Genomic DNA, 144179 nt, shown 5'->3' with positions numbered 1-144179 from the left:
TCAGCTCTCCCTAAATACTGAATTTAAGGGGTAAAGAGATCGGAGCAAAGAAACAGGGGCAAAAAGTCAAGGAGCAAAGATTCAGGGGAAAGAATCAAGGGACAAAGAGACAAGGGGCAAAAACAAATAACACACGTATGCAGTAAAGCAACAGGGAAAGATGACACACGGGGCAAAGATCTAGGAGCAAAGAAACAGGACAAAATGTCAAGGGACAAAGAGATAGGGGTAAAGAGTCAAGGGACAAAGAGTCAAGGAGCAGAGACAAATAACAAACATACAGCAAAGCAACATGGAACAAAGAGACAGGAGCAAAGAGAAAGGATAAAAAACACAGAAGCAAAGGTACAGCATCAAACAGATGGAGAAGAAAGTATTACAAAGCATTTACCAGCACAAAACAGGCCATTAGACTCAACAGATTCATTCTGGTGTTTGTGCTCCACGAGAGTCTCCTCCCACCCTTTTTCATCCGACTCCATCAGCATATCGGGTTCCACATTCTAATCACATTCTCACCACTCCGTGAGTGATGAATTTCTCCTGAATTCCCTATTGGATTTATTAGTGACTACCTTTTATTTATGGACTCTCGTTCTGGTCTCATCATGATTGGAAATATCTGCATCCACCCTATCAAACCCTTTTGTAATCATAAAGACTTCCATCAGGTCTTGCTTCAGTCTTCACCTTTCTAGAGAAATGAGCCCCAGCCTGTTCAATCTTTCCTGATGGGTATAACCTCTCACTTCTGGCATCATTTTAGTCATTCTTTTTTTTGCACCTTCAACTATGTCCTTTATATGGAGATCATTGAAAATAAGGCGTTGACTACTGAATTATTTCCCTGATCTAGTCATTTTTCTACCTTTCCACCATGGTTTGCGTGTCTTTTAATTTTTCCCCATCTATTTGCCTTTGTGTTTTTTTCTTCTGTCATAACAGAACTAATAGAACATTACAAACAGAAATAAAAGATAGGATGGGGTCAATCATGCTAATAGGGATATATTTAATAGTGGAAAGGATGTGGAGGAAGGAATATGTAGGCAAATATTTGAAATAAGTAATGTCGCTTTGCCCCCTTTGTTCCCTGTTGCTTTGCTGTATGTGTCTGTTAGTTGTCTCTGCTCCGTGTCTCTTAGCTCATGTCTCTTTGACCCTATTTGTCCTGCCTCTTTGTCTTTTAATTCTTTCTCCATCTCACAGGCCCTTGACCCTTCGCACCCAACTCTTTGCCCCTATTTGTCCTTGTCTCTTTGTCTTTTGATTCTTAGCCCCTGTCTATTTACTAGCTGATTGCTTGCTTACAGTCTCTTTGTTCCCTCTCCTATTCACCTCCCTTCTATTTATTAGCCTTAAATAATATGCACAGTTTGAGTATCAATGCTAAAAAAACTTCAAGGCAAGGAAAGTTCAGGCCATTCATTGTTTACTGTGCACCTTTTTTTTTCATCAAACCCAACCTAGAAACTGTGAACATTTAAAACAGCTACAATCTGTCGGCTTTTAAACTCAAGACTAATTTCATCTAATTGTTTCTACTTGAAATATCTTTTTCCTAATTTCAGGCTTGATGATGTCTTGTGGTGTGGGCTTTGGCTCTTTACTTAAGCTTTTCTTATGGGAAAAAGATGTTATAGAGGGAATTTTCCAGCTTTGTACTACCAGTATGAGTCTTCCCCCCCTTTGAAGCACATATTGGAAACTTGGGCACCTGTTACACAGGATTTTCTAGTAGAACCATAGTAGAACCATTGACATTTACATCAAAGAATAAGGCTATTTGGCCCATCATATCTTTGCCAGATTTTTGATAGAACAATGCAAAACTAATCCCACTACCAGTTCTCTCCCTATCACCCTGTATCTTCCCCTCCTTCAGATGTTTATCCAATTTTCCCTTTAAAAATGCAATAGTCTCTGCATCAACAGTTTCCAGAATAAACCATTCCATGCTTCAACAACCCATTGTGTAAAGATAACTCTTCTCATCTATTTCCTCACTCTCTTAGTCACTATTTTAAATTGATGATCCCTCATCACTAATACAGTCTTTCCCTATTCAACAAACCCAAACCATTCATATATTGAAAGCGTAAATTTAATCTCCTCTTAGCTTTCTTTGTTTCTGTAGTCTCATGTGAATTATTTCCTCATAACTATAGTTTTTCAACCTTGGCATCATCCTAGTCAATTGACCTTGCATACTCTGCATAGCAGTACTCCTAACTGGGGTTTGACCATTGCCTTGAACAAATTTATCACTGACCCTTTTAAGCTAAGAAATCAAGACAAACAAGGTTTCCTCAGTAACGTCATCACAAAGCCTAGTGTAGCATCTACAAATGATGCTAAGAGTGAATAGAAGGCACTGCACAATCCAACATACCAAGTTGTTACTGACATGATCAGCTTTGTCAAGGACTAACACTAGGACTTAGATTGATGAGTTTGAACACTCGACTATTTCTTGAAGAAGAGCAGATGGATGCAAGAACCCGACTCTCTGAACCGAAGTGGGTTGCAAAGAAAACACAGTGCAGAAGATCAGTTCCACGCTACAGGGTAGCAAATGAACAAACATGGATGGGGAAAAGCTGTGCAGACCAAAATGGCATAAAGTGCTTCGGCAACATGTTAAAGGAAGCCTCTGATAAATTTGCACTTCTGAAGAATTTGTATAGTGCCATTGGAAAAACTGAGATTTTGCACAGCTGGCACAAGAACTTTGAGGAACCATTACTAGGCAAAGATCTGACAAATGGAGTATAATGTGGGAATATGTGAAATTGTCCATTTTGGCAGGAAGATTTAAAAAGAAGCATATTATCTCAATGGTGAGAGATTGCAGAGATCTGAGATGCAGAGATATCTGTATGTCCTAGTGCATGAATCGCAAAAGGTTAGTATGCAGGTTCAGTAGGTAATTGGGAAAGCGAACAGAATGTTATTGTTTATTGCAAGGGGAATTGAATACAAAAGTAGGGAGGTTATGCCTCTGTTACACAGGGCATTGGTGATACCACATCTGGAGTACTGTGTACAGTATTGGTCTCCTTATTTAAGGAAGGATTTAAATGCACTGAAAGCAGTTCAGAGAAGGTTTACTAGACTAATACCTAGAATGGGCGGGTTGTCTTATGAGGAAAGGCTAGGCTTTTATCTGTTGGAGTTCAGAAGAGTAAGAGGCTACTTGATTGAAACATATAATTCTGAGGGGTCTTGACAGGGTGGATGTGGAAAGGATGTTTCTCCTAATTGGAGAATCTAGGACTAGAGGTCACTATTTAAAAATAAGGGGTCACCCATTTATGACAGAGAAGAGGAGAAACATCTTCTGTCAAAGTGTCATGAGTCTTTGGAATTCTCTTCCTCAAAAGGCAGTGGAAACAGAGTCTTTAAATATTTTTAAGGCAGAGGTAGATAGATTCTTGATAAGCAAGGCGGTGAGAGAGGTTATCGGGGCTAGATGGTCATGTGGAGTCGAGGTTACAATCAGATCAGCCATGATCTTGTGGAATAGTGGATCAGGTTTGAGGGGCCGAGTGGCCTACTCCTGCTCCTAATTCATATGTTGGTATGTTCGGATGCTCATCATTCCAGAAATAGCCTCCAGAGAGTCATACAGCAGACATAATATAACAATATGAAACAATCTCTATGATTGCTGCATTCAGTGAGATGAACCTGGAGAGCCAACAGGATCCCTGCAGCTTTAGGCAATTCGCTCCAGAGGTTCTTCCAAAACCAGCGTCAGTGCTGACTACAATCCATATAATTAGTTTGCTTCCAATAGGTAAGATTTTGAAAATTGCTGAGCTGAATGTGGAGCTGGGCTGCGACTCTCACTGCCTTCAATCAAAGCTGATCCTTATGATCCGGCCCCTTATTTCCTCCTAAGCATACTATCTGTGAACACTATCACCCCAGTCCCCAAGAGCCTCCAATCTCCCTATCCCCATGCCACGCTACTCCATTGAAATTGCCTGAGGCCCACTATTTGGGGTGCCTCTGGTCTGATTATTCAGACATAAGGAATGAATAAATAGCAGGCCTAAATTTCTACACCATTAAGTCAAGGATCTAACTGGCTGCTGAGAGGTCAATGTTCCTTTCTCATCAAAAGCAAGTTAATGGGTCAATCTCCTGTTCATTCCTAGGCCAACCAAAACCTCTGGCTCCAAGATCCAATACTGTGTTTTATTTTATTCCAGATGTTCCTATTTTATTTGCAATTGACTGTAATTTGGTTTGTTTATGTTGCCTTAAGCAACAGTAAACCAAGTAAATAAAAACAAAAAATGCTGGAAAAACTCAATAGGTCTGACAGCATCTGTGGAGAGAGAAGCAGAGTTAACGTTTCAGGTCAGTGACCTTTCATCAGAACTGGCAAAGGTTAGAAATGTAATAGGTTTTAAGCAAATAAAGTGGGGGTAGGGCAAAAGATAACAAAAGGGAAGGTGTTGATATGACAGAGGGTCACAGAGAATAACTGACCAGAAAGTCATGGAACAAAGGCAAAGAGTGTGTTAATGGTTTGGTGAAAGACAAAGCATTAGCGCAGAGAGGGTGTTAAATGATCGAATAATGAATAGCCCTGGCCAAAAGCACAAACATGAAAAAAAACATTGGGCAGGCACATGGTAAAAAAAAATGAATGATGAAACAAACGAAAACAAAATAAAAAATTAAAAATTAAAAAAATAAAAATAAAAAGGGGGGCCAGTCATGCTCTGAAATTATTGAACTCAATGTTCAGTCCGGCAGGCTATAGTGTGCCTAATCGGTAAATGAGATGCTGTTCCTCGAGCTTGCTGTGATGTTCCGTGGAACACTGCAGCAAGCTCAGGACAGAGATGTGGGCATGAGAGCAGGGGGGATGTGTTGAAATGGCAAGCGACAGGAAGTCGGGGTCATGTTTTCGGACTGAGCGGAGGTGTTCGCAAAATGGTCACCCAATCTGCGTTTGGTCTCCCCAATGTAGAGGAGACTGCATTGTGAGCAGCAAATACAGTATATTAGATTGAAAGAAGTACAAGTAAATCACTTCATCTGAAAGGAGTGTTTGAGGCCTTGGATAGTGAGGAGAGAGGAGGTAAAAGGACAGGTATTACACCTCCTGCGATTGCATGGGAAGGTGTTGTGGAAAGGGGACTAGGTGTCGGGGGTAATGGAGGAGTGGACCAGGGTGTCGCGGAGAGAACAATCCCTTCAAAATGCTGACAGAGGAGGGGAGGGGAAGATGCGTTTTGTATTGGCATCACGCTGGAGGTGGCGGAAATAGCGGAGGATGATCCTTTGGATGTGGAGGCTGGTGGGGTGGAAAGTGAGAATAAGGGGAACCTGTCGTGGTTCTGGGAGGGAGGGGAAGGGGTGAGGGTAGAGGTGCGGGAAATGGGCCGGACATGGTTGAGGGCCCTGTCAACCACAGTGGGGGGAATCTTTGGTTGACGAAAAAGGAAGACCGAACAGAAGCGCTGTTGTGGAAGGTAGGATCATCAGATCAGATGCGTCAGAGGCGAAGAAACTAGGAGAATGGAATGGAGTCCTTATAGGAGGCAAGATGTGAAGAAGTGTAGTCTAGTAAACCAAGTAATCCTTAGTTCTGATAATATCCTGTCAAAGCTGTTTAAAATTGGATTAAGGGATCATCAACCTGAAACATTAACTGTCTCTCTCTCTCTATAGATGCTGGCAGATCTGCTGAGTATTTCCAGCATTTTCAGTTTTTTCAGTTTTCCTGCATCTGCAGTATTTTGCTCTTGTACAAAAACAATCAATGATCACTGAGAGATGGAGAAACTAGAGGGCTGATTCCATAAACTGGTACTAGAATCACTTGGCGTAACGTGATAGAACAAGTCTGAAAACATTAGCCACTGACTATTCCTACCCATAATTAGATTGAATTGTTGGATAAATTGCAAATACAGTGCATGCTAAAACTTGGTATTTAAAAAGTTTACAACATCTGCAAAACCAAAAGTGGTTCGATCCAACCAGACATGGAAGGAGCCAAGATTTTTTTTTAAGTGTGTTTATGGTGGATGGGGTATCTATATTGACTTACTGTATAATGAATTCTGGTATAATAGTTTAATATATAATTAGTCAATGCTGGTTTCCTTATAATTCATAATGTGCAGCTGCACTGTCGGCTAATTTGATGTATATATTGTATCTTAAATCACTATTTATTGCTTATGTTCATAGTTACTGTATTCTGAGCTCTATCTATATTGGGTGGAAATTTCCTGCATTGTCAGTCCATTTGCCTGTGAAAAGTTCCAGGAAATTGCCATGACGCCATTATTTTATGAGACACCTGCACTGCTCCATCAAGGCCTTCATTGAAACCATGAGAGGCTGATTATCATAGCTCTCCCTCCATTAAAGACAATGGCGATCACACTCTGATTCTCTCACAATAACCACTTCGACCAAAATAATAATGGTAGGTGAGTGCCCTTGGTCACATGGTACTGACAGGATCTATGATTCTCAGTTTCAGAAAACCATTAAAGTTTTGAACATTCACCTTTACAGTCTGGAATTGAACTTAAAGACTTTTTCTTCTTCTATGTTATGCAGATCTTCTGTTGTGCCCCTTCAGCCATCCAGAGTCCTGTGAGTCTCTGAAGACAATAAATATTTTCAGGAACCTCCTCATTCCCACATCTGGACAGCTGGGGGAGTGGGGGGCAGAAGTGGTTGGGGCAGTGGGGTGAGCCCCTCGAGTACTTTTGCGATAATGTGACAAAGATTGCAGCGGTGTGGGGCACTCTGCAGAATAGGCTCCTCCTGGATTTGACAGACAGGGAGCCCACAGAGCCAGAGGATCCAGACCTGCATGTGCTTAACTCAAGGGGTGAGGGCCCCTTGGAGGAAGCATGCTCACAGCCACAAGGGTAGCCAGAGAGCAACTGGTTGCACAGGTATTGAGGCAGCGATAACCCCCAATCGTTAACCCACTGATGGCAAACACACCGAATCCAGATAAATAAGTAAGTCTCATACAATCATGTCATGGAAGGATCCACGAGGGGTTGCAAAAACCAGGAACAATAGGAAAAATACAGAAAAACTGTCAGGGACTAAAAATTCATTTGCCTTGTTTTACGGGCATGGGGATCATGATACGGACCTGCATGGGCTGGCTCCACTGGGGGTGGGCACCACCACAAACTTGGTGCTCCCACCTTATTTGTCTGATTGTAGCATAGGGCCAAGTGGGTTCCTCACTGCTGGCACTCTGTTCATGCTGTCAGCTGCCTCTGCGCTGAACAGGGGGCCAAATGGTGTTGTGCTGAGAACGCATGGTGCAGGCAGCCTGCTCTTCTTTAAAGGCGGGCTGTCTCTTTTAAAGGGAAGCTGCACTGAATAACATTGCTGGATTTTAAAAGATGGAAAATGGTGCACCAGGACAGAGAGAGGACTCCAAGATGACAGATCTGATGCTTGAGGCATTAGCAGTGGAGGTGGGTAGGAGGAGAGATACTGTGGTTCTGTAGGGGGCCAGGAGGCCCTCATAAACAATGTTGAAAAGGGAATGGAACCTGGCAGCAGTGTCACAAGAAGTCTAATGACCTCACAAAGGTGCTCAAGGTCTGTGAATGCATCATCTTGCTCATCACATCACCAACATCTCAAGCTTCTCACGGCACCACACTCCCACCATTCACCCAGCAGCACTACTAGCACTCAGGACTAACGCCTAACATCCAGATACTCCACCTCATCCTCACACCAGTGCTGTCAGCTTCACACCCATCTCTCACTGCCTCCACATACCTCCAACTATTCAGCTATGGCATGCACATTACCCAAAAACAGTGCTACACAATCATTGACATTCTTCCCTCTCTATTTCAGATGGTACACAATAGAAGGGAGCAGGGCAGAACCAGAAAGGGAAAAGTCCACCTGCATCTCCTGAACCCATGGAGGAGATAGCTCTTAGTATCATGGAACAGGCTGCGACCGACTGTGAACATTGAAGATGATGGTGTGATTCTGCCTTATGCCCCTTCTCAGCTCCCAGCACAGCCTCATCCTGCTATCTGGCACGATGAACAAGCTGTAGATGGTGATACCATGGACATCTTGCTTTCCACCCCTACTCCCCTTCCCTCACACCAACCTTCCCCTTCTGATTTCCTGCTTTTGGACATCCAAGAAGTGTTGCCTGTGCAGCCATAGAAGCCCAAGGAGGAACAGAGAGAGGCCACAACTAAAAGCAGCACTACTTAAGAGGACCCCATCACTTGATTTGACACTCAGAGCCACCAGCTCAGATACTGGCACTGCACACACCTTGGAGGCAAGTACATAATTGGGATCAGCACATGGTGAATCATCTGGGTATGAGTGGCTGCACCCTGGCCAATAGAAAAGGATTGTTCTATTTCCAGCTCACTGGAAGGCAATCTTGCAGATGAGTTCTCCTGCAGAAGACTCAGATGAGAACCTCGATGGGGCAGCATACAGAAGAGCTCTGATGGGCATTGACTGGCGTCCTAGTCTCCTGTCACTGTCAAGGAGCATGGAGGAGTCTGGCTCCAAGTTGCAAAGGGTATGATGCAGAGCTTACCCTCTCCTCAGCCTTTCCTCCTCCCCCTGGACTGCTGCAGACCCTAAAGCACTGCTACTGCTGCCCTCATATCTGTTGGAGTCAGTGTGTAGACAAGTCACCAAATCCTCTGCCCTCCCTGTGTGGTTGCAGCAACATTCTCTGCAAAACCAAGAACTCCCAATAACTTCAAATACACTCCAGAGTATTTCCAAACACTTTGCAATAGCAAAAGCTCTTAAAAATTGCCTTACCTGCAATTTAGGGTGAATCTGGCGGGCCGCAGCCAGAAGTAACTGGCAGCACATCCCAGCAGACCAGCGCTAGGAGATGAATTTCTTGCCTTAGAACTTTTATCCAGTAAAAAATTTAAATTGAGATGCGATCAGGAATATTTTCTATATACTGATTTACTGCATACTAATTTGTTTTATATTAATTTAGTGTATATTGATTTACAGCATACCAAATTAATGTATCTTATATATTGATTACTCACATATCAAATTCCAATAAATACATTTACTATATACTGATATATTGTATATCGATTCCCTGTACACCAGCTTACTGTATACAGACTTAATATATACAGATTTAATGTACACTAATTTACAATATAATGATTTGCTGTGCTCCGATCCTGCAAAAATGACTAACATCATTGAAAACATTATCTGGTCATTTACACCTGCTGTTTGTAGAATCTTTCTGTGCACATGTTAGCATCTCTATTTGCCTGCAAAACAACAGCACACTTCAACATTAATTTATTGGCTGCAAAGCACTTTACAGTGTGCCAAGGATTTGAAAGGTGCTATTTAAATGCAATTTCTCTCTTTTCCCTCATGCTGAATACCAATTTTGAAATGTCAGCTAGACTTAGTTAGTAGCAGTTTTGCCTGTGAGTCAGACAGTTATGGATTGACATCCCACTATGGACATGTGGAGGCAATCCAGTTTGACACTTCAGTGAAGAACTAAGTAAGTGTTACATTGTTGGAGGTGTCATCGTTTGAGTGAGATGTTAAACATGCTCAGGTGAATCTAAAAAATTCTACAGTCCCTGTATGAAGATCAGGGACTCTTCCATGAATATAAGTTCTTCTGTCATTTCCTGAAAATTAATTTAAACTAAATATCGACTTTTTGCGTGCTGATCTCCTGAATGCCTTATAGAATAGTGATTTATTCTGTGAACATTCAATTTGTACTAACTTATATGCTGAGTTATGAAAGTATCTTTGACACCAGATAAATGGTGGTTAGGTTACATTTCTTCTTTCAAAAGGAAATGCTTGAAAATGATTCTTCCAAGTCATTAGGTCATAAATATTTTCTCTTACTTTTGCTCTTATCTCTGTTTGTAAAATATAGGGGATGATTTTCACTGTGTTTTAAATGCTAACCAAGTACTGTTTACTTTCTGGTAGAATCTAAAAAATTGGTTTACTTTCTGGTAGAATGCAGATCTTACAAGAAGCTGGGACCCTCTGGGGTTTGGGATGATGACCCTGTGGAGGGCTCTTCATGCTTGAGAAGTGTAATAGCTTATGAGAAAAAGGTAAATTTTATGATTTGAACATTTTCGAAATGATAGAGAATTCAGTCTCTGGGAATTGGCAGAACTCCCCTAAGGAGACTGTTGATGGATTCAATGGTTCACTAAGCAGCAATTGGGGAAGGTTATTGTTCTGAACACCGATGAGCCTGAGAGGGCTAATGGGCAATTTCCCTCCAACCTTATCCCTCCCACTCCTGTAATCAGTTTGGTGATAAACTTTGCTTCAATTTGTAGCCATGGGACAAGCAATTCTGGTGGAGCTTTATTGATGACCTATAGTCTTAAGAAGGAATCCAAGTATAACGGAGGTATTAATTTCAAACTCAGGCCCCTTCTTTATGCATCAGCCAGGAAAACCATAAATGCTGTGCTTATTCAGCTATCAGGAATGCTTGCTTTGGGATTCAGGTACCTGGACTTGAACTATTGGAAAACCTGGTTCTTAGGCAGCTTTGCACTCACAATGGTAATTTGATTCATACTGCAATGTTTAATTTTGTGCAAAGTGAAACCTTTTTAAACAGGCCTGATTCATGTAGTGTTGACATTACTTCCAGCATAATATATCATACTGATCTGCCGTATGGCATCTAGCCTTGGCTACACTGAGTGATAAATTCATTATCAGGTGTCTCACTAAATCACTAAATTTTAGCAAGCTGTGACCAAAAATTCAATTACATTTAGTTATGTAAAGGAATTCCAGCCTACCTGGAGTTACAGGTCACATGGGCCATAGCACACCAAGATATTTCTTTCTATCCTGTGCCATGACGCATATACTAAATCTATATTTTCCCAGAAGTTAAGCTCCTTACATTCACAAAAGCCATCAAGGAAGTTCGACTAAAATTTATAAAACACTGGTTAGGCTTCAGCTGGAATATTGTGTCCAATTCTGCACACCACCCTTTGGGAAGGATTACAAGGCCTTGGAACGGATTCAGCAGAGATCTACTCGAAAAGCACCAGGGCTAAAAGACTTTAGTTGCACAGAGAGACTCGAGAAACTGGGATTGTTCTCCACAGATATAAAAAAAGTTCAAAATTATGAGTGGTGTGAATAGAGTAGCTAGGGAGAAATTGTTGCCCCTGACAGGAAGGTCAGTAACCAAAGGTAACAGATTTAAGAAACTTGACAGAAAAACCAGAAGGAAAATAAGGAGAATATTTTTTTCCAGCAATTTGTTATGATCTGGAATCTGCTGCCTAAAAGGTTGATGAAAGCTGATTCAATAGTAACTTTCAAATGGGGATTGGTTATATAATTGAAAAAGAAACATTTGCAGGGCTATGGGGAAATAGTGGGACTAATTAGACAGCTCTTTCATAGAGCTGGAACAGGCGTGATGGGCCAAATGGGTTCTTTTTGTGCTCTATGATTCTATGTGGAAGTCATTGCATACAATTTACAGAATCCCATCATTCCACCAATCCCTTCATTGCTTACAACCTGGATCTGAGCTCCTTGTTGATGGGAGAGATTACTTTTAAAAGGGAATCCTTTGCTTTAGATAAAGATTACTTAAACACGAGAGATGAAATGACACAGGATTCAGGCAGCTACAGAGTAAGAAGAATTTGTGTTTTGCAGGTGTTTGGTGCTTGCAGGAGTTCAGGCTAACAGTAACTATGGGGTGATTTTAATCCTGCCAAGTAGATCTGACCCAGCTAAGCTGCCTGCCCAAAGATGACAGGAGCCTTCTTTGAATATGCAGATTGTGACCTGATGATGTCATTGTGCCCTTACTGCAATTTTAGCTCCAGCCTGAGTGGGGAAGTCACTGCTGCTTTCTCACATGGTGAAAGCCAGTCAAGGGGAGAAGAAGAAGAGACTTCCGAGACCTAGAGGAAAGGTTAAGCCTCCTCTGACTGGCCACCTCCCCGCCCTCCCCCCAGCATGAGATGCCCCCTTCCACACACCTACCTGAGTTTTGGTGGGCAGCCAAGAACAGGCTGATTTTAACGAGGACAGAATCTGTTTCCCACTCACTTTCTGCCTGTCCTAGGTAGGAAGTGGACTGTTAGCATATTATTCCCCAGGCCTGTTTTCAGCTGCCATGGGTGAGCTTCTAATACACTCCACCATTGACTCAAAAGCTGCCTGGAATTGAAATCAGGGCCCATATTTTAATTTAGTCAAGTAGACATCAAGGGATGTCAGTGAGGAGAACCCTCATTATGTGTATGGAATCTGATATATAGGTTGTCACGGATCATCAGTGTACCCAGGGGCAACACATTTCACTAAATGTTGGAAGATTGAGTCTCTTTCATTTTGAACATCGCAATTAGATCTCCTCTCAACCATCTAAACGCAAGGGAATATAGACAAATATTATGCAACCTGTCCTCATAATTGAACCCCTGAAGCCCCAGTACCATACTGGTGAATCTGCACTATTCCCTTCCAAGGCCGATATATCTTTCCTGAGGTTCTGTGCTTGGTCCAGATGGGGTCTAATCATTGCTCTGTACAACTGAATCATAACTGCCTCCCCTTTGTAGTCCAGCTTTCTTGAGATCAAGTCCAACATTCCATCTGCCTTTTTAATTGCTTTTTTTTGTACCCGTACACTAGATTTAGTGATTTGTGTACATGTACACCTAAATCTATTTGCTCCTTTACAGCTGCTAGTATCTATTAAGAAAATATTCCAATTTGTCTTCCTCACATCCTCACACTGCAAAGCACTAAAACTATGAACCTTAGTAACATTTGATATTTCAGCTGCGTGGGTCACTGACACTAAATACTACAAGAATATTCTTGCATTTTACCATTGCTGAAGTATGGCTTCAGTGAGGTGGATAGTTCTTCTCAGTTCTTCTTCAACTTGCTGATCTTACAATATTTGCCAAGTTCTGGAATTTTCAGTGTCAGTGAATCACAGAGCTGGAGATTTAAACCAGCTCCCTGATAAATAATATTTTCCATAGGTTTGGCTTGGGTAATTCTGGGATTGAATGCAGTCTAGAACCATAACTGCAGCCCCCTACAGCTGAATAAATTATATACGTGAAAGAGTTTTGAATAATAGAGGAAGATAATAAAATTTTAAAAAATAGTGGAATTATTTTAATGGTGTTTAATAAAGCAGCAAATAAAATAAGGATGTAAGGATAAAAGTGACTTTTGGCATGATTAGTGGATGAATGAATGATGTGTTCACATTACGTTCCTCCAGTTTTTATTTTAAAGTGCAAATTGATCTACTTCTTGAATTAGGTTTAAAAACAAACAAACGTTAAACGTGTCACACGTTTATTCAATAGGCACAAACAAAATGTGTTAGATTCTAATCTTAATTTAATATATCAAAAAGTCTTATGTATGCATGCAATTCCTGTCTCAATCCTTTAACTTCCTGTTATCATGTTTTAGCCCCCTTTTTTCTATAAACTTTTATCATTATGTCCACGTCTATAAAGGAGAGCTCCCATGTTTTTTTTATTCATTCATGGGATGTGGGTGTCGCTAGCTAGGCCAGCATTTATTGCCCATCCCTAATTGCCCTTGAGAAGGTGGTGGTGAGCTGCCTTCTTGAACCGCTGCAGTCCATGTGGGGTAGGTACACCCACAGTGCGTTAAGAAGGGAGTTCCAGGATTTTGACCCAGCAACAGTGAAGGAACGGCGATATAGTTCCAAGTCAGGATGGTGTGTGACTTGGACGGGAACTTGCAGGTGGTGATGTTCCCATGCATCTGCTGCTCTTGTCCTTCGAGGTGGTAGAGGTCGCGTGTTTGGAAGGTGCTGTCTAAGGAGCCTTGATGCATTGCTGCAGTGCATCGTGTAGATGGTACACACTGCTGCCACTGTGCGTCAGAGGTGGAGGGAGTGAATGTTTGTGGATGGGATGCCAATCAAGCGGGCTGCTTTGTCCTGGATGGTGTCGAGCTTCTTGAATAGTGTTGGAGCTGCACCCATCTAGGCAAGTGGACAGTATTCCATCACACCGTCACTCTGATTGTGCAATGTGGCCATCAGGTTCCCACAATTCTTCTTTTTCAAATTGTATATTCATCCATCATTTTTTCTTTGGTAACCAGAATTTCTAATGTCTTAGATAAAGGAATTTAGCCAAAAAAAAATTAAAAATTAACAATCTTCCCACCTCTCTCCGAGGCTTATTCAGCTTTTAGGTTCTCCTCACTCCAGCTACCAATCCCAGGTTTAATTCTACCATCCAGCCTGAAGGCCCAGCTCTGCTCCCAATAGGGCGTCCGTCTCCCACTGGTCTGTTAGCACCTTCTGCTTCCTTTCTGGAGCATGACAGTACGAATGTTCCCAACTAATAAATGAATTGGCACAAAATTCTAAACTTTAGGAGAATTGCTCTCCGTAAGCAAAATAAAACTGTAAGTGACAAATAGCTCTGTGTAGCTTCCTCTGCTCCATCCCCTCTGTTCTCCAACCTGGCTTTTCCTGCCTCCCCCCCAACCCCTATCTAGGATTCCAACCTTTTAAAGATTACTCCCTACTTCTTGCTTGATTTAATGATCCAGAGGCCCAAAACCGCTCCCAGACCTATCTCTGCTCCCTGACCTATCGGCTTTAGATCCACTCTATCTTGTTAGGTCTCCCCCTATCCATTTCAGCTTCTTGCTCTACCCATCTGTACCCATCTCCTGTTTCTACAGAATCTGCCCTGTGCTTCTGTCTGTTTCAACTCGTCTCTCTGCTGCTTCATATCCATTCTTCCATTCAGCTCAACTCCATCTACATTTATATTTATTTCAAAGCATAATCCTAAACTTTGACCCATCTTACACTCCACCTTCACCAACTCCCACACTTCCCCACTACCCTACATCCACTACCTCACTGAGGCTCATTACCATCCCAGTCACTGACTGCTGATTTCCCATGACCTAACTGTTGTATATTGTTGATAACATTTAAGTTGCTAGGTCGAGCTTTGTCTACAGAACTCTTGGAGTCTGTGTCGGTCTAAATAACTCGTTTATTGTATTTACATAACTATATACACTCTCCTTAAGCATATCTTGTTAGCACCTATCATGATGCTTCTTGCATCATTATCACTGTTGCAGTGGGAGGGGTTATTCTCATTGTCTCAAACATTAACCCTTTCAGGCCCTTATACTACACTAACTACCCACTAACCTCCACCTCAAATGCCAGTTTTTCAGGAAATGCCTGCTAGCCTCCATCCAAACATTTACTCCTCCCTCAGCCTCTTCCCTCCTACTCATTATCCACTTCCTTCAACTACTCATTGCACTCTTACCCCTACACTTTCCTAATATTAACTGGGATACAATTAATGTGAAAGGAACAGAGGGAGCAGAATTCTTCAAATGCATTTTGGAGAATGTTTTTAGCCAGTCAGTAGCAAGCCCAAGACAAGGGGTGGTTCTGGATTTAGTTTTTGAGAATGAAGCTGGGCAGTTTGGTGGAAGTGATCATAATTCAGTTATATTTAGAATAGTTATGGAAAAGGACAAAGATATACCAAGAATAAAAGTTCCCAATTGAGAAAAGGCTGATTTTACTAAGTCGAGATGTAATTTAGCTGATGTGGACTTGAAACAGCTACTTGAAGGTAAATAAGTACCAGATCAGTGGGTGACATTCCAGGAAGAGATAGTGAGAGTCCAGAGCAAGTATGTACCCATGAAGAAAAAGGGTGTAACAACAAATCCGGAACCCTGTGGATGCTAAGCGGCTTAAAGGAGAGGATAAAGAAAAAAAAAGCTTATGACAGATACTGAGAGCTCAATGCTGCAGCAAACCAAGAGGAATATAAAAACTGTAGGTGGGCAGAAAAGTGGCAAATGGAATTTAACCCAGAGAGGTGTGAGGCGATGCATTTAGTGAGATCAAACAAGGCAAAGGAATACGCAATAAATGGGAGGATACTGAGAGGTGTAGAGGAAGTGAGGGACCTTGGAGTTTATGTTCACAGATCCCTGAAGGTAGCAGGACAGGTCAATAAGGTGGTTAAGAAGGCTTATGGAATCCTTGCCTTTATTAGCTGTGGCATAGAATATGAGAGTAGGGAGGTTATGCCGGACCTAAATAAAACATTAGTTAGGCCACAACTTGATTACTGTGTGCTGTTCTGGTTACCTCATTACACAACAGATGCAACTACACTAGAGGGTAAAGAGGAGATTTACGAGGAAGTTGGCAGGACTGGAAAATTGCAGCTATGAGGAAAGATTGGATAGGCTGGTATTGCTTTCCTTGTAACAGAGAAGGCTGAGAGGAGATTTGATTGAGATGTACAAAATTGTGAGGGGCCTGGATAGAGTGGATGGGAAGGGCCTATTAACCTTCGCAGAGAGGTCAGTGACTAGGGGGCATTGTTTTAAAGTGATTGGCAGAAAGATTAGAGGGGAGATGAAGAAGTGTGGGAGTCTGGGACTCACTGTCTGAAAGGATGGTAGAGGCAGAAAACCTCATTTCATTTAAAAGGTGCCTGGATGTGCACCTGACATGCTGTAACCTGCAGGGCTACGAATCAAATGCTGGAAAGTGGGATTAGGCTGGGTGGCTCTTTTTTTTGGTCGGTGCAGATACAATGGGCCAAATGGCCTCATTCTGTGCCATAAACTTGCTATGATTCTACGAAATTGAAAAGGAAATTGGGAAGGCAAAAAGTGGGCATGAAAAAATATTGGCAAGTAACATCGAGTAAAACCCAAAGACTTTTTATAATTACATAAATAGCAAACGGATAACGAAAGAAAGCATGGGGCCTATTAGGGACCAAAAAGGTAACCTGTGTGTGGAGATGGAGGACATTAGTCTGGTTCTTAATGAATACTTTACGTATTTTTCACAAAAGGGAGGAACGATATAGACATTGCAAATCAGGGAGAAGGTGTGTGAAACATTAAATTAAATTAATATAGTGAGAGAGAAAATATTAAGTGGTTTAACATCGTTAAAAGTGGATAAAACCCCAGGCCCGGATGAATTGTATTCCAGGCTGTTAAGGGAAGCAAGAGAAGAAATAGCAGAGGCGCTGACCGTCATTTTCTGATCCTCACTGGCAACAGGTGTGATGCCAGAGGACTGGAGGACCGCTAACGTTGTACCATTGTTTAAAAAGGAGAAAGGGATAGACTGAGTAATTACAGGCCAGTCAGCCTAACCTCAGCACTGGGAAAATTATTTTAAGAAATTCTGAGGGACAGGATAAATCTTCATTTAGAAAGACACAGATTAATCAAAAACAGCAAAGATTTGTTCAGGGAAAGTCGTGAATGACTAACATGATTGATTTTTTTGAGGAGGTAACAAGGAGGGTCGATGAGGATAGTGCTTTTGATGTAGTTAGTCTATATCGATTTTAACAAGGCTTTTTGATAAGGTTCCATATGGAAGACTGGTCACTAAAGTAAAAGCCCAAGGCAAAGTGGCAGGTTGGATCTAAAATTGGCTCAGAGGCTGGAAACAAAGGTTGATGGGTGTTTTTGTGACTGGAAGGCTGTTTCCAGGGGGGTTGTGCAAGGCTCAGTACTGGGTCCCTTGCTTTTTGCGGTATATATCAATAATTTGGACTTGAATGTAGGGGGTATGATGAAGACATTTACAGACAATATAAAAATTGGTCGTGTGGTTGATGACGAAGAAGAAAGCTGGAGACCGCAGGAAGATATCAATCGAACACTAAGGTGAGTGGAACAATGGAAAATGGAGTTCAGTCCAGAGATGTATGAGGTAATGTATTTGGGGAAGGCTAACAAGGCAAGGAAATGCATAATAAATAGTAGGATACTGAGAAGTGTGGAGGAACAGAGGGATCTTGGAGCACATGCTCACAGATCCCTGAAGGTGGATGGACAAGTAAATAAGGTGGTCAAGCAGGCAAACAGGATACTTTCCTTTATTAGCTGAGGCATAGAATATAACAGCTGAGAGGTTATGCTGGAACTGTATAAATCACTGGTCAGGCCACAGCTGAAGTACTCTGAGCAGTTCTGGTCACTGCACAATAGAAAAGATGTGATTGCACAAGAGAGGGGATTTATGAGGATTTTGCCTGGGCTGGAGAATTTTAGTTATGAGGAAAGATTGGATAAGCTCGGGTTGTTTTCTGTGGAACAGAGGAGACTGAGGAGAGACCTAATTGAAGTGTATAAAATGAAGAGGGGTCAGAGTAGATAGGAAGGCCCGAGTAAAGTCAGCTGTGAAGAGGACATAAGGAGGCTACAAAGGGATATAGATAGGTTAAGTGAGTGGGCAAAGATCTGGAAAATGGAGTATAATGTGGGAAAATGTGAAATTGTCCATTTTGGCAGGAAGAATAAAAAAGAAGCATATTATCTAAATGGTGAGAGATTGCAGAGCTTTGAGATGCAGAGGGATCTGTGTCCTAATGTCCTAGTGCATAAATCTCAAAAGGTTAGTGTGTAGGTACAGCAAGTAATTAGGAAAGCTAATAGAATATAATTGTTTATTGCGAGGGGAATTGAATACAAAAGTAGGATGGTTATTCCTCAGTTACACAGGGCATTGGTGAGATCCCATCTGTGTACAGTATTGGTCTGCTTATTTAGGGAAGGATTTAAATGTGTTGGAAGCAGTTCAGAGAAGGTTTACTAGACTAATACTTGGAATGGGCTGGTTGTCTTATGAGGAAAGGTAGGACAGGTTAGGCTTGTATCGCTGGACTTTGGAAGAGTAAGAGGCGACTTGATTGAAACATATAAGATCCTGAGGGATCTTGATAGGGTGGTTGTGGAAAGGATGTTTCCCCTTGTGGGAGAATCTCGAACTAGAGGTCACTATTTAAAAATAAAGGATCGCCCATTTAAGACAGAGATGAAGATAATTTTTTTCTCTCAGAGGATCGTGAGTCTTTGGAACTCTCTTTCTCAAAAGGCAGTGGAAGCAGAGTCTTTAAATATTTTTAAGGCAGAGGGTGATAGATTCTTGATAAGCAAGGCAGTGAAAGGTTATCAGGAGTAGGCGGGAATGTGTATTTGAGGTTACAATCAGATCAGCCATGATCTTATTGAATGGCGGAGCAAGCTTGAGGGGCCAAGTGGCCTACCCTTGCTCCTAATTCATATGCTCGTATGTTTGCATGCCCTATTCCCCTTGTTTGAGGGGTCCATAACCAGGGTGCACAGATTTAGAGTAAGTGGTAGTAGGTTTAGAGGGGATTTGAGGGGAAATGTTTTCACCCAGAGGGTGGTGGGGATCTGGAACTCACTGCCTGGGAGGGTGGTAGAGGCAGAAATCTTCATAACATTTAAAAAATACTTGGATATGCACCTGAAGTGCCGTAACTACAAGGCTATGGACCAAGAGGTGGAAGTGGGATTAGGCTGGATAGCTACTGTCAACCGGCACAGACACAATGGACCAAACGGCCTCCTTCTGTGGTGTAAATTTCTATAATTCTATGAATTGTGATCACCAACACACTGCCATGTCATCTGATTTTCCATCAGCAATGCAACCGGAGAGTCGCTAGTGTTGTCGAAACAAGGATTGGAATTTAATTAGAAACAAGTCTTGATGAATTTGAACAGAGACACCAAGTCCTGGTGGTTCCCAAAATATAAAATGGGCCTGATCTGTAGCCAATTAAGATTAAATGGGTGGGCTCAGTCAGAAAGAGTGCAAGATGGCTGGTATGGGAAATGGAAATGGTCACATTGGTGCAGTAAACAGTACTTTTCTGAGATTGTGACTGAGCCATATTGCTACAGGAGAGTAGAGAAAGAACTTTGGCTTAACTGTTCAGTGCCTCACCTGGGAATGCTTGATAGAATAGCATAGAAAGAGCTTAACTCTGTATCTAATCCATCCTGCACCTGCCTTGGGAGTGTTTGATAGAACAGAGTAGAGGAAACTTTACTCTGTATCTAAGCTGCAAAGTACTTCTCTGAAAGTGATTAATGGGACAGTGTAGAGAGAGCTTTACTCTGTACCCATCCTACACTGTACGTGCCCTGGGAGTGTTTGATGGGGCAGTGTAGAGGGAGCTTTACTCTGTATCTAATCTTTCCTGTACCTGCCCTGGGAATGTTTGATAGGACAGTGTAGAAGGAGTTTTACTCTGTATTTAACTTGCCCTTGACGTGCTCTGCGAGTGATTGATGGGACAGTGTAGTGGGAGATTTACTCTGTGTCCAGTCTGTACTGTATATGCTCTGTGAGGGTATGATGATGACATTGGGTGCCTGAAATGGAAAGTTACCATTGACATCTCTCATCTTGATGAGCATAAAAAGACACAAAGCAGATGTCATATACTCTAATACCCTGAACCACCTTGTTTCTTCCGAGAAAAAAAATTCTAATGTTTGAATATGTATGGCATTCACTGGCTTCAATAGTTATTAACAACAACAGCAGGATAATTAATCATTTTAACTGGTCTCCTCACATGAGCATAGGTACTGATTAACGGACTGCATCCACTGTCAGATTATCAAAGGTTTCAATCAAGACATGCCTGAGGTCCTACAATATTCCCTGCTGCTTTAAGACCTCTCATTCATCACACCATATTAATTTAAATCTCCTTAAACATTGCTGTGAAAACTTCATTCTCACGTTTGATTGATATTTGGTTAAAGCCTCAGATTGATTCCTTGAAATGCCAAATTGAGAATAATTTAATAATTAATGGCTGTGCTACCTGAATTCATTGCAGCCCCTCTGCGTAACAATTTGCATTGGCTTAGATTGTTTATTCTGACTCTCCTCTCCATCTTGATTGATGCCCCAAGACACAGAACCCAACACATAAACCCAGGAAAGAACAGCACAGACGGATCTCATGTCAATTATCGGTCAGATTCACTAAAATCCATCAGTGAAACTCATCACAGAAATTTTTACACACCCTTTGTTAATGTCAGTGCCTTTGTGAGCTGTTGTAGTGAAATAAACACTATTCTCTTCATTTCTATGGGTTCGCCTTCTCTTCCTTGCGATTTTTTTACAGGCTGGCACTGACCTGACTATTAAAGGCATCATTGTCAGTTCCTGACACCACAAAGAAAAATACTTTTCCTTCAGGCTACACTTGTCCCCTCACAGCAAGCATTATGATTGGATGGACTTGTAGCATTTTTCTTATGTATGCAACAGACAGACATTGCTAAAAGCAACACAAACAATTCAACTGTTAAGAAATGACTGAAGGTGAATACATTAACATAATTTCAGAATAATTTCCATGAAAATACAAGGAAGCATTTATGGGTATTGTTACTTTTCTCTCTCATCTTTGATTTTCCATCTTTTTCATCATTCCTTCTCAGTCTCTTTTTCTGAAGCATTTCTTTTGTCTCTTTGTTTTGTCTATTTATTCTCTTGCATTGAACATTCTCCGTTATTGCTTCACTCATTGATTCTTGTCTCCCTCAACATTGGCTATTGCAACAAATATAGGGCATTTTTGTTTGCTGTGGATTGCTGAATTTCTATTCCTTGCGAATATGCTTTCCAGTCTGGTATGCTGAAGGGAATGCTGTACAGTATTTTACCTGTTATCAGAGGGCTACCTCTGAATGACAAGGGCTACCTGCTAACCCCCTGACTTGTGACTCCAGTTCACAATCCACATATACAACGGCAGCATTCAGGTAACGTGAGCTGTGCTGACACAGGCACTGTCATCGAGCAGACTATTGGGGTGCTTAAGCAACACATCAGCTGCCTGGATTGCTTTGAAGAGCCCCACAGCATTCTCCTGAATGCATGTCATGATTCATCATGGTCTACTGCACAATCTCTCTCTCCATGGTGAAGACACAGCCCTTGCCGCCAGGTTTATGGCGCGTAGTTAAGGAGGAGGAGGAGGAAGAGGCAACCAACACATTCCCTTTCTGGCTGGGCTGTCCGTGATCAGCTCATCTAACTGTGGCACCAGTAAATACATCACTAATTCCCCATTCAACAACAGTCCCACATATTACCATCCCTCTGTTACGGATCATCACAGCATTCTTTTGGTTACAACGCTGAAATAAAAGCCACCACAAAATAAATATTACAAACCAACTGTATCAAACTATCGAATATTTCATACAAAAGTTAACTAATTAGCCTTGTGCATTCCTTTAGTGCCTGTCATCTGTGTGTTTTTGCCTGGCCTAGTGCTCCAACATCGTGCTACCCCAGTGGCTGCAGCATAGCTGGCAAAAAGCAACTGAATTTCAGTGGGGACGACACATATGGCCTTGCAGGTTGGCCTCTTGCAGCATTGGCCCTGGAAGGATTGGCTTTGGACTGCACCGCTTCTGCATGGGCAGCAGCAGTTTGGGCTGACAGGCTGACAGGCAACAGCAAGGGCAATGGTGGATTGGCAGTAGTGGGAGGATAAATGCGAAGAGAGACTAGCAGGTTCGCGCTCACCTGGGGTGACACTTCAGCAATTCTAGTAATTTGCTGGAGCACAGATTGCGAGACCCTGCAATCCTTTGAGCACTGGTATTTGCAGCCATTATGGCAGCAGTCTAAGTGTGAGTGGCAGCAAATTGCACTTGCATGACTTCAGTCTGAGCTTCCACTTCAGCACTCAGATGTTGCATGGTCTTTGTGCTGCAATGGAAGCTGAGACATTGGCTATCATGGTTGGGCCCAAATGCGTTTTCATGGAGTTGGCCACCACTTCCGAAAAGGAAAAGGAGGACGCCAAGTTCTGCACAAAGCCCTGTGAATGGTTGGTGTCAGACTCCTTCATGCTCCATGACAGTGGCCACATACCCATCAGCTTTTTTCTAGCTGCCTCCTCATCAAAGTGCTCATCCGAGTCCTCTGCAGCACAACTTGTGTCTGACTTTGCTGTCTGGCACCTTGACACCTGCACTACCCTTTCGCCCTATCCTGTCTGCAGGCTACTCATGCCCGGTCTCACCACATGCAGATCCCAACTCTACGCTACCCTCTAAAGTATGTGCAGACCCAATATTGGAACTGGTGGCTACAGTTGTCAGAGTGAGTGATGGTATCTCTTCATCATTAGTCTTTTCCTTTTGTTTTTATTTATTCATGGGATGTGGGCAGTGCTGGCCAGGACAGCATTTATTGCCCATCCCTAATTGCCCATCCCTAATTGCCCTTGAGAAGGCAGTGGTGAGCTGTCTTCTTGACCCAGTGACAGTGAAGGAATGGCAATATAGTTCCAAGTCAGGATGGTGAGTGTTTTCGAGGGGAACATGCAGGTGGTGGTGTCCCCATGCATCTGCTGCACTTGTCCTTTTAGGTGGTAGAGTTTGCGGGTTTGGAAGGTGCCGTCAAAGGAGACTTGGTGAGTTGCTCTACCACTTCGTGCTCCCACACCACTGCCTGGCCAGGTTGCAGTTCTTGGATATCTGAAAGGAAAAACGAACAGAAGTAGGGTTGTGGTGTGGGGAGAGGGGGAGAGCAAGGGGTACATCTGCAGCTTGTAAATCAGAAGACATTATGGGGTGAGACAGAATTGGGATGTGAGTAGGAGGATTAAATATCAGCATTTTGTCATCTTCAATAATTTTGCCCTGCCGCTAGCCTGGCTTCAGGCATGGCCATTATAATGAAAATGAGCACCATCTCCTCCATGGGCGTAAGGACATGCATCCATGCCTTTCCTGCCAGTTAGATGCTGACACCTCTGGCTATGCATTACCTTGTCTTGCAAGAGACAGGGAAGGGTGTCAATGATTGTGGTGCAATATGTTTGGGTGATGTGCCTATCATAGTTCAATAGCTGGCAGTGTAAGCAAGCTGTGAGATGTGGGTGTAAGGCTTTCAGCAGTGCTTAGTGTGAGAAGGTGAGGTGAAGCTCTGAAGGTGAGGTATGTGTCATGATTGATAGTGGGTTGATAGTTGATTAGTGGGTGAAGGGGGTGTAATGAATTGAGCAGTGTCTGAGGCTAATGGGTTGGGTGTAAGGATATGGCATTTGAAGATGAATTCACTGACCTTGATCACTCATGTGAGATCAAGGAACTTCTTGCATCACTGCAGTGAGGTCCTCAGGGCTACATTTCTTGCTTCGATTGGGTTCGATATCTGCTCCCACTGCTTTCTGAGAGTTTGTCCGGAGGCCATCCTGGCCCCCTCTGGATAGAGGACATTTCTCCTCCAGTCCATCATGGACTCCAGTGCTGGGTTTGAGACCTTGGAGCACACTCTCTCCCCTGTTGCATCCTTATCACTCTTCTTCCAGCTTAGTCTTTCTTTCTTAATCACTCCCAGAAACTGTTCCAGCCAGAATACACCTCCCCTTTAAGAGGTGCAGGCTTCATGAATTTTGGCCCCCTTCTGAGGCAGGTAGTCACTCAACGTTTAGCACTGGGCTGCATGCAGCACACATGTAAATGAGCAGGCAGTTATCCATTTTGAGGGACTAGTCCAATTTGCCCTCAACAAGTCATTCCATGTGCTTGCATAATATCAATAATTTAAGCCATTCAATTCAAATACAAACATCCTGTGGATCTATTCTTAGCACACATTTCTGTGGGCAGAAGTATTGCATGGGCAATTACAATTTTGCAGGATCCTATTGAAGGCATACATTAGGTACAAGGAATAGAATTTATTATTCCATTGTTCTGGGATATCTTCAAAGGACCTTTGAGCTATATCATTCATGAAAACAACAGTCAGTGTGAATCACTGTCAACAATATAAAGCTGATCAAAGTCTCTGTGCTACTGGAGTCAAGTGAATTAAGTGACTGTATTTAGAGGCCAGTTTTAATGTTGAGGGTTAACACAGAGGAAGCAGTTTTATTGGGCATGATTTGCATTTTGGGTCAGAACATTGACATCAGGGTCAAATGTGGGTCCCAATCCCATACTGTGTTGGGAACAGTCACCTGACAGTGATTTTGCCTTGATTGGCCAATTAGTAGCCAGAAGGTGTGCTCGCCGACCAATTAAGGATGGCAGGTGAGCTCTCAAAGCTGGAGGACCAATTGGAGGCCTTCCAGCACTGAAGGAGCTGCTGCCTGCTGTTACCAGTAAGGGACAGAGAGGGTGCCTCCATCGCGAATGCAAAATAAAAAATGGTCACAGCTGCCAGGCCACCATTGTGGAGGGGAAACCACCGCATCGCTGCATCTATGCCAGGTAGGTGGGGGTGGGGGTGCCACAAAGTCTGCCTGGGGTGCTGGCTGACAGGTCTGCCACTGGTTTTCAGCCTCCAGGCAGCTGCCTCTGAACCATGACCCTGATTGCCTTTTAATTAACTGTTCCAGCTCCGATTAGGTCTCCAGTGAAGTGGCTAGGGGCGGGATGGTGCCGGCAAACCAGCATGACGGCCACTGGCATGAAATTTTGTGCCTGCGGGCCTCCATTCAGCTGCCCGTACCATCTTGCCCATTATTTCTGACGTCCTGCAGAGAATAATTAAGATTCTGATGACTATAAATAGACTGCTGCTAATTAACCTGATAATATTCAACAAATGTGTCTTGTGGTTTACAGGTTGAGGCTCAGTACAAAAGAGGATATATTCATCCATTTACTGAAGATGAAGAGCTCATGTCATAGCACGTAATATTTTCCAGTAATCCAATAACAAAGATTCTTTGTTGAACCGCTGGATTTCATTACATTTACTGAGATATTAGGCAGGAAAAGACACACACTGGTTTATATAAGAATGTAGGCTCTGTCTACTTGTGATGCTGACTTCAAGGAAATAATATAAAATCTAAAAATGGAACCACAGCATTTTGTGTAAGATGTTACAGTCAGAACCTCAAGATCCATTAGTTAAAGTTTATAGAGTCAAAACAACTCAAAAGGAGGCCTCTGGCATAACCCCAGTATCTAGGGAAGATTAAAAGATTATGGCAAGTCTTTCTGCTAACTCCATTCCCACTTGCTTTAGCAACCTGGGATACAAGCCATCTGGATCAGATGACTTATCCATTCTAAGCATAGCCAGCCTTTCCAGTACATTCTTCCTATTTATTTTCACCTCATCCATTACCTCTAACATCTCTGCTTCTACTGATATTTTGTCACCAACCTCTTCCTTAGTAAACACCGATACAAAGTACTTATTATGTATTCTAGCCTTTCTCTGCGCCTCTAAGCATATATCACCCTATTTCTCCCTAATGGGCCTCACCCTGCTGTAATATTACTTATACCTTTTGTGTGTGATCTGTTGTAAGACTCACAGGAATACAAGTAATGTCCAAAATAAACGTGGGTTTTATTATAATTGAACTGGAACATATATAGACAAAGAGTAACTGCACAAGCTAGATTTGAACACCTTTCACTCTGCCAGGCTTCACCTAAAATTCCTTAGTCATGTATGACCCAACATCACTTCCTCTGATGATCTTCACTTACAATTCTTAAGGTGATCCACTCTTAAGGTTGTCCCTTCTTAAGGTCGTCCCAAAGCATCCCTCTTTTTTCCAAAGATAAAAACATATGTGGTGGCATAGTGATAATGCCACTGGATGAGCAATCCAGAGGCCCAGGCTAAAGCTCTGGAGACATGGGTTCGAATCCCACCATGGCAGATAGTGAAATTTTAATTAAATTAATAAAAATCTGCAATTACGAAGCTAGTCTAATGATGACCATGAAACCATTATCGATCGTTGTAAAAACCCATCTGGTTCACGAATGTCCTTTAGGGAAGGAAATTTGCTGTCCTTACCTGGTCTGGCCTACATGTGACTCTAGACCACAGCAATGTGGTTGACTCTTAAATGCCCTCTGAAATTGCCTAGCAAGCCACTCAGTTCAAGGGCAATTAGGGATGGGCAATAAATGCTGGCCTAGCCAGTGACGCCCTCATCCCACGAACGAATAAAAAAAAAACAATGTTATTGTGACTCAGACAAACTATACATGATTAAACAAAATGTTATTTACAGGTAAACAAATTCAACACTCTATAAACCTGGAGGAGGTTTGCTTATTCATCCTGATCTGGTTGTCGTGATTCTCTTCCCTCATTTATAAAGCTCAGAACAATGATGACTGGCAACTTAGCCAATCTCTGGCAATCTCTCTGGCCTCCGGGTACTTGCTGCAATGAACTGAAGTCTGAGGAGAGACTCCTGGTCTTACCGCCTCTTATGCCAAGACTGCCATCCTTTGTGTCATCCTTTACATGGACTGACTCCATACACTTGACCTGGATATTTTCTGCCATTTTCGGAGCGTTACTGACTTCATGTATTGTGACAATTTGGAGACCTCGGCATGCTGGAAGTCCTGCGACAGCTGGTCCAGTTGTGTCTGCAATGTAGAGCATTTGAGGTAGCCATTAAGAAACTCCCATAGCTGCACTGTTAAATTATCATTCCAATGCACTTGATTGAAGAACCATTGTAGGCCATCAGCTGAGCTGTGTTGAGTTGCACCATAGATTCCCGTTTGTTTGAGTACATATCCTTCAGTATATAGATGGGTAGAATATTTGCACTTACTCCGGTGTTGATTTTTACTCTGAGCTTATGCTTGCCACTTTTCTGTAAACATATAATCCCAGTCGTGGTGAATGACTCAGGTTGCTTAATAGCATTGACATGCTGAACCAAATTGACTATGTGAAATGCTTGCTCGCTGTTCGCATGAGTGCATTCTTCATCAGTGTCTTCCTGCCAAGCTGTCTCTCTGCTGACCTAATGTACCTGCTTGGACTTTTGTTGCATGTTGGCATACCTCTTGTTGTGTTCGCCATCCTTTCTTGCAGATGTTCTCTCAGCCTGTGATCTGCCACCATTCCTATGTGTAGTATCTGAGCTTGGCCTTCTACACTGCCTTGTCCAATGTCCTCGCATGCCACAAGCTTTGCACGGATCCTGGTATGCTGGACAACTGTGAATTGGGTGAGTCAGGCCGCATTTACCACAAGGCTTAGCAGACTTCTGACCCTTGGTTATCATGCCGATTGTTGTAGCTGCCCCCACCGCCCCCACCCCAATACTTGTAACTGCTGGCACCCAGCCTTGACAGCTTCAAATTTACTTCCATCATTTGGTAGTGCATCTATGGTGTGTCCTTTCTTCTTTTCTAGCAGGTCTTTTTGAAAGGCCTCTATTGGAGTAGATGCGATTACTAGCTCTATAACCTGTTCTGGCAATTTGATATCTGTGTAGCCACAATATTGAGCTTTGTCTTGGCACCTTGCAACAAACTGGTCGATGGACTCATTTTGCCTTTGCCAGTGGTCATAAGCTCAAGCCTATGTACTTAGAAGTTTAGCTTATTCTTCAGTTTCTGCTCCAGGAATGTTCAGGTCTTGCTGGGGTCATTCAGATCCTCATCTGACAAACCTGAGGTATTGACCCATTTCCGACCTTTGTTGCCCAGTGTGAGTTTAATTTTGGTAGTTTGCTTCTCTGGTTTACTCAGCTCTTGGTCCAGGAAATACAACTCCATTTGAAATAAATGTGGGTTTTAACTGGAACAGATTTGAACACCTCTCACTCTGCCAGGCTCCACCCACAACTCCCTAATTCTGTGTTACCCGACATTTCTTCGTCTGATGTTCTTCACTTACAGTTCTTAAGGTGGTCCGCTCTTAAGATCATTCCCTTTTAAGGTCGTCTCACACCACCCGCCTCTTACTAACCACTTACTATTTACATGCTGGTAGAAGATTTTTGTATTCCCTTTTATGTTAACTGCCATTCTATTCTCATATTCACTCCTTGCCTGTTGTATTTTTCTCCTCACTTCCCCTCTCAACTTATTGTATTGGGTCTGGTTCTCGCTTGAAGAATGCACCTGTCATTCATCATACACCCTTTTTTTTTGTTTCATTATATTCCCTACCTCCCTCTTCATCCAAGGAGCCCTGGCTTTGGTCCTCTTATCTTCCACCTTTGCTGGAATGTTCCTAGTTTGTATCTAAAATATCTCCTCCTTGAAGATTACTCATTGCTCCATTCCATGGTGTGAGGGGGAGGGTTTTAGATTCCTGGGACATTGGGACCGGTTCTGGGGGAGGTGGGACCAGTACAAACTGGACAGGTTACACCTGGACAGGACTGGGACTGATGTCCTAGGGGGAGTATTTGCTAGAGTGGTTGGGGAGGGTTTAAACTAAAATGGCAGGGGGATGGGAACCTTTGCAAGGAGTCAGAGGAGGGGGGATTAAAGACAAGAATAAAAGGCAGTAAGGGGAATAAGAAAAGTGATAGGCAGAGAAATCAAGGGCCAGAATCAAATAGGGCCACAGTGAAAAATAGTGGGAACGGGACAAGTAATGTTAAAAAGACAAGCCTTAAGGCTTTGTGCCTTAACGCACGGAGAATTCACAATAAATTGAATGAATTAATTGCGCAAATAGATGTCAACAGGTATGATATAGTCGGGATTATGGAGACATGGCTGCAAGGTGATCAGGGATGGGAAAAGAACATTCAGGAATATTCAATATTTAGGAAGGACTGAAAAAAAGCAAAAGACGGTGGAGTTGCATTGCTGGTTAAAGTGGAAATTAACGCGAGGAAAGATATTAGCGCTGATGATGTGGAATCTGTATGGGTAGAGCTGAGAAACACTAAGGGGCAAAAAACCTTAGTTGGGGTTGTATATAGACCCCCAAACTGTAGTGGTGGTGTTGGGAATGGCATTACAGAGGAAATTAGAGATGCATGTGATAAAGGAACATCTGTAATTATGGGTGACTTTCATCTGCATTTTGATTGGGCAAATAAAATTAGTCACAATACCGTAGAGGAGGAATTCTTGGAGTGTATACGGGATGGTTTTCTGGACCAATACATTGAGCAACCAACTAGAGAACTGGCCATCCTAAACTGGGTATTGTGTAATGAGAGAGGAATAATTGACAATCTAGTTGTGCGAGACCCCTTGGGGATGAGCGACCATAATATGGTGGAATTCTTCATCAAGATGGACAGTGATGTAGTTGATTCTGAGACTCGGGTCCTGAATCTTAGTAAAGGAAACTACGAAGATATGAGGTGCGAGTTGGCTACGCCGAATTGGAAAATGTTACTTAAAGGGATGACGGTGGATAGGCAATGGCAAACATTCAAAGAGCGCATGGATGAACTGTAACAATTGTTTATTCCCATCTGGTGCAAAAGTAAAACGGGAAAGGTGGCCAAACCATGGCTTACAAGGGAAATTAGAGATAGCATTAGATCCAAGGAAGCGGCATATAAATTTGTCAGGAAAAACAACAGGCCTGAGGATTGGGAGCAGTTTAGAATTCAGCAAAGGAGGATCAAGGGATTGATTAAGAAGGGGAAAATAGAGTACGAGAGCAAGCTTGCGGGGAACATAAAAACTGACTGTAAAAGTTTCTATAGGTATGTGAAGAGAAAAAGATGAGTAAAGACAAATGTAGGTCCCTTACAGTCAGAAACAGGGGAATTTATTATGGAGAACAAAGAAATGGCTGACCAACTAAATGCATACTTTGGTTCTGTCTTCACAAAGGAGGACACAAATATCATCCCAGAAATGTTGGAGAACACAGGGTTTAGTGAGAGGGAGGAACTGAAGGAAATCAGTATGAGTAGAGAAATGGTATTGGGGAAATTGATGGGATTGAAGGCCGATAAATCCCCGGGCCTGATGGTGTGCATCCCAGAGTACTTAAGGAAGTGGCCCTAGAAATAGTGGATGCATTGGTGGTCATCTTCCAAGATTCTATAGACTCTGGAACAGTTCCTACAGATTGGTGGTTAGCTAATGTAACCCCACTATTTAAAAAGGGCGGTAGAGAGAAAGCAGGGAATTATAGACCAGTCAGTCTGACGTCAGTAGTGGGGAAAATTCTAGAGTCCATGATCAAAGGTTTTTTGGCAGAGCACTTGGAGAACAGTGGTAGAATCAGACAGAGTCAGCATGGATTTACGAAAGGGAAATCATGCTTGACAAATCTACTAGAATTCTTCGAGGATGTAACTAGTAGAGTTGATGAGGGACAGCCAGTGGATGTGGTTTAATTGGACTTTCAGAAGGCTTTCGACAAAGTCCCACATAAGAGATTAGCGTGTAAAATTAAAGCGCATGGAATTGGGGGTAGAGTATTGCGATGGGTAGAAAATTAGTTGGCAGACAGGAAACAAAGAGTATGGATAAATGGGTCTTTTTCCGAATGACAGGCAGTGACTAGTGGGGTACCGCAGGGATCGGTGCTAGGACCACAGCTATTCACAATATATATTAATGATTTAGATGAGGGAACTAAATGTAATATCTCAAAAATTGCAAATGACACAAAACTAGGTGGGAGGGTGAGTTGTGAGGAGGATGCAAAGAGGCTTCAGGGTGATTTGGATAAGTTGAGTAAGTGGGTAAATGCATGGCAGATGCAGTATAATGTGGATAAATGTGAGGTTATCCACTTTGGTAGCAAAAACAGGAAGGCAGATTATTATCTGAACGGCTATAAACTGAGAGAGGGAATATGCAACGAGACCTGGGTGTTCTCATACACCAGTCGCTGAAGGTAAACATGCAGGTCCAACAGGCGGTAAAAAAGGCAAATGGTATGTTGGCCTTCATAGCAAGAGAATTCGAGTACAGGAGCAGGAATGTCTTGCTGCAATTATACAGGGCCTTGGTGAGGTCACACCTGGAATATTGTGTACAGTTTTGGTCTCCTTATCTGAGGAAGGATGTTCTTGCTATAGAGGGAGTGCAGCAAAGTTTCCCAGACTGATTCCTGGGATAGCAGGACTGATGTATGATGAGAGGTTGAGTCGGTTAGGATTATATTCGCTGGAGTTTAGAAGAGTGAGGGGGGTTCTCATAGAAACCTATAAAATTCTAACAGGACTTGACAGGGTAGATGCAGGAAGGATGTTCCCGGTGGTGGGGGAGTCCAGAACCAGGGGTCATTGTCTAAGGATACAGGGTAAACCATTCAGGACTGAGATGAGGAGAAATTTCTTCATCCAGAGAGTGGTGAACTTGTGGAGTTGAGGCCAAAACATTGTATGTTTTCAAGAAGGAGTTAGATATAGCTCTTGGGTTTAAAGGGATCAAAGGATATAGGGCGAAAATGGGAGCAGGTTACTGAGTTGGATGATCAGCCATGATCATAATGAATGCGGAGCAGGCTCGAAGGGCCGAATGGCCTACTCCTGCTCCTATGTTTCTATGTTACATATTTTTATGTCAATCTTTGGCTCCATTTTACACTGGCTAGATCCACTTTCATCCCAGTGAAGTTAGCCCTCTTCCAATTTAGAAGTTCTACTTTAGATTGTTCCTTGCTCTTCTCCATCGCTGATTTAAACTTTATAATACAATGATTACTCTTACACAAGTGTTCCCCCACAGACACTTGACCACTTGGCCTACCTCATTCTCCAGTGCCTTATCCAGCAATGCCACCTTCCTAGTTGGACAGAGAACATTCTGGTTCAGGAAGTTCTCTGGAGTACATTTCAGAAATTCCTCCCCCTCCTTTCCCTTTACTATAACATTATCCTAATTGATGTTTAAAGTCCCCCAACATCACCACTTTATTGTTCTTGCACATCTCTGTGATTTCCCTCCAGATTTGCTCCTCTATCTCTTGCTCACTATTGGGAGGCATATAGAATAGCCTCAGTTGCATAATCATTCCCTTTGTCCTTGTTGACTCTAACCAAATGGATTCTGTTTTTGCTCCCTCAAGGAATTCTCTCTTTCTAACACTACAATGTCTTCCCTAATCACTACCACTTCCCCACCTCTCTTTTTCCCCTCCCTATCTTTTCTGAGCACTTTGTATCCTTGAATATTAAGCACCCAGTCCTCACCATTTTAAATGCATGTTTCCACTATTGTCACTGCATTATATTCCCACACTATTATTTGTGCTTATAGCTCACTGCTCTTATTCACCACACTTGGTGCATTCCAAACCTGTCTTTTTATCCCTTGTAGTCTTTCTTAATCTGCTCCTATTTAGTATGGTACAACTTCCTTCTCTAGTACTAGCAAACACTCTCGCTCCTTTAAACACCTATTTCTCTTTTCTGTTTCTATACGCTGGTGCCCACCCCCTTACCAATTTAGTTTAAACCCCCCACCCCCAACTATGCTGGTGAAATACCCCGCAAGAACATTGGTCCCAGTCCTGTTGAGGTGCAACCAGTGATGAGAAAGCAGGTAAAATACAATCCCATTTCACATTTTCTTCTAATGTGTTGGCAACATTGCAAACATAACAGAAGGATTTCTTAAGATTTTTTTTTTATTTCTCGTGAAATCGTAAGTATTCGCTAAGAATGGATTTACAATGTTACTGAAAGTACAGGTAGCAGGAAGTCTGTCCCACTATAGTTTGAAATTTTGCAATGGACAAAATTTCACCGAGGACAAATATCACTAAACTCTGGAAGAAACTGAAACATTTTTTTATTAAGGCATTGTCAACAACTTGTCAGAAGCTAATACACCTCTTCCACCGGAGAGAATGAAAATGACTAGGAATGAATTTGTTCCTGCAACTAATGTAAGAATTGGAGAGAAACAGCAGCAAGTATCAATGGAGCATTCGCACAGCATGAAACAGACTTTCAGAAAATGGGTCAAATGTCCTTTTTTGACTGTTCTGACATCTGTTACTGGTGACAGCAGATAGTGCCTTCATGGAATAATAATACAAACTACCTTAGGAAGCAGGTCTACTTTAACAAAAACAGCATCTGACCTCTGTTCATTGCTTGGAACAACTAATGTGCGCAGTTCTAGACTTCTTATTACAAAAAGGATATAGATGCACTGGAGCAAGTGCAGAAAAGATTAACAAGGATGACATCCAGACTGAGAGAGTACAACTATTAGGAAAGACTCACAGGCTGGAGCTCTAGGAAAGAGAAGACTGAGAGTTGAGCTGATAGAGGTCTTTAAAATTATGAAGGGTTTTTCGGATAGATGTAGATAAGATGTTTCAATTTGTGGGGGAGTCAAAAAATAGGAGCCCATAAATATGAAATCACCAATAAATCCAATAAGGAATTCAGGAAACTAAATAACTTCTCTACTCAGAGAGTGGTGAGAATGTAGAATTCACTGCCACATTTGAAATGGTTGAAGAAAATTGTATAGATGTATGTAAGGGGAAACCAGAATGAGAAAGGAATAGAATAGAATGAGTGAGCAAGGAATAGAAGGATATGTTGATAGGGTGAGATTAAGTCAGGTGAGAGGAGGCTTGTATAGAGCATAGACCGGATGGCCTATTTCTGTACTGTAAATTCTGTTTAATGCTGGAACTGATCTTCCTGAGGTACAACCACAGATAAAGGGGAACAAAGTGAGGCAGGAGCCTCAAGGAGCTCCCAGTTGTATAATAGGATGCTAAAGCATCTCTCTGTATCAGGGACATGCTTGGATGGGTCAGTTTTAATGTTGGGAATTTGTCATGCTGCTTCCACTGCTGGCTCTATAGCTCCTGAGGCCTATTTTACAGCCTCTTGTGCAGGATTTTGTCGTATCTCAAAAGTCTTGCATATATGATTGTTAACTGACATATCCCACACTGCTGACCATGTGTCACTGACATACCCTTACATTGTGAAGTCCGAATTGTGAATTTCCACCTGATTCTTGTCTTCCGTCTTTCTGCAAGAGTGTTCAATGCAGCCATCGCAGAAAATAGAGTTTGTTCCCAAATGCATTGGAGCAGTAACATGCATTGTGCACCAAAGGCAGGGGTGAGAGATGGAGGGCAACAGAGGCAGAGACTAGAGAAGGAGAGCAACAGAGGCAGGGACTAGAGAGGGAGGGGGAATCAAAGGCAGTGACTGGATATAAATGGAGCATCAGAAACAATCTCTGTAAATCAGTTGATAAGAATGGCTGCACCTGAAACTGTAAACGCACTGGTAGGGGAGAGAATGAAAGTGGGGTTCAACAGCAGAAAAGATTCAAATGGCAGGATGACAAAAAGCAGGAGAATGGAAATGAATGAGAGTGCATCAAATGCCTGAGAACAAGGCTCAGACTGAGGTAGCAGGTGCTCTGAGAAACACACAGAAAAGATAAAAGCCAGAACAGTAATAAAATATAATCAAAGATTTACCACAGATTTGTAAGGATGGCATTAAGTACTGCTTCCTTCTGTGCGTTAAAGGAACCAAAAAGTTAGAAAAGTCAGAACGAAAAGAAAGCAACCAATGGTTCAGAAAATGGAAGAGAGATGAAAGAGCAAAAGGAGAATTATTCAACAGATGTACAAGAGGAGTATATAACACCACAGAGGATGAAAGGACTGGAAGTGAAGAGGGATTCAGAGTTAACAGAACCTAGAGAAAGATCTTGTAGAAAACCTGAAGGATGAAAATTGAGAAAATATGGATGAGATTGCAAGAAATCTCAATGGCAATAGCTGGCCTTAACCTAAATTTGAGATTTGTTGTGCAAGGAGAATTGCAGTGAAATTTTTTCTGACAGGAGATCAGAGTTTAGAAGGACTAAACTGAAATCCGAAAAGAATTTGCAAAAAGAAATTGCTGACAACCTTTTGTTTAAAAAACAATCACAGTTAAAAAGCTGCTTCAGGCACCATTTGCAGGAGTCATGGTGAAAATTGTTTGATTTAGCACTCCCAGAGCATTGTGTTACAAAAGTGCCCTTTGGCAGAGGTTCCTGTGGCCAATTTTCAACATTAATTTTAAGGCATAGGAAACTAAACAGACCACAAACAGTCCTACTAAGCTCTATGCCTGGAAGCTACATGAAGCACTAAATCAGAGCATAAAGAAACCCACCAACACTTGTCTGAGAGGAACTGCTGGGGTGGATGACCTTACAGAGAGGCGAAAAAAATTAAAATAAACTAAGTCTTACTGAGGTCCAGTTTAAGGCTGAGGTTAAGCATAAAATGGAGGCCTCCAACATCCCAATACACATGTCCTCAATTCAGTTGTCACAGCACATCTCAAAACACCAATGCCAATTTCATGGAACAAAGGAACACAAGAATTAGGAGCAAGAGTAGGCCATTCAGCCCCTCGAGCCTGCTCCACCATTCGATAAGATCATGGTTGATCTGATTGTGGCCTGATCTGGTTCCTGTCTGCCGCCCCCCAATAACTCTTGACTCCCTTGTGATCAAAAATCTATCTAACTCATCCTTGAATAAATTCAATGACCCAGCCTCCACTGCTCTCTTGGGAAGAGAATTCCACAGATTAACGACCCTCTGAGAGAAAACAATCTCTCCTCATCTCAGTCATAAATGGAAGACCCCTAATTTTTAAACTGTGCTCCCTAGTTCGAGACTCCCCTGCAAGGGGAAACATCCTCTTAACATCCATCCTGTCACGTCCCTTCAGGACCTTATGGGTGGAATTTTATGCTCTCCTCTATGGCAGGTTTGGAGGCAGGAAGAGCATACAATCAGGTGGGATGGTGGTGGGGGATCCCCGCTACCATCCCACTTCCGCTGACATTTAGTCAGGGGCAGGAAGGCCTGTGAATGACCTTCCTGCTCCGCCGCCAATTGAGGCCCTTAACTGGGTAATTAACCTCCAATTAAAGGCCTCTTGCTGCTGCAGCCACAGTTACCCATGTGGCAGGCGGCCTTGTTGCCGCATGGGAAGCACAGCCATGTGGGCAGCTTCCCAGCTCCGAGGGGGGGGGGGTTCCCTTGTTCAGGCACTAAGACCCGACATAGGAAAGAGGGGGCCTGCTGAAGGCCACCCCCCGCCCTTGCTGCCTTCCCCCACCCCCCCCCCCCACCACCGCAAACCCACCCTGCAAGACTCTTCGCTGCCTGACCTACCTTCAGCCTGGTTCCAGCGCCGCTCCTCAGTATCTGATCGCTGCAGCTACAGCAGCAGCCACCGCCTGCACAGCGGCGCTGCAGCTGCCGGCCTCTGATTGATCAGCAGCTCTGCAAGGCCAGGACTTCAGGAGACGTGGTCCTAAATCGTATGGAAGGCCCTCCGCTGTCCAGTTAAGTGCCTGATTAGTACTAAATTTGGCAGGCCTTCCGTAAAAGAGGGGACGTAGGGATCTTGTCATCAGTTTCCCTGACGTCAAGACCCCCGCCACTGGCATAAAATATCCCCCATATGTTTCTCATTCTCTAAACTCCAGTGGGTATAGGCCCAACCTGCTCAACCTTTGCTCATAACCACAGCACAGGAAGAAAAAGTTAAGTTTTAACATTCAATCTGTTTAGTTCCTAGTTTAAAATGAAATAGGCAAACAATAATCAAAACAAGTTTGAAAGATGCATCACAAGCTCCCCTCACTTGCTTTTAATTTTCCATCTAAACATTGCCAAGAGCCATCAACTTTATAAAAAAAATTAAATGCAGTCACCTATTTGAACAAGTCATAAAGTTTATGGCTGGCCTATTTTTGTTTAAAAAACACAGCCAACAATTTTCTTTCATGTAAAGTCTCTGGAGTGGGACTTGAACCCACAACCTTCAGAGTTAATGATGAGAGTGCTACCAACTGAGCACTGTTGATATTATCAGCTCATTATGTCTAAAAGTTATCAACACAATAATTGTCAATTTTCATGTTTTACAATAAAAGAAATAAAATTATTGGCAGACGTAAAGTATTTTCATTTGACATTTTTCATGAGGCCTGGTTATTTCCTCGGAGCTTTAGATGCAATTAACCCATGGATGGGAGATTGTTTCCTACATTTCTAAGCATTTTTCCCCTGTATCCTTTCTCACAGTGTATGCACATGCTCCTTTCATTCTGTGCACGTGCCCATCACACTGAGCTTTGATTTTAAAACATTTTTCCCTTGCTTCTAACCTTATCTGACCTCCGCAACAATTTCCTACCATTTGTGGATCCCCACCCACGAACAGTCCCTGATACTCCAAATCCCTGCCCTTCCAGTTATCCCAGAACCTGCACTCCAAAATCCCTCTCGGCCCCTATTGTCCTCTTCCTAGTCATTCTAGGCCCATATGGCATTTCCTCCTGTGCACTCCTGCACCCAGATTGTCTTCTTGCTCCTAAATTCTAGTACCACTGTCCAAAGCCTTTCTGGAACTGGAATTCCTTGCTAGTGCTCACTAACTACCCACATTGTTTCTATTCTCCATGGCATCCCCATTCTCGATCTTTTAACATGTAAATCGGGGTCAAATGGTGCAAATAGGACCTGATTGCAATTTTGGATTGGAACAGGTTGGACTGTGCACCATACTGGCTCTGATCAGTTCCACGTGCGATGGAGCCAAGGAGGCCCACAAAACTAAGTTTTAAATGATTTTTGCAGGGCCTGGAGGAGCAGAGATATTTGTCGCCTTGTAGATTGTTGGCCCAATGTAAAAATTGCTGCTTCGAATGCAATTAACAGGCCTAGCATTCAGTTGGTTGGTTACCCAAAAGTTAATATCAACCTGAAGAGAGAAAGGGATGACATTGATGTAGAAGGAAGGCAATGGGTAAGGGTGATTTCAGAAAATAAAACCTCACCTTGATTCAACAGCATTTTCCTATGTCCTTAAAAAGCTGTTTTTCTTTCTTCTTCCATTGTTTTTCTTGATTCTCTTCCTGCTCTCCTGAAGGCATAGATTCCTCACAGACTACAATTCTTAAATGTTACAAGTCCAAACTCAATACAGGGTATAGCAATAGCCCAGTAAAGTGAAGATAAGGGCATATTTTTTTTATAGAGCTACAGCACTGTAACAGGCCCTTCGGCCCACCGAGTCTGTGCCGATCATCAACTACCCATTTATATTAATCCTACACTAATCCCATATCCATACCACATCCCCACCTGTCCCTATATTCCCCTACCACCTACCTATACTAGGGGCAATTTATAATGGCCAATGTACCTATCAACCTGCAAGTCTTTGGCTGTGGGAGGATACCGGAGCACCAGGCGAAAACCCACGCGGTCACAGGGAGAACTTGCAAACTCCGCACAGGCAGTACCCAAAATCGAACCCAGGTTGCTGGAGCTGTCAGACGGCGGTGCTAACCACTGCGCCACTGTACCACCTAGCAGGCATCTGCACCCTTGGTACAACTAAAGCTTACCTCGGTGGGAGAAACTACACCCTGCAGCATTCATTGCTGCTGATCAGACTTACACAGAATGTAATAGTGGGTTGCTCATCTGAGACCTTGGGTTGGTTAGTTTCAGTTTGAAAGAATTAATTTATGTTGTTTAATTAGATTTTTATTGAAGAAACCTATTCATAGAATAAACACTCAGCCATCTGTAGCATGGCCAGGAATTACAAACATCCTGTAAGAGCAGCAATAATTAGGATCGCAAGGCTGCAGGGCATCTGATTACTTACTAATTACTTTCGACCATTTATGTGACAGACATGTTGATTGCCCTTTGGAGAGGTTTTAAAAGAGTTCAGCCTCAAGCAGAACATCGGCCTGGTTGGTCCTATTCATCTCGTCCCATTCAGCTCTAAGGCTTTCATTCCCTCCCTGTCTTTTGGGATGAAATGTTAAACCAAGGCCCCTTCTGCCCTCTCAGATGGATGCAAAAGATCTCATGACACTATATCAAAGGTGATCAGAGGAGTTATACCTGGTGTCCCGGCCAATATCTATCCCTTAACCAACACTTAAAAACAAATTATCTGGTCATTAGCTGTTTGTGGGAGCTTGTTGTGTGCAAAATTGACTGCCAGCTTCCTACATTACAAACAGGGACTACACTTCAAAAGTACTTCATTGGTTACAAAGTGTTTTGGGACATCCTAATGTCTTGAAAGGCGCTATATAAATGCAAGTCTTTCTTGTTCTTTTCTTTCCCCAATAACGAGACCTCCCCTTATTGGAAATAATTTGAGAACAAAGTTCTCTCAGGCCATGCTACAACCTATTGCACTTTTATCCAGGCCTCAGGAAGGAACAACTAAAGTGAGAATTCTAGACAGTAAAATTATTATTTTGCCAATTTAAAGAAAAATGCTGACAGACAAGGCGTCGATGGGCATTCAGAAACTATATGGGTAGCAATTAGACTGAAGGGCACTACATATTAGCATGTGCTGTGCTCCCAACACAGTTCATTTAGACCTTCCCCCAATCTTTGTGATTTCATGGGCCAAATGCATGACTCAGTTAATGTAGTCTCAAAGAACACTTTAAAAAAGAGCGAGTTGGGAAATGAGACTGACATCTACAAGGCAAAGTATGGCAAACCTTGTTTGAATATTGTGTGGAAAGTGTTGGTTCCAGACCTGCAGGAACCATTGAAATATCACGTCCAGGAAGTAAACTAGTCACGATGTATACTGGTTAAAGGGGGATTCATTATGAGTGGACTGTCACCCCCTCCTAGCCTTCTGTAACCTTTGATCCTGGCTTTTATTGGTAGTTTGTTACTCATGCAAGCAGAACACTGAATGTGCATTCAGTGATCCAGCAACATTGAAGAGGAAGACTCGATCAAGAGAAAAAAAAACTCAGCGGGACACTGCTTTTTATATAATCCTTTTTTAAAAATTGCCAAATTACTTCCAGGAAATGTCACTTGCTCAGTTAGTTAATCCAGTCAGTGTCCGAACCACAAAGACCAGTAAAATCCCAAGTCTGTGTGGAGTTAGCTAATCTCTGAAGATGTCAGGAATATTATGAACATTCCTTTTTACATTTTTTACAATCTTTTTTTGCATTTATTTCATTTCATCTTAGTTTGTTCAGTTTGCTTACCCACTGTTTTTTTCAGGTTGTTTTTCTTCAGGTTTGCACTTGCTGCTGTTCAATATTCAGTGTATTCACACCTAATCTGTACTAATGCTTTGTCTTTCAACACACCATTAACATATTGTTTGCCTTTTCTCCATGACCTTTTGGTCAGCTATGTGGCCCGGTCCAATCTGCACCTTCTCCTTTGTTATCTCTTGCCCCACCCCCACCTCACTTGTTTATAATCTGTGACTTTTCTAATATTTGTCAGTTCCGAAGAAGGGTCACTGACCCGAAACGTTAACTCTGCTTCTCTTTCCACAGATGCTGCCAGACCTGCTGAGTGATTCCAGTATTTCTTGTTTTTGTTTATGAACGATGATGGATTCGAAAATACTCTCTTGTCCATGCAGCTGGTCCCACAAGCTATGATGCCTTGCGGATGGTCTCCTGGAAGAGACAAAAAAAAAGATAAAAATCCAGACCAATTTTGGGAATTTCCTCTCCAGCTTCCTTAGATATTGAAAACTAATCGAGGAGACCACTTTGGCCATGATTAATGTTATACAGTTTGAACTCAGTAGCTGTAATGTTAACCCCTAAAACCATGTAGGTTTGAGTTGAACGGAAAGTAGAAATATTAAAAATTTCAAACACAACCCCAACTCACCATGAGCCTGCCTACTTCTGGTTTTAGGACAAGGGATGGTTAACCAATCTACTCTCAGGAGGCAGGCCGGCTGTGTGCCTCCATTTTAGCAAGGTTTCTATTTTTAACTACTGTCAGCTGGGTTTCCCAGGCCTCAGGAAACCCAGCAGATAAAAGTAGGCCTGAAGGACTGAATCCGTGGTAAGTGCCTTTACAGCACTGCTTGTGGACCAGGAGGAGCAGGAGTGTTTTCTCCAGACCCAACAAGCTAACCCTGTAAAACCTCCTGACACCATGAATTTCCCCACCCCACCATCTCGCTGTTGTGATCTATCATCTTCCCTCTTCAATTCTCGCTGCAATCATCAACGCCCCCCAACCATGCTCTACACCTTACCCCATCATGATCTTTCCTTCCCTACCATCAGTAAACCTACATATTTCTGGGCTGAGGTCTTATACACAGTCTTCCCTACCCAATAGGCAGTTAAGCCTTTCATTCAGGCTGGCTGTTGGGTGAGGAACTTGGGAAAACAAAGTCACACATGCTCCGGGGTTAAAACCCCATGGCATTCAGGGAAACAAGCAATTTTGGATTTCCCGGCCATAACGCCTCCTCATGCTCCGAAACCATGTCCCCAAAAATATCAGGGCCACTATCTCTTGGGTTAGGCAGGGGAAAATTAACTAAAGTTACTGCTGCTGAATGGCAACCAATGGTCTGCATTATTTTTTTTTTATTCATTCATGGGGGGATGTGGGCGTCGCTGGCCAGGCCAGCATTTATTGCCCATCCCTAGTTGCCCTAACTGAATGGCTTACTAGGCCATTTCAGAGGGCATGTAAGAGTCAACCACACTGTTGTGGCTCTGGACTCACATGTAGGCCAGACCAGGTAAGGACAGCAGATTTCCTTCCCTAAAGGACATTAGTGAACCAGATGGGTTTTTACAACAATCGACAAGGGTTTCATGGCCAGCATTAGACTAGCTTTTTAATTCCAGATTTATTAATTGAATTCAAATTCCACCTTCTGCTGTGGTGGGATTTGAACCCATGTCCCCAGAGCAATACCCTGGGTCTCTGGGTTACTAGTCCAGTGACAATGCCACTGTGCCACTGCCTCCCCACAAAAGTATGCCATGTGACCATCGAGTGAGGATTAATTGCACTGTATGCACCTGTCATCAAGCAGCCTGCTGAAACTCAATGTGTAGACTCATACATAAACAAGAGACATCTGGGTAACATCAATATGTTCCAGGTACCTTTCAAACAGTATCTTTGCAAGGAATCAATGCCTTCAGGAAAAGAGAGCAAAAGATTGGAGAAAATGGAGATCAATGTGGGGAAGTGTAAGGTCATCCACTTTCAACTTAAGAAAGATAGATCCAAGTATTTTTTACATGTTAAAAAGCTGAGAACTGCGGAGGTGCAGAGAGATTTGTGATGTTCTCGGGTCTGGAGTGAGGTTTAGCTGAATTAAGTAAGAAATATAAGGCAAAGACTGAGACAGAGGCAGCATGCTGTCTAACATAATGGAGTCTTCTATTTTGCTTTCACTTTCTCTTTAAATCCCTCTGCAGTTTACAATATGTGCAATGTAATTCTCAAAACACGACAACATTTGGGGTCTATCTAAAGAAATCATGTAAATACAAAAATAATTAAACAAGGCTAATGGAGTGTGACCCTTTGTCTCAAGGGGGCTGGAATATAAAGGGATTCAAGTCATGCTACAGTTATATAAAGCTCTGGTCGGACCCCAACTAGAATAATGTGTAAGGTTCTAGGCACCACATTTTAGGAAGGTTATATTGACCTCGGAGTGGGTGTAGCACAGATTGACCAGAATGATAGTAGGATTGAAATAATTAACTTAAAAAGACAGGTTGCATAGACTAGGCTTATATTCACTTGACTACAGAAGATTAAGGGTGATCTGGTTGAGGTGCTCAAGAGGATTAAAGGAGCTGATACAATAGAGAAAATCTATTTCCACTGGTATTTCAGTTCAGAACAAAGGGGCAAAACCTATAAATTAGAGCTAAACATTGAGGGGTGATGTCAGGAAGCATTCCTTTACACAGAATGTGGAAATCAGTGGCAGCAGAGGATAAAAGAGAGAGAGAGAAAGAGAGAGAGCAGGGGAACAGCATGGACCTGATTGTTATATTTCCAAAAAAGCAAGGAATGATGTCAGAGGACAGAAGATTGTTTGGTGAGTATTAGGTTATTTTAAAAAAAATTAGGGCAGTGGTTTAAACTAGGACCAGGAAACTATAAAGTACATATTAAATTTATAGCTTAACTAGTTTAACTAATCAATACAATTTCAATCAGCATCATAAGTATAACAGTAAGGGAATTAGTATTAAGAGTATTAGCACAAAGCAAGTTTAGAGGCATTAATTAAAATTAATAGTTTATACAAGGTACCATTAGATTCAAAGAGTGAACAGAGATTTTTTTTCTTCGATCATGGATGGGTAGCAGAGACCTGTTGTTTGCAGTTCCTGTGCCATGTGGGAACTTCAGGACACTTCATGTGTCTTGAGGGAAGACATGTGTAGGAGGTGTCTCCAGATGCTTATGATTGAGCTTGAGCTCAGGAGTTCTGAGCTTGAGGGACAGCTGGAGTCACTAGAGAGCATGAGGGAGGATGAGAGTTTCCTGGAACATACGAGCAATGAGAGTTCAGGATAGTAGAGTAGGAAGAGGCAGGAAATGTAGGAGTCTTCAGAGTGTGCGCCACTCTCAAACCTGTACTCAACTTTGGAGACTGCTGGGAGTGATGACACCTTGAAAGAGTGTAGTCCAGACCATGGAGCCAATGGGCAAAGGACTGCACAGGACGGAACAGCAAAAAGTAGAAATGCAAACGTTAACCGAGATTCGATAGTTAGGGGGACAAACAGGCATTTCTGTAACTGTCATTGTAAGTCCCTGCATGGTGTGTTGCCTCCCTGGTGTCAGGGTAAAGGATATCACAAAGAAGGTACAGAAAATTCTACTGGAGGAGTGAGCTAGAAATTGTGGTACACATTGATACCAACAGCATAGAGAGAGCAGGTTTTGGGGTCCTACAGTCAGATTTTCTGGACCTAGTGAAGTAGTTAAAAAGTAGGACCTCAAAGGTAGTAATCTTTGGATTGCTCCAAATGCCATGCACTAGTGAGAGCAGAAGGAGGAAGTTAGGGAGGATCAATATGTATCTTGAGGCATGATGCAGGAGGGATAGTTTCAGGTTCTTGGGACATTGGGACAAGTTCTGAGGCAGCAGTCATCTATTCAAAAGGCATGGGTTGGACCGCAACAGGACTGGGACCAATGACCTCACGAGAGGTTCGCTAGTGTTTTTGTGGAGGGTTTAAACTAAATTGGCAGGAGGATGGGCACCAGACTATAGAAGCAAATAGGAATAAGTTGCATAAAAGAGTGTTGAGTAGTACCATATTAGATAGGAGGAGACTAAGATGGACTATGAGGAATGCAAAGACAATGCATGTATACAAACGCACAAAATGGCCATGCATAAATATGATGTCGAGATAATAATGGAAATGTGGCTTTAGAATGATGAGGACTAGGTGCTTAATATTCAAGGATACAATGTGTTCAGAAAAGATAGGGTAGGAAAAAATGGAGATGGGTTGGCAGTAGTGATTAGGAAAGACATTAAAGTGTTGGAAAGGGAGGATGTCCTTGAGGGGGCAAAGACAGAATCCATTTGGTTAGAGTTGAGAAACAAAAAGAGTATGATCACACTACTGGGGGTATTCTATAGGCCTCCAAATAGTGAGAGATAGATAGAGGAACAAATCTACAGGGAAATCACAGTAACATGCAAGAATTACAGAGTAGTGATGTTGGGGTCTTTAAGTAACCAGATATCGATTGAGATAATGTTAGAGTAAAGGGGAAGGAGGGGGAGAAATTTCTGAACAGTTTGCAGGCGAATTTCCTTGACCAGTATGTTTATTTATTATTTATTTAGAGATACAGCATTGAAATAGGCCCTTCGGCCCACCGAGTCTGTGCCGACCAACAACCACCCATTTATACTAACCCTACAGTAATCCCATATTCCCTACCACCTACCTACACTAGGGGCAATTTACAATGGCCAATTTACCTATCACGTGCAAGTCTTTGACGGTGGGAGGAAACCGGAGCACCCGACGAAAACCCACACGGTCACAAGAAGAACTTGCAAACTCCGCACAGGCAGTACCCAGAATTGAACCTGGGTCCCTGGAGCTGTGAGGCTACAGTGCTAACCACTGCGCCACTGTGCTCTCAAGCTACGAAGGTGGCATTGCTGGATAAGGTGCTTGGAAATGAGGTGGGCCTAGTGGACCAATTGTCAGCAGTGGAACACTAGGTAAGAGTGATTATCGTATCATAGGGTTTAGATTAGTAATGAAGAAGAGCAAGGAACAATCTAATGTAGAACTTCTAAATTGGAAGAAGGCTAACTTCAATGGGATGAAAGGGGATCTGGCCAGGGTAAAATGGAACCAAAGGAAAAACTGTAACAGAACAATGGGTGATCTTTAGAAAGGAAATGTTTTAGGTGCATTCCAACAAGGGTGAAAGGTAAGGGAACTAAAGGCAGGGTGCCTTGGATGCTGAGGGAGACAGTGAATATGATGAAACAAGAAAAAAGGGTGTATGATGCATGTCAGGTGAATTCTTCAAGTGACAACCGGGCCAAATATAATAAGTTGAGGGGGAAGTGAAGAAAATATGACTAGCAAAGAGAGTATATGAGAATAGAATGGCAATTAACATAAAAGGGACAGCAAAAACCTTGTAAATAGTAAGCAGGTAGTAAGAGGCGGGGTGGGGGCCTAATAGAGACAAAGAGGGTGATATATGATTGGAGATGCAGGTCAAGGCTAGAATATTTAATGAGTACTTTGTATCAGTATTTACCAAGGAAGAGGATGCTGGCAACATGTCGGTAGAAGCAGACATGGTAGAGGTAATGGATGGGGTGAAAATTGATAGGACAGATGTACTGGAAAGGCTGGCTAAGCTTAGAGTGGATAAGTGGCCTGGTCCAGATGGCTTGCTTCCCAGGTTGCTAAAGAAAGTGGGAATGGAGATAGTGGAAGGACTTGCCATAATCTTCCAATCCTCCCTAGACATGAGAGTTGTGCCAGAGGATTGGAGAAGGGCAAATATGACATCCTTATTCAAGAAAGAGTGTAATGGACAATCCTAATAACTACAGGCCAGTCAGTTTAACATCAGTGGTGGGTGAGGTTTGAGAGACAATAATCAGTGAAAAAATTCCCAGGCACTTGGAAAGGTTTGGGTTAATTAAGGAGAGCCAGCATAGATTTGTAAAAGGCAGATCATGCTTGATTAATCTAATTGATTTTTTTGATTAAATAGCAGAGAAGGTTGATGAAGGGAAAGCAGTGGATAGTGTCTATATGGATTTTAAGAAAGTGTTTGACAAAGTATCACATAAGAGGCTGGTTAACAAAATTGAGGCTCGTGGAATAGAAGGGTCAGAGTCAGCTTGAATAAAAGATTGACTTAAGGACAGAAACAGCAAATTGTGGTAATGGTTCTTTTTCAGAATGGAGGATACTAGATAGTGGTGTTCCCCAAGGTTCCGTGCGAAGACCACTGCTTTTTTGATATTTATAAATGACTTGGATCTTGGAATACAGAGTAAAATTTCAAAGTTTGCTAATGATACCAAAATTGGAGGTGTGGCAGTGAGGATCATACCAATTGACTGTGACAAGACATAGATAGGCTAGCAGAACGGGCCAGACAAGTGGCAGAAGGAATTTAATACAGAGAAGTGTGACATTATGCATTTTGGCAGAAGGGAGAGGCAATACAGATTAAATGGTACAGTTCTAAAGAGGTACCTAGGGTTTCATGTGTAAAGATCTTTGAACCTGGCAAGACATATTGAGACAGTGGTTAACAAAGCATATTGCATCTTGGGCTTCATAAATAGAGGTATTGAGTACAAAAGCAGGGACGTTATGCTGAACGTTTATAAAACTCTGGTTAGGCCACAACTAGAATATTACATCCAGTTGTGGTCACCACACTTTAGGAAGGATGTGAGGGTGCTTAAGAGGGTGCAGAGGGGTACAAGATTATGACATGTTTTGATAAGATAGACAAAGAAAAGCTGTTCCCATTAGTTGATAGTACAAGGACTAAGGGAACACAGATTCAACATCTTGGGCAAGTGATACAGGTGGGATGTGATGAAAAACTTTTTTACGTAGTAAGTGGTGATGAATTGAAACTTGGAGATGATGAATCATTTCTAAAAGAAATTGAATGGGTAATTACAGCAAATAAACTTGCAGGGCTATGGGGATAGAGCATGGGATTTGGACTGATTGGATTGCTCTACAGAGAGGCGGGATGAACTCGATGGGCCAAATGGCCTCCTTCTGTGCCATAATGATGCCATGGCTCTCATCCCCAATGAACTGATGAGGCTGGAGATTCAACTGAAAATTTCAAAACTCAGATAGATTTTTGTTGGGCAAGGGTGTTAGGATTATGGACCAAGATGGGTGGATGGAGTTAGAGTACAGATCAGCCAGGATCTAATTGAATGATGGACAGTCTCAAGGTATCAAATGGCCTACTCCTGATCCTATGTTCTGAAAATAAGGTTCTATAATAACATAGGATTATCTAATTATGCAGGTGCAGTTGCAATCAATGCAAACTGGCCAAATTCAGAGATGATACTAAATGATGAGGGGAGGCAAATGTGAAGAAGAACCAAGGGGCCGACAAAATAAGTTGAGACAAAATATGTAAATGGGTAGAACAGTGCCAGATCAAATTTAACATGGAGTGGAGTAAAATCATGCAAATTATGAGTAGAAAACCTTTGATTAGAAATATTCCACAAATGGTCTTGAAATAGCTGAGATTATAATATTGGAACAGATTTACAGATTTTAGAAGATGATGCAGAATCAAAAAATAAAATAAAATGCTCCATTACATAACTAAATCAACAGAATACAAGCCAGAAGGCATTTTACATAAAGTGCACACTACTGACTGTAATAAGAGTACTATCAATAGGTCTGAGAGTATGGAATCATAGATATTATCGCACAAAAGTAGACGATTTGGTGCACTCTACCTGAACGAGCTCTAGTCCTGCAATTGGAGAAAGTTCAATTTATTTTATTTAGAGATACAGCACTGAAACAGGCCCTTCGGCCCACCGAGTCTGTGCCGACCAACAACCACCCATTTATACGAACCCGACAGTAATCCCATATTCCCTATCACCTCCCTACACTAGGGGCAATTTACAACGGCCAATTTACCTATCACCTGCAAGTATTTGGATGTGGGAGGAAACCGGAGCACCCGGCGAAAACCCACGTAGACACAGGGAGAACTTGCAAACTCCGCACAGGCAGTACCCAGAATTGAACCTGGGTCCCTGGAGCTGTGAGGCTGCGGTGCTAACCACTGTGCCGCCCTTGCCTGTGGTTTCTCTGAAAAATATCCTTTTCAAATATTTATCCAATTCCCTTTACAAAGTCTTATGTCATTTGCCTTTTGTCATAATCCATGCCATGTTTTAACAGCTTCCCTCACTCTTTATTCAAATGATGATCCTCAGTCTATGCTTCTTTGATACTGAGTCACCAACCAGTGGAAACAACGGAGCCAAAGGCTGCAGTTGTGATCCTGGTGATTGTATTCACATTGTGCCCGCTGCCGCACTCCAGCACTGACTCGATTGCATCTCCGGCACTCACCTTCCAATGGCAAGTGAAATCTCTCCATCCTTAAGGGGAGGGGGTTGGTTGATTTGGCATCCCCAAACCCCTGCCTGTTCCCCTCAGCCCCCTGAATAATGGGGATAATCTGTATTTTATGTTGAAGAGGATACTTCTCAGCAGTCTAAGCCTCTTTCATTCTGGTAAGATCTACATACACATGGGTGGAAGCGAGTATACCTCATCTCACTGAGTATACCAGCCTTCTCTGATGTGATAATCTGGGTCCCTACTCATCCTAACAAACTGGAACACATTTTTGCCTTATAAGGTGGTTATACCCTTTACAAGGCAAAGAAGAAGCACTCAGAAATAGCGAGATCCTATGCAAACAGGTCTCTGCTATTTACTGCTGGTACCTCACTGCTGTTACTATGGCAAATTATCAAAACCTTTGAATTCAACCTCAATATTTTACTATTTACCCTCCCCAAACTTTTCACAGTTTTGAAAAACTCGATTGGATTTGTCCTTATCCTTTGCTTTTCCAATGTTAATGCTCCAATTTTTCAATCCTTTCTTCATAACTACTCTCTTTCATTCCTGGCATCATGTTATTGGATTTTCATTGTGCTTTTCCCATGGCTCTGATAACCTTCCTATAATGGAGTGCCCAGAACTGTAAATAATACTCCAACTGTGACTTAAGCAAGTGTCTTGCACAAAATTGAATGTCAGTTTCTTGCTTTTATATTTTATGCTTCGAAGTATGAAATCCGGAAACCCATTTGCTTTTATTTTAATGGCCTTTTCTACTTGTAAAAGATCTGCACCATAGGATCTCCCTATTGCTCTGCTCGGTGGAACTCTCACCGTTTAGAGTATACGTTATTTTTCTATGCCTTTTCCCCAAAATGTTATACTTCACATTTTTCTGAATTGAACTGCATCTCCCAATTCTCGTCTCCTATCTGCCCCATATCTGCCCCTTATCTCCCTACTGTTTGTCTCCTATCTTATCTCCTTACTCTCTGTCTCCTATCTACCCCCCATGTTCCCCATATCGGCCTACTCTGATGACCTGTTTATCTTCCTGAATTCTCCTGCTTTGCTCCCCATGGTTTGCATACTCCTTATTTGATATCAGCAATCTTTGATATCATTCATCTTGTGCCTGTTTCCAAATTATTAATATGAATGGAAAATAAACGAGGTTCCAGCACGGATCCCGCATCCTCCTAATACAAAGATCCATTTACCTCCTCATTATCCTTTGCTTTTTGTCTGTCCATGCTGTAAATTCCTTTTAATGCCATTTGCCTTAATTTTCATAACAAATTTTTAATGTGGCACCTTATCAAATGCCTTCTGCTGATTTGTACATGTAACATCCACAGCATTCCCTTTATCTATCCACTGTGTGATTTACAGAAAGAAATTCGAAAAATTGGTCATTCACACGCAGCCTTTTACAAATTAATGCCGATTCTTTCAGATTAGCCTGTGCTTTTCTAATTATTCTTTAATTTCATCCCATATTTGGATTCTATAGGCTTACCTGTAACTGGGTGAGATCACGATGGTCCACCATTTGCAGAATTGTTCCTTTCTTCTTTATTAAGGATGGATTTAACATCAGCCATCTTTGGCCCAATTCCTAAATTGAAAGACTTTTAGAAAATTACTGCTAATACCTCACTACCTTCCTTTGATATTCTGGGATGGATACCATCTGGGCCTGGTGATTTTTCAACTTTTAGTCCATTTTTTTTTAGTAAAATTTATTTAAGAATATCTGTTTCCAGTAATGGCCTTTCCACATTCTCCTTGAATGCTCCCCCAATCACACTGTAACCCTCCCCTGTAAAAGTTGCACTGAAATATGAATCTACCAGAGCTTCCCTTTCAAGAACAAGATGATCTGCTTCCTCTCTAAGTGGTCCTTCCCCCTTTTTGCTGTCCTTTTCTTCTAAATCACTTTTAAAATTCCATATTTTGTTGACCACTAGTCTTCTTTTGTCTCCTTCTCAGGCTCTCAGAACAAAGAACAGTACAGCACAGGAACAGGCCATTCGCCCCTCCAAGCCTGCGCTGATCTTGATGCCTGTCGAAACTAAAACCTTCTGCACTTCCGGGGTCTGTATTCCTCTATTCCCATCCTATTCATGTATTTGTCAAGATACCTCTTAAATGTTGTTATTGTACCTGCTTCCACCACCTCCCCCGGCAGCAAGTTCCAAGCACTCACCACCCTCTGTGTAAAGAACTTGCCTCGCACATCCCCTCTAAACTTTGTCCCTCACACCTTAAACCTATGTCCCCTAGTAACTGACTCTTCCACCCTGGGAAAAAGCTTCTGACTATCCATTCTGTCCATGCCACTCATAACTTTGTAAACCTCTATCATGTCGCCCCTCCACCTCCATCGTTCCAGTGAAAACAATCCGAGTTTATCCAGCCTCTCCTCACAGCTAATACCCTCCAGACCAGGCAACATCCTGGTACTCTTCTATACCCTCTCCAAAGCCTCCACATCCTTCTGGTAGTGTGGCGACCAGAATTGCATGCAATATTCTAAGTGTGGCCTAACTAAGGTTCTGTACAGCTGCAGCATGACTTGCCAATTTTTATACTCTATGCCCCGACCGATGAAGGCAAGCATGCCATATGCCTTCTTGACTACCTTATCCACATGCGTTGCCACTTTGAGAGACCTGTGGACCTGTACGCCCAGATCTCTCTGCCTGTCAATGCTCCTAAGGGTTCTGCCATTTACTGTATACTTCCCACCTGTATTAGATCTTCCAAAATGCATTACCTCACATTTGTCCAGATTAAACTCCATCTGTCATTTTTCCGCCCAAATCTCCAACAGATCTATATCCTGCTGTATCCTCTGACAATCCTCATCACTATCCGCAACTCCACCAACCTCTGTGTCGTCTGCAAACTTACTAATCAGACCAGCTACATTTTCCTCCAAATCATTTATATATACTACAAACAGCAAAGGCCCCAGCACTGATCCCTGCAGAACACCACTAGTCACAGCCCTCCATTCAGAAAAGCACCCTTCCACTGCTACCCTCTGTCTTCTATGACCGAGCCAGTTCTGTATCCATCTCGCCAGCTCACCTCTGAACCCTTTTGTACCAGTCTGCCATGAGGGACCTTGTCAAAGGCTTTACTGAAGTCCATGCAGACAACATCCACTGCCCTTCCTTCATCAATCATCTTCGTCACTTCCTCAAAAATTCGATCAAGTTAGTGAGACACGACCTCCCCTTCACAAAACCATGCTGCCTCTCGCGAATAAGTTCATTTGTTTCCAAATGGGAGTAAATCCTGTCCCGAAGAATCCTCTCCTATAATTTCCCTATCACTGACGTAAGGCTCACCGGCCTATAATTTCCTGGATTATCCTTGCTACCCTTCTTAAACAAAGGAACAACATTGGCTATTCTCCAGTCCTCTGGGACCTCACCTGTAGCCAATGAGGATACAAAGATTTCTGTCAAGGCCGCAGCAATTTCCTCCCTTGCCTCCCTCAGTATTCTGGGGTAGATCCCATCAGGCCCTGGGGACTTATCTACCTTAATGCTTTGCAAGACGCCCAACACCTCCTCCTTTTTGATAACGACATGACCGAAACTATCTCCACTCCCTTCCCGAGACTCATCATCCACCAAGTCCTTCTCTTTGGTGAATACTGATGCAAAGTACTCCCGCAGTACCTCGCCCATTTCCTCTGGCTCCACGCGTAGATTCCCTCCTCTGTCCTTGAGTGGGCCAACCCTTTCCCTGGCTACCCTCTTCCTCTTTATATACGTATAAAAAGCCTTGGGATTCTCCTTAATCCTGTTTGCCAATGACTTTTCATGACCCCTTTTAGCCCTCCTGACTCCTTGCTTAAGCTCCTTCCTACTTTCTTTATATTCCTCAAGGGCTTCGTCTGTTCCCAACCTTCTAGCCCTTATGAATGCTTCCTTTTTCTTTTTGACTGGGCTCACAATATCCCAGTTCCTGAAAGTTGCCAAACTTATCCTTCTTCCTCACAGGAACTTGCCGGTCCTGGATTCTAATCAACTGACGTTTGAAAGACTCCCACATCTCAGATGTAAATTTACCCTCAAACAGCCGCCCCCAATCTAAATTCTTCAGTTCCTGCTTAATATTGCTATAATTAGCCTTCCCCCAATTTAGCACGTTCACCCGAGGACTACTCTTATCCTTATCCACAAGTACCTTAAAACATATGGAATTATGGTCACTGTTCCCGAAATGCTCCCCTCTGGAGACTTCGACCACCTGGCCGGGCTCATTCCCCAATACCAGGTCCAGTACGGCCCCGTCCTTAGTTGGACTATCTACATATTGTTTCAAGAAGCCCTCTTGGATGCTCCTTACAAATTCTTCCCCATCCAAGCCCCTAGCGCTAAGTGAGTCCCAGTCAATATAGGGGAAGTTAAAATCACCCACCACTACAACCCTGTTGCTTTTACATCTTTCCAAAATCTGTCTACATATCTGCTCCTCTACCTCCCGCTGGCTGTTGGGAGGCCTGTAGTAAACCCCCAACATTGTGACTGCACCCTTCCTATTCCTGAGCTCTACCCATATTGCCTCGGTGCATGACCCCTCCAAGGTGTCCTCCCACAGTACAGCTGTGATATTCTCCTTAACCAGTAATGCAACTCCCCCACCCCTTTTACATCCCCCTCTATCCCGCCTGAAGCTTCTAAATCCCGGAATATTTAGCTGCCAATCCTGTCCTTCCCTCAACCAAGTCTCTGTAATAGCAACAATATCATATTTCCAAGTACTAATCCAAGCTCTAAGTTCATCTGCCTTACCTGCTATACTTCTCGGATTAAAACAAATGCACTTCAGACCACCAGTCCCGCTGTGCTCAGCAACATCTCCCTGCCTGCTCTTCCTCTTAGTCTTACTGGCCTTATTTACTTGTTCCCCCTCAGTTATTTCACCTGCTGACCTACTGCTATGGTTCCCGCACCCTCCCCGCCACACTGGTTTAAACCCTCCCGAGTGACGCTAGCAAACCTCGCAGCCAGGATATTTGTGCCCCTCCAGTTTAGATGCAACCCCTCCTTCTTGTACAGGTCCCACCCTTTAAATCGGTGTCCTTTGGTTCTCGACCTTTCTGCCAATGGGAACAGTTTCTCCAGGCTGGACATCTCATGATTTTGAACACCCCTATTAAATCTCCTATTAACTTTCTCTTCTCTAAGATCAGCTCCATCTTCTCTAATCTAGCCACATCATTGAAGACCCTCATCCATGGAACTATTCTTGGTCAATCTTTTCTGTACCCACCCACATACTTTCGAAACTGTACTGCCCAAAATTGGACACAATAGTCCAGTTGAGGCCGAAGCAATTTTATAAAGGTTCACCAGAACCTTGTTTCTTTTGTACTCTATGCCTTTATTTATAAAGCCCAGGATCCTATAAGCCTTATTAACCGCTTTCTCAACCTGCCCTGCCACCTTCAATGATATGTGCACAGATACCCCCAGGTCTGCCATTTTTTTCTGCACTGTCACCTTTCATCACACTGAAATTAGTTCATTTTTACACCAACATCTTTAGCTTTGACTCCTGTTTTTCAATGTGACCTGAGTTTTGGTCAGTATTTCCCAAAATGCTTTCCTACCTTCAGGTTACTTATTTGTTCTGTTTCGTTACTTATAACTAATACCCTCCCTTTACATCCTTCTTTGTTGGCCATGCAGCATACTAATTAAGAAAGCAGTTCCAGCGACTATCTGAGAACCCCTCTTCATTTCGACAACAAACATTTTTCATATCTCAGTCTGCCTTAGCGCAGCCAAAGTCCTTCGCAATTAAAATTCTGCCAGGTTTCTGTCTGCAGATCTACCAAGGGGTCGCAAATGCATTATTCACCCAAAAAACTTCATCATTTTCACCACTAACAAATATTAGCAACATGAGAGGGCAACACAATTCTTCAGAACTACGGGCTTCTAAGGGTATGTGGGCCCTGCAAAACAGTTCTGTGCCCAATATGATCCAATGCAAACGTGGCATGCAACTAGCAGGACAGAATCACGCAGGCCAAGGCTGCTTCCCCAGGAGCATTTATTGTGTTTTCAGTTCATTGCAATCATCTGTCTCCCTCGTATCTGAAAGGGAATGAGGAATGAACTAATGGCATCACAGAGATAAAAGCTACCCAATGCAGCCAAGGTATATGACACCAATCACAGACGGAAGCAGGAGACAGATATCATGAATTACGTTGCAATCAGAACTAGTACCAACATACTTATTTCTAGCTTGAAGCAGCTCTTTATACCACTGGACTATTGGGACTGCTGCTGCTTCTGCTGCTTGCAGCTACTCCTATCAGGAGATCTGCTATCATGGTATGTCACGCTCGTCTATCTTGCGCCATCCTCACACATCCACAGTTACTTGTCTGCAGCTGCTCTGTGATGTCAATCATCCAGCTACACCTCGGTCAACCCTTCTTTCTACTGGCCTCCACTTTACTCTCTGGAAGAAATCACTGTAGCTTTTCAGCTCTGATCAAATTCCAAATTACTGACATTTTCTTTTCTGGTTGTCACTTTTTAAGAGCTCTTTTTGCTCTTGCAGTTTCAAGCACCTCTTCATTTGTCTTATGGTCTGCATAAGGAATTTTAAGCATATGTCTCAGCATCCACATTTCATAGGCCTCTATTTTCTTCCACAGGACTTTATTATTGTCCAGGTTTCGCAGGCATATAGGAAAGTGGACAGAATGTAGCATCTTATGAGTTTTTCCTTGTTAAAAGCTTGAGCTTTCTTGTTGTTAACACATCCTTCATCTTCACAAAATTACTTCTGGCTAGCTCTATTCTTTTTCTGACTTCAGCATCGCATCCACCATCCTCTGTTATCATTTGTCCTAAATAGACAAACTTATCTACTTGTACCAGTGTGACACCATGCACTTCAATCGTCACTCTGGTTTCTTCTCATGTATTTCTTCTAACTACCACTGTTTTTATCTTTTTGGTGTTCATGCTCAATCCATATTCTAAACTTCTAGATTTTACTTTATCTACAATATTTTGAAGGGCCTCCTCTGATTCTGCAAGTAACACTGTGTTGTCAGCGTACCGCACATTTGTTACGTTCTTACCTCCAATCTTTACAACTGGAAGTATATCTAATTCTCTGAATATTTATTCTGTGTACGGACTTAATAATTTTGGTGACAGTATACAGCGTTGTCAAATTCCTCTCTTAACTTGAAACATGTCTGATTGTCCATGTTCTAGCCTGATGCTCGCTATTTGGTTTCAAATTAGGCTCTGGATAAATCTCACATCTTTACTGTCAATGTCACATTTCAGCACCACGCCTATTAGCTTTTGCTGATAAAAATGATTGAATGCTTTTAGATAATATATAAAGCATATGTAAATGTGTTTGTTTACTTCTAGATATTTATCAAAGATTGTTCTTAGGTTAAATATTCCCTCTCTTGTTGCTACTGCAAGTCTAAATCCAGACTGTGTTTCACGAATATCTGCTTCAAATGTGTTACTATTTCTTTCTATTATGATTTTTGTTGTATGATTGCCTTTAAGAGCAATATCCCTTTAAGATCTTAGTATGCTAATGAGCTAAGTACCGGGATGTAGACATATGACTACATGCCAGAGTTTCTCTGCAACTGTAACACCCAGAGTAGGGTTCTGTAAATAGTTAAACCTGTTTGAGATCTTCAAATGACTGGACTTATACAACATAAAAGAACACATTATATGGTAGCAGCTGTGGTGAGAAGCCAAAAAGCCTGAGGATGAAGACCACAGTTAAAACAGCTCTGAAAATAACCTTTCCTACAACCAGCAGAAAGTTCAAGTAAAATGCTGGCTTAAGCAGTGAAAAAAGAAGAACTTACCTCCTGCAGCAGAACGACAGACTGCAAGTAAATTGGGTGAGTCATTGTTCCGACAGTTGAGGGATACTGCTTTAAAAAAAAGCTTTGAAGTCCTTCAAAAGATGGATTTTTTCAAATGTTCTGAGTAAAAAAACCAGAGAAGACCAAACTCCTTTCCTGAGCTGATCGAGGTTGGCACCATTACAGGAGCTGTCCATGAGAAAAAATGTGGGAAATCCCAGAGCAATCCAGAGCCTTCATCCACATGGCCAAAGATTTTTTAAAAAATAAACCACTCAAGCATAAATAAGAAACCATTCACGAAACCAAAGTAAAAAAAAACATTAAAACCACTTGAGTGTGAAGAACATAAACTGCTAATGAGCAGCTATGTAAACCGAACAGGCTTAAGTGCTGGAAGCAAGATAAACACCAGCACTAGAAACACCTGCTCCTATTAATCAAAGCAGCTAATATAAATAACAAAGTTTCTTAAAGGCAAAACAGTGCAGAGTCATAGAACAAGTCTTAAAACAAGTTTTAAAGAAAAGAACAGCAGAAAAATGGATGTCAAATTTCCCAGCATGAACTGGAAGGCCTCGGATATCCTATTCGACTTCCAAATGTTCAAACAAAGAATGCAGTTATTCTTCACAGACCAAATAATTGTAGAACCAGAAAAAACAGGCTGTAAAAATACTAACAGCAGTTGGAAATGAGGGTTTGCACAGAATCAACACCTCTGGATTATTTGACAATGACTAGAAAGATCCCGCAAAGATATGGAAAGTGCAAGAAGATCAGCCCCAATTACGAGAATTTTAGAATTCACCGCCTGAAATTGATGTCCTACAGGCAACAGCCACAGGAATCAATAGATCAATTCATCAGTAGATGCTGTAGTAAGGGCAACGAATGTGACTTCTCAGAAACTGAGCTGCTGGACTGAATAATGGAGCTAGTGATTGTATCGACACCCATTGAAGCATTTCAGAGACACCTCTTGTGGTAAAAGAAAGGCCATAGCATTGATGTGCTTTTGGAACATGGCAGGAAATGCAAAACCATAGTAGCTGGATAATAGCACCTGCAAGCATAAGGTGCAGCCGAGAGAATCAGCACCATAACCAGGTCGAAAAGAGCAAGCAAGCTGTGTGGTAAGTTTGGTGTGTCCCACTCATGGTGAAATTACCCTGCATTTCGTGACCTGTGCAAGGCATGCAGTGCAAAAGGACGCTGGACCTGCCTATTCAAGAAATCTGGCTCCAAAGATGAGGCCAGAAGCCACTGTAGGACACAGACAAACAGAAAACAGGGTCAGCAACAGGGCAACAGCAGTCAGGAGAGTGCCAGAGACCTGCATAAACGCAAGTCGATACATGAAGTCCATCGTGAAAAAGACCTGAGACAAGGCTCAGAGAGAAGCAATTCTCAGCCAGAAGACGAACAGGCATCTAACCTGACACATCACATTGATGAAGTCAAACAATTGGAAGCTTTCGCCGCTATTAACATCATGTGCTCAAAGAAAGCTGGCAAGCATACACTCAGGGTTAAGATTGATACCGGCGCTAAGGCAAATATTCTACCAGTCCGAATCCTGAAAGATATGTTACTGGAGTTGTTGGAAATCAATGATACAACTGACAACTGCCAAGTTATCTGCATATAACGGGTCATCCATTCCTTGCAATGGCATACTAACAATGCAATGCAGTTATGGCAAGTTGGCATGGAAACCACAAATGTTTTATCGAGTATACACGAGTAGACCGGCAGTGGCAGGACTACCAGCATGTAAGAATCTCAACATCATAATGATCCATGAGGTCACCAAGGTCCCCATCACAGCAGAAGAGACCAAAGCGGTATCTCCAAGGACTGGAACTCGCTCCAGACTCTGGCCAGAAAAAAACAGTACATTCTGCAAATCCAGAAATAGCACACCTATGCCACGCCTTCACTTCTGCTCTCTAAAGAACTGCCAGCACAACAAGCCAGAATGGACAGGTACCTCCATGAGACCAAGTACTCCTCCCCCAGCAAGTCCTCAACCTTGAGCCCAGGACCTTCAGACGTGGAGGATGAGGAGAGGCGAAGGACATGCAATGTCCTGAAGAGGCAAAGGAGGAATGAGTAGAAGTATTGTACTTCGAAAGAGGCCGGAACTCTCCAAGAATGACAAGGCCTCATAATTGGTCATCTTGAGAAAAGCAACAGAGTATGTTAGTAGGCTGAAGGCAAGGGAAACAGAAACTGAATGCAGAGAGGGGGAAACTTCAGAAAGAACAGCAACAGATGAGACGCAAATTCTCCGAGCAAGAGTTGTCAAACCACCAAAATGATATATGGACATTTGAGCCTCTATATTTGTAAATTTCACAATATCTATACCTGTGTAAATAATTTTCATGTTATCTAATTTTATGTGTTTTTACTTTTAGCATACAAGACTTATCTTTGGAAAGAAGGGGGATGTTGTAAGACCTTTAAGAGTGATGTCCTTTTCAGATCTTAGAGTGCTAATGAGATAAGTTCCATGATTTAGTCATATGATTACATGCCAGAGTCTCTCTTCAACTGTAACACCCAGAGATAGGTTCTGTAAATAGTTAGCTTGGTATTGTATACAATAGTCTAGCTGTAAATAAACCTGTTTGAGATCTTCAACCAATTGGTCTCCACGCGTCTCATTTATGTTGCTTCAGACGACATAAAAGAACTAATTACAATTTTCACAATCACTTTAATGAGATGATTCAATAAGCTTCTAGGTCAAAACTGATTGCACTCCATTGCTTTAGGTTTCTTGGGCATCTTGACATATAATGAATGTCTCAAGTCACTTGGAATGTATCCCTTGGTATGTATTTGATCACAAGTTTCTGTTATCACTTCTAATTCTGTTTCTCCAAGGGCATTTCGATGTTCTGTTATTTCATCCATGCCTGGAACTTTTCTTGTACTGTTCAATTTCAAATCATTCTTTACCTCTGATATCATAATGCTTGGTCCTTCCTTTGCCTCTATATCTTGAGGACTCCCTCAGTTTGGATCCTCATACAATTCAGTTCTCGTCATCTTTCCATCTTTTTGCTGCTGTATTCCTTTCAAACTATATTTTACCATCTTTTGTCTTTTATGCACCCATTATGTGTTGTTATCCCTTTCTTTCTACCTGTCAAAGATTTCACCTTCTGGTGCGTAACTCTCATTTTGTGATTTCTTTCCAGCTCCAATACTTCATCGCACATCTCATATATTTCTCTGCAGCCTGCCTTAATGCATTCTTTATTTTCTTTTCAATTTCATCTTACTCAGGTGTGTTTATTTTCTTTCCCCTTTCTATCATCATTGCTAATATCTTATCTGTCATCCACTCCATCTCTATTTCTATTTCTTTTCCGCTTTGGTAATATTTCCTTTGCAGCATGCTATATACTCTCTTTCATGTTTTTCCATTTGTTTTCTATTTCATGTTCTGAGATCTCTGTTCTGTTTCCTCCATCCTTAGACATTGATACTTTTTTTTCCTTCAGGTGAGAATGCCTCTCTGATCTCATCCTTCAACATGTCAAGGTCTAAGTGGTCACTCATCATTTTCTTTTTTGGTATTTTCAGTTTCATCTTAATTTTTGCCACAAGGACACAATAATCAGAATTCCTATCCGCGCTGGCCTACTTATGAATGTTCTTTATACTGTTTCTAAAACATTGTTTCACCATCACATAATTTATTTGATTTCTGTGCACCTCACCTCGAACTTTCCAAGTGTACAGTCTTTATTTTGTTGCTTAAAAAGGCGTTTGCCACCATCAGATCATTTTCTTGGCAAAATTTCATCAGTCTCTCTCCTCTTTCATTTCTCGATCCAAGGCCATATTGACTGACACCTGTTCCTGATGTTTCTTCACCGACTTTAGCATTTAAGTCGTCCATTACAATTACCACAACAGTTGATTTAACTTGATCATAACACTTTCGGATGTCACCATAAAAATGCCTCCATTTCCTGTTCACCGTGATCTTGTGTCGGAGTATCAACTTGCATGACAACCAAACCAAAAGGCTTTCCTTCGATCTTAATCATGATCACTCGTTCTGAAATTGGCCAGTGACCTTGAACAGATCTCTTATTTTTTTATTTACTCAGATTCCCCCTCCCGAGGTGTAAAGCACATAATTCTTTTTGTTTCTCTGACCAGATTCTAAATATCTGTAACTCCTAGTCAGACAATACAGCATCTATCCATTACCTATATGCAATTATCAAGCATGATATAAAGTTCTTATATTCCACATTTCAATTCTCAAGAAGCTACATCCTCCATTGAATGTAACAGCCTCAGAAGTTGACCTCTCGTATCGTATAAGCCCCTGCCTGCCCACCACACCCAGCTCAAAGGGTTTCGAGAATAACGTCTTTTGCATGGCATGACCTAAAAATAAGCTTCTGCATTTTTTCCCAAAAATATGCATTATTCATTAAATTTGTAAAAGTACATAAACAGTTTTTTTTAATTCATTCATGGGATGTGGGCGTTCCTGGCTAGGCCAGCATTTATTGCCCATCCCTAATTACCCTTGAGAAGGTGGTGGTGAGCTGCGTTCTTGAACTGCTGCAGTCCTTGGGGTGTAGGTACACCCACAGTGCTGTTAGGAAGGAAATTCCAGGATTTTGACCCAGTGACAGTGAAGGAACAGCGATATAGTTCCAAGTCATGATGGTGTGTGGCTTGGAGGGGAACTTGCAAGTGGTGGTGGTCTCATGTATCTGCTGCCCTTGTCCTTCTAGGCGGTAGAGGTTGCGGGTTTGGAAGATGCTGGGTCTTGGGTGTTGTGCAGTGGGTGGGGGAGGGATTGGTTTGGGTGGCAGTATCAGCTGTCCGTACTGCTGGGTGACAGTGTTGGCTATCAGCTAATGTGGGCACTGAAGGCCATTACGCAGTCTGCTGGGCAAAGTAGCAAAGGGAAAGCTGCCAAGGTAAGTTTGTTTCTGCAAAGACAATGCTCTGGAGGCCCACTGGACACCTGGCATGTGTCTCATACACCATCTTTTTGGACCTCTGTGGCCTGATGTGGTGCCTCTGATGGACGCAGGGTCAGGAGGCAGTTACGCCTGCCCATGAAACTCCACAACAAGAGCCACAGCAGCCAGCCAAGAAGGGCCAACCTGCACCAGAGAGTGTACCAGACTCGGATCGGCTACCTTCAAATGTCCGAGTGGCATTGTCAATGAAGACTATGACTCTCCTGGGAGGCCATCACCGACTTATGTGACATACTGTAGGTCAAGTTATGACCTTTGGGATGTGGTAGTCACCCTATACCCGTGGTGTAGAAAATCACCGTGGTACTTTACTTTTACGCATCCAGATTATTCCAAGGTTCCACCGGGGACATATCTGGCATCTCCCAGGTATCAGCCCACCACTGGAAGTGACCAGTGCCCTGTTCAAGAGGCCTAATGACTATGTGTGCTACCGGACCGACCCTGACAGTCAGGTGGAGAGTGTCATTGGGTTCGGGGCCATTGCTGGATTTCCTCAGGTGCAAGGTGTGATATGTTGTTACGTTGCATGTTGTTACGACCGAGGTTAGAGAAATGCACTGTCTTTCTCTAGTTCCACTTCCCCACGGGTCACAACATATATTTAAATGATCAACTTTGTAAGAGCAAAAATACTTTGGCAAAATATATGTTAATTATTGAAGTAAAAGGATAAGATACGCAATGTTCCAGGTGACATTTGGTCTGGTGTCCGGGTACACGTAGACAGGTGTCACCAGACACATGCGGTTGTCATTGGGATCTTTTCAAAAGCAGTTTGTTCAGGAGATGTCGAGAGGAAGTCTTAAAGAAGCTTCTCAGGAGAAATGCTGCATCAGTTTCGCCAGCTCTCACACTGGATTCTCAGGGCTTCTCAAAGAGGTGGAACAGGATGAGTTGGTTGCTTCTCTTTCTCAGCAGACTGCAATCCCAACTGAACTCCAAGCACTATCCTAAAACAAAACTAAAACTCTTGAGCCATAAACCCAGACATGTGACTTCTCTAAGTCCGAACAGTTTCATAGTCCATAAGGCTCCGGCTCTTTACTTAGCTTAAGACATGTAACTTCCAGTAAATGTTTGTTTTCAAGCAAAGTCCCAAGCGTCATTCCAGTGACCCTTAAAAAAAAAACAAGTCCAGAATCTCCTCAGGTATTTTCCACAGTCTTTTAAACACAAGTCCTCAAAAAATATTAATAATGGAAGCAACTTCAAGACACCTCCATCCTTGGAGGAATGAAACACCATTTTTAAATGCATTTCATTATAAAGTGTGGACAAAAAAACAGAATATGAAAACAAATATTAAAACCCATTTACACATTCATTCTCATTCACTTTTTACCTGTAACTAATACAGTTCTGCCCTGTACTGTTGTTGTACTCAGATAACTCAAAGCAAAGTTAAATTCTAGATAAATCATCAGCAATTGCATAGTTTTTCCCCACAATATGGATAATCATTAAGTGATAGGGCTGCAATAGTAAACTCCATCGAAATAGTCTGGCATTCTGTTTTTTGAATTTTTCCACTAAAGCTAGGGGGCTATGATCAGTACATGCCAGTATCTCCCTGTACCCATGGTGGACAAAAAGCTCAAAATGTTTAAGGGCTGTTAGTAAGCCCAGGGTTTCTTTTTCCACTGTCGAGTATCTGGGCTGGACTTTACAGTCCCCCCCCCCCCCCCCCACTGACGTTGCGGGCCATGGTGGGTGTGGGGGGGGGGTGGCGGCGGAAAATGCCTGTGGCAGAGGAGCGCCATGGCAGAGGGAAGGCCCGGCCCCATATTGCAGACGGTGGCAAAGCCTAGTGGTGGCACCCCCTGCCACTCGGCGACGGGAACCCATTTAAATATTTAAATGCAGTTAAATAAATGAAATGATGACCTACCCACTCCCACAGTCCATTTGGGAGTGATATTGTTGCCAGTGGCCGGCACTCCTGCTCCTTCGGAACCTCGTCTGGGGATCTGAGGCGTAATACTGGTGGAGGGGGGGAGCAGGTACGTGTTTCAGTGTGGAAGGGGGGAGTGGGGTCAATTTGATTGATGTAGCGGATGGTGGGAAGGGGTAAAGTTCACAGTTTATGAACTGTGGAGAAGGGAAGGTCAGGTGCACGAGGTTAGTATTTTGTGGGGGGAAGGGCAAGGAATGAATTGTATGATTATTGGGGAGATGGGAGAGGGGCTGGAAACATTTATTTAATTTTATTGAATCCATTTTAATTAACCATATCTTTAAATATTTAAATGAAATGGAAAGCTCAAAGCCCTTTAAAAATGTTATCCGGGCCTGCGCAATGATGCCTGGCGCCACTGCCGGGGATAGACCGCCCACCCCCTCCATGTCATCGGGGGCAAGGGGGGGGTGGGGGGTGCAGTCCACCCCAGACATGTAAATGAGCTGCCGCACTGAATATCACGCAGGCTCCGCGATGTGCGTTCTGCGCGGGCGGACCACCAATTTTGAAGCTCGCTGCCGTGATTGGCGGGGAGGTTATAAAATCCAGCCTTCTCTTTTGTTGTCGATTTAGCTTTTTGGTAAAGTATCGCACTGGGTTTTTTATGCCCGATTCATCTTTTTGTAACAGTACTGCACCTACCCCCAGGTGACTAACATCAATTGCTACCTCGAAGGGCTTAGTGAAATTTGGGGCAGCCAACACTCATTCATTGATCAAAATTGCTTTCAACCTATCAAAAGATGCTTGGCACTCCCATGACTACACTACCTTGCTTTCTTTTGTAGCAAATCCATCTGTGGAGCAGCTATAGTGCTGAAATTTGGTACAAACTTGTTGTAGAAACCACCCATCCCCAAAACCTCATGATCTCTCTTTTAACTTAGCGACATGGATCTCCAACAATTCTTGTACTTTTGCTGTTCTTGGCATCACTTACTGTTGCCCTACTATATGCCCTAGGTAGGTTACCTGCGCTTTTGCAAATTCACTTTTGGAAGGTTTATCACCAAATCAGCTGGCTGTAATTTTCTAAACAGAGATTCTAGTTGTTCCAAGTGGTCCTTCCAAGTGTTACTGTATGCAAGCACATCATTAAGGTAAACCATACGGTTAGGAACACAGGCTACCACTTGGTTCATTAGTGTCTGGAAAGTTGCTGGGGCACTTTTTAGCCCGATGGCATCACTCGGCATTGGTGTGACAAAGGCTGAAATTTCTTTAGTGTTAAAGGAACCTGCTGGTATCCCTTTAACAAATCTATTTTGGTAAGAAATATGACACTGCCAACTCTGTCAATACAGTCTTCCAAGCAAGAGATTGGGTAGGAGTCTGCCTTTGATATTGCATTAACCTTTCTGTAGTCTATGCAATATCTAGATGAACCATCAGGCTTAAGCATTAACATGACTGGGGAACTCAGCTGCTTTGAATGAGTTCAATTGGGTGGTTTTCCAACATGTATTGGATTTCTGCTTTCACCTGGGCCTGTTTCTCTAGACCTAAGCAATAAGGATGCCGTTTTATAGGAAAGGATTCTCCGACATCCACATTATGTATGGCTAAGATTGAACATCCTGGTTTGTCCATACAGACTCCTCTAACTGCTGTGAGTAGCCTTGTTAGTTCTCCTCATTGTCCTGCATCTAAATATGAAAGCATAGTATCTAATATCCCGAACAATTCAGTATTAGCTAACAGGATAGTAGGAGGTTCAATTTGAGAATTGGCTTGGCCTCCTTCTGCCTCATTCTCACTATCTCTTTCATCCTTCACTGTCCTTACAAGCTGACACACCTGTGCTTGCTTGTCCTCCTCTCGGCAGTGATATTGTTTCAACATGTTGATGCGACATCGCTGATTCTTTTTTTGGTGATCTGTAGTGTCAATAAAATAATTTACTTTACCAATCCTTTTGACTATTCTATATGGTCCAGCGAACCTTGCTTTCAGCGGTTCACCCTATAAAGACAGTAATACTAGCACATCATCACCTGGTTGAAATGTTCAGTTCTTGGCATGCTTGTCTGCCCATTTCTTCATCATTGTTTGGGAAGCTTTAAAGTGTTCCTGAGCCACTTTGCAGGATATGTGATCCAGTCCTGGAACACTGATACATAATCTAATGTGGAAGGTTCACCCCTCTGTTCCAAAAAGCTATTTTTTTTGAGTAGTTTCAAAGGACCTCTTACCTCATGTTCATAAACTAATTCAAAAGGACTAAAACTGGTAGACTCATGAGGTGAATCCCTGGTGACAAAAAAAAGAAATTCCAGCCCTTTGTCCCAATCATGGAGATATTCACGACTGTATACCCTGAGCATTGTTTTGAGGGTCTGATGTTACCATTCTAAAGTCTCTTGTGTCTGCGGGTGGTATGCTGAGAACTCTAACTGTATTCTACCCAGATTATTCATAACTTCCTGGGAAATTTTCAACATAAAATTGGAACCTTGATCCAACTGAATTTCAATCAGTAATTCATATCAAGTGAAGAACTGGGTTAACTTTTCTACCACTAGCTTCGTAGAAATTGTTTTCAGGGGAAAGGCCTCTGGGAACCAAGTAGACATATCCATGACAGTGAGTGTATATTTGTGTCCCGCTTTTGTTTTTGGTAAAGGTCCCACACAGTCTACCAACACCCTACTAAATGGTTCCTCAAAAGCTGGTGTGGGAATTAGAGGTGCCGGTTTAATTGTCGGTTGCTGCTTTCCCACAATCTGGCGCATGTGGCACGTTTTACAAAACTTATCTCATTAGCATACTAAGATCTTCAAGGGACATCACTCTGAAAGGCAATCGTACAACATCTGCTTTCTTTCTAAAGGTAAGTCTTGTATGCTAAATGTAAAAATACATAAAATTAGATAAAAATCAAAATTATTTGCACATGGATAGAGGTTGTGAAATTTACAAATACAGAGGCTCAAAAGTCCATATATCGTCTCGGTAGTTTGACAGTTCTTGCTCGGGGACTTTGCGTCTCATCTGTTGCTATTCTTTCTGAAGTTTCTCCCTCTCTGCATTCAATTTTTCTGTTCTGCCTTCATCCTGCTAACATACTCTGTTGCTTTTCCCAAGATGACCGCATTTGAGGCCTTGTTATTCTTGGAAAGTTCCAGCACCTCATCTCGAAGAGCCAACAGAATAATACCTCATCTGCCTCTCCTCATCCTCCCCATCTGAAGGTTTGGGACTCAAGGTCGAGGACTTGTTGGGGGAGGAATACTTGGCCTCATGGATGTACTTGTCCATTCTGGTTCAATGTGGTGCTGGTGGTTCACCAGAGAGCAGAAGGGAAGGCGTGGCATAGCTGTGCTGTTGCTGAGTTTCCAGACAGCACCGTTTGATGCTGATCAGAGTCGGCGAGCGGGTTCCGGTGCTCAGAGATTTCCCCTTGGCAATGCTGTCATAGATAGTTATGATATTGAGGTCCTTATAGGCTGATAGTCCTGCCACTGCTGGTCTGCTCGTGTCTACAAAGTAGAATGGTTGTGGTTTCCATGCCGACTTGCCATAGCTTCTTTGCATTGTAAGTGTGCCAATGCAAGGGATGGGTGACCCGTTGTATGCAGATAGCTTGGCAGTTGCTGGTTGTATCATTGATTTCCAATGACTCTGGTACATATCTTTCAGGATTCAGACTGGTAGGATATTTGCACCAACACCCCTGACCCAGAGTTTATGATTGCCAGCTTTTTTGGGGCACATGATGTTAATGGTAGCAAAAGATTCCAGTTATTGGACTTCAGCAACATGATGTGCCAGATGCACAATGTGGAAAGCTTGCTGAGAATTGCTTCTCTCTGGGTCTTGTCTCAGGTTTTCGTGTGGACCACGTGTATCAGCTTGCGTTTATGCCGGTCTCTGGAGTCCTCGTTGCTGCTGTTGCCCTGTTTCTGCACCTTTTGTCTGTTTGTCTGCGCCCTACTCTGACTTCTGGTTGTGTCTTCAGAGCCAGATTTCTTGCATAGGCGGGCCCAGTGTCCTTTTGCACCGCATACCTTGCACAGGTCTCAAAATGAAGGACTACTTCGCTGTGAGTGGAGCCAACCACACTCCCACACAGCCGGCTTGCTCTTTTCGACCTGGTTATGGTGCCAATACTGTTGGCTGCAGGTGCTGTTGTCCAGCTACAATGGCCTTGTATTTCCTGCCATCTTCCAACAGAGCATCAATGCTGTGACCTCTCTTTTTCCCCAAGAGGTCTTTCTGAAATGCTTCAATGGGTGTTTATACAATCACCAACTCCATTATTCAGTCTGACACTCAGGTTCAGAAAAATTGCATTTGTTACCCTTACTATGGCATCTGCTGACAAACTGGTTTATTGATTCCTGTGGCTGTTGCTTATAGGACATCAATTCCAGGTGGCAAATTTGAAAATTCACTCTTAATCTTTTAGCACTTTCCGTACCTTTGCAGGATCTTTCTGGTCCTCTTCAGATATGCCCGAGGTATTGATTCTGTGTAATCCCTCATCTCCAATTGCTAGCATTAGTTTTACAGCCTGTTTCACTGGTTCTACAATTACTTGGCCTGTAAAGCATAGCTCCATTCTTTGTTTGAAAAGTTGTAACTTAGATAGGATATCCATGGCCTTCCAGTTCATGCTAGGAAATGTGGTATCCAGCTTTCTGCTGTTCCCTTGCTTTAAAACTTGCGTTCAGACTTATTCTATGAGTCTGTACTGTTTCCCCTTAAAAAAAACTCTCTTGGCTGCTTTGATTAGTTTTTTAGAGATACAGCACTGAAACAGGCCCTTCAGCCCACCGAGTCTGTGCCGACCATCAACCACCCATTTATACTAATCCTACACTAATTCCATATTCCTACCACATCCCCACCTGTCCCTATATTTCCCTACCACCTACCTATACTAGGGGCAATTGCTAATGGCCAATTTACCTATCAACCTGCAAGTCTTTGGCATGTGGGAGGAAACCGGAGCACCCGGAGGAAACCCACGCAGACACAGGGAGAACTTGCAAACTCCACACAGGCAGGACCCAGAATTGAACCCGGGTCACTGGAGCTGTGAGGCTGCGGTGCTAACCACTGCGCCACTGTGCCGCCCTTGACAGGAGCAGGTGTTTAGCAGTGCTTGTCTGTTTATCTAGCTTCCAGCACTTTAGTCTGTCTGACTACACCGCTGTGCAATAGGCATTTTAAGTGTTTTTTTTCTCTATGTGTGTTTGTTTATACAGCTGTTCAATAGGCAATTCTTCACACTGTAGTGATTTTATGGGTTTTTAAACTCTGGCTAAATGAATGAAAGGTCCCATACTAGAGTGGTTTGATAGTTGTTTTAAGCTTTAGCTGCGAGCTGCAAGAATAGCCTTTTTTGCCATCTCAGAATCTGCAGAAGCCTCCTCAGAAAGCATAATATAAACTTTAGGAGCTCTGCCAATCAACCTGCTTTGCATGAGCAGTGTCCAGTTTTCTTTTGGCCACTTCATCTATTTAACTATCTTTTCAAAAGAAATGAATAATGCCTCTATGCCCCTTTCCTCAAACATTGGGAGGGTTTGCACAAATTTAAATAGCTTCCTGCTCGGTCCTGGGTTGGAGTCAGATTCTTCCTCTTCAGAATTTTCCCTCCAGTCAAGGCCACCCTTGTTTTTAGTTCCAGCCTATTAAGCTGGAGTATTATCTCTTTCTCTTTCCTTTTCTTCTCTTTCGTTTTCTCTTTCTCTTGCCCTTTCTCTCTCCTGCCACTTTGCTTGATGTCTTCAAAATGCCCTTTTTTTTTCTTTTCCTCTCTTTGAAATTCTAGCTCTAATTTAACACTGTGCCAGTGTTAAAATTGTCTTTTTCTAATTCTACCCATCCCTCTGGCTCTTTCACTTCAATCTTCAGCTGTCTGCCTTTTAAGCCAGTATTCCCTTTCTCTCTTCTTTCCTTCTCTTTCTTCCTTTTTTCTTTCTCTTTGAAATTCCCTTTCTCGCTCCCTTTCTCTGTCATTTTCCTCTCTTTTCCTCTTTCTCTTGCCCTTTCTCTCTCTTGCTGCTCTGCTTGCCCCCTTTGAAATTCTCTTTCTTTTTCCTTTCACTCCCTTTGAAATGTTTTCTCTTTTTCCTTTTCCTCGCTTTCTCTTGCCTTTTCCCTCACCTGAAATTTTAGCTCTAACTTCTTCCTGTCCAACTGAATCTGTGCCAATGTTATCTTGTCTTCATCCGATTCTACTCATCCTTTTCGCTCTTTCACTTCAATCTTCAGCTTTCCAGCTGCTAGTTTCTGAATTTCAGATCTCCTTGCTTTTGGTCAGATATCTAACTTCTAGTGCTCCACCACAGTTAACAGCTCATCAGTGGATAATGCCTTTAAAGAATCATAATTTATCCTCGACTGCAGTACAAACATACGTACATCTAAAGTAGCCATTCCCCTTTACTCTAATGCACAAGAAACCTGGTGCTTTCCTTTTCCCCTTTTCAATTATTATTACCCCATTTACAATTGCACTTCGTCGACTTTGGGTTATCCCGGACAAGCCCTCAATTATATGTTACAACCGTGGTTGGCGGAATGCACTATCTTTCTCCAGTTCCACTACTCCACTGGTCACAACGTATGTTTAAATGTTTTACCCAGTTACGGATACGGCTAACTATATTCTTTATCTATATTAGTTTCAGAATAAAAAAATCTGCCAACCAGGTTTATTAATAAATAGCAAAATTATTGATTTATTATAAAACAAGACTTATTCAATAAATATGCAAAGCTTACTAACACACAGTTTGAAATAAGAAAGTATAAATATATACCCTTCCAAAATAACCTCACACACTTGCGTGCACACACACACACGCACACACACACACACAGAGGTTAAAGGCAAAAAAAAGAAAAATTAAAATAAACTGGCTCTGCAAAGATCAGCTTTTAAAATAAAAACAGGAAATGCTGGAAATACTCAGCAGGTCAGGCAGCATCTGTGGAGAGAGAAGCAGAGTTAATATTTCAGGTCAGTGGCCCTTCATCAGAACTGGCAAAGGTTAGAAATGATATAGGTTTTAAGCAAATAAAGTGGGGGTGGGGCAAGAGATAACAAAAGAGAAGGTGTTGATAGGACAAGGTCACAGAGAATAACTGACCAGAAGGTCATGGAACAAAGGCAAACAATACGTTAATGGTGTGGTGAAAGACAAAGCGGTAGTACAGAGAGGGTGTGAATAGACTGTAAAGCCCAAAGCGCTCCAAGCACAAACATTAAAAACATTTTTAAAAAACAGAAACAGTGGGTAGGCACAGCAGCGTTCCAACAAACATCAACACAAGCTCGCGGAACAGCATCTCATTTAATGATTAGGCATGCTACAGCCTGCCGGACTGAACATTGAATTCAATAATTTCAGCGTATGATGCCCTCCCTCCCACTTTTTTATGTTTAGTTATTTTTTATTTTTTATCTTTTTTATTTGGTTATTTTTTAGTTTTTTAGTATGTTTAGTTTGTTTCGGCTGTGCCTACCCACTGTTTCTGATTTTATAAAAAATGTTTTTAATGTTGTGCTTGGAGTGCTTTGTGCTTTACAGTCTATTCACACCCTCTGAGCACTAATGCTTTGTCTTTCACCACTCCATTAACATACTGTTTGCCTTTGTTCCATGACCTTCTGGTCAGTTATTCTCTGCGACCTTGTCCGATCAACACCTTCTCCTTTGTTATCTCTTGCCCCACCCCCTACTTTACTTGCTTAAAATCTTTTACATTTCTAATATTTGTCAGTTCTGAAGAAGGGTCACTGACCTGAAACGTTAACTCTGCTTCTCTCTCCACAGATGCTGCCAGACCTGCTGAGTATTTCCAGCATTTCTTGTTTTTATTTCAGATTTCCAGCATCTACAGTATTTTGCTTTTCTCAACTTTAAAAAAAATACTTTGGCCAAGTTATTGTCAATTCTTGTAGAAAAAGGATAAGATATGGGATGTTCCAGATGGCCTTTGGTCTGGTGACCAGGTACACATAGATAGCTGTCACTGGGATCTTCCTGGAGTAGTTCTGTTCATGAGACATTAAGGTCTTACAGCCTTTTTGGGAGAATTACTGCATCAGTGGTTTCAGCTATCACACTGGATTCTCACAAGATTGTCCAAAACATGTGGAAAAGGATGAGTGGGGTGGCTTCTCTCTAAGCAGGTTACACACCAACTGAGCATTCAACAGTCCAAGCCAAATCAAAAAGCCAAAACTCCTGACAACCATAAAGCTAGACATGTGACTTCTTTGTAAACAACTCCAATAGCCAGCAAGGCTCCTTATGTTTATTTTAGCACTTCATTGTCTTTTCCAGTGTGTTTTTTTTAAAAATCCAAAGTGTCCTTCCAGTAACCCTTTAAAAAAAAGCAAATTCAAGCATCTCCTCCATCTTTCAAATAAACCAATTTTTACAATATTTAAACACGAGTCCGCAAAAAATATTAATAATGGAAGCACCTTCATGACATAGTCCACATTAAGCAGTGAAATGGGCTGCCAATTTCTGATTTCCTTTCTCTTTCCCTTCTGCTTGCAGATGATGACATTCCTCATGGATCCTGACGTGCTGCTGGCCAGAAGCATACTCTCATCCACCTCCAGCAGATCTGGGCTGTTCCATTCCAACAACATTGAATACAACTCAGCCAGTAAACCGTTCAGAGTAAGTGGTTTGTCCAGACTCTCTCGCGTGCTGTCAACTAAGACCTCCACGATAGAGGATAGGAAGGACAAGGAGGCCATGCTGTCTGTGGGCTAAACGTTATACAGCCCGGCAGAAAAAGATTTGCTGATCTTTGGTATTTCAGGCTGCAATGACATTATCAAGCCATCCTCTTCCTTCAGGCTGCTGTTCACAGAGCTGTCTCTGTGTACCTTTTGGAAGAAGAAACGCGGGCCCATCCCATCCTGCTCCATGGAGCGGACTCTGGACCGGAAGATGATCTTAGAGGCCTCTGCAGCAAAGAGCAAGGCCTGCTGGCTCTTCACCTCTTGGAGACCATCCTCGACATTCACCCCTATTGACTGCAGCAGGAGCAGATTCTACATGATTTTCTGGAATCGAGACATGTCCCTCTGTCTCTTTCTCCTGCCCCCTGAACACCTTTGAGGATGAAGAACCTCTTGATGTTTGCTTTGATCACTTCCCACCAGCGCCTCAGGGACTCAAAGAGGGGTTTCACGGTTATCCAGACTTTGTAATTCCTTTTGAGATCTTCAATGTTTTCTGGGGTCAGCAGTTTTGCGTTTGGTTTCCATGGTCCCCTGCCAACCCTCTGGTCTTCCTGTAGGTGACAGTCAACCAGTAGCAGGCAGTGGTCAGCAAAGAACACCAGCTTGACATCAGTAGATCTGACCATGAGTACCTGGGAATGGATGGACTCATCTGGCCTCGACCAGGTGTATCTAGGTGATGCTACAACTGCAGAGTTGCTGAAGGTGTCGTACACCCTTGCACCTTTTACTGCTTCCATCAGGAGTCTGTACGTAGCATCCAATTTGCTGTCAGTTGAAGTCACTGCCAGGAATGACTGGCCTGAATGTCATTGGCAGCAATGAGAGCTGCTGGAAGACATTCAACTGTTCGCCCTTTAGAGCCGGGGCATACACATTAATTAAGCATAGCTGAGCATTTTTGTACAATATGTCTGCTATGTGGAGGCGGCTGCCCAGCACCTCCTTAACTTTGGTGATGGTGAAGTTGCCTTCCTGCTTCAAAATACCCAAGCCGGAGGAATAGCAATCATTCTGTCCTGACCAGATTGATGGCCGTGGAACCACCATTGTGACCATTGCCTGCAGGTGCTGAGATGTAGTTTCCGCACTTCTGCAGAAACAACAGGTCAGCTTTGACCTTGGCGAAGTACCCCAAGGTTGAAACACTGCGTAGTGGCCTTAACACCATGCATGTTATTAGAAGCAATAGTAACATCCCTTTAAACGATGTATAGTTCACCAGTTCCATTGTCTATGCTAGTCCCAGCCCTCGGGTATGTTCCTACGTACAATAGCGCTCACGAACTGCTGCAGTGTCACTGGGCTGAGATAACTGTCCTGTTCACCCAGGGTGACATCAAAGCGGTTCGAGTAAGCAGGAAAGTTTGGGCCATCCTCTATTGGTGCTGTCTTTCCTCTCTGCTCCAGGTTGAGGAAGTTGCTGCTTTCGGCTTCCCAGGGTTGCACTGGGCCGTCACTGAACTCAGTGCTTTGTAGTTGGGGTGCTCTGGGCCATTCACTGCTTCCAGTGTTTCGGAGCTGGGGGCAGGGGTGGGGGGGGGGGGGTGGTGTTCTTCACATTTACCTCCTCTACATTTCAATGTTTTTTTTCTTGGTGGCAGCTTTCTTGGCCTTCCTCATCCAATGAGGTGGAGATGCAATATTACATTTGGGACATGAGTCGCCTCTTGCCTCTCGTTTGGTTGACGATTTATTTCCCTTTTTAGGTCTTCTTCTTTGTGGTTTTCCTCTTAACCACTTGCCACTCTCCCAGTTGTCCCTCAGCTGGCTCCTCCTCCATGAAATCTGGCTGCTGAGGAGGAGGTTCAAGGCACAGTGTTGGCTTTTGGCAGATTACTGCAGCACCCTTTTCCTTCTTTTTTTTAATTCTTTCATGGGATGCAGGCATCTCTGGCTAGGCCAGCATTTATTGCCCATCCCTAATTGCCCTTGAGAAGACCGTGGTGAGCTACGTTCTGGAACTACTGCAGTCCTTGAGGTGTAGGTACACCAACAGCGCTGTTAGGAAGGGAGTTCCAGGATTTTACCCAGTGACAATGAAGGAATAGTGATATAGTTTCAAGTCAGGATGGTGTGTGGCTTGGAGGGGAACTTGCAGGTGATGGTGTTCCTATGCATCTGCTACTCTTGACCTTCTAGTTGGTAGAGCTTGCGGGTTTGGAAGGTGCTGTCGAAGGAGCTTTGGTGAGTTGCTGCCGTGCATCTTATAGATGGTACACACCGCTATCACTATACATCGGTGGTGAAAGGAGTTAACGTTGAAGGTTATGGATGGGGTGACAATCAGGTCTGCTGCGTTGTCTTAGATTGAGTCGAGCTTCTCGAGTATTGTTGGAGCTACACCCATCCAGGCAAGTGGAAAGTATTCCATTACACTCCTGACTTGTGCCTTGTAGATGTTGGACAGACTTCGGAGAGACAGGAGGTGAGTTACTTGCTGCAGAATTCCTAGCCTGCTTGTCACTCTCCGTGTCCTTCTCTCTCATGTTTTTTTATCACTGGGGGTCTTGATGGGGTGGTATTTGCTGGTCTCCTTTGCAGCAGCCAGGCCTGTTGTTTCTTCCTCATGCCCCTCGTTGATTCTTGCCGCCTGTGTAACTGAGGCTGTGTTTTGGGCAGGTCTTATAGAGGTGACCTGTCCCACCACACAGGTTGCAGCACTTACTGTGTATCCAGCCCTTTGTCTGGTGAACTTCCTGCCTCCAGTTCTTGCAGGCCAACTGTTTTGCAGTTGGCTACCATATGTCCAGATTTGCTGAAGGTGCGACAAACTCTGGGCTTACCCATGTCGATCAAGTAGTCTTGACTTCCTCTGATGGCAAAGCTGGAGGGAGGATGGACAAAGGCTCCCTTGGCACCAACCTTGACCTGCTGCTTGCTGGTCCAAAATCCAAAAGGGTCATTGATCTCACTGCTTTTTCCCACCACCTCAACGTACCAGACAAGGAATATGAGCACATCCATGACAGGGATATGGGGAGTGTACTTGTGGATCGTCACCATGCCGTTCCATTCAGATGGCAGCATAAACAGTGGCTCCACAGTGAGGATCGATGGTGACACCTGGTTTTCTCTTCCCTTGAAGACCTTCAGAAGTTTCAGTCACGCGCAACTTTTTAAAGGTGACATCAAAATATCCGTTGCTGGGGAAATCTTGAGGGCAGTAGTTGTTTGCGGCTTGGAATCCACAGCAAATAGGATCCTCTTCACAAAGATGGTGTGGTCACCGGTGTGCCTTTTTCTGTCTTCTTGACTGTCACCCTGACAGTTTTATCAAGTGGCATAGAAATTTCAGGAACTTAACGTAAGGAACTTAAGGTAATTAATATTAGCAGAGAAAAAGTATTGGAGAAACTTAATGTAATTTCCCGAGATTCTAGAACGGTCCAAGTGGATTGAAAGTTAGCAAATGTAACAAATGAAAGAGAGAAAATAGGCCAGTTAGCCTGGCATCTAAGAAAGTCTTAGCAATGCACTTAGAAAATCGTAGTATGATCAGGCAGAGTCAACTTGGCTTAATGAAGGGGAAATCAGGTTTGAAAAATTTATTAGAGTTTTTTGAGGATGTAACAAACTAGGGTAGATAAAGGGGAGCCAGTAGATGTAGTATTTTTTGGATTTTCAAAAGCAATTTTACAAGGTGTCACACAAAAGTTTAATATGCAAGATAATAGCGCATGGATTTGGGGGTAATATATTGGCATGCATGGAGGATTGGTCAATGGACAGGAAGCAGAGAATAGGTGTAAACAGGGCATTTTCAAGTTGGCAGGCATTTTCAAGTGGAGTGCTGCAAGGATCAATGCTAGGGCTTTAGCTATGTTAATAACTTAGATGAAGAGATTGAACGTAATGTATCTAAGTTTACCTGATACAAGATTAGGTGGGAATGTAACCTGTGAGACAGTCACAAAGAGCCTGCAGAGATATAGACAGGTTAAGTGATTGAGAAAGAAGATGGTAGATGGAGTATAATGTGGAGAAGTGTGAGGTTATTCACTTCAACAGTAAGAATAGAAAAACAGAATATTTCTTAAAAGGCATGAAATTTCTAAATGTTGATGTTAAGAGAGACTTGGTTGTACTCATACAAGGAACATAGAAAATTAGTATGCAGGTACAGCAAGCAATTAGGAAGGCAAATGGCATGTTGGCCTTTATTGCAAAGGGATTGGAGTACAAGAATAAAGAAGTCTTGCTACAATTGTATATATAGGATTTTGGTGAGACCACACCTGGAATACTGTGTGCAGTTTTATCTAAGGAAGGATATACTTACATTGGATGTGGTGCAGCGAAGGTTCACTAGATTGGTTCCTGGGATGAGAGGTTGGCCTATGATGAGAGGCTGAGTAAATTGGGCCCATACTCCTTGGAGTTTAGAAGAATAAGAGGTGACCTCATTGAAACACACAAAATTTTGAAGGGCCTTGACAGGATAGACTGAGAGGTTGTTTCCCCTGACTTGGGAATCTAGAACATGGGGGACATTGTCTCAAGATAAGGGGTCAATCATTTAGGACTGAGATGAGGAGAAATTTCCTCACTCAGAGTGTTGTGAATCTTTGGAATTGTCTATGCCAGAGGATTGTGAATGTTCCATCATTGAGTATACTTAAGGCTGAGGTAGACAGGTTTTTGGTCGCTCAGGGAATTAAGGGATATTGGCGGCCATCGGGTAAGTGGAGTTGAGGCACAAGATCAGCCGTGAACATATTGAATGGCGGAGCTGGCTCAAGGGACCATATATTCTTCTCCAGCTCCTATTTCTCATGTTCCTATGTAATGTAGTGGCTACCTTCACAGCCAAGGATAGAGAGGTCCCTGTGGTCAAACCTGTCTGCAGGTTGTTTCAAGGAGACTGCATAACCCAGTGACAGTTCCCTTGTAAAGTGTAGACAGATTTCTTCAGATATAGCAAGGTCAACAAGCTTAGGTCAAAACAGCGATCTCCAGCATTGGCGGCAAGTCGGCCAAAACACTTTACAGCTAATGAAATGCTTTTGAAGTGTCATCACTGTTGTAAGGTAAGATATGTGCTCTGGCATTCTGACCTGTATCAAACACCAGCAGGAAGTAATGCAACATGTACAATGCAGATACAGATGTTCAACAAGCAACAAAATTCCAGACACAATAATTAAACCATCAAAATCACTGTTAAGAGGAAAACTCTTGAAATCCAAATCAAAAAGCCCGAGTGACATTTTTTTTCTAAAACTGTGAACAGGTGAAAAAAAAAATTGGTGACTACAGCATCGGCCCAAATGACAAAAGACAGAATGAAATTAATGATAGAAAGAGAAAGACATTTATATAGGGCCTTTCATGACCTCAGCACATCCCAAAGTGTTTTACAGCGAATGAAATACTTTTGAAGTGTAGTCACTGTTTTAAGGTAAGGGATATGCTCTGGCATTTTGCTTGAGAGTTATCCGAATGAGGAGAGAGATTTTTCCACCAATCCAAATTGCATTTCACAAATTCAACACTTGGGCTTACTGGCTGCATTGAGCATGACATGATTTCCAACTGTGTGGATCACAGTTAGAGAACAATTCCTTTGAATCAGCCCTTTTATCCTTCTGTCTCCAAAAATGCATGCTGTTTGCATTCTTGGCTTGACTTGTCTTCCCTGGTACCATCTTCTGCAATTCTATTTTCCTTTGGGTGAAACAATTCTGCCTGACTTCCCCGCTTACTCCTAACTACCTAATTTTAATGAATTTGAACTCTTTGCCAAAGTGAACAGTTTGCCTGGATTGTTCAGTCAGTTCCTTCATAATCACCAGGTTCTAACAAATTCAGAATCACAGGAGAGTTGCGAAAGGCTTTTTTCAGCACAGCCCTCTGGCAGGTCCTTCACAGAAAGTGTTCAAATACCTGAATGTATGCTCAATTAACATTGTTCTTAAGGGCGTTGAGAAACCAGATTTGCTCCTTCCCATGAACATGTCATGAGGCTGCTTAATCCCAGCAACTTCTCAATCTGTTCAGTGCACTGTCAGGCTCAACTATTAACTGTTCCAAATCTAGAAGTATTTTTTTGGAGGAACTAGGCTAATTTATCATTTTCATGATATGGGCATCATTAGCAAGGCCAGCATTAATTGCCCAGTCCTATCTACCCTTGAGCAGGTGGTGGGGAGTCTTCTTCTTGAATTACTGCAGTCCAACTGGTGAAGGTACTTCCACAGTGCTGTTAGGTAGTGTAGTTCCAGGACTTTGACCCAGCATCGATTGAAGGAATGACGATATATGTCCAAGTCAGAATGGTGTTTGGAGAAGAACTTGAAGGTGTTGGTGTTCCCATACGCTTGCTGTACTTGTCCATCAAGGTGATGAAAGCAATTACTGCAATGCATCCTGTTCCTACTACAGCCACAGTGTGCCTATAGTGGAGGGAATGGTTGATTAAGGCGGTGGTTTAAATATTAGACCTCAAGAAATTTTGAAGAAGCCATCATGAATATTGAGTCATACCTAAACCTGGACGGAGGGTTGGCACACAACATGGAGGAGAGAAAAAAATGTGGTTTGCCTTCTAAAGTTCCATTAGTAACCAATTCTATATTGTGTAAAGTGGTGATTGAGGGAGGGGAAGAGGTGAAAGGAACAGAATTTTCCATTGTTACGACCTCAGTGAGACCGTTAATGATAAAACATGAAATATGAACTTCTCAGACAAATTTAAAGAAGTACACAACACGATTTCATATTTTCAGACTTTTACTATAATACCAAAACTAAATATCAACATTAACTAAACAGTACTTTGTAAATCGCTTACACACTAAATTCCAGAGAAAGGTATTTCCTGTTAACTTATTAAAACAGTTGAAAATCCAACACCACATTTATACTTTACACAGTATCCTCATTGAAGTGATAACTTTGCAGTTAAAAGATCCAGACTCCTCCCAGTTGCAATGAGTGGGATTGCCCAGTCCTTCTCAAAGTCAATGTCCTCTTCATTCACTTCTTCTGAGCACTTTTGGCCTGGTCTTCCATGAATAAGGCAATCTCTGGTGACCCTGTTGGTCTTTTAGCCTCTGCAAACCTCAGCTTTTGAATTGGGTTCAAGTCTTAGCAGCCTTTTGCTGTATCAGTGTACTGAAAGCAAATGTTTCCTCTCTCTCCCTCTTCTGAGGCTTCCACTGTTGGTCTTTGTGTCTTCCAGTCTTCCTTACAGCCTCCAGACTTCTGAAAGTTGAATTTATTCAGAATTAAAAGTCAATAGTCATTTGCCTTTTTTCAATATTCAGAGTCCATAAGTCTGGCCATAGCAGAACCATGTTCGCCTATCTCTGTTTCCAGTGTTTAAAATTACAACTCGAGTTTGCACCTTCAGAGCCCTTGGTTCCCAGTTTATGATCTGAGGGTCTGGGAGAGTGAAACGCATTGTTCTTCAAGTGTTAGAACCCTGCCTTCTGCTTTCAAAAGGGTATTTGATCTGGGTTTCTTGTTAGCATGGTATCCAGGATCCCTGTCTTGCCACTAGGTAGAGCTGGTGTGAGGTCACATGTGTCCTCTGAATCCTTCTTACACAATATTAAAAATCACAGTTTAAAAAAAAAATCATCATATTACAAAATTCAATGTTCCTACCACCTCCCCCACCAAAATAGGAAATTCATTACCGTAATAATGATTTTTTGCAACATTATCAACATATAAAATTGTAAGCATTTCCATCAATAACATTTTACATTTTACACAGGTAACAACATTACTTTTATATCTCTGAGTTGTTTTCCTTCATTATACCCTTTCTTTAAAGTCTGGACTGAGCATCGGCAATTACATTGCTCTTTCCTGTAACGTGTACAATCTTTAGGATAATTGGCTGTCACATTAAACTCCATTAGAATAATCTGGCGTTGTTGGTGTTGAATTTCTCTAAAAAACCTTAATGCATTATGATTGGTGTAAACAGTTATTTTCCTTTGACCATTATTAATGTATACTTCAAAATATTGAAGAGCCAATACGAGACCTAAAGCCTTCTTTTCAATAGTGGAGTACCTCTTTTGGTACTTAATTAGTTTTTTTAGAGAAATAACTGACTGAATTTGGTGCTGCTAGGATGGGTTCATTTATTAAAATGGCCTTTAATTTCTCAAATGCCATTTGACAGGATTCTATCCACTGGACCTTCACGCTCTGCTTAACAAATTTGTCAGTGGGGAACTCCTGTGCTGAAGTTAGGAACAAACTTTTGATGGAACCCACACATCCCCAGAAATTGTAGTATCTCCTTTTTTGTCTTAGGGACTGGAAAGTCTATAATCACCTGAACCTTAGCTTCTCTAGGCAATACTTAACCTTGACCCACGACATGTAACCTTCGCCTCGGCAAACTCACTCTTCGCTAAGTTCTTTACCAAAGTGGCTTTCTCTAACTTGTCGAACAGAGCCTGTAAGTGGTCAACATGATTTTCCCAAATGTTACTGTATGCCAATAGATCATCAATGTACACAACATAATGCCTTAGTCCAGCAACAATTGGTTAGTCAATCTTTGAAATGTAGCCGGTGCATTTTTCAAACCAAACAGCATGACCTTAGACTGCAATAGGCATCTGGGGTCATGTAGGTGGAAATTCCTTCAGCTTGGTTAGTCAAAGGGACTTGCCAAAATTCTATCAGCAAATCAATTTTGCTAATAAAGATTGAATTCCCCACTCTGTCAATACAATCCTCAAATCATGGGATTGGATAAGAGTCTGTTTTAGTTACTGTATTGACTTTACAATAATTAATACAGAATATTCTGGAACCATCTAGCTTTGGTATCAGCACAACTGGAGAACTCCAGCGACTTTTACTGGGTTCAATTATATAATTCTTGTGCATATATTGAACCTCTTCTCTGACCTGAGTCAATTTATCAGGACTGAGTAGACACACACTTTGCCTTTTTCATCTGTCTGGGGTACTAACCAAATAGTTCAACTCACTGAGTTTCCTCTTAATGAAGTAAGGTCCACTGAACCTAGCTTTCAATGGTTCCCAGCAAAGGCAACAAAACTAGTACCTTGTCTAGAGATTGAAAACTCATGCCTTAGCTGTTCTAGCCACTTGGGTTTTCATCACTATTGAGGAACCTTGAGACATTCTCTGGCCATCTCTCAAGCTCTTGAGAGTCTCCCTTGAAAGTCTGCGACATAATCTAAGAGGGTAGTTTCCTCTTCCTATGCAAAAAAAACTCTCCTTAATAGGTTTGAGGGGATCCCTAACCTCATGCCCATAGACGAAATGGACGGACACCACTGGACTCATTTGGTGTGTCCCTAGTGGCAAATAATAAAAATGATATCCCCTTATCCCAATCATAAGGATACTCAAAACAATCGGCCTTAATCATACTCTTCAGGGTTTGGTGATACTTTCCAAAGCACCTTGTGACTGCAGGTGATAAGAGGACAATTTGAGCTGCTTTACTCCAAAATTACTTGAAATACCCCTTGTTGTAGGACGACCTTGAGAGCAGACCACCTTAAGAAGCTGGAGGTGAAGGTCACCAGTGGAAATGATGTCATGTCACACATGATCAGGGAGTTGTGGGTGTACCCCGACAGAGTGAGATGTGTGTTTAAGTGTGGCTCGTACATATATATTCTTCCCAATGGACAGTGACTGTCAAGGTGCCACATCTGCCCTCACCTCCCCCCTCCCAGGTCTTTGCCTCTCCCCAAGGTTGTGTTTTGTCTTCTCCTGTAAGGAGAGGAAGCAAAGCGTCATGTGTGTTGGAAATGGCTTGTGTGAGTAGGAGGGAAGGACAACATCTGTGGAGGGTGATGGTTAGGCATGGGTGCGAGAGGGCAATAGGATAAGGGTGAGTGTGAGTGTTGGCTGTTCAAATGGGGATGTGAGGTGCCTGGAGAAAGAGAAATGAGTACACCTGCAAGTTGTATTGTTCTGAGGGATGCTGTGCTAGGAAAAAGTCAGAGTGTGGCGCTTGGCACCTGAAAGTGTTTTGCCACTCACCTTAACTGCATTCCTGGTTCGTCTCAGCGCACTGTCTCCATGTTGGAGGGATTACAACTTTTGCTGCTGACTTCCTCAGTCAATTCCATGTATGCTGTTATGTTTTGTACCCCGAGGATGAAGAAACTAGACTTACAATTTCTGTGTATGTGGCCTTAATTCAGATGGCTGCTTAGATCCGACTTAGTTTCACTTTTGGAACTGCACTGCCTCAGGGTTGACTGGCAACATAGTGAGTATTTTACAAACACAGCACAGAGCAATCAATCACTAAGCAATCAACCAAAACATATTTTCCCCATTGTAGACTAAGGAGCTTATGTTGAATTAAACCTTCATGAGCATCAAACAGGTATACATTGAGACATTTCTCAGAGTCTGTTTGCGCCTGAAAGTACAGAAATAATCTTTGAGATATGGAGGTCTCCTATAATGGCACTGAGATTGGCAGAAATGTGGTTGTGGATCAGCACGATCATCTTGATGAGGTGGATGATCAATATCACGGTCGCTAATCGGAAAAAGAAATATATCCACCTAGTCACTACTGTCGAAATCTCCAGTTCTGCTCAAAATGAAACATCTCACGTTCCATTTGATGTTGTCATCTGTTATGAGAGTGCTTCTTTTCTTTTTGTAAAATATGTTTTAAGGACTTATAGTTGAATTATGGGCATTGATTCATCTGGAATCTTGAAGAAATTATGAACTTTGTGTTTTTAAAAGAGTCACCAGAAGGTTCCTGGATTTAACTTGCAGACAAATCTTATTGGAAGGCACCTGTCTGTAGATAATCACCCAGCAGGGCTTGTTTTTGACTAGGGGAGATGTTTACGGAGAAGTGATAGGTGAAGATTTATAACGGTCAGGAGGCTTGACTTCTGGAATGTTTTTCGTTTCATCCTGGATCGTCTCAGTGCACTGTCTCCACGTTGGAGGGATGACAACTTCAGCTGATCACCTGTCTCCTCCAAATCCTTCTTGCACTGCATTAAAAATCAGTTTTTAAAAACATAGTTGGTTTTTGCCTGCCAAAGAAGACCCAGTATATCTCTTTCTTGGAAAGAAACTCTGTATATCCAGTGTGACTGATGCCTATTTCTGCCTGTTTGGAAGAAACTCTGCATATCAAATATGTGGGAACTGAAACTTTTGGTGGCGCATTTCTGCTGTAAGACCTATCGGAAGCCTCTGTAGCTGCATTTCTTGGAAATCCTACCCAAACTGATCTTCAACATCACCTGGAAAGAAATGTTCTAGAAAGATCCCAGTGATAGCCGTCTGTACGCATTTGGGACGCTAAACCAAAACAAAGGACATATTTCCACATCTGCCTATGTGGCACAAAGCACACATACGCATGAGCACAAACACACATATATTACCCCACAAGCATACATATTCCACACAGACAAGGGATATCTAAGCATATACGTGGCTCCCTCCATTGGACATACAACATATCCATTCTTACTGCGCCACAACCCCCGTACTGATTGGAAAGCAAATAGGTTCTTTGTTACCAGATTGGATTATTCTGGACAGTCAGTCAAACAGCCTTTCCTTTCCCATCGCCCACATTTTGTAAGTAATATCCAAGAGTGTTGAAAGATTTTTTTTTAATACTGCCATAATTTTTCTCCTGCATTGTCGTGGAGATTATCCTTCAATTCCTGGAGCCTCTAGGACAATTCTGGAGGGTTGTCAATCCCAGGAAAAGTGTTTGGATGTTGTAATTTATATCGAGGATTGTCACATTCTCAGGAGCTAGGTGGCTCAGGGATATGTCTACAGAAAAATATTTTGAGTTACAAACCATGCAGCAGATGGAACAGGCAGGCCCTAAAGGGGACAAGGCAGTGGTTAATCAAACAGGAATGGAGAACAAAAGTGGATCTAGCAGGGGGAAGTAGCAGACTTTAAGCTGCTGCTTCCTTTCTAACAGAACGATACTCAGACAAAGTAATAATATCTTTGCACAAGTCCCACCTACCCCCTCCATACTGAGTATGCCAGCCTGTCACCATATCCCCGGCTGAGAGATATTATCAGCCGAGCCCCCTACTTATATAGTTTTTATCTCTAGCATACCTGCTTAGCTTCCACCTAAATAGTTTGCCAGTCCATTGCACGCTCCCTCATTACGTTTCACTTCTCGACTCATATGCCTTCCATTTTGCTATTCCTCCTTATCCCTATATTCCCCCCTCCCCTTCACCTTTATTTCGCCATCTCCCTTTTCTCCCCACTTCTTTTCTCACTTCTCCCTCCCCTTTCTCCTTTCCTCCTCTATGCTCTCCTCCATTCCTCCTTTATTCGCCCCTTCCTTTTCCAATTTTCACCTATCCTTTTTTCCCCCAACTGCCCACTCCTGCATTTGGCTTGGCTGAGGGTGGCAGTTTCCTCTCTGTTAGAAGGTGGTGGGTTCAAGTTCCATTCCAGAAATTTGAGCAAGTAATCTAGGCTGGCATTCCCGCTAGAGTACCAAGGGAGTGCTGCACCACTGTATGATTATTTTTCTCTCTTGTTCAGAATACTAAAGGGCTAAGAATCAAGTGTGACACTGCAGTTATTTTCTAAATTTAAAAGAATTTAAGATGACGTAGAAGCAAGACAGCTTATTAGCAGAAAGAAAGCAATGACTCTGGGGAAAAAGGGAACTGTTCCATTGGGACAGGCTTCACTTCAATTGTGCTGGCACCAGTGTCCTCGCGAGCTAAATAACTAGGGTTGCATACAGGGCTTTAAACTAAATAGTTCAGGGAGGGTTCAAGCGAGGGGAAATTTAGAAAGTTAAAGAGAATGGACAAGGCAATAGTGTAGGATAATGATATGGGTAATGGTAACCAGAGTGTGATAGCAAGGAACAGAGTGTACAAATATAAGACCGCACCAGCATAACAGGGTCAGAGTAGGGATAATGGTAAAAAGTCAAAATTAAAGGTTCTTTACCTGATTGCACGATTCATAACAAGGCAGGTGAACAGATGGGATGAAAAGGAGGGAGGAATTTAAAACAATCTTTACCACAAAAGAAAAATACTTATGGGACTAAAGGCTGACAAGTCCCCTGGATGAGATGGCCTGCATACTAGGGTCAGACAGTAAGAGCTTCTACAAGTAATTTAAAAAGGAAGAGAGTAGCTAAGCTTTAGTCCAATACAGGGCGTGCCTGTGGAATTAATAATGGGAAACAAGGAAATGACTTTGAACAAATATTTTGCAGTAGAAGACACGAAAATCATCCCACTAATAGTAGAAAATCATGGGGGGGAAAAGAGGGAGAAATTTAAAACAATCTTTACCACAAAAGAAAAAGTACTGGGCAAACTTATGGGACTAATGGCTGACAAGTCCTCTGGATGAGATGGCCTGCACCCTAGGGTCTAAAAAGAAGTGGCTTCAGAGATATTGAATGCACTGGTTGTAATCTTCCAAAATTCCCTAGGTTCTGGAAAGGTCCCAGCAGATTGGAAAACCACAAATGTAATGCCCTTTATTCAAGAAAGAAGGGAGGCAGAAAGCAGAAATCTATAGGCTATGCTGGAATCCATTATTAAGGAAGCAATAGCATGACATTTAGAAAATCATAATACAATCAAGCAGAATCAACATGGTTTCATGAAAGGGAAATCATGTGACAAATTTATTCCAGTTCTTTGAGCATGTAATAAGTAGTGTGGATAAAGGGGAACCAGTAGATGTAGTGTATTTGGATTTCCAAAAGGCATTTGATAAGATGCCACATAAAAAGTTACTGCACAAGATAAGAGCTCCTGGTGCTGGGAGTACTGCTGCTCCTATTTCTTATGTTCTTACATTCTTCATACAACCTTTTTTTTTCTAGCAAGTATAACCTAAGCCAAACAATTGATCAGGTTATTTGTTTTGGGAAGAAAACAAAGGTTCTCTTGGCACAGCACCTGGTTCTGATGCCGTCCATGGTTCTCCTCCAAACCCCTTCAGAATTAATTGTTTTGTGTGGTTTCCTTTCCAAAATGTGCTGTTTAATTATCAAACATCAAATAATCTCCTTTCAGTTTGCAGTCCTTGCTTCTTTATCTCTCGAACTGTCCACGTTATCAGTTACTTAATCTTGCAAAGGCTCCATTTTGCTCTGGCTAACACATATGTTTTTCTCTCTCAGTACCTTAGACAATGTGTATCCTGAATTCAGTCAAGCTTATTTTTTTTTAACCAAGGAAGTAAGGGTTCCATTCATCGAATCATAGAATGGTTACAACACAAAAGAAGGCCATTCAGCCCATTGTGTCTGTGCCAGCTCTCTGCAAGAGCAACTCACTTACTTCCATTGCCCTGGGTTTTCCTCATAGCTCTGCAAATAATTTCTCCTCAGATAGTTATCCTATTCTCTTTTTGAAGGCCTTGATTGAATCTGCCTCCTCCACATTCTCAGGCAGCGCAATCCAGATCCTAATCATTCACTGGGAGCAAAAGTTTCTCCTCTTTTCACGTTGCTTCTCATGTTAATCACCTTAAATCAGTGTCCTCTGGTTCTCAAGACCATTATTTTTGTCTTCTTTAAAACAAGTATCAAAAATCCAAAATCCTTCCCACCTCTTGGATGAGACCTTAAACAAAGGCCCTCAGAACTATTCAAAGAAGAACAGAGGAGTTCCCCATGCAAATATTTATCCCTCAAGTAACATCACTAAAAAGCACATTAACCTGCTGCTTGTGGGACCTTGCTGAACGCAAATAGGTTGGCATATTTCCCTACAATTTGACAGTGACCACATTTCAAAATTATTTCATCAGCTGTGAATCATTTTGGGAGATTTGGGAGGTGTTTTTAAACACAAGTTCTCACTTTCTTCTTTCTTTTCTTCACCCTGTCCTGTTCTCAGTTAGCCCCCCAGCCATTTCCAGCTTTCTGCTCTCTCCCCCATTTCCATGATTCTCTCTTTTCCTTCCCTCAATGCCCATCACCAAGAGTGGCTCCGTAGCACCACTACTGGCTGAGTCCTAATGGATATAGCTGCTAGACTGGGTAAGTGGCAGGTGGTGAGGGAAAAACATACTTCTCCTCACCAATCTGCCTGCTGCAGATGCATCTGTCTATGACAGTATGGGTAGGGGTGACCACCGCACAGTCTTTGTGGAGATGAAGTCCTGCCTTCACATTGAGGATACCCTCCATCGTGCTAAATGTGATAAATTTTGAACAGATCTAGCAAAACTGGGCATCCATGAGGTGCTATGGGCCATCAGCAACAGCAGAATTGTACTCAACGACAATCTGTAACCTCAAAGCCTGGGATATTCCCCACTTTACCATTACCATCAAGCCAGGAGACCAACCCTGGTTGAGAGAAGAGTGCAGGAGGGCATGCCAGAAGCAGCACCAGGCGTACCTCAAAATGAGGGTTCAACCTGGTGAAGCTACAACACAGGACTACTTGCGTGCCAAACTGCGTAAGCAGCATGCAAAAGACAGAGCTAAGCAATCCCATGACCAACGGATCAGATCTAAGCTCTGCAGTCCTGCCACATCCAGCTGTGAATGGTGGTGGACAATTAAACAACTAACTGGAGGAGGTGGCTCCACAAATATCCCCATCCACAATGGTGGGGGAGCCCAGCATATCAGTGTGAAAGATAAGGCTGAAGCATTTGCAACAATCTTCAGCCAGAAGTGCAGAGTTGATGATCCATCTCAGCCTCCTCCTGAAGTCCCCAGCATCACAGATGCCAGACTTCAGCCAATTCGATTCACTCCGCGTGATATTAAGAAACGACTGAAGGAACTGGATACTGCAAAAGCTATGGGCCCTGACAATATTCCGGCATTAGTGCGGAAGACCTGTGCTCCAGAACTTGCCGCGCCCGTAGCCAAGCTCTTCGAGTGCATCTACAATACTGGCATCTACCGGGCAATGTGTAAAATTGCTCAGGTATGTCCTGTACACAAAAAGCAGGACAAGTCCAACCCAGCCAATTACTGTCCCATCAGTCTACTCTCAATCATCAGTAAAGTGATGGAAGGTGTCATCAACAGTGCTATCATGTGGCACTTGCTTAGCAAAAACCTGCACAATGATGCTCAGTTTGGGTTCCGCCAGGGCCACTCAGCTCCTGACCTCATTACAGCCTTGGTTCAAACATGGACAAAAGAGATGAGCTCAAAAGGTGAGGTGAGAGTGACTGCCCTTGACATCAAGGCAGCATCTGACCGAGTATGGCATCAAGCAGCCCCAGCAAAACTGAAGTCATTGGGAATCTGGGGGAAAACTGTCCACTGGTTGGAGTCATACCTAGCACAAAGGAAAATCATTGTGGTTGTTGGAGGTCAATCATGTGAGCGCCAAGACATCACTGCAGGAGTTCCTCAGGGTAGTGTCCTAGGCCCAACCATCTTCAGCTGCTTCATCAATGACCTTCCTTCAATCATAAGGTCAGAAGTGGGGGTGTTCGCTGATGATTGCACAATGTTCAGCACCATTCGCGACTCCTGGGGCGGCACAGTGGCACAGTGGTTGGCACCGCAGCCTCACAGCTCCAGCGACCTGGGTTCGGTTCTGGGTACTGCCTGTGTGGAATTTGCAAGTTCTCCCTGTGACCGTGTGGGTTTCTGCCAGGTGCTCCGGTTTCCTCCCACAGCCAAAGACTTGCAGGTTGATAGGTAAATTGGCCAGTGTAGGTAGGTGGTAGGAGAATGGTGGTGATGTGGTAGGGAATATGGGATTAATGTAGGATTAGTACAAATGGGTGGTTGTTTGCCGGCACAGACTCTGTGGGCTGAAGGGCCTGTTTCAGTGCTGTATCTGTCTATGACTCCTCAGATACTGAAGCAGTCCGTGTTGAAATGCAACAAGACCTGGACGATATCCAGGCTTGGGCTGATAAGTGGCAAGTAACATTCATGTCATACAAGTGCCAGGCAATGATCAACTCCAACAAGAGAGAAACTAATCAACTCCCCTTGACATTCAATGGCATTACAATTGCTGAATCCCCCACTATCAACATCCTGGAGGTTACCATTGACCAGAAACTGAACTGGAGTAGCCATATAATTATTGTGGCTACAAGAGAAGGTCAGAGGCCAGGAACCCTGTGGTGAGTAACTCACCTCCTGACTCCCCAAAGCCTGTCCACCATCTCTCAGGCACAAGTCAGGAATGTGATGGAATATTCTCCACTAGCCTGGATGGGTGCAGCTCCAACAGCACTCAAGAAGCTCGACACCATCCAGGACAAAGCAGCCCGCTTGATTGGTACCCCATCCACAAACATTCACTCCCTCCACCACCGACGCACAGTGGCAGCAGTGTGTACCATCTACAAGATGCACTGCAGCAACACAGCAAGGCTCCTTAGACAGCACCTTCCAAACCCGTGACCTCTACCAACTGCAAGGACAAGGGCAGAAGATGCATGGGAACACCACCACCTGCAAGTTCCCCTCCAAGCCACACACCATCCTGACTTGGAACTATATCGCTGTTCCTTCACTGTCGCTGGGTCAAAATCCTGGAACTCCCTTCCTAACAGCACTGTGGGTGCATCTGCCTCACATGGATTTCAATGGTTTAAGAAGGGAGTTCACCACCACCTTCTCAAGTGCAATTAGGGATGAACAATAAATGCTGGCCAAGCCAACGATGCCCATATCCCATGAATGAATAAAAAAAATCCCTTCTATACATACAATTATCCTCTGTTTAACCTCCACCACCATGCATGCCCATCCATTCATCTCCTGCTGCAGAAATTTACTCATGTGCAAACAAATGTCAAAATCTAATTCCATGAATGTATTACTGTAATTGTGCTTGGTGCGCTGACAGTATTATTTCAGAGGTGGCTTCCCTTAATATCTGGGCACAGTGAGTGGATTTGACTTCTGAATCTAAATTTTTCTTCTCTGTGTTATTCTAGAGGGGAACAGGTGGGGTGACTGACCAATGGACATCAATGAGGTGGCTCTTTATCTCCTTCTGCTAGGACGTAAGATGGAGCTGCAACTACCAGCAACAGGTATGGTTGCTACCCAGGCCTGACTCTGTCTGGATCTACATGGGTCAATTGAATGAGCTGCTTAGATGGCATGGATTTTGAGTCATCTGGAGAGACAGAGACCCTCATTTGTGTCCACTTCTGCCAGGCTACAAATGCTGTTCTGTGACTTGCATAGAAATGGACCAATGAGGTCTGTAAACCCGGCACTTGTATTAGCTTGGCTCAGACAATAGGAATCCTGCCTCTTACACAAAAGGCTGAGGGTTTCTGCCTTGAACACATTATCTGGGCTGGTGCTTCACACCAGTAATGAAGTGGTCCAGTATTTTAAATGAGAGTTTAAAACAATGCCCTGCCCGATTAGATGCAAATGAAACATCCCACAACACCATCTGAAGACTAGAAGGAAAGGAAAGTAAACATTCAGCTCACAATTTGGGGTAGCACAGTGAGGTTTTAGTTATTTTATATATTACAGGAACAGCTTTAGAATTCAGAACATTGTGAAAATAGCTGCCTGTTTCGTCATATGTTTTTTGCAAAATAAACTAGCTTATTCGTTTTCTGTTCAGGCAATATGTTAAACCAAGGCCCTTCCTGCCCTCTCAGGTGGATATAATGAATTGCATGGTACTATTCAAGTAAGAGCAGGGGAGATCTTCCAGTATCCTGGCTGATGTTGATCAGTCAGTCACCACCATCAAAAACTGATAATCTGGTCATTTACCTCATTGCTGTTTGTGAGTTTTTGTTGAGTGGAAATTGTCGGCTGGATTCCCTGCATTGTAGCTGTAACTACACTTTGGTTGTGAAAGGCAACATATAAATTATCTCTTGATTTCACATTGATCTTGTCTCACCAGAGTGTTTATAGTTTCTTCATAAAAGAAGATTGGAGAAGTACACCTGTGGCCACATGTGAAAAGACATGTTTAGAGAGTCAAGGGGTATGCATTGTTACATCTCCCAGTTTTCAATATTTTGTAGGAAGATATTGGGCAGTGCAAGTTAATTCTGGAACACTAGTGATGTGAGACCCGCATCCAGCAGTGACCTGCATCCAGCAGTGACCTGCATCAGTGAACCCAAGAGACCATCTGCAGCAGATGCAAAATATTTAAAGCAGGAAAGGCCCAGTTTCCATCTCTGTTTACCAAGGTCTGCTGGGATGTTATGAAATGGAGTAAATGCCCTTCAGTTGGCTTTTTCGCTCCACTGACTGTTATCTTCACCCTCCCCATTTCCACTCCCTCCCCACCCTTACCTGCAACTTTTGAGGTCAATTTACATCTGTATTCATCTGGAGTTTTTGTTACTTCATTGAGAGGGCAGTTAATGCATGGAATGGATTGCTGAAGGTTATAGGGCAAGTAACTTCGACCTCTTCCAGATCAAATTGGACAAATCTTGAAGAGAGACACATAATTAGTTCCAACAATCCTCTGCTATTTATATCCTTCTACTACAAACCCCCTGACTCGCACAGCTACCTTGATTACATTTCCTCCTACTTCCATTTTCCAAGTTTCTCCACCACCGTTGCATCTGTCTTGACAATGCCACCTTCCATATCAGTGCTTCTTACATGTCTTACTTTTACCATAACCATGGATTCCCCTTCACTGTGGACAACAGGGCCCTTGACCGTAGTCCTCCCACTTCCGCATTTCTGCTTACACATCTTTTCCACCCTCCCAGAACTATGGTATGATTCCCCTTGTCCCCACCTTTCACTCCACCAGCCTACACATTCAATCGATCACCTCCAGTGTGATGCCGCCACCAAATGTCTTCCCCTCCCCTTCGCTTTCAGCATTCTGAAGCGACTGATCCCTCCTCAACATGCTAGTCCACTCTCCAATCACTCCCCTTCTCACGGCACATTCCCATGCAAGCATAGGAGATGCAAGCAGTGTTACGGACACGTCGTGTGACATGGGTGGTTCCTGCTGTTCAATTCACCACTTGACCACAGCAAGTGTATTCGTATTCATAGTTGAGCCCCTTGGTGTTTGATTTTTCAAATAACCAGACAGTAACAGGTTTTCTTGTAGGTTTTAAAAAGCAGAAAGCCAATTGTATCAAAATGCCTTATCCCAAAATTGTCACAACTGCATACACTTGCTCGCGCATGCGTGCGCACGCACACACACACACAAAGAATCAGATAGAGAAGGGAAAGAGGAAGGTGTTTTTTACTGGGAGAGAAAGGTTACAATAAACTTGTTGAATTCTCTTGAGAGTCAAGTTCTAGATGGTTGCAGGCCTGAAGTGATTGTAGATTTCTCCCTTGATTAAAGGGTCTGCTGAAGATGGTGGATCACTTCCAACACTTTCTGCTGTATAATGTAGATGTTGGATTTTTTCAGCAGGGCATGCTCTTGCTTGCTGGAATGACAGCTGTTACACTTCTGGGTCAGTCTCTCTCTCTCAGTGGCTGTCTTTGTTTTAAGGTAAAACTGTGTCACCTCCCACTTCTGTTAGGAGACACTCTGGTTTCTATCCCATGATGATCACACAGTGGCCCAGGGCATGTCTAGAGTCATAGAGTATATAGAGTCATACAGCATAGAAACAGGCCCTTCGGCCCACCGCGTCCATGCTGTCCATAATGCCTATCTATACTATTCCCACCTGCCTGCATTAATTCCATATCCCTCTATGCCTTGCTCATTCAAGTAACTGTCCAGATGCCTCTTAAATGTTGCTACTGTTCCTGCCTCCACCACCTCCTCTGGCAGCTCATTCCAGATACCCACTATTCTTTGTGTGAAAAATGGACCCCTTTGATCCCCTTTAAACCTCCTCCCTCTCACCTTAAATCTATGCCCTCTAGTTTTAGTCACCCCTACCATGGGAAACAGATTCTAGCTATCTACCCTATCTATGCTTCTCATAATTTTATGTACCTCTATCATGTCCCCTCTCAGCCTCCTTCGCTCCAGGGAAAACAGACCCAGCCTATCCAATCTCTCTTTATAACTCAAGCCCTCCAAACCAGGCAACATCCTTGTGAATCTTTTCTGCACCCTCTCCAGCTTAATCACATCTTTCCTGTAGTGCGGCGACCAGAACTGTACACAATACCCCAAGTGCGGCCTAACCAACGTTATGTACAACTGTAACATGACGTCCCAATATAACAATATTAGGCAGGAACTGAAGAATTTAGATTTGGGGCGGCTGTTTGAGGGTAAATCAACATCTGACATGTGCGAGTCTTTCAAACATTAGAATTCAGCTGATTAGAATTCAGGACCAGCATGTTCCTGTGAGGAAGAAAGACAAGTTTGGCAAGTTTCGGGAAGCTTGGATAACACAGGATATTGTGAGCCTAGACAAAAAGAAAAAGGAAGCATTTGTAAGGGCTGGAAGGCTAGGAACAGATGAAGCACTTGAGGAATATAAAGACAGTAGGAAGAAACTTAAGCAAGGAGTTAGGAGGGCTAAAAGGGGTCATGAAAAGTCATTGGCAAACAGGATTAAGGAAAATCCCAAGGCTTTTTATACATATATAAAGAGCAAGAGGGTAACCAGGGAAAGGGTTGGCCCACTCAAGGACAGAGATGGGAATCTATGCATAGAGCCAGAGGAAATGGGTGAGGTGCTAAATGAGTACTTTGCATCAGTATTCACCAAAGAGAAGGACTTGGTGGATGATGAGCCGAGGGAAGGGAGTGCAGATAGTCTCAGTCATCTCATTATCAAAAAGGAGGAGGTGTTGGGTGTCTTGCAAAGCATTAAGGTAGATAAGTCCCCAGGGCCTGATGGGATCTACCCTAGAATACTGAGGGAGGCAAGGGAAGAAATTGTTGGGGCCTTGACAGAAATCTTTGCATCCTCATTGGCTACAGGTGAGGTCCCAGAGGACTGGAGAATAGCCAATGTTGTTCCTTTGTTTAAGAAGGGTGGTAAGGATAATCCAGGAAATGATAGGCCGGTGAGCCTTACGTCAGTGGTAGGGAAACTATTAGAGAGGATTCTTCGGGACAGGATTTATTCCCATTTGGAAACAAACACACTTATTAGCGAGAGACAGCATTGTTTTGTGAAGGGGAGGTCGTGTCTTACTAATTTGATTGAGTTTTTTGAGGAAGTGACGAAGATGATTGATGAGGGAAGGGCGGTGGATGTTGTCTATATGGACTTTAGTAAAGCCTTTGACAAGGTCCCGCATGGCAGACTGGTGCAAAAGGTGAAGTCACACGGGATCAGAGGTGAGCTGGCAAGATGGATACAGAACTGGCTCGGTCACAGAAGACAGAGGGTAACAGTGGATGGGTGTTTTTCTGAATGGAGGGATGTGACTAGTGGTGTTCCGCAGGGATCAGTGCTGGGACCTTTGCTGTTTGTAGTATATATAAATGATTTAGAGGAAAATGTAGCTGGTCTGATTAGTAAGTTTGCGGACGACACAAAGGTTGGTGGAGTTGCGGATAATGATGAGGATTGTCAGAGGATACAGCAGGATATAGATCGGTTGGAGACTTGGGCGGAGAAATGGCAGATGGAGTTTATTCCAGACAAATGTGAGGGAATGCATTTTGGAAGGTGGGAGGTATACAGTAAATGGCAGAACCCTTAGGAGTATTGACAGGCAGAGATCTGGGCGTACAGGTCCACAGGTCACTGAAAGTGGCAACGCAGGTGGATAAGGTAGTCAAGAAGGCATACGGCATGCTTGCCTTCATCGGTCGGGGCATAGAGTATAAAAATTGGCAAGTCATGTTGCAGTTGTACAGAACCTTAGTTAGGCCACACTTAGAATATTGCGTGCAATTCTGGTCGCCACACTACCAGAAGGACGTGGAGGCTTTGGAGAGGGTACAGAGGAGGTTTACCAGGATGTTGCCTGGTCTGGAGGGCATTAGCTATGAGGAGAGGTTGGAAAAACTCGGATTGTTTTCACTGGAACGATGGAGGTGGAGGGGCAACATGATAGAGGTTTACAAAGTTATGAGTGGCATGGACAGAGTGGATAGTCAGAAGCTTTTTCCCAGGGTGGAAGAGTCAGTTACTAGGGGACATAGGTTTAAGGTGCGAGGGGCAAAGTTTAGAGGGGATGTGCGAGGCAAGATTTTTACACAGAGGGTGGTGAGTGCCTGGAACTTGCTGCCAGGGGAGGTGGTGGAAGCAGATACGATAGCGACGTTTAAGAGACATCTTGACAAATATATGAATAGGAAGGGAATAGAGGGGTATGGGCCCCGGAAGTGCAGAAGGTGTTAGTTTAGGCAGGCATCAAGATCGGCGCAGGCTTAGAGGGCCGAATGGCCTGTTCCTGTGCTGTACTGTTCTTTGCTCTTTGTTCTTTTTTCGCACTTGTCTGCATTAAATTCCATTTGCCAGTCCCTTGCCCACTTTCCTAGTTGATCTATACCCTGTTCTAACCTTAGACAACCTTCTTCACTGTCCACTATGCCACCAATTTTGGTGTCATCTGCAAACTTACTAATCACGCCCCCTACATTCACATCCAAGTCATTAACATATATGACAAACAACAGAGGGTCCAGCACCGATCCCTGCGGCATACCACTGGTCACCAGCCTCCAATCTGAAAAACAACCCTCCACTACCACCCTCTGCCTCCTATCACCAAGCCAATTTTGTATCCAATTGGCTAGCTCACCCTGGATCCCATGTGTTCAAACCTTGCAGACCAGCCTCCCATGCAGGACCTTGTCAAAGGCCTTGCTCAAGTCAATCGCCCTGCCTAATCCTCTTGGTCTCCTCCTCAAAGAACTCAATCAAATTCGTGAGACATGATTTCCCACGCACAAAGTCTTGCTGACTATCCCTAATCAGATCATGCCTTTCCAAATCATATAAATCCTGTCTCTCAGAATCCCTTCCAATAACTTTCCCACCACTGATGTAAGGCTCACCAGCTTGTAGTTCCCTGGCTTATCCCTGCTGCCCTTCTTAAATAAAGGCACAACATTAGCTATCCTCCAGTCTTCCAGTACCTCACCTGTGGCTAATGATGATACAAAAATCTCTACCAAGGCCCCAGCAATCTCCTCCCTTGCTTCCCATAGCATCCTAGGATACACCTGGTCAGGTCCTGGGAATTTATCCACCTTAATACACTTCAAAACCTCCAACACCTCCTCCTTTGTAATGTTGATATGCTCCAGGATATTGCTGTTCCCTCCCTTGAACTCACTAGCTTCCATGACCTTCTCCATGGTACATACGGACGAGAAGTATTCATTTAAGACCTCGCCCATTTCCCATGGCTCCACACATAGATTACCACACTGATCCTTAAGGGGACCTACTCTCTCCCTAGCTACCTTTTTACTCTTAATATACTTATAGAATCTTTTAGGATTCTCCTTTATCTTATCTGCCAGGGAAATCTCATGGTCCCTGTTCGCGCTCCTAATTTCCTTCTTAAGTGTACTCCTACATCCCCTATACTCCTTGAGGGACTTGCTTGATCCCAGCTACCTATACCTGACATATGCCTCCCTCTTGGTCCTGACCAGACCCTCAATATCCCTCATCAACCAAGGTTCCCTAAACTTGCCAGCCTTGCCCTTCAATCTAACAGGAACATGCCGGCCCTGAACTCTTCCTATCTCACTTTTAAAAGCCTCCCACTTGCCAGACATCCCTTTACCTGTAAACAGCCTCTCCCAATCAACCTTTGAGAGTTCCTGTCTGATGCCATCGAAATTAGCCTTCCCCCAATTTAGGACTTCAACTTGAGGACCAGTCCTATCCTTTTCCATAACTATCTTGAAGCTAATAGAGTTATGGTCACTGATCCCAAAGTGTTCCATCACTGACCCACTGACACAACACCACCTGCCCAGCCTCATTTCCCAAGAGGAGGTCGAGTGTAGCCCCTTCTCTAGTAGGACCATCCACATACTGCTTCAGAAAACTATCCTGGAAACACTTAACAAATTCTTCCCCATCTGATCCTTTAGCACTAAGGCAGTTCCCGTCAATATTAGGAAAGTTAAAATCACCTACTATTACAACCCTATAATTCCTACACTTATCTATAATTTCCCTACATATATGCTCCTCCACTTCCCTCTGACTGTTGGGGGGCCTATAGTCTTATCCCATCAAAGTGATCACCCCTTTCTATTTCATACGGCCTCGCTGGACTTTTTCCCCGGCATATCCTTTCTAAGTACTGCCGTGATGTCCTCCCTAATCTATAGTGCAACTGCCCCTCCTCTCTTACCTCCACCTCTGTCACGCTGGAAGCATCGGTACCCCGGAACATTGAGCTGCCAGTCCTGCCCATCCCTCAACCACGTTTCCGTAATAGCTATAATATCACAATCCCATGTACCGATCCATGCTCTGAGTTCATCTGCTACTTCACACCTCCTTTGTTTCAGCAGAAGACATTCAGTTCTGAAATGTTTTGGGGATAGGTGTAAGATGGGTTTCATTAACACCTCTTGGCTTTGAAGATTTGTCCTTGTCAGACTGTTTGAATACACAAAAGGCTAATACCCTTTTTATTCAGCAGCCATTTTGGAACATTGTTCACTTTTTAAAATAAAGGTTAATTTTTAAAGACAAAGTCCATTTTTCAAAAGTTAGTCTGTGCATGTTGTACCATTGCACATCCGATGTGCATGACACCAGCCTTTTACCTCCTCCCTTCCAACCCTCCAGAGCCCTAAACACTCCTTCCAGGTGAAACAGCAATTCACGTGTACTTCTTTCAATTGAGTATACTGTATTCGCTGCTCACAATGTGACCTCGACATGAGGAAGATCAGATGTAGATTGGGCAATCACTTTGTGGAGCAATTCAATTTAGTCCACAAGCATTAAAGTGTCCTTCCAGTCGCTTGCCATTTTAAGTTTCAGCCCCAATCTGACCTCTCTGTCCTCAGCCACCTATACTGTTCCAATGAAGAGCAAAAGAAGCTCCAGGAACTTTCTTTCAATTAGGCACTTTAAGCCTTCCAGACTCAATACGAGTTCAGATCGTAAGCACTGCTCCCATATTTTTTTGGACCTCAGCAGCTGTTAATCATTCTACTATTGCCATTTACGCCTCCTGCAGATCCATCTTTTGTTTCTTGTCCCATTACCATCTGCTTTCACCTTGCACCATCATCCCTTTTGTCATTTAATCACTCCTGCCTTTCACCCTAACACTAAACTTCCCTTGTGTTCTTTCCTTCTCTCCTCCCTTTCTCTGTCTTTGTACTTGCTTAAAACCTGTTACATCTCTAACATTACCAGTTCTGATGAAAGAACAGCAACCTGAAATGTTAACTCTGTTTCTCTCTCTACAGCTGCTGCCAGACCTGCTCAGAGTTTCCAGAATTTGTTTTATTATTTATTACAATTGCTGGGTCAAGAGGAAGATAGAATAGATGAGCCTTTTCTTATATGAGATTTTCTGTGTTAATTTTTGGGGTTAATTTTAGCCTGGGCATTTGGCTTAGTGGAGCCAACAGGGCTCTATTTAACGGTGCGGAGCCATTAACAGCCCAGCATCGGGATCCTCGTTCCTTTCAGGATGGGGACCCCGCCTCCATGTAGTATCAGTAGTGCCACCGGGAGCAGTGGCCACTGCCAGTACTGCAGGAGGACATAGAACCAGGCTCAGTGCTGGAGACCCGGCCCCAAGGTAAGTGAGGAGACTGGGGTGGGGGTGGGGGTGGGGAGTTGGGGGGGTGCCGCTGGGGCCGGTCTGGCATCCCCCGATGATGGTGGGAGGAAGGGTGGGCATTGAGTGCAGGGGGAGGGAGGTGGGTTGTTATCCGCGAGGGGACCCTCCATGGGCCACAGTTCACCTCGTTTTATTAGGTGGCTTCCCTGCGTGGCGGAAGCAAACACCCCCCCTGCCCACTGCTGCTAGCTTCATGCCAGCGGTGGGGGGGAAGAGGCCTTTAAGTGGCTGGTAATAGGCCTCTTCAGGACCTCAATTGGCCTCTGGGTGGGAAGATCGTTGTTGTCCCTGACTTAATTACGGTGCGACAGAAAGATGACAGGCCCTCCGCCCCCGCCTCCCATCACAATTCTATGGGCCCCTCCACCTCCTCACTCATCTCTGTGGGTGCATTAAATCCAGCCCACTGTAACTCAGTGACCTTCAGGCTCCCGGTTTTGTCCCTTTTAAAGATCTTTTCATTGGAATCTGAAGTTTTTGCTCCTTGAATGTGCCTTATTTCTCAGGAAGTTTGGGGCCATGTGGCTTTAGTCACCTCCCATATGAAATAATTCACACTCATAAAGATGAATTGGTTAGCTCTGGTTATCAGCTGTTTAATCTTCTTCATTACACTTTAAATTCCTTTTGATCATTTAACCGTGAGCAGCCAATGAAAGTGAGAAAACCATAAACTATCACACATTTACAGTCCAGAGAGTCTCAGTGACTGCTGCTGGTCACATTGAGAAGAATCAAACTACATCTAAACTAATTTTTTGTGCAACTCACTCTATGGATTTTTCTGGAAACTCAAGGAGTTTTTTTCAACCATCGGCTGCCCTGCTTCTGAGGCGATCAACAGACAAAACTGACAAGGGAATTGCAGCCTCCTGGATGGATAAAACTTACCTGATGTAATTTTCAGGTGGGCTGGTTAATTGAATTCCAGCAGTCCAGCCCAGAACAGATGGGAGCATTGTTTTCTCTGAGCTGTGCGGAGATGCAGCCACGCAGCAATCTGGAACATACCATATAGAGATCAAATAGGCAGCACACAAGAAATGTTCCCTTTAAGATGCACATATGCACGGCCACCTTAAAGGGACCATGCGGTGAAATCAGCAGGCCGTGCACAGCAAAGAGAAATTCAAGTGAATATTGGGTGGGAGGCTGCTTCTGATGCTGAGCATAGCATCCCTTTCGCGATTTTGAGGTACAAATGGCGACAGTATGCGCTCATTCATACCATGCGGTGAGTACCCAAACCGACACTTGCAAAAATTATTATTTTGGAGGGCGTTTTTGTGGGGCAAGGAGAAGTGGGATTGGTATTCGGCCCATCTTGTCTATGCTACTTCTTTGCAGAGCAATCTAAGACTAATTCCATTAGCCCTCTGTCTCAAATGCCTATCGACTCTTCAACTAAAAGATGCAATGGTCTCTGTTTCAAATAAACAGGGCCTATGTTTGCAGTTGTTGCCACAGGACAGCTTCACACCTCTAGAGTGGGAAGTGGTAAGAGGCCCAACCTCATTTCAGCAGGAGCAGCTTTCAGTAAAACTACAGTCGCAATGCGCTAGCAGCTCTGTAAGTACTTGATCGACACGAAGAATAAAAAGTGCCGACATAGAAGCTGCACCTCTGATGCCACCTACTGGATACTTGTGCTGCTGAGATTACATCATTTAAACAAGAAAAGACTTGCATTTTTTAAGCGTAGTTGCTGTTGTAATGTAGGAAACGTCGCAGCCAATTTGCACACAGCAAGGTGCCACGAACAGCAACGAGATAACGAACAGATAATCAATTTTAGTGATGTTTGGGATAAATATTGGTCCGGGATAATGGCAAGAACCTCCATCTTCTTCAAAATAGTTCCCTAGGATCTTTTACAGCTTGAGAGGGCCAGCAGGGCCTCCTCTGTTTAATATCTCAACTGAAAGACAGGCTAGATTTTGTGCTCAAATCTCCAGAGAGCTTTCTGACTGAGACTTGTGAATACTACAAACTTATTTTTATTCTTTCATGGGATTATAGGTGTCGTTGGCAGAGCCAGCATTTATTGCTCATCCCTAATTGCCCTCGACAACTGAATGGCTTGCTAGGCCATTTCAGAGTCAACCACATTGCTGTGGGTCTGGAGTCACATGTAGCCCAGACCAGGTAAGGACAGCAGATTTCCGTGGACATTAGTGAACAAAATGTATTTTTAAAACAATCGACAATAGTTTTATGGTCATAATTAGGTTTGCTTTTAATCCCAGATTTATTAAATGAATTCAAATTTCACCATCTGCTATGGTGAGATTCAAACCCATGCCCTCAGAGCATTAAGCAAGGACTCTGGATTACTGCTCCAGCAACATTACTACCACACCACTGCCTTCCTGTGGGGTGATCCACAGCTGATAACCATTGTGATCAGTGTGAACCAAAGGCCTGCCTGGGAGACAGGGTGAAAGCTTCCACTTGGTGCAGTTCTCATACAAATATTTAAATTGGTTTTAATAACATAATCTCTGTAAGTTTAACCCATTTAACATGTTAGAGCCAGACAATTCAGGCCAGTGAAAATGCATTTGCTGGTGAGAATGATGTGAACAAAAGACGGAGATTGCAAGTGTGAGAACTCTCTTACTTTCTGTGTGATCCATGCTTCATCCAATTGTATCTGGAAATTGTAAATGGTGTCCGTGACCCAGCATACAACACTGATTGACAAAGGTCAGCACCCTCCCACCTGTTATTGGCTAAGAAGCTAGGCACCAATTAACAGGACTGTCTGAAGAGTACTAAGGAGGGCCTTGCACATCCCATACCATCTCAACTGAAATTCTGTCCAAATTTCCTGCCTGTGAGAGAGCTCACATCCTAATTTCGAATCATGTATAAATCGAGTGTTAATGGGGAAAGCTGTGAATCTGCTTATTCTCACACTGCACATGTACAATAAACTTGAACATTTTGGATGGATGTTAAAGGCCAGCCTGGTTTTCAGCTATCAGCAAGCAGCCCCTTGAAGCTGCACTGCTCAGTTTGCTTTGCTACCATTGAATTGCATTCTATGGAGACTGTTCTTGTACTCCCCTCTCACTGGATTTAATAGAAGAGGACGAAGAAGAAGCAAAGAAGGAATGGCAGAGATATCAGTCAATTTGCTCTCCATGGAGTTATCAAGCAGCAATATTTATTTGAACAAGCATCTTTGTTTCTTTTCCAAAAGAATGGCAACAGCAGTCATAGAGTTATAGAATCATAGTGGCACAGGAGACCATTTAGCCCAGCAGATCCATGCCAGCTCTCCATACAGCAATCAAATCAGTCCTATTCCCCCATTCTATCCGCAGTAGCCTTGCAAGTTCATTTCCTTCAACTGCCCATCCAATTTCCTTTTGAAATCATTGATCATCTCTGCTTCCACCACCCTCGTAGGCAGTGAGTTCCAGGTGATTACCACTCGCTGTGTAAAAAAGGGTCTTCCACACAACATCCCCCTGTATCTCTTTCCCAAAACCCTAAATCTGTGAACCCTAGTTCTTGTACCATCTGCTAATGGGAACAGCCTTTCTCTGTCTACCTTATCTTAAACTGTCATAATCATGTACACCTCTGTCAAATCTCCCCTCAACCTTCTTTACTCCAAGACATTCCAAAAATTGCACTGCTGGAGTTCCCAATGTACTGGGAGCTATTGATGGCATCTATGTGGGCTCGAATGCCTTTTTAGGCAGACCTCGGGACTGAGGGTGACTTGCATCCACTCCAGTTCAGTGAGTTCTAACGTAGCTAATGCATCCAATGTGCAAACTGCAGCCTCTACCACATGTGGGGCAGCTGGTGTTTGAAGAGTTGGATAGGCGAGTTTCTTGGTGGGGGTGGGGTAGGGGGGTCCGTGTACTCTTTCCGCTGTCTGTACTTGGCTTCCATGTGCTGCTGTCGATATCTCACGAGGTGCTCGGTACCTTCCCGAATGCATCTTTTCCACTTTGAGCAGTTGAGGGACAGGGACTCCCATGAATTGGTGGCTATGTTGGATTTCTTCAGGGATGCCTTGAGAAAATCCCTAAAGTGTTTTCCCTATCTTTCTGGAAGTCTTTTGTTGTGGCAAAGCTCAAAATAGATCAGTTGTTTTAGGAGCCTGCGAGTGACGTGGCCCACCCAGCGAAGCTGGTTTTGGGTGATTAGCAGCTCGATGCTGGGAATGTTGGCTTGGGCTCCAATACACAATGCAATAGTCAACATACAACAGGAAACAATTCTACTCTATGAATATGCAGCCACTCAATGACCATCAGCATTGTATTGTTCAATTTCATGTCCATTTCTTAGGCTACAATCTTCCATGCCAAGTTCAAAAAAGAATTAAGGCTGAGTGGAAGAATTGGCTCTTTGGAGACCTGTCTGAAACACTGCACAGACACAATGAAGCCTATACAGCATTACAGAGCATGCTAGATGCAGCTAAAAGCACTGCTTCAGATGCCTCAACACATTAGGGAGTGTCTTAGAGTACAGTCCATCAGGGTCTGAAAGATTACTGCTGACTACTAAATATTGCACAAATTTGCATCACAATGGAATCTGATTCTGAAGGATGAGGAGGTTAAATGGTAATTAAGGCCAGTGACACTGATCAGGATGATGCAGCTGCACAAACATCAGTACAACTAGGAAAACCATGCACCACGGCATTCATCCAAAAGGCCTTCACCCCAGGAGCTGATTTACTTATGTCACACACGTTAACTGTGACCTCTAAGTGATTTGCCCAGTCTAGGGAGTAAACATGCTGGCTGGCTGTTCGGTGTCAGTGAACATTCTATGGGATTCAGGTGGCCCAGTAACTTATTGTGTTGAATCTTAAGATTACCTTGCAATTCCTCCATGTCTGCTGCAGCGATGTACAGCTAGCCATAGAAAGCATAGAATTTTACAACACAGAAGGAGGCATTCAGCCCATCGTGCCTGTACTGACTCTTTGAAAGAGCTATCCAATTAATATCAGTTTCCTGCTAATTCCTTCTACAGTCATATAAATAGTGAAAAAGTGGTAAAAGGAGAAGTGGGACTGATTAGGGACCAAGAAGAGGTGGAATGGGCGGACAAGTGGCAGATGAAATTTAATGCAGAGAGGTGTGAAGTGATTCATTTTGGTTGGAAGAATGAGGAGAGGCAATATAAAATAAAGGGTACAATTCTAAAGAGGGTGCTGGAGCAGAGGGACCTGGTGGTATATGTGTACAAATCATTGAAGGTGGCAGGGCAGGTTGCGAAGGTGGTTAGTAAAGCATACAGGATCCTGGGCTTTATAAATAGGAGTATAGAGTGCAAAAGCAAGAAAGTTATGATGAACCTGTATACAAACTGGCTGGGCTTCAACTGGAGTATTATGTCCAATTCTGGGCATCAGACTTTAGAAGAGATGTGAAAGCATTAGAGATGATGCAGAAAAGATTCACAAGAATGGTTCCAGGGATGAGGAACTTCTGCTGTGGATAGATTAGAGAAGCTGGGCTGTTTTCCTCACAGAAGAGAAGATTACAAGGAGATTTGATTGGGGGGTCTGGACAGACTAGATAGGGAGAAACTGTTCCTGTTTGTGGAAGGATCGAGAACCAGAGAACACTGATTTAAGGTGATTGGCAAAAGAAGCAATGATGACATAAGGAAAGCTTTTTTACATAGCATGTGGTTAAGATCTAGAATGCTCTGACTGAGAGTGTTGTGGAGGCAGATTCAGCCGAGGCCTTCAAGAGAACTGGGCAATTATCTGAAGTGAAAAAGTTTGCAGGGCTATGGGGAATAGGTGGGGGAGTGAGACTAGGTGAGCTGTTCTTCCAGAGAGTCGCACAGACCCGATGAGCCCAAAGGCCTCCTTCTGTGCTGTAACCATTCTATGATTTTCAATTATACAATATTCTTTTGAAATTTACTGTTGAATTTACTTCCAACATCCTTTCAGACAATGCATTCCCAATCATAACAACTCACTGCATAAATAAAGTCATCTCCCTCCGAGTGCTTTTGCTTCTGTGTCCTCTGGTAACTGACCCTCCAGCCAATGGAAACAGTTTATCCATATCTACTTTATCAAACTCCTAATTTTGAACACCCCTATTAAAGCTCCTCCTACCCCCTCTGGTCTAAGGCAGTGGTTCTCAGTGTGGAGTGGTCCACAGAGGTCCTCCACGTGGTCCACGGCTGGTCCAAAAAGCAAGCCACTGATGTGTTATGTCACAGCCGGGACATACGAGAGAACAGGCCAGAACCCTCATACCCACCATTTGCTTGACGTCACACAATTAAGCTGGCTCCTGCGTGCACAGCACGGGCCGTCATAAGCACAAGCAACAACAATCTAGTTTTGTAAGATTTATGTTACTGTCGATTTTATTTGATTAATATAGGTGTAAGATAAGTTTCTCAGAAGATCATTGTGAGATTGTATAACATATATTAGAATATTTCAAATAAACATGTTCTCTTGTAGTATTAATGTTTATATTACGAAAATGTCTACACTTTTATTTCTAGCATGAATACATTTATTTGTGATGCTTAATAAAAGAATTAATGCATATAAATTTATTACATTCTCATTAATTCTGATGGGATATTTGCAGTGGCAAGTGAAAGCGGGTGGGGTCCACCAGTCGCTGGTCCGCAAGGTCTTTTGCCCCATTTAAGTGCTCCATGGACAAAAAGGCTTGGGATCCACCATTCCAATGATAACAATCCTGGTTTCTTTAGCCTCTCCACATGAATGAAGTCCCTAATCCATGGTATTATTCTAATCCTAAGGTCTTTCCAGCTGGATTGGACAATATCTTGTTTAACTAGACCCCAAGGCCCAAGGTCTCCATAGCAGCTGAATAATCATGCATAAGAGATACTCCAGTTGGGTTTGCGACCGGTGTTACTGTGGGCTCCACTTCAGTTGTGCCTGGAATTGCCAGAGCAAACACATGCGATTAGGACTACTGCTCACATGAAGGATAAACACCAACTGATAAGGCAGAATGGTCAGCTTCTGTGTTGTAATTTCTATGTAATGATGCATGTGTTCCATGGCAAACTGCAATGCTGAGCTTTCTTGCATGTTTTCAAGGTACAGCAGTGTGCTCCTTCTCACTTTCAACCAAGACTTGTAGAAAATTTTGAACAAACTCCTGTGAACAATCTTGATCAAAAGGAAATCTCCTTTCATTAATTTCAGAATTCCTAGGCACTGCAGCTGATGAAGGCAGTAGGCTGATCCTCCTGCCTGTAGGCCCATGCACCTCAATTCACTGTGTTTTTGGCTCCTCAAGCAAGGTAACTGTATTGTCTAGAGTGTGGTGATCATATTGCTGGTGCTTGTCACAGTAGTATGACTGGTTCTGCAAAGTGCTAGCTTTCTTGAGGCAATTCATAGCACTGGGGGCTGTTCCTTCAGGCCCACAGAAACACAAAGGAACAGATGTTATCTGGATCAAGAAGCACCTTGAAGCAGTGCCTGCAATGCAGTTTGCTGTCTGAGTCTGTATGAGTGTACAGCTGTGTGCAAATAAGTGAATGATTCGCGAATGATGACATGGAAGGACAGGGTGGCACTGGTTTCAGCTTGGAGAACCCTTTGGCCTCATCCTCTACCACATCCTTGATATTATCACAGTCATGCTCAGTGTCATCAACGGGAATCTGGCCCTAGCACCAGTTCAGGTCTCTGCCGTTCCACTAAATGCCATCTTGTCCTTCAAGCAAAGAAGCATTCTTAAAATGTTGCAAGTTTCAAGAGCACATGTGACATAAATATGAAGAGAGAGACAAGAAAAGACTGTTAGGGATGAATATTTACAGCCTGAAACTAGTCAGGTTTGTTAGGAAATAAACATCCATCATGCAGCATGGTTACATATTAATATATATATATATATATATCAAGAGTATGGAAAGACCATTGAGACTATCCTACTTGCCCTATCCAGACAAAGGTGCACTTTGTACACAATTGGCCTATCACCATTAATGACACAATGGCATAAGAGAGGCAAGAGAAAAAAAAACTCTGGGAAATTATTTCCTGACTCCCTAAGAAAATCATGGATTGTTTACCCTTTCTTCCTAGACTCCCACAAAGCAAGAGAAACACATGGAAAGAAAGACAGAGAGCATGAGAAGAGACTGGCAGCTAACATAAAAGGGAATCCAAATGTCATCTATAGGCATATAAATAGTAACAAAGTAGTAAGAGAAGTGGGCCAATTAGGAATTCGAAAGGGGTTCTGCATTCAGAGGCAGTGGCTAGGGTACTAAAGGAAGTATCTGCATCTGTCTTTATCAAAGAAAAAGATGCTGCTGAAGTGATAGTGAAAGAGGAGGTAGTTGAGACACTGAATGGGTTAAAATTGATTTTTAAAAAGCTGGCTGTCCTTGAAGTTGATAAGTCACCAGGCCCGGATCAGATACATTCGAGGATACTGAGGGAAATAAGAGTAGAAATTTAAGAAGTGCTTGACATAATTTTCCAATCCTCTTTAGGTGTAACGGTGATGGCAGAGGACTGGAGCATCGCAAATGTTAAACCCTTGTTCAAAAAATGGTGTAAGGATAAACTACAGGCCAGTCAACTTAGCCTCAGTGGTGGGAAAGTGGTGGATTGCTCTTTGTCCTTTTCCGTAGTAAACCTAAACCTTATGTTACGACCTTCAGTGAGACCATTAACGTTAAAACATGAGATAAGAACTCCCCAGAAGAATTTAAAGAATTACCCAAGATTTCACTTTTTTAAACCTATTATTATAGCAACTAAATTAATAATCACCATTAATTAAACAGTACTTTGTAAGTAGCCAATACTCTAAATTACAGAGAAGGGTATTTTCTTCACTTATTAAACACTTGAAAACCTCACACCACATTTATACATTACACATTCCTCCTTGAAGCGAAATCTTTGCAGCTGAAAGTCCCAAACTCCCCCCAGTTGCAATGGGTTGGATCTCCCAGACCTTCTCAAAGTCAATGTCCTCTTTGCTCACTATCAACCTGGACTTCTGTGAATAAGGCAATGCCTAGTCCTGTTGGTCTTTTCCTTCTTCGCAGAGCTCAACTTTCAAATCAAGTTCAAATCTTTGCAGCCTTTTACGGTATCAGTGTTCCAAGAGCAGCCTCTCCCTTGAGGCTGCCACCATGGTCTTCCAGTCTTTCTTACAACCTACAGATTTCTCAAAGTCTGTGGAATTTGCCCAGAATCTGAAGGTCAATAACCATTTTTTCCCCCCATATATGGAGTCTGAAGTCTGACCACAGCAGAGCCACCTGGGCTTTCTTTTATTTTTAAGTGTTAGTAATTGCAATTCACATTTGCATTTTCAGAGCCACTGGCTCCTTGATTACGATCTGATAATCTGGGAAAGTTAAAGCAGCTGTTTGCCAGGTGTCATAACCTTGCATTCTCTGCTTTTCAAAAGGATCTTTGATCTGGGCTCCTTGTTGTCTGAGTTACCAAGATTCCTGTCTTGTCTCTAAGCAGAGGTAATTTAAGGTCACATGACTGCTCTGACTCCATTTTACACAACATTAAAAATCACAGCTTTTAAAACACAATCATGCTACTAAGACCAGTGTTCATAACACATGATACTATGATCTCTGTTTCCTAAATGTTCCCCTACAGGCTTGATCCACTTTTCCCACCTCATTCTCCACAACCAGATCCAGCAATGCCTCCTTCCTCGTGATATCCTAATATTTAGACACTATAGAAACAAGCATATAAACAATTCATTCTACATCACAATTTGAGAGTATTTCTTAATATAATTAGGCAAATGTACATTCCTTTCTAAAGTAAAAAATATACAATGTTCAAATTCATTATAGACTTCAAAATGCCAGAAAATTGACCAAAATTGACTAAAATCAAAGTTTTCTGGTTGGATATAGTCAGACTCCCTTAAAAATAAATCTTGCATTCCTTCAACAATTGCATCGCTCATCAGGCTCTCATTTATTTATGGCTTGTTCCCTTCAAAACAAGTGAAGAACATTTGTTATACCTATAGCTTCAGTTACAATCCCAATGCACTTGTTTTCATGTTCAGAGTTTTTCAGCTTTTCTGAGCACAGTGTTAACTTTTCCAAAGCTGTAAAACAGTTTTTTTTCTAGCTTTCTAGGTTGCTATGTACAAGCACATTTACAAACAGTGCTGGCACGGAGAGGCCTTCTAAACAGTGGACACTGGGAAAGCATGGTCACCATCCACACGATTTCCTTTCATTTTATTAAGGAATGGAAACCCACGAAGAGAGTGCTGCAATTTCTCGCTGTGCCTTCTCAGTGAGCGAAGATCCATGTTGTGAGCTCACATTACAATAATCACACCATATGCTCTGTGGGATGTTTGATCTTTACACAACCTCACTAAGGTTTTTAAAAAAAAATCATTTTACGGACATACTTCATCATTATAAAACATATTTCTGTTTTGGAGAACTAGTGGCAACAGTACATGCTGTTCAGTCACGGCAAGGATAAGACCGAAAGAGAATATGGCCTGGAAATGAGTGGTGAATGGTTGGTTGTCTCTGAATCTCTGCTAAATAGCAGGCAGCTGCAGCCAAAAATTCAGTTTTAATTTTGATCTAACTCCACTGGAAATTATACTGAATATAATATATTTTTATTACATTTTTATGAAGAAAAATTTAAAAAACATACTGACAGTAATTTTATTGGAAATTACATTTTTATGTGCAACTATTGAATTCTTTGTTCTGACAATGCAACAAATTCCAACCGTGTCCAATCGACGGTGCCGATAATACAACACTCTGCATATTCACACATCTATTTACATGTAATAATACAGAAACACAAATACATAGGTACAACACATATGCAGATACAGACGTATGCATGTGCATACACACATGCATGCTCCAGGATGCATATACACATACCTAAACACGCTCATACAAAAATGGACACACACTCATACATAGACATGTGTACATAGACAGAATATTTGTCTGTACATACATTTTAAAATCAAAATCACTTCTAGAAAGGGAAGCATTGTCTTGGTAAAAGCCAACAGTGAACAGAAAAAATTTGAATAGCACAGTATGGATTGAATCCCAACTACTTCTGTGCTGCCACATATCTTTCCAATCAATAAAATTAACAAGATAAAAACAATTACCAGTGATCTAAAGAAAAACTCTTTATATTATTAATACCGTCCCTGCTCCTTTGACAAGTAGCTCACTACTTATTGTAGAGTCTAGGTGAAAAATTAATGAATGTAGCATCTTAATAGAATCCCTGACACTATTCACGTGAAAATTAATAAATTTGAAATCCATTTATAACTCACTTGTGGGGGAACTGGAGAATTCAAGTATCATGTGGTCTTATCTTCAATTTTTAAATCATAATCTGAAAAATGATGACATTTTTATCGGGATCAAGTAAGGAAACTAATTAGTATGTGTCGTTTTTTATCAACAGACTTAGAAGTTCATTGCACAATTAAGCGACCCCATATATCACTTACTGCGTACATTAAACAAGCATAATATTCTGTAGTTATGAATTATTGCTGAACTTTTGGAAATCCAAGTACACCACATCTACATGTTCCCTGTTATCCAGCTTGCTTACTACTTCCTCAAAGAACTGTAATATTGAAAATAACTATTTAGAATCTGGGCTGACACTGCATTAAGTATATGCAAAAATGGACCCATTTATATCTGTTCCTTACAATATGAAGTTAATCAGATACAATTCAAATGCTTTTTCCCCCATTTCTTCTGAAGACGTTTCAACATCTAATTCAATTTCTTTGATTCTTTTGGGCCTCCTTATCTCGAGATTTCTTTGATTAGGTAGCTGAATATATTTATAACTGAAAATACAACATAATAAAAAGTATAGGGACACTGAAAGTGTCATTTCAAAGCTTAAGCCCAACTAATGAGAAAGAGCATAATACAGAGGAATATACATGGACTAAGCTTTGACACAAGTTATAGATTGATAACTTGAAAAAGGCTCATTTATCCGTGCTCTCTTGTTTTCAGTCTGTTAACCTTTTAATTCTCTATCCATGCTAATATATTATTCCCAAAACCAAGAACTTGTCAATTGTGATAATTGTACAGGGCTTTAGTGAGACCACACTTGGAGTATTGTGTGCAGTTTTGATCTCCATAGCTAAAGAAGGATATACTTGTCTTAGAGTCAATGCAGCAAAGGTTCACTAATTTTATTCCTGGGATGAGTGGGCTGTCCTGTGTTGAGTGGATTGTCCTGTGATGAGAGTTTAAGTCGAATAGACCTATAATCTCTGAAGTTTAGAAGAATGTGTGGTGATCGCATGGATTCTAAGAAGGCTTTACAGGCTATGCCTATTCCCCTGGCTAGAGAGTGTAAAACTAGGGATCACAGTCTCAAAATAAGGGGATCAATTATTTAAAACCAAGATAGGAAGGATTTCTTTATTCAGAGGGCTGTGAATCTTTGGGATTCTCAACCCCAGAGGGCTGTGGATGCTCAGTCATTAAGTACATTCAAGGCCAAGATAGACAGATTGTTGGGGAATCAAGGGGCATGGGGATCAGGCAGGAAGATGGAGTTGAGGTCAAAGGTCAATCATGATCTTATTGATTGGTGGAGCAGGCTCGAGGTGCCATGTGGCCTACTCCTGCTCCTATTTCTTATGTTCTTATGTAAGAGTAGGAGTAGATATTAGGCAGTTGTTCTTTTCCCAGATAATTGTGAGCCTCTAGAATGCATTGCCAGATTCTATGGATCAGTTCCTGACTGGAGTAGAGATTGGAACATACAGAAGATTATTATTATCGATGACACTTGGTCCATGAGGTCTCCTGATCTTGTTTTGATCATCTAAGGTGGTCAGACAGGAATTTTTAACAATATTTTTTCCCATACTGACTCTGGCTATTTGTCTGTTTATATGAGATGCCTACCAGGATATCTCAATGTGGCAACAAAGGAATTTGGAAAGTGAGGGGATGATCCAGTTGTCATGGTTCATGTAAGGACAAATGACTTTGAGAAGAAATGACTGGAGGTTCTGCATAGAGACTGTCAGGAGTTACGAGCTAAATTTAAATAAAAAAGTGGCCAGAATTTTCCGTTGAGCGGGAGGCCCTGCCCACTGGCCAAAAGGTTGGGGGTGAGCCCGCCTCTGTTGGGCCTGGGGAGCCATGCCTGGATTTAACACTCCTCATGCCCCTAATTGGCCTTGGGCGGGACTTTTCCACCTCTCTGAGGCAGGAGGTCCGACCTAATGGAATTGCCGGCCAATCAACAGGCCGGCAGTTCTCAGTCGCAGCAGTGCCACTGGGAGTGGCTGCCACTGCTAGGACTGCACACAGTCACAGCTGGAAGAGGGATGATGGCCCCAGAAACAAAGATAAGTTTTTGGGACCTCACCAGGGTCCCCCTGGCGGCTTTCGGGGTACCTTCACCGCCCGCCCGCCGTTGGTGGCAGGAGGAGACTCTGAAGTTGCAGTTAATTGGTCGCTTAAGGGCCTTGATTGGCCTGGGATGGGCGGGCCGTTTCTCGCTGTCACTGCCCCTCATAAAATTGCAGCGGGGGCAGGAAGGCATCAGGTTTGGCACCCCTCACCTCCCACTCAATTTTACGGCCACCCCGCTCTGCCACCAGTCCACTCCTCAACGGATCTCAAGGGTGGTAACATCAGGATTATTACCTAAGCCACATGCTATTTGGCATAGGAACAAACAGATCAGGAAGGTGCAAATGTGGCTAAAAAAGTTGTGTGAGAAGGAGTGATTCCATTTCATGAGACATTGGCACCAGTACTGGGACTGAAGGGAGCTGTAATATTGGGATGGGCTGCAAGTGAGCCACGCTGAGATTAAGGTACTTCTGTTAAGGAATAATAGAGTGGTAAAAATAGTTTTTAGACTTTAAACTACTAAATGGATGGGAGTGGGTGGAGTATCAGTAGGAAAAAATAGTAAAAGTAATAGGCAAAAGATAAAAGAAAGGGATAAGAGATGAGCTCAGTTCACAAAGAGTGATTATAGATATTATAGGTGTAGGGAATATTAAAACAACAAAAGTAATTGCAGAAGGAGTGACAAGCAAGAAATGTGGTATGTTAAATGATGTGAGAAAGGCAGAAACAGGGTAGAAGGACACGTTAGGATCGCTGGACAAAATAAGAACTTTATAGACTAATTAAGAGAGTATAAGAAACAAATTAATTGAATTAGAGACTCAAATACAACTGAGAGTGTATGACATGGTGGCTATCACAGAGACATATGCATTTGGCAGCCCACCCGCGCGGACTGCACGTCGCAGAGGCACCGTGATATTAAACGCAGTGGCTCATTTAAATGGCCGGGGCGAACCACCCTCGCCCCCCCCAATGATGTGAGGGGGTGGGCTGTCCGTCCCCGGCAATGGTATCAGCAGCTTTTACGCAGGTGCTGACGCCATTTTTAAAGGGTTTCGAGCCCTTCCATTTAATTTTAGTATTTAAAGATATAGTGCATTGAAATTGCTTTGAAAAAATTAAATATATGTTTTTAGCCCCTCTCTCACCCCCCCAATAACCACTGAATTTATTCCTTGCCCTCTCCCCCCACAAAAAATACTCACCTTGTGTACCTGATCTTCCCCACCCCCAAAGTTCATGAACTTTTAACTTCACCCCGTCCCACCATCCCCTTCATCAGTCAGATTAGTTTGACCCTGTCCCCTCACCACCGCACCCCCCACCCCCCGCTGCACTGAAAACTTACCTGATCTGCCCTCCTCACCAGTGCTACGCCTCGGATCCACGGACGGAGATCCGAAGGGGCGGGAGTGCCGGCCACCGGCACCAATATAGCACCAGGATGGATGGCAGGAAGGGCTAAGAATTCAATTCATTTATTTTAATAAATTAACATATTTGAATTTCTCTGCCATCATTGAGCACAGGGGCGGCCGCCAAGAGGCCTCGCAGTTGCCGGCAATATCGGGCCAGGCCTTGCCGACATCGAGGCACGTGACCGGCCTTTCCCAGAGGCATTTTACGCCCCCCCCCCACCCCACCGCCACTACCACTGATGTCAGGGGGTCTGTAATATGAGCCCCATAGTTGCAAGCTGGCCATGATCAGTAGTTAATTATTCTAGATTCTAAGGTCTTTAGAAAGGATACGGAAACTGGAAGATGAGGACAGGTAACTTTATTGATTAAAGCTACTATTACAACATTAATAAGAGAGGATATTGGTAAGGAAAAGCACTCAGTGGAGACTGCATGGTTAGAATTGAGGAATAAACATGGAAATATAGGTAAGATTTATAGCACAGGAGACCATTCAGCCAATCATGTCTGTACTGGCTGGAAAAGAGCTATCCAACCTAATCTCAACTTCAAGCTCTTGGGCTGTAGCCCTGTAGGTTACAGCACCTTAAGCACATATCCAAATGTTTTTTAAATGTGATAAGGGTTTCTGCCTCGACCACCTTTTCAGACAGTTTTAGATACACACCTCCCTCTGGGTGAAAAAATTACTCCTGAACCCCTAATCCTTCTATCAATTACTTTATATCTAGACACCCTGGTTATTGACATCTCTGCTACCAGAAATAGGTCCTTCCTATCCACTCTATCTAAACACCTCATAATTTTATACATCCCAGTTAAATCTCGCCTCAGCCTTCTCTGTTCCAAAGAAAACTAACCTCAGCCTATCCAATCTTTCTTCAAAGCTAAAATTCTCCATTCCTGGCAATATCCTTGTAAATCGCCTCTGTGCCCTCTCTAGTTCGATCACATCCTTCCTGCAATATGGTGACCAGAACTGTACATAGTACTCCAGCTGCGGTCGAACTGGTGTTTTATACAGTTCTAGCATAACCTTCCTGTTCTTATAAGCTAAGCCTCAGCCAATAGAGGAAAGAATCCCAAATGCTTCTTGACCACCTTATCCACCTGTCCTGCTATCTTCAGGGATCTGTGGACATGCACTGCAAGCTCATTCTGTTCCTCCATACTTTGTATTTGACTAACTTATTACAGTTCTTTGAGGAAGTAATAAGCAAGCTGGATAACAGGGAACCTGTAGATGTGGTGTACTTGGATTTCCAAAAGGCATTCTATAAAGTGCCAAATCAAAGTTTACTACACAAAATAAGAGCTGATATTGTAGTGGGTAACGTATGGATACGGGATTGGTTAGCTAAGACGAAGCAGAGAGTAGAGATAAATGGGCCATTTTCAGGTTGGCAAGTTGTTACTAGTGGAGTGCCACAGGGATAAGTGCCGGGGCCTCAACTATTTACAATCTATATCAATGACTTGGATGAAGGGACCAAATGTATGGAAGCTATATTTGCCGATGGCACAAAGATAGGTAGAAAAGTGAGCTGTCAAGCGGATGTAAAGAGTCTACAAAGGGATTTAGATAGGTTAAGTGAGTGGGCAAAAATTTGATAGATATAGTATAATATGGGAAAATGTGAACTTGTCCACTTTGGTAGGAAGAATGGAAAAGCAATATATTATTTACATGGAGAGAGACTGAAGAACTCTACGGTACAGAGGGATCTGGTGTCCAGGCACATGAAGCAAAAAAAGTTAGTATGCAAGTACAGCAAGTGATTTTGAAGGCAAAAGGAATATTGACATTTATAGCAAGGGGAATTGAGCATCAATGTAGGGAACTGTTGCTAGAGCCTTAGTTAGACCACATATGGAGTACCGTGTGCAGTTTTGGTCTCCTTACTTAAGAAAAGATATATTTGTGTGAGAAGCAGTTCAAAGAAGCTTCACTCAACTGATTCCTGGGATGAATGGCTTATCTTATGAGGAAAGATTGAGCAAGTTGGGTCTATACCCATTGGAGTTTAGAAGAATGAGAGGTGATCTTATTGAACCATATCATATTCTGAAGGGACTTGAAAGGGTGGATGCTTGTAGGGGAGTCTAGAACTAGGGTCACAGTTTAAAAATTAGTTATCTCCCATTTAAGACTGAGATGAGGAGAATTTTTTTCTCGCAGGTGGTCATTAGTCTGTGAAATTCTCTTCACCAGAAAGCAGTAAATGCTGGGTCACTGAATATATTCAAGGCTGAGTTAGACACGGGAGTCAAGGGTTATGGGAGACAGACAGGAAAGTGGAGTTGAGGCCACAATCAGATCAGCCATGATCTTCTTGAATGGCAGAATAGGCTCGAGGGGCAAAATGGCCTATTCCTGCTCCTAATTCTTGTATTATTGTGCTTTGTATTGTGTTCTCAGTAACCTACCATTTATAATGTATTCCCTTTCCTTGTTGGTGCTCTCCAAATGCATTACCAAGCAGTTCAACGGATTGAATTCTGCTTGCATTTTTCTGCCCATCTGACCAATCCATTGATAGCTCCTGCAGTCTATCTTCCTCACTATCAAACACATGGCCATTTTTTTTAATAATCTGCAAACGTTTTAATCATGCACCCTACATTTAAGTCTAAATTATTGATACATACCACGAACAGCAAGGCTCCCAGTATTGAAACCTGCGGAACCCCCACTGAAAACAGGCTTCCAGTCACAAAAACACCCGTCAATCATAACTCTTTGCTTTCTGCCACTGAGCCATTTTTGAATCCAGCTTGCCACTATCCTTTGGATCCTATGAGCTTTTACCTTTCTGATCAATCTGCCATGTAGGACCTCGTCAAAAGCCTTTTTAAAATCCATGTAGACTACATCAAATGCTCTATCCTCATAGACCCTCCTTGCTACCTCCTCAAAAAATTCTATTAAGTTAGACATGACCTTCTCAAACAAATCCATGCTGACTGTCCTTGATTAATCTGTGCCTTTCTAAATGACAATTTATACTGTTTCTCAAATTTTTTCTGAATGATTTGTCCACCATCAAGATTAGGCTGACTGGCCTGTAATTACTCGAGCTATCCCTTCCCCCCTTTTTAAACAATTGTACAATGGTAGCAGTACTCCAGCGCCATGCCTGTAGCCAGAGAGCATTGTAAAATGATGGCCAGAGCTTCCGCTATTTCTTCCCTTAGCAGCCTAGAATACAATTTAACCGGACCTGGAGATTTATCCAATTTCAAGGATGCTAAACACCTTAATATTTATTGTGTCACTATACTTATCCCATCCAATATTTCACACACCTCTTGCTTAACTATAATGTCTGCTGCATCCCTCCCTTTTGTGAAAATAGATGCAAAGTATTCATTTAAGAACCTTGCCCATGTCTTCCGCCTTCACATATGTCACCTTTTTGGTTTCTATTTGGCTAAACTCTTCCCTTGGTTATCCTCTTGCTCTTTGTATATTTATAATACATCTTTGGATTTTCCTTGATTTTACTTGACAATATCTGTTCATATCCTCTCTTTGCTTTCCTAGTTTCCATTTTAATTTCACCCCTGCACTTCCTAAACTCCTCTAGGCTTCCTGCACTATTCAACTTTTGGCATTTGACATAAACTTTCGTTTTTATCTGAATGTGATCTGTGAGCTCTTTGACATCCAACGGGGTCTATATTTGTTATTCCCACCTTTTTTGTGAGAATATATTTGTTCTGAACACTCTTAACCTTATCCTTGAATGCATCCCACTGCTCTGGCTGATTTACCTTCAAGTAGCTGTTTCCAGTTCACTTTTTCCAAATCACATCTCAGGTTAGTAAAATTGGCCTTCCTCAATTTAAACCTTTTAAGAGAGGACTTAAAACTGTAATGTCTACAGGCCTCCTGGTAGCAGCAATAAAGTGGCAGAATATATTAGCTCAGTGATGAGAGTGGCTTGTAGCAAAAGCAACATTGTTTTAATGGGAGCTTTTAATTTATTCAGTTCAATATCAAAAATCATGGCTGATTTTCTGCCCAGTGACCTTTTCTGCATAGCTCCCGAGTCTTAATTTCTGTGGAAATACCTCCTTCAGTGTTTTGCCTTTCAGTTAGCTTCTGGACTCACTCGCTCGTCATAACTGTTTCCAAATCTGGGTATCAGTTCATCGTTGACTCCACCCTCTCTTAGGAACCACCTAAAGGCCAACAGAGGTACTCATCAAGCAACAGCCCCAACTACCCTATCCTGCTGTCTCACCGATATTCCTGCCCAGCACACCTGCTGTGGATTAATCTTTCCAACTGTGTTCCCATCCCATTTACCACTCCCAGCGCTGAACCTTTGGACCCCGTCAGCAGATCAGCTGTCCCTGCCCTCTCCACATCTTTCTTCAGATTGTATGTTCACTTGTGAACAAGGCCCTTGCCATCCATGAGCTTTGAGCATCACACAATGTTCCACCCCTCTTGTCCCTCATTTAAAATCCTCGATCTCTAATGCCCACCATGGCAAGAATCTCACAGGTACCTTCACTGCTTTCCTCTCATTCTCAGAGATTTCAACCTCCATCTCAACTGTTCGCACTCTCTCTCCTGAATTCATTGCCCTCCTATTCTCCTTAAATCTCTCCCGCCATATACACCAGGGATCAGCACCAAAATGTTGTACCACAGACTTTTGACAAAATTATTGGACTCAGCCACAGACATGGGGGCAATTAATCTGTATATAAACTATATAGCCAACCTAATGCCATCAAAATACAGTCCAATTTAAAGCACATTTCTCCCTCTATATAAAGTAGTTAAGCATACAAACATCAATGGAGAGCAGCACAACTGTATTAGCTAGCTAGCAAGCAAAAATGTATGCAATGCCAATACGAATTACTTTTGTTGACAGAATAGAGCTAGCTACATCATGCCATGGGGTGGTCAAAAGATATATCAGCAATAAAACAGAACACAAAATTGTGTTATGACCGAGGTGGGAGGAGTACACTGTCTTTTCTAGTTCCACTTCTCCACAGGTCACAACATCTATTTAAATGTTTAGCCAGTTACCAATAATCATATACTCTTTTTTTAAATCCCAGAACAAAATACACCAACAAAGTTTCTTTAATAATCAACAAAATTATCAGTTTATTATAAAACAAGACTTAACCAGCAACGAAGCAAAGCATTGACATGCCGATTAAAATATGAAGGTTCCTTTTTTAAAAATTCCCCAATTACACACACAAACACTGGAAAAAAATACAGAAATTCACTCTGCAGAGGTCTGTTACAAAAATAAGAGATGAAAAACTACTTTGCCCAAATACTTGCTAATTCTTGATGGAAGGTCAATTGACTTTAACCCCTTATAGGGACTAAACCAAATCAGGAGTACAACGTACATCCCTATAAGTCTCCTTTAATCAAGTTCAAATGAGACAAATTCTCAGAAACGTATTTGGGTCCAAAGAATTGTACTAGCTTTCCCTCAAAGAAAGAAAACCAACAGAGAATATCACCATCTTTCAGATAGCCTATTTTAATATTTATGGCTAAGTCATAAATATACCAGTTATTATAAAGGCCTGGGAAACTCTCTTCAAAATGTATCTCTCCACTTAAAGAGACACAGAGAGGCGGCTCTTGTAGTTATATACAGAATACTAAATAAGACGATTTATTAACTTTTATAGATTTATTAAAGAATTTAACATGCAATAAATTTCTTAAGTGGATAAGTATATCACAATATCAAATATTACTGAGAGATGTAACACACATTCTTATTTCTAACATAGAATCCAAAAGTTTAACCTTGCTAATGTTACAGCAAAATTATCTTAGAATATCCAGAATATCCATCAAAATTTAAAGTAAACTTTACCTTAAGTCCCCCAAGTAAGGCTTGGGATGAGAAGTGTTGTTTGAGGATACAATGCCCCTAAACTTTGCTTTCAAAACCTCTCATTTTTATACTATTTCTAAGGTGTCATCTGACTTCCTTTTAAAATCCACATCTTTAATTGCCATTTCCACTTAATGTTTTACTGGAAACCCCCTGTTTTCTGCAGTTGTAAGCCTTTATTTAGTCAAAATGTTTATAATTGTGTTTCCTTGACTTCTTGTTTCTGTGAGTCCATTTTCTATAATTGCCTTTTTTTATAGTACCTTAAAGCAACCTCCAGAGCCGATTTGTCTGCATCAACAACCCCATAAACTAATTGAGTTTATTGCTACCTCTTACTGAGGTCACACAGGAGATTTCAATGTGTGTGTTTGTCTTCCAATTCCCTGGCAACAGAAATTCTATTCCAACAAGGACCTTGAAATATTTAACTCTACCTTCTTAAAGTGGAATTTCAGTGAGTTCTAAAAACTGACCATCCATTCAATCTTTACTTCTAAAAGGCATAATACACTAACTGTTTCCAAATTCTACTTAATTAAGCCTATTATACCTATATTCCATCACAGTCTGGCATCCGGGTATACGTAATGGGTCACTAGGATCGTTTCAGAAGCAGTCTGTTCTGGAGATGTCGAGACTTATTCTAGCGGGCTTTCTAGAAGAAATGTGGCATCAAGTTTTTTCCGCCAGCACACACTTGAATCGCAGGATTGTTTTTTCAGATCCTCAGGAGCTATACGGCGCCAGGGACTTTTTGCTCTTCCACACTGAATCTTGTCAGGATTTCTTCAAAAAGGTAGAGAAGGAGGTGAGCTGGGTGATTTCTTTTTCCTTGGCAGGAAAACATTAACTGTCTTCAAACAGTTCACACCACAACTAACTGAAAACAATGTCCAAACCCCAAACAGAGAGTCGACCTCCTGACCTCCATTATCCTTGGTATGCGGCTTCTCTGTAACCATTTTTCCCAAAGTCACCAAGGGTTCTGCTGTTTTCTGAGCCCAAATCAGAGGTGGCCTCCAGCACAGGTGGCTTTCAAACAACATCTTGTCCTGTCAGTGAACTTGGTAAAAAAAAAACACATCCATGGAATCTTTTCAGTTTTCACACAAGTCCTCAAAAAAAAATTGAAGCACGTTAGTAACAATTGATAAACATGCTTATTAACTTGCACGATACACCATGAAGTTATTTTAATAATTGAACTAATCAGGCAAATGTTGTTCAGTTAGTAATTCCCTGGCTAATACAAAAATCAAACACAATTATCAGTGAGAAGTACCATTTCATTAGTATCTCTTTGACAGATTTCTCCTCATTAAAAAGGGCCTTTACTTTAATTGCTGGAGGTCATATACTGCAGATACATTAGAAGATCATTGATCTCCTGTACACACATCTCCAACTTTGTACAAATTTCGACAAAGGAATAAACTCCAGTTCTGAAAATGCTATTGCTTTTTAACAAATGGAATTTCAGCACTTGTTTTGTATATCTTTTAACAAAGAGGAATACAACTGCAAATAAATAGTACTCTCTGTATTGTAGAAGGCTGCAGAGTGTGTTTCGCTCGAGCAGGGGTTAGCTGTACTGGGCTGTGATTACTTTTTCAGACAATAATGGAGGCTGAAACTTGCAGAACTGAGCTGGCTAGGAAAGTCATGAAGCATGCTACAACTAAACTCCCAACCCTACACAAATGGGAAAAACTCAGAGAAAATTCAGGTCCTGATTCTAATTTTGCAACCCACTGGGAGCTGGGGAGTAGGGGGTGAGGGGATCCAATAGTAAAGTTCAGGTGGTCCATGAGAGGGATGATGGCGAAAGGGGTCATGTAAGCAGTGACTCCATTCAAAGAGCTTCCACTTCTCACCCACAGCCCACTCTCAGTCAACAGCCCACATGCTGCCTCGTCTCCTGATGGTCAAGTCTACCCCTGCATAGGTGCAGGTGGAGCACTCTTTTGTGGGACCCGCAAGGCTTCCAAGATCCCTAGGACACCCGCCAAGTGCATCACTGCAGTCAGAACATGGATGTGGGCAGCCTGCTTCTACCTCCGCTGAAACAACACAGGTTGCACCACATAGAGGTAGCAGGGAAAGATAGAGCAAGGCTTTATAGTTGAACAAAAGTGTGCACACGGGTGACTGATAAAATGTTGTTTTTGTTATTTATTTAAATTTCATACATGTTATTCTTTTTCACCACTTTCCTGTCTTGTCCATTCTTGGGTGCTGGGTGATAAGTGGCATCCCAACTTGTTTGATGGTGAATGTGATGACATTTTTTTTTTCTTTCATGGGATGAGAACATCACTGGCAAGGCCAGCATTTGTTAGCCATCCCTAATCCCCATTGAGAAAATGGTGATGAGCCACGTAAACCATATAGCCCATGTGGTGTAGGTACATCCACAGTGCTGTTAAGGAGGGAATTCCAAGTTTTTAACCCAGTGACAGTGAAGAAACATCAATATATTTCCAAGTCAGGATGATGTGTGGCTTGGAAGGGAACTTGCAGGTGTTGGTCTTCCCATGCGTCTGTTGCCCTGTCCTTGTAGATGTTAGAGGTCATGGGTTTGGAAGGTGCTATTGGTGAAGCCTTGGCGAGTTGCTGCAGTGCACCTTGTAGATGGTACACACTGATGCCTCTGTGTGTTGGTGGTGAAGTGAGTGAATGTTGAAGATGGTGAATGGGCTGCTTTGTCCAGGAGGTGTCAATCTTCTTGAGTGTTGTTGGAGCTGCACTCATCCAGGCAAGTGGAGAGTATTCCATCAGACTTCTGATTTGTACCTTATAGATGCTGGACAGAATTTGTGGAGTCAGGAGGTGAGGTACTTTCTGTAGAATTCCCACCATCTGACCTGTTCTTTTAGCCACAGTATTTATGTGGCTGGTCCAGTTAAGTTTCCGGTCAATGGTAACCCACAAGATGTTGATGGAGGGGGATACAGTGATTGTAATGCCATTGAACATCAAAGGGTGATGGTTAGATTCTCTCTTGTTATTTGCCACTTATCAGCCTAAGCCTGAATGTTGCCCAGGTCTCGTTGCATGAGAACACAGACTGCTTCATTATCTGAGGAGTTGCAATTGGTACTGAACACTGTGCAATCATCAGCAAATATCCCCACTTCTGACCTTATAATGGAGGGAAGGCCATTGATGTAGCAGCTGAAGATGGTTGAGCCTTGGACACTACCCTGAGGAACTCCTGAGGCAATGTCCTGGGGTTGAAATGATTCACATCCAACAAGCACAACTATCTTCCTTTGTGCCAGATATGACTCCAACCAGTGGTGAGTTTTCCCCCTGGTTCCCAATGACTTCAATTTTGCTCGGATTCTTTGATGCTACACTCATTCAAATGCTGCCTTGATGGCAAGGGTAGTCACTCTCACCTCACCTCTGGAGTTCAGCTCTTTTGTCTATGTTTGGGCCAAGGCTGTAATGAGATCAGGAGCTGAGTGACACTGGTAGACCCCAAACTGAGCATATGTGAGCAGGAGATTGCTGAGTAAGTGCCGCTTGATAGCACTGTCAACAACACCTTCTATTGCTTTGCTGATGATTGAGATTAGACCAATGGAGCAATAATTGGCTGGATTGGATTTGTCCTGCTTTTTATGGACAGGACCGACTTGGACAATTTTTCACATCGTTGAGCAGGTGCCAGTGTTTTAGCTGTACCAGCTAGGAGCTAATTCTGGAGTACAAGTCTTCATTACTACAGTCGGAAATTGACAGAGCCCATAACCTTTTGTGTATCCAATGCCTTCAACCTTTTCTTGATAACATGTGTAGTGAATCAAATTGACTGAAAAATAGTATCTTAAGATGCTGGGGACCTCAGGAGGAGGCCGAGATGGATCATCCACACGGCATTTCTGGCTGAAGATGGTTGCAAATGTTTCAGTCTTGTCTTTCGCACTGATGTGTTGGGCTGTGCCATCATTGAGGATGGGGATGTTTGTGGAGCCTTCTCCTCCGGTTAGTTGTTTAATTGTCCATCACCACTCACGGCTGGATGAGACAGGACTGCAGAGCTTTGATTTGATCCATTAGTTTTGGAATTGCGTTGCTCTATCCATTGCATGCTGTTGCTGCTGTTTAGCCTGCATGTTGTCCTGTGTCGTAGCTTCACCAGGTTGGCACCTCACCTTTATGTATGCCTGGTGCTGTTCCTGGCATGCTCTCCTGCACTCCTCATTGAACCGGGGTTGATCCCCTGACATGATGGTAATGGTAGAGTAAGGGATATGTTAGCCCACGAGATTACAGATTGTGATTGAGTACAATTCTTCTGCTGTCGATGGCTCATATGCCTCATGAATGCAAATTTTTGAGCTGCTAGATCTGTTCTGAATCTATCCCTTATAGCACAGTGGTGGTGGCACACTACACAATGGAGAGTATCCTCCACAAGGACTGTCTGATGGTCACTCCTACCAGTACAGTCACGGACAGATGCATCTGCAACACATAGATTGGTGAGCATGAGATTAAGTAGGCTTTTCTATCTTGTTGGTTCTTTCACCACCTGCTGCTGGGCCCTTGTCCTTCAAGATTCTGTGAGCTCGGTCAGTGTGATGTTCCTGAGCAATGGACATTGATAGGGGCCAGTGGACGGATGGTGAAGAGGTTGCTGGTTGGTTGTAGGGCTGCCTTGTGTCAGGGGCTTTGTAGGGAGGGGGGAGAGAGTGGCCATTACTTTTTGTGGAGATATGGGTTCATTGGTACAACCTAATTGAACCTTGCATTAGTAATAGCATCCTAGCAGTAATGTCAGATGGGGCTGCATTGCCTTTACCAATTTCTTCTTCTTCTTCTTTTTCTGCTTCTTCATCTTCTTCTTCTTCGTCTTCTTCTTCTTCCCAGCCCCCTCAGAATTGTCCAAGGAAGATCTGAACTCTTCACCATGTTCCTCCTGCAGGTCTAACTCTGGCTGTCGTGCAACGTTGTGCAGTGCACAGCAAACTATGACCATTCTGGAAACCCTGGCTGGTGCATACTGAAGGTTGCCTTCAAATCTATCCAGGCACCTGGAGTCCATCTTCAGCATGCTGTTGGCCTGCTCAAGAAAAGATCTGATGACTGTAGTGTTGTAGTGCTTCGAAATTGCAATTGCATTGTGTACCCTAGAGGCTGTTGTAGAACATACATGCTAGCAAAGGGAAAGTGAAAATGAAACAGAATAAAGAAGAAGCCTTTGTGTTTATCAGCCTGCAGTCTCTGCCTCATAACGTATACTAAACTCGGCTAAAACTCACTCCTGAGAGAGCCATCACACTGGTGATGAAGTTAACGGAAAAAGGATGGTGAAAAACCAGAAACATTGCTTTCTGTTTTTATGAATGCTACAGTGAATACCATATAACCACTGTGATTTTCTCAGGACTTGAGTGCGGTTTAGCCGAGTTTAATATGAGGTATGGGACAGAGACCGCAGGCTGCTGAACACAAAAGCTTCTTCTTTATTCTGTTTTTGTTCTACAGCAGCCTCTAGAGTATATAATTCACAATGCAATTGTAATTTCAAAACATTACGCTACATCCCTCCCATTCTAAGTAATTGAGAGACAGAGCATGCTTTAATGGTTTCTTTCCATAGGATAAACAATAAACTTAAACATAAATAGTTCACTTCGGAACATAGTCACTGAAGTGCGGTGGGCATTTTCTCTCATGAGTAGGATATTGTCTGACAGCAGATGTAGCCTCATTTGCATCACGTTCATCATCTAAGATGTCGATGTTGGAATCAGATTCAATGCTTGCGAGCGGTGTTTTGAAGAATGACGCATTTCTTGTGATGATTTGTGAACCGCACTTCACAGTGATCATTCATCCTTTTGTGTTGGTCACAACAAACGGTTGGAGCTTATAAGGGATTGTTTGTTTTCCAATATGACCATCACGTTTCGCAAGTAATTTATCTTCTGGCTTAAGCGGTACAGCTCTAAATTCCATGTTTTGCTCTGTATTTACTTTCATCGATCCCTCTGTTCTTAATCGCGTTAGCGTACATGTTGATCATGAGCTCTGCAAGGTAACTCAGGTAGATTTGTGTGCATAGGAGGTGCAAAGATAAGTGTAGCTGGAGATTTTCCAGTATTCGAGTGAGGAGTCACTCTGTAATTACAAAGAAAGTGATATAGTTCTTGCTTCCATGACTTGTTTACAGCTGTAGCTGTAGGTATCACTTTTTTCAATGTTCACATAAAACTTTCAACTTCACCATTAGCTCGTGGCCAACAGTAATTTTCCAATGAGTGAATCCTAGGTAATTCGCAAATTTGATGAACTCATCACTGTTGAATAGGTCCATTGTCACTTCTTACCATTTGAGGGATTCCAAACAAGGCAAAGATCTGGTCAAGCTTTGGGATGACTGCTTTTGTTAAAGTTGGCATAACTAATTCCACACTTGGGAATCTGCTGTAGTCATCAGTGACAGTAAGCAGGTGTTCACCTGTGGGCAAATCTGCAAAGTCATTGCTGACTTCAATCCATGGTCCTGGAGGTCGTTTGGACGGCTTGAGAGGATCATAAAGATTTGACATTGTAGTTGCTTGACATAGCTAACACTGACTAATTTTGTGCTCTACCATACGGTCCATTCTTGGGAACCATACCATTTCCCTAAGGAGTTGTTTGGTTTTGATAATTCCCTGGAGTCCTTCATGTACTATATCGATAACACATTCCCTCAATGAGTGTGGAATGACAATACAGTTGTTGTGTAATACGAGATCAGATGTGCTTGTAACGGTGAGTTCGTTTTGAACACTGTGAAGACCATAGAACCATAGAAAAGGTATGGCACAGAAAGAGGCCATTCAGCCCATTGTGTCTGCACTAGCTGAAAAAACTAGCTGCCCATCCGAACCCCACCTTCCAGCACCTGGTCCGGAGCCTTGCAGGTTACAACGCTTCAGGTTCAGGTCCAGGTACCTCTTAAGTGAGTTGAGAGTTTCTGCCTCCACCACCGATGCGGGCAGCAAATTCCAGACACCCACCACCCTCTGGGTGAAAATGTTTTTGCTCATGTCCCCTCTAATACTTCAACCAATCACTTTAATTATATGCCCCCTGGGAATTGATCTCTCTGCTAGGGGAAACAGGTCCTTCCTGTCTGCTCGATCCAGGCCCCTCATAATTTTGTGCAACTCTATTAAGTCACCCCTCAGCCTCCTCTGTTCTAAGGAAAACAACCCTAGCCGATCCAATCTTTCCTCATAGCTGCTACTTTCATGCCCTGGCAACATTCTTGTAAATCTCCTCTGTACTCTCTCCAGAGCAATTATGTCTTTCCTGTAATCAGAACTGTACGCAGTACTGCAGCTGTGGCCTAACCAGCACTTTTTACAGTTCCAGCATTATATCCCTGCTTTCGTATTCTATATCTTGGCCAATAAAGGAAAGCATTCCATATGCCTTCTTCACCACTTTATCTACCTGTTCTGCCAACTTGAGGGACCTGTTGACATGTACTCCATGGTCTCTCACTTCTTCTACCCCTCTCAATATCCTCCCATTTATTGTGTATTCCTTTGCTTTGTTTAACCTCTCCAAATACATTACTTCACACTTCTCCGGATTGAATTACATTTGCCTCTTTTCTGCTCACTCAACCAAACCATTGATATCATTCTGGAGTCTACAGCTATCCTTTTCGCGATCAACTACACGACCAAATTTTGTGTCATCTGCAAATTTCCAAATCATGCCTCCCACATTTAAGTCCAAATTATTAATATATACCACAAACAGCGAGGGACCCAACATGGAACCTTGTGTAATGCCACTGGAAACTGCTATCCATTCGCAAAAACATCCGTTGACCATTACCCTTTGATTCCTGTCACTGAGCCAATTTTGGATCAAACTCACCACATTCCCCTGTATCCCATGGGCTTTCATTTTACTGACCAGTCTGCCCTGTGGGACCTTGTCAAATGCCTTACTAAAATCCATGTAGACAGCATCCACTGCACTACCCTCATCAATCCTCCTTGTTACTTCCTCAAAAAATTCAATTAAGTTAGTAAGACATGATCTTCCCTTAACAAATCCATGCTGACTATCCCTGATTAATTTGTGCCTTTCTATGTGACAGCTTATCCTATCTCTCAGAATTGATTCTAATAATTTGTCTACCACCAAAGTCAAACTGACCAAACTATAATTATTTGACCCTTCCCTCGCACCCTTTTTTGTTCGCAGACCTCTAATCCTCTGGTACCTCACCTGTATCAAATGAGGATTTGAAGATGATCCTTAGAGCATCTGTTAATTCCTCTCTGGCTTCCTTTAACAGCCAGCCCTGGTGATTTATCCACTCTCAAGGATGTCAGGCCCTCTCATACATCCTCTCTCCTTATACTTATTGTATCTAATATTTCATACTCCTCCTCTTTAACTACAATATCTGCATCATCCCTCTCCTTTCTGAAGACAGAGACAAAGTACTCATTAAGAACCCTGCCCACATCTTCTGCATCCATGTGTAAGTTACCTAGTACATCTCTGATAGGCCCTACCCTTTCCTTAGTTATCCTCTTGTTCTTCATGCACTAATAAAAAATCTTTGGATTTTCCTTGATTTTACCAGCCAATATTTTTTCATGTCCTCCCTTTGCTTTCTTAATTTCCTTTTTTAATTCATCCCTGTGCTTTTTATATTTCTCTAGGCTTTCTAAAGTATTAAGTTTTTTGTGACCATCATGAGCTTTCTTTTTCTGTTTTATCTTACCCTGTATGCTTCTGGATAACCAGGCGGCTCGAGATTTGGCAGTACCAACCTTTTTCTTTGTGGAGACATGTCTACACTGTGCCAGTAGAATCTCGCTTTTGAATGCCTCCCACTGGTTTGTCACTGATTTTCCTTCAAGTAGCTTTATCCAGTCTACTTTCGCCAGATCACCTCTCAGCTTCATAACATTTGCCTTCCCCCAATTTAGAACTTTTATTCCTGTTCTATCTTTGTCCTTTTCCATAATAATGCTAAATCTAACTATTATGGGCATTATCTCCAAAATGGTCACCCACTGCTTCTTCATCCATTTGCCCAGCTTCATTTCCTAAGACTAAATCTAGAATTGTACCCCCTCTCGTTGGGCTTGTTATGTGCTAAAAAAGTTCTCTTGAATGCAGTTCAAGAATCTTCTGAACTCTGAGCCCTTTGCACTGTTTGTATCCCAGTTGATATTAGGGTAATTGAAATTCCCAACTATTATTGCTCTGTTGTTTTTGCTCCTCTTTGCTGACGATGCTGTATTAACATCCCACAGAGAAGAGTGTCTGCAGAGACAGGATTGTGGCTGCCAGCAACGAATTTGGGCTAACCATCAGCCTCAAGAAAATGAACATCATGGGACAGGACGTCAGAAATGCTCCATCCATCAATATCGGCGACCACACTCTGGAAGTGGTTCAAGAGTTCACCTACCTAGGCTCAACTATCACCAGTAACCTGTCTCTCGATGCAGAAGCAACAAGTGCATGGGAAAGGCTTCCGCTGCTATATCCAGACTATCCAAGAGGGTGTGGGAAAATGGCGCACTGACAAGGAACACAAAAGTCCTAGTGTTTCAAGCCTGTGTCCTCAGTATCTTGCTCTATGGCAGCGAACCCTGGACAACGTATGTCAGCCAAGAGCGACGTCTCAACTCATTCCATCTTCACTGCCTCCGAAGAATCCTTGGCATCAGGTGGCAGGACAATATCTCCAATGCAGAAGTCCTCGAGGCGGCCAACATCCCCAGCATATACACCCTACTGAGCCAGCGGTGCTTGAGATGCCTTGGCCATGTGAGCCGCATGGAAGATGGCAGGATCCCCAAAGACGCATTGTACAGTGAGCTTGTCATTGGTATCAGACCCACCGGCTGTCAATGTCTCCGCTTTAAAGACGTCTGCAAACGCGACATGAAATCCTCTGACATTAACCACAAGTCGTGGGAGTCAGTGGCCAGTGATCACCAGAGCTGGCAGACAGCCATAAAGAAGGGGCTAAAGAGTGGCAAACCGAAGAGACTTAGCAGTTGCCAGGAAAAAAGACGGCAGTGCAAGGGGAGAGCCAACTGTGTAACAGCCCCGACAACCAATTTTATCTGCAGCGCCTGTGGAAGAGTCTGTCACTCTAGAACTGGCCTTTATAGCCACTCCAGGCGCTGCTCCACAAACCACTGACCACCTCCAGGCGCTTACCCATTGTCTCTCGAGACAAGGAGGCCAAAGAAGAAAGAAGATTGCTCTATTGTTTTTGCACTCAGACATTTGCCTACATATTTGTTATTCTATCTCCCTCTCACTATTTGGGGTTTATAGAACACTTATAGTAGTCTGGCTTCCCTTTTTTATTTCTGAGCTCAACCCATATGGCCTCATTTGATGATTCATTTAGTGTGTGAGCGATTTCACTTGTCGACGCTTTCTCGATCACGTCTTTCCAGTTTTGTGATTCCATAGCTTTCACACATTATTGCAAAGCCTCATCTTTTTTGTTGCTGCTTTGATTTGCCTAGTTTTAGTGACTTTGACACCATGTTTATGCTTACGCAGTTAAGATGTTGTTCGGCAATCTGTTCCTCCTGAATAGTAGGACTGACTGTCGCTAACGGATGTCGCGAAAGGTAGCGTGCTGTGTTGAGCTTGCCTGGCTGATACTCAACATGAAACTCGTACTCTTGTAATTTGAGTATCCAACATTCTATTTGAGTGGATGGTTTGCTATGTGAATTGTTGAACAAGCTCACTAGTGGTCTAAGATCGATTAACACTATAAATTTACTTCCATATAGGTAGAGATGAAAGTGTAAGATACTCCCTGTGATTGAGAACGCTTCTCTCCCTGTTTGCGAATGACATTGCACTACAGACATTAATGATCTGCTTGCCATCACAACAATTGATGGGTTACCCGCCTTGTCTTTCTGTACAAGAACTGTACCTATGCCAACTGAGCTTGCATCGCGACTACCTGGGTGGTTTTCTCAGGGTCGAAATAGGCTTTTGTGCAACTTGCTGACAAGAGTTGTTTGATCTGGTGTACAGCCTGTTTGTGTGATTCAGTCCATTCCCACTTGGTCGTCTCTTTTTTCAGATTGTGTAGGGAGGCAGTTAAGGTAGCGAGGTCAGGAACAAAACAACTGCGTGTTGAGCCCTAGCAGACTTCGGACTTCCTGCATATTTGTACGATCTGCAGTGTTTGCAATGGCTTCAACATTCCATGGATCAGGTGATACTCCTTCACCATTGAACACATGAACGGAGAATTCAATTCTGCTTTCATTAAACAAGGTATTTGTTCAAGGTGAAGTTACATTCTTTGAGACGCTGTAGACATGAATGTCTCAAGTTCCATTTCTGTGCAGCCACAGATGAGAATGTCATCATTGATGTTCAGTGTGCCTTCAAGCCCTTGAAGTGCAAATTGAATCAAGTGTTGAAATACCTCAGCTGCTGAACTGACTCCAAAGTTGTGCCTCTTGTATCGGAAACATCCAATGAGAGTAAAGAATACAGGAAGATATCGCAAATCTTCTGCAACCTCGATTTAATGGTTGTCTGCGTTGAGGTCAAGTTTAGTGAAGTGTTGAGCACTATTCACTTTCTCTGTGACGTAATTGATTGTCAGTGTCAAGTGTCTTTCTCGTTGTAAGACTTGGTTTGGTGATCACGTATCAATGCTGATTCTAATCGGGTTCTCACTCTTGGGTTTCTTGACGACTTGTATGAGTGAGACCCAAGGGTCAGCTCATCCCCAACTTTCTCAATAATGTCAAGGTCAAGTAAGCGTTGAAGTTCCTTTTCTGTTTCCTGACATGAAATGGTATTAGTCGATGTTGATGTGCAACTGGTGGCACATTAGGATCTGCATACAGTTTGCACATAACACCTTTCAGCTTTCTGATACCAGTGAAGCGATCAGTATACAGTTCGAGAATGTTTTTGTTATGCAAAGGAATCACGTATGTGACTGCAATCATGTGGAGATCTGTTACTGTGTGGAAACTGACAAGCGTATCACATTCTCAGATATGACGTAGAATAGGGCTTTCATTCTAGTGCCTTTGAATGAGATTGGCCTTTAAAACATTCCAAGGATTTTCAGCAGTTTGTCACTGTAGTAAGGGAAAATTTTCGTATTCCCTGGTTTACAGAGAGTGGAGTAATCCTGAAGTTGGTTGAATGTTTTATCTCCCATGACATTGACAGACGTTCCTGTGTCCTTGAGAGCATCTACGTCTGAGCAGCCAATGGTCACTGTCCCACGTGGCTGTTTGCCGTATCTGAGAGAGAGTTCAAAAGTAAGTTCAGGGCCATCCGCCTCTACATTAGCTACATTCTTCTGCCATTTTGCTGTGGCACGCATACATGACACCCTTCTTTTGACATTGATCTTAGTAGTTGATTTTGCTGATGAGCAACAAACACGAGCAAAGTGATTGGGTTTTCCACAGGCTTTTCACTGTCTACCATTAGCAGAACACTCTGCCCAGTGTGGGTAAGTACCGCCACAGTGGAAACATTCTTTGGACAAGTCACAAATCTGTTTGTGAGACGACTGTTGTTGCTTTTCCGGTGGTTTCCTGGCACATGAACGATGAACAGTGTTCGCAAGAGTTGAACTTGGAGTGTGGTAGTTACTGTTAACAGCCTCAACTGAGAGCAATAGTAATCTTTATAACTCTAGCAGCTCTGATGGCTGTCTGTCTTTCTCAAGTGCTTTTCGGTATAGTTGACTGGAGAGGCAGCCTTCGATTATTTGTGTTTTGATTTCCCATTAGACATGTTCAACATCACTGAAGTCACATTTGGTTGCTAGTTGCCTCAATCGCATGCAAAATTGGTCAGTTGGTCTCATTTGCTTGCTGCTTGGTGCATTGGAAGACAATGTTTTCGTAGATGGTGCTTTACTTGGGTGTAATGTAGGTCATCAGTGCATTTTTTGCTGAGTTGTAGCCATTTTGATCAGGTGTAAGTGTCTCAGATATATCTTCTAATTCTTCACCTCCATAAGTGTATACGTAAGGCCTTTCTCCTTGTGTCGTCAGTGATTGTGAAAACTGCCATCGTGCCTTAGAAACGTTGCAGCCACTTTTGCTAATGTGGAAGTATGGTTGATGGTTCTGAATGCACATCAAAAGGCGGTAAGTTGGGCATAGTCAACACAATGATCAGCAATGCAGGGAAAATGAGTGATCAAGGATCCGGGATCGTATTCCTTTTCAGAGGAAACTTCTCTGCAATGATCCGAGATTATATATTTTTTTAACAGCTTGTTTATTTTGGAGAGATCAGTGTGTAAGTATGCACTGTACAAGCTTCCTGTGTATCACTCGAGCACAGTCTGCAACTGAAAATGCTGTCTGTAAAAGTAAACAAAAACCTTTCAAAATGTCCATGCCTGAAAGCAAAGCTGAGTATTTCAAACATTTTCTGTTTTTATCTCAGATTACCAGCATCCACAGTATTTTGCTTTTGTTTCACTGTACCGTTGTTGGGCTTCAGTTGTCATGTTTCTGATGGATGTCATCAGTTTGTAGCCGGTAATCCTTATCACCAAGGAGCCACCCCTTAAGACTGCTACCATGTTGGAAGAGGTCAGGAACTTGGGCTACCAGAGGACGAAAGCATTATGGCAGCTGCTCAGAAATCTTCTGAACAACTGTAGAAATATCTTTTTGTGGCTGCACACCAGCTGCATATTGATGGAGTGGAAGATGTTATGTTTGACGAATGCTTCTGGTTGATCTGGAGGTGCTGGGATTGCCACATGTGCGCAGTTGATGACACCCTGGACCTATGCTAAGCCAGATAGAACCACAAAGTCCAGCGCCTGCTCATTCTGACATGGATTAATGGTGAAAAAGTTGACATAATTGCCCATCCTGGCAAACAACCCATCAATCTTACCCATTTATGTGTGGCTGACCTGGAGATCCTGCATATCTCTGTGGCAGAGCTGTGGAAGGATCAGGTGGCAAAAAATGTTGAAAGCCATGGTAACTTTAAAAGCCATTGGTAATGTATGGCCACCAGATACAGCATTCTTCTTCTAGGAGGCTGCAGATGTCTGATGGGACATGATTAGATTAGATTAGATTAGAGACACAGCACTGAAACAGGCCCTTCGGCCCACCGAGTCTGTGCCGAACATCAACCACCCATTTATACTAATCCTACACTAATCCCATATTCCTACCAAACATCCCCACCTGTCCCTATATTTCCCTACCACCTACCTATACTAGTGACAATTTATAATGGCCAATTTACCTATCAACCTGCAAGTCTTTTGGCTTGTGGGAGGAAACCGGAGCACCCGGAGAAAACCCACGCAGACACAGGGAGAACTTGCAAACTCCACACAGGCAGTACCCGGAATCGAACCCGGGTCCCTGGAGCTGTGAGGCTGCGGTGCTAACCACTGCGCCACTGTGCCGCCCTCATCCTGAACCTCCTGAGACACTGGTGTTCAGACATATCTTAACACAGATCTGTGAAAAACAGGCTGCTGTGATTGCTGTTGCTGGTCATCTTGGTCCTCATCTGAGGTCCAATCTAAAGTGACATAAGCAGCACACATCCTGGTGCTGTACAGCAAACTTCCAAAGTGTAGAAAGTAAACTGTCAGCAGAAAAAGCCCTTTCCCACTATCGAGTAAGAAAGCAGCTGTGAGTACTGAGTATACATTGACATCTTTGGGTAAGGTTGCTTCAGCCCCCTCAATTTTTGCTGTGTACCTGCCTTGGTTTTACTGGTGAGTTTCATGAACCTGGCATTGAAGTGAAGACAGTGTATCCATAGTCAGTAACCAGCAGTAACATATTTAAGATAATTGGCAGAAGAAAGAGAGGGGAGATGAAAGAAATTTTCATTTTTTTATACAGCGAGTTGTGATCTGAAATGCCTGAAAGGGAATTGGAATCAGATTCAATAGCAATTAGCAATAACTTTCAAAAGGGTCTTAGCTATCCACCTGAAAAGGAAACATTTGCAGGGCTATGGGGAAATAGCACAGGCATGTGGCTAATTGGATAGCTCTTTCAAAGAGCCAGCACAGACACGGTGGGCTCAATGGCCTCTTTTTGTGCTGTATTACATAGAAGTAAAAAGACAGTTGGCTAAAGTACTTACAGTGCTGATAGAACCATAAAATCTTTCAGTGCAGCAGGAGACTATTTGGCCCATTGGGTCTACGCCAGCTCTTTTGAAAGACCTATCCAATTAATCCCGCTCCCCTGCTCTTTCCCCATAGCCCTGTAAATTTTTACCTTTTCAAGTGTTTATCCAATTTTCTTTTGAACGTTACTATTGACTCTCCTTCCACTGCCCTTTCAGGCATTCCAGGTCATAACTTGCTTTGTGAAAATAATGTCCTATCTCCACTCTGATTCATTTGCCAACTACCTTTGTCATGCAGGCCCCTGCCTGCCAAGAATGCAGAATATTAATTTCACCACATGGACATTAAATTTCAAATTGTTGCTGGGAAAAAGAGAAGGCCTGTTACAAGAGGTTGCCAGGCACCTGGCTAGAAAGACATTTTTTGCCTATTAACAGACAAAGGACCATTCCCTGACACACACAATACACAAAGCCAGAAGTAGTTATACTAGTTGGTCATGTGACTACCTTGCTGGCTAACTTGGGGAGTTTTAAATTGTAGAGACAGTGTTTGAACTGGCAGAAAGCTGTTTGCCCCTGGATTGAAAATACCTCTCCTGGCTGCTCCCATCTCTTTCTCACAGAACTCCAAAAACCCACTGAAGACACATGAACCCCAAGAGGAAAAAGTTTCCATCAGTGAACAAGGTTTAAGAAGAATACTGGGTCCCAATGAAAAGATCCACCTACAAACAAGGACTCTTCAGTGAGCCCGAAGAACCGTAACAAAAACTCTTCAGACATTACCTCAAACCTTTCCACTTTATTTTTCTTCTTTTTTCTGTCTCTATTTACATGTGTGTATCACGTATGCAAGCTGGCATGGGTGCATCTTGTATCTGTCGGTGTCAACCAAATTAGAGTTTAAGTTTAATTCCAATAAAATTTCACCTTTCTTTTTTCAGCCTGTTTGTGATCGTTGCTTTGCATTATAATTGGAAAGCAGTGAACAAGGATTCACCAAGGGGGAGCTAAAAACACAGTGTGTTTAAATAAAAATCCTGTTACAGTCAGACCAGGTGAAGGTTGAAAGGGAACCCTGGACCTCTTTCTCACCTGGTCGTAACACCTTAAATCTGTAATAAAAACAGAAAATGCTGGAAATATTCAGCAGGTCAGGAAGCATCTGAAGAGAAACAGAAACAGTCAATGACCTTTCATCAGACGTAAATCTGTGTCCTCCTGCCTGTGGAAACAGTTTCTCCTTTATGTACTCAATCAAAACCTCTTGTAATTTTGAACAGCAGTATTAAATCACCTCTTAACCTTCTCTGCCTTAGAAAACAACCACAGTTTCTCAACATAACCAAAGTCCCTCATCCTTGGCACCATTTTAGTAAATATGATAAATATTTAACATCAATACTGGTCCATCTTCCATAAGAAGAGTAGAGAACAAGTATAGTCCTGATTTGAGGTATTTTTTTTTTTAGATTAGAGATACAGCACCGAAACAGGCCCTTCGGCCCACCGAGTCTGTGCCGAACATCAACCACCCATTTATACTAATCCTACACTAATCCCATATTCCTACCAAACATCCCCACCTGTCCCTATATTTCCCTACCACCTACCTATACTAGTGACAATTTATAATGGCCAATTTACCTATCAACCTGCAAGTCTTTTGGCTTGTGGGAGGAAACCGGAGCACCCGGAGAAAACCCACGCAGACACAGGGAGAACTTGCAAACTCCACACAGGCAGCACCCGGAATCGAACCCAGGTCCCTGGAGCTGTGAGGCTGCGGTGCTAACCACTGCGCCACTGTGCCGCCCTGTTTAGAGCCAGGGGATAGTTGGACAGGGGTGTGTACATTTAATTCAGCTGTTATGAAAATAAGGTACAACATAAATTTTCCATTACAAATTAGCATGTCCACATTTAAAATGGCAACTGTCTATGTAATTTCATGTTTCCATCAGTGGTGGTGCTACCGGGCAAGTGGGATTGGAGGGCAGAGACGGGTTTACAGTTACAGATTTTATTCCTATTTTTGTATTTTCATTCATTCCTATATCTATATTTATAATGAAAACTGCTTATGTGGACTTGTCATGCTCTAAATTCACCTTCCCTCCTGTGTTGATGCTGCACCTTCACTGGCGGGAGGGTGCAATTACATCATGACACATTTGTATGAGCTGTTACCACTACAAATATGGAAATAAATATTTATAATGGAAACAGTGATGGGCAGTGAGAGCGGAAGAACTTTTTTTTTTTGATTGATTATTCTAATTTGCGCAATGCTGGGAAAATCAACCAATGCTGAAAAAAAAGACTGTCTAAACAAAAAGCCTGTGATTAAACCCCAGGGGTATGGAAAATGGATAATTATCACAGTATTGTAGTGAAGGGTCATCTTCTGAGATTGAGATTTAATGCACATTGTTGGGAGCAATACTCTGGCCCTGATCTCTGAGCACTCAGTGCTGGATTATGAAACCGCAGTGTCCCGTTAGCTGGAAATAAAAAGCTGGTATCAGTAAAAGTGACAATGGAGCTGTTGGACTGTTGTAAAATCTCAACTGGTTCATCTATGTTCTTTAGGAAAGGAAATCTGCCGTCCTTACCCAGTCTGACCTATATGCAGCTAACTGTTAGCTGTCTTCTGAAGTGTCCTAGCATATTTCACTTGTATTAAGCTCTGGAATATCTTCCCTACACCTCTCCTCCCCACCAACTTGCTTTCCTCCTTGAAGGTACTCCTTACAACTGACCTCTTTCACCAAGCTTTTGATCATCTCCTTTTGTGGCTCAGTGTCATATTTTGTTTTATAATGCTCCTGTAGAGCACCTTGGGATGTTTTATTATGTTAAATGTACTAAATAAATAGAAGTTGTTGTAAACTTCAAAGCAAACCACGATTAGCAATAAATGCCAGCCATGCTTTCAATGCACACATCACCAGATTTAGAAAAACTTCAGCAATAAACAATTCTCATCTTGAACCAAAAGTCGAGAAAAAGTTATCCCCTCACCATGACTCACACTGATTGTCTGTCTTAAGTTAACTGTAATCGGTTCAGATCCATGAATCTTTGGACTGAGGTTACATTGAAGGTGATGGCATTAATGGTTTGCAGCAGAGCTTTTGGGAAAGCAGAGAGTTTCCCTCAGTGACTTGATAACTTTAACTAAGAACAAATTAAAAGAATTGGTAGCAAAATTCGGGTTAGAATTGAGACTAGGTGCCAAAAAAGCAGAGGTAACTGACATAATAGCCGAACATCTGGAATGAGAAGAAGAAGAAGAAGAAGGGGAATATGAGGAACAAGAAAGTAGTAGGTCAGACAGTGATGCAATGGTATTGGCTAGGATTCAGTTAGAAATGAAAAAACTTGAATTGGTAAAAGAGGAAAGGGAAGAAGTAAAAGTAATAGCAATAAGAAAACTTGAACTGGAGGAAAGGGAGCAAGAGAGAGCATTTTGGAGGGGAAATGAAGAAAAGAGAAGGAAATAGGCTAAAAGAGATGGAACTAAGAGAAGGGGGTAGTCTTAAATCCAGGAAAAATTGGGGTCAGGAAGAATCTGAATTTAGTTCACGATCCAGCAAAGAGCTGTTTAAATTTATACAGGCTCTTCCTAAGTTTGAGGAAAGGGAAGCAGAGGCATTTTTCATATCTTATGAAAAAATAGCCAAAGTTGGTAGGCAAAGCTCATGAAGTTTATGCCATGCTTTCTGAAGAGGCTTCTGCAGATTATGAGGTGGCAAAAAAGGCTATTCTCGCTGCATATGAGTTAGTCCCTGAAGGTTACCATCAGAAGTTTCGGAACTTATGGAGATTGGCTGGGCAGACATATGTAGAATTTGAGAGGGTGAAGCAAATTAATTTTGACCATTGGATACGGGCATTAAAGATGGAAACCACATATGAGAACCTACGAGAGTTGATTCTCTTGGAAGAGTTTAAAAACTCCATTCCTTCAGTCGTGAGAACTCATGTGGATAACCTGAAAGTTTTGAAAGCTAGGCAAGCAGCAGAAATTGCTAATGATTTTGAGCTTGTGAATAAGCCAACCTGTTTTGTCCATCACCTCCATAAACCCAAGAAGGATAGAAAATGGGAGAGTGAAAGGAAGGCAAGTAGCTAGAGACAAGAAGGAACAGCTGGACATGCCCCAGGATCACCTCCTCAGGTCAGAAAGGAAGGTGCTGAGGGTAGAAGTGAGGTTCGCAAGTCAAATTGCCACAAAGCATGTCATATTCGTTCAGAGTGCTGGAAATTGTGAGGTAAACCCATCAGACGTTTTGGGGTACAGAATGTTAGTGTAGAGGAAAAGACTCTGACTGACAGTATAGCAGACCAGGCGGTAGCTTTAATGACAGTTCTAAAACCAGATACTAAAACTAAAAGGAGTGCAGAGGTTAAGAATAAAATACCCAAAGGTTATAATGAATTTTTCTCAATGGGGAAAGTAACTCCATATCTTGTAAGTGAGGCAGGAAAACCTATCATTATACTCAGGGATACAGGAGCAACCCAAACACTTTTGCTGGGGAAAGATGTAGCATTTCCACCAGAGAGCGCCTTGAACACTAAAGTTTTAGTTATTGGATTTGGTGGGGAGTATATACCCATACCTTTGTACAAAGTACACCTAGAGAGTAGCTTAATATCTGGGATAGCAACCATAGGAGTTGTCGACAGTTTGCCATTAGAGGGAATTGATATACTCCTAGGAAATGATTTAGCTGCATCAGAAGTATCAGTTTCTCCTATCATTACAGAGGAACCAATTGAAATTAAGGAAACTGAGCAATAACAAGAACAAGTTCCAGGAATATTTGAAATAAAAACAAGAAATGCTGGAACCACTCAGCAGGTCTGGCAGCATCTGTGAAAACAGAAGCAGAGTTAATGTTTCGGGTCAGTGACCCTTCTTCAGAACTCCGGAACTTCAGATTTCCAGCATCCGCAGTATTTTGCTTTTATTCCAGGAATATTTCCTGCATGTGTAGTCACCCGAGCAATGGCTAAACAGGTTCCATTGTCGGTGGTAAAAGTGGCACCACAAACAGATAGCCAAGTATCTGAAACCTTACTTGGGGATTTAGATAATCCAAATGAGATGTTTAACAGATCTTCTATAATTGCAGCACAGTAAGCTGATCCAGAATTATACCAAATAGCACAACTGGCTCTGACAAAAGCTGAGGCAAAAGGCATTCCAGAAGGCTATTATATGGCAAACAGGGTTTTGAGGAGGAAATGGAGACCACATCATAGACCTGCAGACAAAGACTGGACAGTTGTTGAAAAGATAGTGGTACCACCTAAATATCGCCAAGGATTATTAAGGTTAACACACAACATTCCTTTAGCAGGACATTGGTGAATTCACAAGACCAAATCACGCATAAGTCAACATTATTACTGGTCAGGTCTTACAAAGGATGTGAGACAATTTTGTAGGACATGCCATACCTGTCAAATGGTGGGAAAACTGCAACCTCCCATAAAATCGGAACCACTAGTTCTCATACCAGTGATTGAGGAACCATTTAGCAGGGTATTAGTAGACTGTGTAGGACTCTTGCCAAAAGCAAAAGTGGGGCATCAATACATGCTTACTATCATGGATATTGCTACTCGATTTCCTGGGGCCATTCCTTTGAGGACAATTACTGCTAGAATAGTAGTAGAAAAGTTAACCCATTCTTTACGAGATATGGATTACCATTTGAAGTTCAATCAGATCAAGGTTCTAATTTCATGTTTAGCGCATTTCAAGAAGTCATGGGCAATTTGGGGATTAAACAGTTGAAATCATCAGCATATCACCCCCAGTCACAGGGAGCTTTAGAGAGATTTCACCAAACTCTCAAAACAATGATTAGAACATACTGCCACGAATACCCACATGACTAGGATAAAGGACTAGACTTTCTTTTATTCGCCACCAGAGAATCACAGAATGAGTCTACAGGCTTTAGTCCTTTTGAATTGGTTTCAAAACATGAATTTAGAGGTTCTCTAAAACTTATAAAAGACAGATTCTTGGAACAAAAGAATGAATCTTTGATACTAGACTATGTATCTGTGTGCCAGGAAAGGCTCATGAAAGCTTGCGTGTGTGACTCAAAAACACCTAAAAGCATCCCAAGCCATCCCAAAAGATGGGCAGACAAGAATGCAAAAGCCCTCGATTTGCAACCAGGGATGAAGTTTTGGTGTTGTTACTTTTGCAGGGAGAACCATTAAAAGCACGGTTCAGTGGCCCATATAGAGTGATCAAAAGAGTGGGTAAGGTAGATTAGTTGATTGACACCCCTGATCGCCGGAAGAAGAACTGGTCGCGTCACATCAATATGTTAAAGCAATCTTATTGCAGGGAGGAGGATAAACCAGTACAGGTATGTAAGGTAATCAGGACTGTTCAGAAGGAAAAAGATAATGAGGATGAGGCAGAAGCAGGCCTAGGAAATTCTCAGATTGAACCTCCAACTTTCAGATTAGTGAATACAGAATGGCTAGAAAAATTAGACAACATGCTTTTGCACTTAGAGACAAAACTGTGTGAAGATCTAACCTGGCTTTTCACAGCGTTTGAAAGAGTTTGTAGGGATAAGCCAGGATGTACAACCGTAGCCCCACATGATGTCGGTATAGGGGGGACCATTCCTTTAAAACAACGTCCTTGTCGCTGGGCCCAGACAAACAGGCCTAAGTGGAAGCAGAGGTCCAATGCATGCTGAAGGGCAGTTTAGTTGAATCTAATTAGGACAGCTGGAATTCGCAGGTGGTTTTAATACTTAAACCTGGTGGGACAGCTCAAACTTACATAGACTATAGGAAAGCACTGCGGTAAAGAAGGCAGACTCCTACCCAAATTCTCATTTAGAAGACTGTATGGACAGAGTGGGCAACACCATGAGTCCTAATGAGACAAATGTGCTGGAGGGATACTGTCCAATTACTTTGACATCCCACCTCCTCCCCCTCCCCCGACCACCCCTGATAAGAGAAAGTCAGCTTCTGTTATACTGGACGGGGTTTTCTAGTATCAAGTGATGCCACACAGGTTAAGGGGTACTCGAGAAACTTCTCAGAGAATAGCAAACCCAGTCGTGGTCAGGGCTCCTAGCTGTGCAGTTCACCTGGCTGAGGTGATGGACAATAGGGACACTTGGAAGGAAAGCACAAAACAACTGGGAGACTATGTTTGGAAGTTGAAATGTGCTAATTGGGACAACCTTTGTAAAATTTAAAGCCAAAAATGTTCAGATGGAACTTGTTGCTGAGGAGTCTTACCATTTTAGTAAAATTGTATATCTATACATTGGGGGAAAAAATGCTAGTGTTTTTTCAATTTCTATTTTTTTACATTGTAATGAAATGCATTTCAGGAATGACGTTTCATTTCGCCAGAGGCGGAGGTGTCACAATCTTGTGTTTTTTTTTCCCTCGGAAATATTGCGGTGAGCCTTTAAAAGAGTAAAGAGATCAGTGCATCTTTAAGAGATCTCTTCAGAAGCTTAGTGAGTCAAGGTGCATTTTGGTTGCTAAGTTAGAGCCATACAGAGACAGAAAACAGACATTCAATGTATCAATTTTGACTTTGAAACTGGCTGACAAACTGGTTTTTGCAGAGACAGAGACAGGCAGTTCTAGCACATGAAAGAAGAAAGGAGAGCTCTCTAAGTCAATTTGTTTAGTTTCTCTCTCAAAATTCTAAAAAAAGCTTCAAGCCAGATTAATTCCTGAAAGAAATAACAAATTATTGATCTGCTATGTTCATCACTGGAAAAAAAGAGTTTAATACTACAACTGCCGAACTGAACTGTTGAACCCTGATGAATACTTTCTGTACAATGGAGCTTTTCATTGTTATAATGTGCATCCTACCCGGGAGCAGACATCTTCAAATTAGTCCTTTATTTCCCTCCCATGGGGAGTGTGATGGATTTTATGTTTCCATTTAAACCTGGGGCCAGGCTTAGAAGTGACAATGTTGGGAGGTCTAAAAGTTGGTCTCCAATACAACTATTCAGTCATACAAAGTGTGTGGTCTGGTACCATAACCAAGGGATGAGGAGGGAAGTGAGTATGAGGGAGGCAGCCGGTGGATTAGAGTATATGGGAGGTAGAGAGAGGATGGATGCTAGTACTCTCACACCCATACTCTACGTTTCCTACTCACGCCCATCTCCCTGCCGTCCTATACTTAGAACCAACCTTGTCCTTCTGCCTATACACTCCCTTCTGCTAAATTCTCAGAATTGTTGTAATTTTTCTTCAAAATGTTGAAATTTACAAATACACAAGATCTCTAATCAGAGATGCAGGGTGTACATTTGCTATGCATCTGTGGCTTCTCTCTCATCGGATGATTTCTTTGCTTTTGCGCTCTTGCCGTGTGTAGGGTTTGATGAAGCAGCAGACTTGTGGAGCTCCTGAGAATACTGTCGGTTAATTTGTTATTTTATGTGCTTAATAAAACATCGATACTTTTTGTAACAACTCATTATTTAAAGAGATATGGACACACTTTCTTTCCTGTCATTGGTTTGCTTCAGTAATATCCTCTCCATCTGAATATCCATTTAATACCAACTTATGGGTAAGTTATGTTCCTGGAACTGCTGAAATATCATTCCCTGTTAAGCTTCTAATTCAGACCTACTCTGCTTCACCATACATCTGTACGGAATTTATTATATTCTGTCATTCTTTGTCAGATAAGTGATTTTTTTTGTTTGTCTGAACTTACTTTCTCCTTTAGGTTAATTCTCCTCTCTCCCCTCCACAACCTGGTGTGGTATTAAAGATATATTCCTGCCTGGTATCGAGGAAGCTCAGTCACGCAGATGCTGCTCTATTCTCTATCAGTGGGGAGGGAGGAGGGGTCAAACAGCCCACAGGCCACACCTGGCCCGGCAAACAGCTCCAAATGGTTTCTCCTGAG

Source organism: Heterodontus francisci, chromosome 22 (genome assembly GCF_036365525.1).
Source record: "Heterodontus francisci isolate sHetFra1 chromosome 22, sHetFra1.hap1, whole genome shotgun sequence".
In the NCBI taxonomy this organism is placed as follows: Eukaryota; Metazoa; Chordata; class Chondrichthyes; order Heterodontiformes; family Heterodontidae; genus Heterodontus; species Heterodontus francisci.
Note: the sequence above shows the minus strand (reverse complement) of the source record.